General features: G+C 42.7%; 2 protein-coding genes across 6 annotated transcripts; one reads left to right on the top strand and one right to left on the bottom strand.

Annotated features, from left to right (window-relative positions):
• The first annotated feature begins 9,959 nt into the window (after window positions 1-9,959).
• Window positions 9,960-51,836, top strand: LOC121549997 (RNA-binding protein 33). 5 transcript variants are annotated; one of them, XM_041862042.2, is made up of 19 exons: window positions 9,960-10,107; window positions 12,340-12,418; window positions 16,181-16,229; window positions 21,564-21,634; window positions 22,632-22,893; window positions 26,185-26,301; window positions 26,744-26,924; window positions 27,311-27,528; window positions 30,138-30,489; window positions 31,603-31,664; window positions 36,385-36,520; window positions 38,460-38,863; window positions 39,513-39,812; window positions 40,016-40,318; window positions 41,245-41,883; window positions 45,462-45,632; window positions 46,519-46,779; window positions 46,948-47,036; window positions 47,190-51,836. In XM_041862042.2, exons 1-19 carry the CDS (start codon window positions 10,089-10,091, stop codon window positions 47,236-47,238), a joined length of 3,762 nt encoding a protein of 1,253 aa, XP_041717976.1. In that variant the 5' UTR covers window positions 9,960-10,088; the 3' UTR covers window positions 47,239-51,836. The 5 variants fall into 5 exon arrangements, with proteins under 5 accessions (XP_041717976.1, XP_041717977.1, XP_041717978.1 ...); XM_041862043.2 differs by having other exon boundaries at window positions 22,629-22,893; window positions 30,141-30,489; XM_041862044.2 differs by having other exon boundaries at window positions 22,629-22,893; window positions 38,460-38,851.
• An 11,924-nt stretch (window positions 51,837-63,760) lies between these two features.
• Window positions 63,761-72,103, bottom strand: LOC121549996 (sonic hedgehog protein A). Its single transcript, XM_041862040.2, has 3 exons — window positions 71,498-72,103; window positions 67,247-67,508; window positions 63,761-65,381 (listed from the first exon to the last, which is right to left on the bottom strand). The coding sequence occupies exons 1-3, from the start codon at window positions 71,804-71,806 to the stop codon at window positions 64,687-64,689; spliced, it is 1,266 nt and encodes a 421-aa protein (XP_041717974.1). The 5' UTR covers window positions 71,807-72,103; the 3' UTR covers window positions 63,761-64,686.
• Window positions 72,104-108,585: the final 36,482 nt, after the last annotated feature.

Here is a 108,585-nt window from a genome sequence, read left to right as displayed (position 1 = left end):
CTTGTAGATTTGTCAATGTAGTGCACCTATACGGAATGAATCCACAACTGATAGGTTTATGTAGGCGTAATGCAAATGTTATATGCAATAATTCAGCCAGCAGACAGACCCATTTTTCTCAACACAGTTTTGAATTCTGTAACATACTTTCACACACAGCTTATCATGAAGGTAAACATTTTATTCTTGACAATCCCAATAGAGGGTGTCCCAGGACATCCTGACCCTGACATATTGATTTGATTTGTTTCAGTTTTTGTAGAAGCTGTTTGGCTCCTAACAATTGCCTGATGCTGTGATGGTTTTGTTTTATGTGTGGCCCAATGTGTAAGTAACATCTATTCAAAGTCACAGGTTCTAGGCCCGTTTATAGTGAAACAGTCAAAGGCGGACATAAAAAAACAAGCAAAGTTTATTTATTAAAGGATAAATGTTTAGGTTTGCTTGTTTGAAAGCGAAACAGGTTCACAGTAAAACACATTGACACAACTTAGATCCAATTATTTATATATACACTAGATGACTTACATGGGGGGCGCTGTTTTAAAGGGACCGCACCTCCATTTTGGTACTCCCCCATTGTAAAAATAAAAAATAAAGTTTTGAAGCTATAGAAATGCATTTATTAAAGTTGGAATCCGTTGCGGTGAAACTGCCAAGTCCGTCTGCGATATTACAATAACAAAGTCGTTACTTGAAACAACGAACACTGTTTTATTCCCTCGGACATCATTGCACGCGCGATAGAACAGCGGAGTATGTACTACAACTTTGTTTTATTACGTTGCTGGATGCTCAGCTCCTCCTTTTCAAAATCAAAAAACAATAACAAATGCGCCTGGGTCGACCAGTGGCACTATTTCACATTTCGCGGATCCCAGCTTTAATGTCTACATTCGTTTTTGCCACATATATTATATTACAGACAACTTAATGCATACTTTTAAATTACATTATGTGAGCTAAACATACAAATAAAAATAAATATAAAAACATTTTCCTTAAAGTAGATATTTTTATACAGTACTAATCTTATTGTGCCCACTACAACAACAAAAAATACTTAAATACATGTAATTCTGTCCTTGATTTTAATTGAAATACTGTAGAATTCCATTCATTCCTATGGATGACTGCTCCTTCTGGGGAGTGCCAATATGGCTGACTTGTGGCTTCAAAGCCCCTCATTGGCCAATACATAGCATCAGCAATCCAGGGTGTATACACTAAGTGTACAAAACATTAGGAACACCTGCTCTTTCCATGACATAGACTGACCAGGTGAATCCAGGTGAAAGCTACGATCCCTTATTTATGTCACTTGTTAAATCCAATTCAATCCGTGTAGATAAAGGGGAGGAGACAGGTTAAGGAAGGATTTTGTCACGATCGTCTGAGGAAACGGACCAATACGCAGCGTGTTGAGCGAACATCGTAGACTTTATTATAAAGAAACCACGATCAAAACAACAAACCAAATATGACGAAAGTGAAGTTCAATACTGATAATGACTAACAGCAACAAGGAAACAAAAACCCACAAAACCAAGGTGAAACCACACAGTATAAATATGGCTCCCAATCAGAGATAACGAGCCGACAGCTGACACTCGTTACCTCCGATTGGGAGTCATATGACTAAATCAACATCAAAACCAAACATAGAAATGAAACAACTAGATCCCACATAGAACTACACCCAAATGAAAATGACAACCCTGGCTCACTACTAAGAGTCCCGGAGCCAGAACGTCACAGTACCCCCTAAAGGCGCGGACTGCGACCGCGCCTCACAACCCCACAATAGGGGAGGGCTGGGTGGGTGTTGCTCCCCGGAGGCGGTTCCGGCTCGGGCTTGACCACCACCCCACTATAGTTACTACCCGCTTTCTTAACCTCCTCCCAATGACCACCCTCCACTTAAACCCACCTGGATTAAGGGGCAGCACCGGACTAAGAGGCAGCACCAGGCTGAGGGACAGCACCGGACTAAGGGGCAGCACTGGACTAAGGGGCAGCACTGGACTAAGGGGGCAGCACCTGACTAAATGGCGGATCCTGGCTGGCTGGCTCTGGCGGATCCTGGCTGGACGGCTCTGGCGGATCCTGGCTGGACGGCTCTGGCGGATCCTGGCTGGACGGCTCATGGCTGGCTGACGGATCTGGCTGCTCATGGCTGGCTGACGGATCTGGCTGCTCATGGCTGGCTGACGGATCTGGCTGCTCATGGCTGGCGGAAGGCTCTGGCTGATCCCCGTCTGGCGGAAGGCTCTGGCTGCTCCTGGCTGGCGGAAGGCTCTGGCTGATCCGGTCTGACGGAAGGCTCTGGCTGCTCCTGTCTGGCGAAGGCTCTGGCTGATCCTGTCTGGCGGAAGGCTCTGGCTGATCCTGTCTGGCGGAAGGCTCTGGCTGATCCTGTCTGGCGGAAGGCTCTGGCTGATCCTGTCTGGCGGAAGGCTCTGGCTGATCCTGTCTGGCGGAGAGCTCTAGCGGCTCCCGGGTCTGGCGGACGGCTCTGAAGGCTCATGGCAGACGGGCGGCTTTGCAGGCTCAGTACAGACGGGCAGTTCAGACGGCGTTGGGCAGACGGACAGTTCAGACGGCGTTGGGCAGACGGGCAGTTCAGGCGCCCGTTGGGCAGACGGGCAGTTCAGACGGCGTTGGGCAGACGGACAGTTCAGGTCCCGTTGGGCAGACGGCAGACTCTGGCCGTCTGAGGCGCACCGTAGGCCTGGTGCGTGGTGCCGGAACTGGAGGTACCGGGCTGAGGACACGCATCTCAGGGCTAGTGCGGGGAGAAGCAACAGGGCATGCTTGGCCCTGGGGACGCACCGTAGGCCTGATGCGTGGTGCCGGAACTGGAGGTACCGGGCTGAGGACACGCATCTCAGGGCTAGTGCGGGGAGAAGCAACAGGGCATGCTTGGCCCTGGGGGACGCACCGTAGGCCTGATGCGTGGTGCCGGAACTGGAGGTACCGGGCTGAGGACACGCATCTCAGGGCTAGTGCGGGAAGCAGCAACAGGGCATGCTTGGCCCTGGGGACGCACATAAGGCCTAGTGCGGAGAGCAGCAACAGGGCATGCTGGACCCTGGGGACGCACATAAGGCCTAGTGCGGAGAGCAGGAACAGGCCGGGCTGGGCTGGCGACGCGCACCGTATCTCTGGTGCGAGAGGCCGGAACAGGCCGGGCCGGGCTGGCGGCGCACCGTATCCCTGGTGCGTGGAGTAGGAACAGGCCGGGCTGGGCTGGCGACGCGCACCGTATCCCTGGTGCGTGGAGTAGGAACAGGCCGGGCTGAGCTGGCGACGCGCACCGTATCCCTGGTGCGAGTGGCCGGAACAGGCCGGGCCGGGCTGGCGAAGCGCACCCTATCCCTGGTGCGTAGAGCAGGAACAGGCCGGGCTGGGCTGGGCTGGCGACGCGCACCGCATCCCTGGTGCGAGTGGCCGGAACAGGCCGGGCCGGGCTGGCGTAGCACACCGTGGACCTGGTGCTTGGAGTAGGAACAGGCCGGTCCGTACCGGAACACACACCACTGGCCTCAACCGAGGATCAGGAACGGGCCGGACCGGACTGGCAACACACATCAGTCTTTCACGCCGTGCCACACACACTTCCCTCCCTCTACTCGCCAATGGCTCCCGTACTCCGTTAGCCTTCTCTCCTTTTCTCCCTGTGGCAGCCTCCTGCTGCCCAGCCGCCCAAGCCATGTGCCCCCCCCAAAAAAATGTTTGGGGTTGCCTCCCGTCCTTCCGACGATGGCCCTGCCGATGCCGTTGCTCCTCTCGCCGTCGCCTCTCCACCGTCTCGTTCCATGGTCGGCGATCCATACCATCCAGGATCTCCTCCCAAGTCCAGGACCCTTTACCGTCCAACAGTTCCTCCCATGTCCAGACCCTTTGCTCCTGGACGCGCTGCTTGGTCCTTTTATGGTGGGTTTTTCTGTCACGATCGTCTGAGGAAACGGACCAATACGCAGCGTGTTGAGCGAACATCGTAGACTTTATTATAAAGAAACCACGATCAAAACAACAAACCAAATATGACGAAAGTGAAGTTCAATACTGATAATGACTAACAGCAACAAGGAAACAAAAACCCACAAAACCAAGGCGAAACCACACAGTATAAATATGGCTCCCAATCAGAGATAACGAGCCGACAGCTGACACTCGTTACCTCCGATTGGGAGTCATATGACTAAATCAACATCAAAACCAAACATAGAAATGAAACAACTAGATCCCACATAGAACTACACCCAAATGAAAATGACAACCCTGGCTCACTACTAAGAGTCCCGGAGCCAGAACGTCACAGATTTTTAAGCCTTGAAACAATTGAGACATGGATTGTGTATGTGTGCCATTCAGAGGGTGAGTGGACAAATCAAAATCAAATGTTATTGATCGCATTCACATATTTAGCATATGCTATTGCGGGAGTAGGGAAATGCTCCAACAGTGCAGTAGTATCTAACAATTCACAACAATACACACAAATCTAAAGTAAAATAATGGAATCAATGAAATATAAAAATATTAGGACGAGCAATGTCGGAGTGGCATTGACTAGAATACAGTGGAATACAGTATATACATATGAAATGAGTAAAACAGTATGTAAACATTGTTAATGTGACCAGTGTCCCATTATTAAAGTGACCAGTGATTCCATGTCTATGTACATAGGGCAGCAGCCTCTAAGGTGCAGGGTTGAGTAACCGGGTGGTAGCCGGCTAGTGACAGTGACTAAGTTCAGGGCAGGGTACTGGGTGGAGGCCGGCTAGTGATTGCTATTTAACAGTCTGATGGCCTTGAGATGGAAGCTGTTTTTCAGTCTCTCTGTCCCAGCTTTGATGCACCTGTACTGACCTCACCTTATGGATGATAGTGGGGTGAACAGACTGTGGCTCGGGTGGTTGATGTCCTTGATGATCTTTTTGGCCTTCCTGTGACATCGGGTGTTGTAGGTGTCCTGGAGGGCAGGCAGTGTGTCCGCAGTGATGCGTTGGGCAGACCACACCACCCTCTGGAGAGCCCTGCAGTTGCGGGCAGTGCAGTTGCCGTACCAGGCGGTTATACAGCCAAACAGGATGCTCTCAATGGTGCATCTGTAAAAGTTTGTGATGGTCTTAGGGGCCAAGATGTATTTCTTCAGCCTCCTGAAGTTGAAGAGGCGCTGTTGCCACCTCTTCACCACACTGTCTGTGTGGGTGGACCATTTCAGATTGTCAGTGATGTGTACGCTGAGGAACTTTAAGCTTTTCACCTTCTCCACTGCGGTCCCGTCGATGTGGATAGGGGGCTGCTTCCTCTGCTGACTCCTGAAGTCCACAATCAGCTCCTTCATTTTGTTGACGTTGAGAGAGAGGTTATTTTCCTGGCACCACTCCGCCAGGGCCCTCATCTCCTCCCTGTAGGCTGTCTCGTCATTGTTGGTAATCAGGCCTACTACTGTTGTGTCGTCTGCAAACTTGATGATTGAGTTGGAAGCGTGCTTGGCCACGCAGTCATGGGTAAACAGGGAGTACAGGAGGGGGCTGAGCTCGACCCTTGTGGGGCCCCTGTGTTGAGGATCAGCATAGTGGAGGTGTTGTTTCCTACCTTCACCACCTGGAGGCGGCTCGTCAGGAAGTCCAGGACCCAGTTGCACAGGGCGGGGTTCAGACCCAGGGCCCAGAGTTTAATGATGAGCTTGGAGGGTACTATGGTGTTGAAGGCTGAGCTGTAGTCAATGAACAGCATTCTTACATAGGTATTCCTCTTGTCCAGATGGGATAGCGCAGTGTGCAGTGCAATGACGATTGCATCGTCTGTGGATCTATTGGGGCGGTATGCAAATTTAAGTGGGTCTAGGGTGTCAGGTAAGGTGGAGGTGATATAATCCTTAACTAGCCTCTCAAAGCACTTCATGATGACAGAAGTGAGTGCTACGGGGCGATAGTCATTTAGTTGAGTTCCTTTGCTTTCTTGGGTACAGGAACAATGGTGGACATCTTGAAGCAAGTGGGGACAAAATATTGAAGTGCCTTTGAGCTGAGTATGGTAGTAGGTGCCAGGCACACCGGTTTCAAGAACTGCAACGCTGCTGGGTTTTTCACGCTCAACAGTTTCCTGTGTGTATCAAGAATGTTCCACCACCCAAAGGACATCCAGCCAGCTTGACACAACTGTGGGAAACATTGGAGTCAACATGGGCCAGCATCCGTGTGGAACGCTTTTGACACCTTGTAGAGTCCGTGCCCCGACGAATTGAGGCTGTTTTGAGGGCAAAAGGGGGTGCAACTCAATATTAGGAAGGTGTTCTTAATGTTTTGTACACTCATTGTATACATCATCATTGCTTAGATCTGTTACTTTCACTGGAAGTCTCTCACTTCCTACAGTACTAGGCTGCAGTGCTTTCAGACTTCAGTAGTTGCTGACCAAGATCACTAGTGACCAAAAATTGTGAGAAAAAAAAATCTGCACTTAAGGTAGGTCAGATTCACTGTGCTTGGACCCCTATCTGACACTCCAAACATTATTGCAGTGCCATAACTTCACACAATCATTTGAATATTTTAAACAAACAAGCACTGATCCAAATAAATAAACATACTGTATCTTCTCAACAACCCCCCCTCTCACCGAAATAGACTTGCACCGCACAGACTACACATGACCTTGAGGGACAAAAGCTCTCACCTGCACAAGTCTAAGGGCTGCACTTTTACATGTTCACCACAACTTAGGGTCCCCTGGGAAACAAGGACCAAAATGAAGGTCCTATCCTGTCACGTAGGCCTACATTACAATTTCATTGTATTTTTCAGGGGATCAGAGTAGACAGTGTGTAGATCACAGAACTATAATGAGATTATATTTCTATGGTATAGATAGGTCCTACTGTATGCTTTTTATTTTAAAGGGCTTATGTATGTATGTTATCTCACACAACTCAATAGAGGAATGTTCTGTTACAATGAATCCTTTCACTTACATGGTTCTTTGCAATGCTATTGGGCTTTCTCAGGATGGTTTATATTATTTTGACAATGATTAGTTCTCTGTACATACAAATGGCTTACATAAATAAAAAAAAAGATGAGGTTGAAGCTTTGTCAAGTGGGTCTATACAAGACATATGGGCAGGTTTGTTGTGGGAAGAACTTTTGTCCGTTAACTGAAGAGGATAAATTCTTGTCGCCTCAGGCTTTCCACCCTTTAAATTGCATTGTTATGGAAAACCGCTGGATTGGGAAAAGGGCACCGAATCATTCAGGGCATCGTAATAGAATGTGACAGCTCTCCTCACAACTTGTTATTGGAAATAACCCCACAATTCTTGGGAAAGAGAATCAGGATCGAGAGAGTATATACAACCTCTCAGCATCTTAAAAGCAGCTGTTCAGTTGTTAATATTTCATAAAATGGTATCCCCATTATGAATATCAATATGCATAGCAATGATGTTGATCATAAGAAAAACATGGTAAAACATGTAATGATTGGAGCATGATGAAAGTACTTATTAGTTAAATAATTATATTATTAACTGAAACGTATATATAGGCTATCTATCATATTTTCAAGTCATGTTTTACAGCATTATCTTTACCAAAATTGGTCTCATGTTACTACTGACAGCTAATGTTGTTCTGTGTTCATTGGACACCCTGACAGTTATTTCCTTATTTACTGTATAACAACCCTATCCTTGATAACAATAGCTCAATTGTTCACTGCTTGAGGATTTCCTTTTGTACTTGCATGCATAAAGACTTTATTTACAGACACTATTGGCGACATGTTGTCCAAAAATGTGTGTTCAGAAGGTAAGCCTACCTTCCAAACACCAAAATAAATGGCATGCCATGCTAAGGAAAATTACAGTCATTGAGATATAGGGAAAATATTGTATATTTTATCAATACACCACTCCACAAGAAAATAGGAAAATATTCACCAGCTCAACATCTTATCCTCCCAATCCCCACAGTCCATTAGGATTTACAGACTGTCAGTTACCAGGAAAGTCCCTTTCCACCTTCTGACATTAAACATCTCATGGCTGATCCCCTCCATCGCTCTGGCTTTCAGATATTGACCTTGTGGTGCTACAAAATGGCTTCTTCCTCACTGCGGGATCCCATAATGAGCCAATACAATGAGGCTTCACTTCACTGCTCACCTCTCTTTGGTGTCTCTAGGGGTCTTTGTTGACGTTTGTCAGCCCTAGAGGAATTTGGGGGTTAGACTTTACCAGTCGCTCCAAAGTCTGGCTGTAGAGTCTGAGAGACAACTGCTTGGATTCCTTCTTCAGAGCTTAATGGACTCCAGACTTTAGAATGGACACCAGAAAAAAAGAATGCTATGCCAAAACCTTTGTTACGTTAACTGGAAAGGCTTTGGTACCCCCCCCCACACACAAAAAAAAGTATATATCAAAGGAGTGACTTGAATAACTTTAATAAGATTAACTCCAGTTCTGGAATTGCATAATGACTAGACCTAAATGTAAATATGCATTTGTTGATCTAAAAACATCAAGTAGAATAGAAAATATTTACATTGGTCATGTTTACACCAGTCAGTTTCTGGCCTAAATAATAGATCTGAGAGTGATTGATAACCTCAAGTTATTCCCAAGGGACTGAGTCCTTTGTTAAGAATAGTTCACTTTTTATTCACAATCCACTGTGACATCATTGTGACACACCCATTATCCACAAATGATTTTTGTGACATTTCCCCTCTCTTAATTCCTATAGCTGCCAGTGAGACTGATAAGCATCGTCCGTTTCCTATCCAAGTCACAATCCCAGAGGATGGTCTCTATGAAGAAAGGGATAAATTGGGCCAGTATGTGTGACAAATGACTGATATTGTATAGCTATGTATTATATATTTCATGTTATCGCCTACTCTTATTGAGAAAATCAGTATATCAAATCAAATCAAATCAAATGTTATTGGCCACATGCGCCGAATACAACAGGTGCAGACATTACAGTGAAATGCTTACTTACAGCCCTTAACCAACAGTGCATTTATTTTTAATAAAAAAGTAGAATAAAACAAGAAAAAAGTGTTGAGAAAAAAAGAGCAGAAGTAAAATAAAATAACAGTAGGGAGGCTATATATACAGGGGGGTACCGGTGCAGAGTCAATGTAAGGGGGCACCGGCTAGTTGAGGTAGTTGAAGTAATATGTACATTTGGGTAGAGTTAAAGTGACTATGCATAAATAATTAACAGAGTAGCAGCAGCGTAAAAAGATGGGGTGGTGGAAAAATTACCCAAATTGCATTACTTTAGTAAAAGTAAAGATACCTAGAAAATGACTCAAGTAAAAGTGACCCAATAGAATACTACTTGAGTAAAAGTCTAAAATCTGGTTTAAAATATACTTAAGTATCAAAAGTAAAAGAAAATGCTATAAATCATTTCAAATTCCATATATTAAGCAAAACAGAAAGCACAATGTTTTTTTTTTTTTACGGATAGCCATGGGTACATCAACATAATTTACAAACGAAGCATTTGTGTTTAGTGAGTCCACCAGATCACAGGCAGTATGGATGACCACTTGTTCTCTTGATAAGTCAAGTAAAAGTGGAGTAAAAGTAGAAGTTGTTAAAAATATAAATAGTAAAGTAAAGTACAGATACCCCCAAAAAACTACTTAAGTAGTACTCCAAAGTATTTGTACTCAGTTACTTTACACCACTGGTTCCATGCAATATGTAAAAATGTAATTAGATCTCTTGCATACTTGTTGTTGGGTCTCATGAAGTGCAGAAAGAAGTTGACCAAAAGAGCAGATCTAGGATCAGTTTATCATCATACATCCACCATTGATTCGATAAATACTAGGTAAAATAATCTGACTTCGGATCAGGTTTTAGGGAAACATTTATGCTTTCCCAGAATGCATCATAGCTCATTCACTCAGCCATGTTTATGTTCTGAATCGCTGCCGATGGTGCTAAACAACGTTAGCTGTAGCATTAGCTTGATTTAAACACAAAATAGTAAACATTTCAATGTATTCTGCAACTATATAGAATTTCACTTACACTGAGGAAACAGTATTGCGTAATGGCGGCCAGCCCCCGAGGTATGTTAACCATAATTATTTCGGTAGACTTTGGGCTTGCTAACCAGCTTGCAAGTGTTGGGCCGCATCATTGGCCTAACACACAATAATTCACAGAAACAGATCTATAGCTAACTATACATCACAATACGAGTTCATGCTGTGTAGTGAGTGTATTGGTCAAAAGTTCGAAGGTGCATGTTACGGTGGTGTCTAGCATGCTGATATCTCAAGCCCAATTATAACCAAGTCCACAGTAAGCTAGCCAGCTAACGTTTGCTAGAAAGCTAGCTCGCTGCGCCATGTTTTGTGGTTGTTTTGATAACGTCATTGCAAGTTAACTTGCTAGTGTGTCTGCATGCGATAACTACATGCATAACCGTATAAGTTAAACATATAGCTAGCTATTTTCTCCTGGATTCAAATAAATGCTAACTGTAACTTAACTAGCTAACTGTATGACGTTGGCTCCACTGCCTCAGTGCCTGGCTGGTTAGCTAGCTAGCAGGCATGGTAGTTATGTGTCGCGCTATGGTTTATGGTTAAAAAAAAAAATGGTTTATTACAGTACCTTACTTGGAACTATTAAAATAAACCTTTGTTGGTTAGTAAAATGTTGTAGCTTGCTAACCACACATCAGTCATTAATGAATTAATTGGGCACGTTCCTCTGCCAGATCTTACGCTAGGATAGGTATTTTATTGCCGCGTTCAAAACAACTGGGAACTCGTTCCCGAGATGGATTACCGTTGAAATCGATTTTTCCCAGTCGGAGATCGTTTTTTTCGAGTTCCCAGTTGGTTTGAATACACTAAAGGCGAAGAGTTCCGAGCTCCCAGTGGTTTGAACGCGGCATATGTATCGGCTAACCACATATGTTAAAAAAAATCTGTCAGTCGATTGGTTGATGCATGCAATGTTGGAGCAGGGGAACGTGACTCATATGTTATAGGCTATGCAGGGGGAGAAGTATTGAATGGTCATCCAACTCAGAAACATTGGCATCTTTCTAGATCTCCAACTTTCCGACCTGAAGATCACTGATGTCGATGATTTGACCTCGTTTTTTTGGGGGGGAGTTCCCAGTTGTTTTATGGTGCGTTCAAGACAACTGAGAAGTCTGAAAAATACGAGGTCAGATCATGGTCAAATCATGACGTAAGTGATCTTCTGGTCGGAAAGTCGGAGCTCTAGAAAGAGGCCAAAGTTCCCAAGTTGGATGACCGTTCATACAATTTTTCCCAGTCTTGTCTTGAACGCACTGATGTCGGAGAGTTCTGAGTTCCCAGTTGTTTTGAACATGGCATTAAAAGCACCAATAGCAATCTGGTGCCCGACTGCACAGTCAATGACGTGGCACGTGACCATTGGATGATGCATACAACGTCTGAGCAGGGGAACGCGCTGAACGATGAAACAACTAGGGTTATCAATTGGCGGATTCGATTATGCTGAGCCGCAGGGCACCTGTCTATGGCCTGTGATGTGAACGGGCAAAAGCGGTGAGGGAGGAGCGCCCTTCTCAAATTGAACAGTAGTCTGCACCGCTCAGCCATGTTGTCAACAAGGCAGCATGGTGCATCGTCCAGAAACATTCATCTCTTTTCTATAAAATATATGTTTGAATTTTAAAACTAGTTTTCATTGGGAAGGCAGATAAAGCGTTTTTATCAAAAGCAATCACTTTTGCATGTGAACACAGAATCCTACTCATTACTCCACGTGCTTAATTCTTTTTTTTTGCCGACATAGCCATGGGCTTTGAACGGGGCACCTGGCCCTCGCCCGGGACTTACATTTACATTTTAGTCATTTAGCAGACGCTCTTATCCAGAGCGACATACAGGCGCAATTAGGGTTAAGTGCCTTGCTCAAGGGCACATCGACAGATTTTTCACCTAGTCGGCTCAGGGATTAGAACCAGCGACCTTTTGGTTACTGGCACAACACTCTTAACCACTAAGCTACCTGCCGCCTAATTAGCCCGGTTTCCAAAACAAATACATTCAACTTTCACCCGGTGCAAGACACGCCTACCCGGGTGCCCGGCCAGATTAATCGAATCCCCTCAATTGCTGGACTGAATTGATCAATTCATGTTATTGATTGACCAGAGAGTCTTCACACCTGGTTTCCCATGTTTTAATTTGCCAATTAGAAAGCAACGATGTGCAAACATTGTGGCCCTCAAGGACTGGTTTTGAAGACCCTGACAGCAAACAGATTTAAGAGCCTTGTCTTTTTGTTTTCAGATGACGACTTTGAAGATTATGATAAGCCAGGTGCAGAGAGATCACGCAGGAGGAGAGGCGAAGATGATGATTTAGACAGGTATATCTGCTGCTTGGTGTAACATGACTGTCTGTCATGGGGAATGCTTGAATCTTTAGCAAACGTTTTGCATTCCTTCTTTTCCCTTTACTGCAGGCAGTTTTAGGATTGTCCTCTAACATTAGGCTGTATTAGTTAGGCTTTGGCAGTATCCAGATTGTCATACTTCCATACCAACCTTGTGCCATACTGGGATATTCGATAAAACCGGCACTGAACACAGGGGGCGCTATTGTAATCCGAAGGTTAGCAATGCTAACAAGTACATGTGCAATCCCATAGAAAATGCTAATTAAATGCTAACGAGCGCATTGCGAACATTTTATAGTCTCTGACCTAAATTATTTATTATTATTATTTGTATGACAGACATCCCATCTCATAAAGTTATACAAGTAACAAAAAAAATGCTACTCAGTTTGCTGCACGCACAAAAAAATATTAGACAGCAAGGCTCTTGATCCAAGCGAACTAGATTTTTAAAGATATTTATTTATTTATTTTGGCCTGAAGTTAACCACTTAGCTAACTAGCTACTAAATTAGCAAACCACATGCACAATGGCAGAGTATTTAGCACATTTTAGACTGTTAACTTAATAGTTATAATATATCTAGCTGGCAAACATTTAGTTGTGAATTCCATACTGGAACTTGATCACCTGGCTGCACAACAGTGAGTGACTCACAAGGCTCTGGTCTCTCGTCGTTCTGTGCTTGTAAACAAACACCACCTGACTGGGGACTACTGGTAAGTTTTATAATAAAAAATTATGTGACAGGTGAAAAGAAGAGTGAGATCTTTATCTCCTAACATATTGCACAAGTTGACTGCAGGTATTTAAATCAAAATCAAATCAAATTTTATTGGCCACATGCGCCGAATACAACAGGTGCAGACATTACAGTGAAATGCTTACTTACAGCCCTTAACCAACAGTGCATTTCTTTTTAACAAAAAAAGTAAAAATAAACAACAACAAAAAAAGAGCAGAAGTAAAATAAAATAACAGTAGGGAGGCTATATATACAGGGGGGTACCGGTGCAGAGTGCGGGGGCACCGGCTAGTTGAAGTAATATGTACATGTGGGTAGAGTTAAAGTGACTATGCATCAATAATTAACAGAGTAGCAGCAGCGTAAAAGGATGGGGTGGGGGGGCAGTGCAAATAGTCCGGGTAGCCATGATTAGCTGTTCAGGAGTCTTATGGCTTGGGGGTAGAAGCTGTTGAGAAGTCTTTTGGACCTAGACTTGGCACTCCGGTACCGCTTGCCGTGCGGTAGCAGAGAGAACAGTCTATGACTAGGGTGGCTGGAGTCTTTGACAATTTTGAGGGCCTTCCTCTGACACCGCCTGGTATAGAGGTCCTGGATGGCTTTACTTAAAAAGTAGCTACAAATATTCACATTGATAAAAATATTTTTTCAAAGAAATAGTTTCAACGGTATTGACTGTCTTGAAAACCATCCAGTGGCTATTTCCAAATACTCCGGTATACGGTATACAGTGGGGGAAAAAAGTATTTAGTCAGCCACCAATTGTGCAAGTTCTCCCACTTAAAAAGATGAGAGAGGCCTGTAATTTTTATCATAGGTACACGTCAACTATGACAGACAAAATGAGAAAAAGAAATCCAGAAAATCACATTGTAGGATTTTTTATGAATTTATTTGCAAATTATGGTGGAAAATAAGTATTTGGTCAATAACAAAAGTTTCTCAATACTTTGTTATATACCCTTTGTTGGCAATGACACAGGTCAAACGTTTTCTGTAAGTCTTCACAAGGTTTTCACACACTGTTGCTGGTATTTTGGCCCATTCCTCCATGCAGATCTCCTCTAGAGCAGTGATGTTTTGGGGCTGTCGCTGGGCAACACGGACTTTCAACTCCCTCCAAAGATTTTCTATGGGGTTGAGATCTGGAGACTGGCTAGGCCACTCCAGGACCTTGAAATGCTTCTTACGAAGCCACTCCTTCGTTGCCCGGGCGGTGTGTTTGGGATCATTGTCATGCTGAAAGACCCAGCCACGTTTCATCTTCAATGCCCTTGCTGATGGAAGGAGGTTTTCACTCAAAATCTCACGATACATTGCCAAATTCATTCTTTCCTTTACACGGATCAGTCGTCCTTGTCCCTTTGCAGAAAAACAGCCCCAAAGCATGATGTTTCCACCCCCATGCTTCACAGTAGGTATGGTGTTCTTTGGATGCAACTCAGCATTCTTTGTCCTCCAAACACGACAAGTTGAGTTTTTACCAAAATGTTCTATTTTGGTTTCATCTGACCATATGACATTCTCCCAATCCTCTTCTGGATCATCCAAATGCACTCTAGCAAACTTCAGACGGGCCTGGACATGTACTGGCTTAAGCAGGGGGACACGTCTGTCACTGCAGGATTTGAGTCCCTGGCGGCGTAGTGTGTTACTGATGGTAGGCTTTGTTACTTTGGTCCCAACTCTCTGCAGGTCATTCACTAGGTCCCCCCCGTGTGGTTCTGGGATTTTTGCTCACCGTTCTTGTGATCATTTTGACCCCACGGGGTGAGATCTTGCGTGGAGCCCCAGATCGAGGGAGATTATCAGTGGTCTTGTATGTCTTCCATTTCCTTATAATTGCTCCCACAGTTGATTTCTTCAAACCAAGCTACTTACCTATTGCAGATTCAGTCTTCTCAGCCTGGTGCAGGTCTACAATTTTGTTTCTGGTATCCTTTGACAGCTCTTTGGTCTTGGCCATAGTGGAGTTTGGAGTGTGACTGTTTGAGGTTGTGGACAGGTGTCTTTTATACTGATAACAAGTTCAAACAGGTGCCATTAATACAGGTAACGAGTGGAGGACAGAGGAGCCTCTTAAAGAAGTTGTTACAGGTCTGTGAGAGCCAGAAATCTTGCTTGTTTTTAGGTGACCAAATACTTATTTTCCACCATGATTTGCAAATAAATTCATTAAAAATCCTACAATGTGATTTTCTGGATTGTTTTTCCTCAATTTGTCTGTCATAGTTGACGTGTACCTATGATGAAAATTACAGGCCTCTCTCATCTTTTTAAGTGGGAGAACTTGCACAATTGGTGGCTGACTAAATACTTTTTTTCCCCACTGTATACAGTGTACCACCCAAGCCTAATATTAGTACAGTAGTTCCTTACTCTTAACTATGAATCCCATAACTAATGCAGAAAATATAGGCCTAAAATAGATTTTAGGCAGAGACTATCTCTTGCGGAGAATTTGCCACCATGTCACCACATATTTTTCCCATTTTACCAAGGTTGTTCATGAATAGAGCTGGGTGGTACTGTATATACAAAAGTATACTATTGTAATTTGTAAAACCATTTTCCCAACAACAATATAAGAAACAATATGACGACATAATGAGCTTATGATCTGAATATTAAGTAGATTTATGAGCATACCTGGTAGGAGAGAAATTGAGGTGGTACAGCTTCCATTTAAAGTACTTGCTCCTGTTTGGGTCCAACTGAACATGACCCAGGAACAATATAGGGACTGCAGCCTATGAGAACAACATTTGTATCACTAGAATCTGGCCTTGCAGAGACGGGTCTAGTGTAAATTTGGTGGAACATTGGCATCTGCTTATCGTAAACATGTTGTGTTATTGGTGCACAATTTAGCCTATTAGCTGGCCTTGCTCATGAGAATTTAGGCTCCAGTTAAGAATCCTGTCTAGACTAGCCACATAGAGACTAGACCAATACCTAGCATTTAGGTTTATCTCTTCTCTTACAGTGAAATTGAGGGTGATTTGCTCGATGAGGATTGGCTGACAGCCAAAAAGGTAAGACAAAGGACTCCCCGTCTCCTCTGTTTGTGATTACTTTCATAGCATTCATAGATGCCTCTGCCATGCTAACCTATGACACATATTAAGAATGCAGCCTGCCAGCTGTAGGAAAGGTGAATTAGCCTTGATCCCATAGAGTTAGACCTCACGGTGATGTTACATTTAACAGTAGGCTTGTGCCGGGTGGCTCCACCACAGGGGCATTTATTGATGTGAACCAGGAGGAAGGACAGTGGGCAACAAAAATTCTTAGTGTTTTTATTTTTAACATATAGTCCTCTTTAAAAGAACCGATCTGTCCTCTTTAAAGTGAACTCTAGGGTAAAAAAAAAAAAAAAGGTTAAAGAACTCGGTTCTCTTTGTATTCACACTGCCATTGCCTTTGAATGACGACTCAACTCTTTTGCCAGTTCACTTCACTCATTTTGTGGTCTGAGTCCTCTTTGCATTAACATTGCTATGTTTAGAAAGAAACAAAGATATTTTCCCAACATTCACTCAATGCACTCTGGGACAAGCCATTTAATCAGAATGTGTTATTGGACAGCTAGATATACCTACTTACATTTTGGAAGCTAATAGATTGCATTTAATTACAAGATGAGGCATACTAATTGTAATCAGAAGATACTATTAACATGCATATTATTGGTAACAGAATAAATAGCAGAAGAATAACTGCAGATTCAATCATGCTGTAATTGAAAATTGTACACCCAATGTAGGCTACTGCCCTTTTTAAGAGCTAAAATAGATTTTGTACCCTATGTTGTGATTCTCACCAAATACACTACATGACCAAAAGTATGTGGACACCTGCTCGTCGAACATCTCATTCCAAAAAAAATGGGCATTAATATGGAGTTGGCCCCCCCTTTGCTGCTATAACAGCCTCCACTCTACTGGGAAGGTTTTCCGCTAGATGTTGGAATATTGCTCTGGGGACTTGCTTCCATTCAGCCACAAGCATTAGTGAGGTTGGGCACTGACGTGGGGTGATTAGGCCTGGCTTGCAGTCTGCGTTCCAATTAATCCCAAAGTATTCTATGGGGTTGAGGTCAGGGCTCTGTGCAGGCCAGTCAAGTTCTTCCACACCGATCTCGACAAACCATTCCTGTATGAACCTCGCTTTGTGCACAGGGGCATTGTCATGCTGAAAATGGAAAGGGCCTTCCCCAAACTGTTGCCACAAAGTTGGATGCACAGAATCATCTAGAATGTCATTGTATGCTGTAGCGTTAAGATTTCCCTTCACTGGAACTAAGGGGCCTAGCCCGAACCATGAAAAACAGCCCCAGACCATTATTCCTCCTCCACCAAATTTTACAGTTGGCACTATGCATTGGGGCAGGTAGCGTTCTCCTGGCATCTGCCAAACCCAGAATTGTCCGTCGGACTGCCAGATGATGAAGCGTGATTCATTACTCCAGAGAATGCGTTTCCACTGCTCCAGAGTCCAATGGCAGTGAGCTTTACACCACTCCAGCCGATGCTTGGCATTGCACATGGTGATCTTAGGCTTGTGTGTGGCTGCTCGGCCATGGAAATCCATTTCATGAAGCTCCTGACGAACAGTTCTTGACCCGGGCAGCTCTAGCAGGGCAAACATTTGACGAACTGACTTGTTGGAAAGGTGGCATCCTAGGACGGTGCCATGTTGAAAGTCAATGAGCTCTTCAGTAAGGCCATTATACTGCCAATGTTTGTCTATGGAGATTGCATGCCTGTGCGCAAAGTTTTATACACCTGTCAGCAACAGGTGTGGCTGAGAGAGCCGAATCCACTAATTTGAAGAGGTGTCCACATACTTTTGTATGTATAGTGCATTTTGTCTTCTCACACTATTCAAACCCTACAATCGGATAAATGGCTTATGAAGCTCTCTTATAGATCATGGTCCTTATTATGGTCCTCTGTAGCTCAATTGGTAGAGCATGGCGCTTGTAACGCCAGGGTAGTGGGTTCGATCCCCGAGACCACCCATACGTAAAAATGTATGCACACATGACTGTAAGTCGCTTTGGATAAAAGCGTCTGCTAAATGGCATATTATAATTATTATATTATATTATTATATTATATCACATATTGCAAACAAATAATCTGAACTAAAAACCACACACTTTGGAATTTCTGTGCGTTTTTGACAATCGCTAATCAATATTCAAAAACGGCACACGTTTTTTTCTGCGAACCTGCACATCATCATCATCTTCTCTCTTGTGGCACCAATGTGAAGGGTTATGGCAGGGGAAACGGTGTTGCAGTAGTGTGTGGTACTGGAATAATGACAAGCGAACCTGGGGAGCTTTATGTTCAAATTGCCCTTAAAAAGGGAACCGGACCGTGGAATTCAAGCGAACCGAACTCAGACCACCTCTTGAGATGGTCTCAATTCAGTTTAGCTTCGGGGGCTCTTTTGAGGGGCCTGAGTTACTTTGGAGTGTTCACACTGCATAAAACATTAAGCGAACCGCACTGAGTTCACAAAAATTGTCTGAAAGGGACCAAGTGTGAAAACACCCTTACGTTGGTTCCACAAAAAAGAGAAGATGATGTGCAGGTTGGCGGAAAAAAAACTTGTGCTGTTTTTGGATACTGATTACCGATTGTCAAGAATGCACAGAAATTCCCAAATAGCCTACAGTGAGGGAAAAAAGTATTTAATCCCGTGCTGATTTTGTATGTTTTCCCACTGACAAATAAATGATCAGTCTATAATTTTAATGGTAGGTTTATTTGAACAGTGAGAGACAGAATAACAACAACAAAATCCAGAAAAACGCATGTCAAAAATGTTATAAATTGATTTGCATTTTAATGAGAGAAATAAGTATTTGACCCCCTCTCAATCAGAAAGATTTCTGGCTCCCACGTGTCTTTTATACAGGTAACGAGCTGAGATTAGGAGCACACTCTTAAAGGGAGTGCTCCTAATCTCAGTTTGTTACTTGTATAAAAGACACCTGTCCACAGAAGCAATCAATCAATCAGATTCCAAACTCTCCACCATGGCCAAGACCAAAGAGCTCTCCAAGGATGTCCGGGACAAGATTGTAGACCTACACAAGGCTGGAATGGGCTACAAGACCATCGCCAAGCAGCTTGGTGAGAAGGTGACAACAGTTGGTGCGATTATTCGCAAATGGAAGAAACACAAAAGAACTGTCAATCTCCCTCGGCCTGGGGCTCCATGCAAGATCTCACCTCATGGAGTTGCAATGATCATGAGAACGGTGAGGAATCAGCCCAGAACTACACGGGAGGATCTTGTCAATGATCTCAAGGCAGCTGGGACCATAGTCACCAAGAAAACAATTGGTAACACACTACGCCGTGAAGGACTGAAATCCTGCAGCACCTGCAAGGTCCCCCTGCTCAAGAAAGCACATATACAGGCTCGTCTGAAGTTTGCCAATGAACATCTGAATGATTCAGAGGAGAACTGGGTGAAAGTGTTGTGGTCAGATGAGACCAAAATCGAGCTCTTTGGCATCAACTCAACTTGCCGTGTTTGGAGGAGGAGGAATGCTGCCTATGACCCCAAGAACCCCATCCCCACCGTCAAACATGGAGGTGGAAACATTATGCTTTGGGCGTGTTTTTCTGCTAAGGGGACAGGACAACTTCACCGCATCAAAGGGACGATGGACGTGGCCATGTACCGTCAAATCTTGGGTGAGAACCTCTTTCCCTCAGCCAGGGCATTGAAAATGGGTTGTGGATGGGTATTCCAGCATGACAATGACCCAAAACACACGGCCAAGGCAACAAAGGAGTAGCTCAAGAAAAAGCACATTAAGGTCCTGGAGTGGCCTTGCCAGTCTCCAGACCTAATCCCATAGAAAATCTGTGGTGGGAGCTAAAGGTTCGAGTTGCCAAACGTCAGGCTCGAAACCTTAATGACTTGAAGAAGATCTGCAAAGAGGAGTGGGACAAAATCCCTCCTGAGATGTGTGCAAACCTGGTGGCCAACTACAAGAAACGTCTTACCTCTGTGATTGCCAACAAGGGTTTTACCACCAAGTACTAAGTCATGTTTTGCAGAGGGGTCAAATACTTATTTCCCTCATTAAAATGCAAATCAATTTATAACATTTTTGACATGCGTTTTTCTGGATTTTTTTTATGTTATTCTGTCTCTCTCACTGTTCAAATAAACCTACCATTAAAATTATAGACTGATCATGCCTTTGTCAGTGGGCAAACGTACAAAATCAGCAGGGGATCAAATATTTTTTTCCCTCACTGTAAGTGTGGAGGTTTACTTGAGATTATTTGTTTGCAATATGTGATCTATAGGCTCGGAGCGCTTCATAAGCTGTTTATTTGGTTGTGGGTTTTGAGTAGTGTGAGAAGACAACATATTTGGTGAGAATCACAACAGGGTACAAAATCTATTCTAGCTCTTAAAAGGACATTGGGTGTACAATTTTCAATTACAGCATTATTTAATCTGCAGTTATTATGCAGATATTTATTATGTTACCAATAATATTTACATGTTAATAGTATCTTCTGATAAAAGTTATTGTTGCATCTTTTAACTAAATGCAATCTATTCGCTTCCAAAATGTAAGTAGGTGTATCTAGCTGTCCAATAACGTATTTTGATTAAATGGCTTGTCCCAGAGTGCATTGAGTGAATGTTGGAAAAAATCTCTTGGTTCCTTTCTAAACATAGCAATGTTAATGCAAAGAGGACCCGGACCACAAAATAGGTGATGTGAACTGGCAAAAGAGTTGGGTCCTCATTCAAAGGCAATGGCAGTGTGAATGCAAAGAGAACTGCAAAGAGAACCGAGCCGACTAGGTGAAAAATCTGTCGATGTGCCCTTGAGCAAGGCACTTAACCCTAATTGCTCCTGTAAGTCGCTCTGGATAAGAGCGTCTGCTAAATGACTAAAATGTAAAAACAAATGTAAACTGAGTTTTTATTTTTCTGGAGTTCACTTTAAAGAAGACTGAGATCGGTTCTTTTAAAGAGGACTATATGTGAAAACACACTTAACAGGCCTAGATTGCCTTCACCACATGGGAATAAAGCATTCTTTTGGACTGAAGGCGATCCCCCATGTTTATTTGAACTATTTTATTAATTCAAGTATTTACTTAAAATATGTGAGATTAGCAATCTGATTCCAACATACATAGGCCTACACATTCAATCTGATGTGGTTTGTAGAAATTAAAGAACACTTCACTTTTGTTTGATATTCAGTAGTTGTACTATAGTCGACCTTGCCATCCAAAGCCTGGGCTTGCAAGGAATGAATAACATGAGATAGAACATACTGATCTGTTCTGGGTTGTTTTTCTTGATTTTAGAATCCCTCAGAAGCGTCAGATGAGGAATTGAACGATGACCTTCTGCAAAGTGATGAAGAAGGTCAAAACTTGTAAGTTCATTGTATCTACGTGGTCTGATCGCGCTGATTGCATTTCCATACTTAGTCTATAGACACTTGACATGAACATTTTTGAGCTACAGTCTCCTTAGTTTATAATTTAGGGTGTTCACCCATAAAATGATTAATTAATTCAAGGTTTATACAAATATGTCAGTTTAATAGAAAATTCTGTCAGAAACAATAGTCCAACCCTCATGTCTCTACCATATATGGTTCAAAAGTTAATGACGATGTACTCTGAGAATTTAGCATGTTTAGAGTGAAAGGAATGTCATCACAGGCATGATCAAAAAGTGGTCACAACTCAGTAGAACACTGTGGCACTGCTCCGCGGCAGAACGGCGCTAACTTCGAACGTCAACTGACAAGCTAACTAGTGGCTGCAGGTTCGTGAGTGGAAACATAAAACGAAATAGGGACTAAATATATATTTATTTACAAAGCTGACAGACTGAATTTCAATATCCACCATCCGCGAAGACAATCTGTTCCTGTTTTCATTGTGTATTTCTGAATCTTTCCCTTTAAAACGCCATAGAAACGACCCCTCTCAACGTAGATTGATCGCCAATATAGGCAATGAAAGCCAAAGATCAGGAGGTGAAAATGACGAAGGTATCAAGTTGATTTTGGATTGGTCCAATCAGCGGAAACACCTCCAAATGGTACCACCTCACAACACCAAATTTGGAGGAGATACAACCAAGAGTGGCGCAGTCTAAACTAGCAACGGTCACAGCAAATTAACGTTCTTATCAAATGAACGTTCGTCAACCCTGTAGAGAACAACCTATATTGTTCTCTGCAGAATATTGTAGAGAACAATCTAATGATTCATTCTATGTCATTTATAATGACATATGGCAAAGAAAACTATGTTTTGACATTCATTTCGTAGCACCCTCTTGAACTGCCCCGTTTTTCTCTACATTGTACAGCAGTGAGTGAACACCTTATGTAATTGTGTGTTTTTGCCTTTCAGCAGCCAGGGAGTTAGCCTCAATGCTACTCTAGGCGAATTTGACCAGCAGGCGAACCCCATAGACTACACAGTCGACCTAGGAGATGTAGAGGGGGGCTACCAGCAGGACGGGGGAGAGTACGTGGACGAGTACAGCCAGCCCAATGACATGGAGATGCCAGACGGCCAAATGGAATACTCAGGAGAACAGGCCGAGGGCGACGGGATTTACCAGGACGAAGTGTTAGACATTCAAATCAATGAGCCTCTAGACGATGAATTTCAAGTGAGTCCTCGCTCCCCCCCCATCTCCCCTCCTTCTGTCTTACTCCATTGTATCTTGAAAAGATAACGTTGATTTCCCTGTCTCGGGTTTCAGGGGGCACATATCAAATCTATTCAGGGGGCGCTAAAGGGGATGTGTGTTGGGTAGGGGTTGAAGGGGTGGGGGGGATTAGATTCATTATCACTCTCCGCCAGTTGATTTCTCCTTTCGCTGACAAAGTTGGTGTTGACAGCTTGTTTGGCGGTAGGTAGGTAATGCTCTGGTGTCTGTCTGCTGTGACGCCCGGTGCCATTGTGACCTTGGGCCCTGTATCTTTGTCCGGCTAAAGAGCCGCTTTGTGCGAGGAAGACGCGCTGCCAATCGGCGGAGGTTAACGCGAGGGGCTTTTATCTCGGGCTCTCGACTCCATCTGATAAAGTCTCACATAGGTGAAAAGATTATTGACCTTCCTAAGGACACCCCGACACCCCATACAGTCCTGAAATGATTGATGCGATTTCCCCTGTTATTTATTTCCCAAACCTCGAAGCCAAGAGGGGAAAAGATAAGACTAGATTCATGCGTGATGTCTGATTTACCAAGGTGTGATGGCGCTTGACACCTGTCTGACAAAGACGTATTACTTTTTTTTCCACACTGAAAATAAAGCCTTTGACCTTCTTAGTAGGGTTGCACGGTTTTACTTCATGCTTACTTTGAAAAACCCCAGTGAGTGCGTAGTGCACATTTGTGTTTTTGTGTGTAATAACTATGTTTACAAGGTCACTCGACTGCCTGGGTTTAAACACTGCTGTTTGCAGTGGTATTCAGAGGTAATATCTGGAACAGTTTAAAGGATTAAGCCCTTTCTGTCCCCTCGGGGCACTCAGTCCGTCTATCCTTCTGCTGCCAAGGGTATTTGTCTGCAATATTATGTGTTGGGTTGGCAGGTTAATGGTGCAGAACACCAAACACTGGCCTGCGACCTACACACTGACCTCATTTGACGGTTATGAAGCAGCTAGTGGCTTCTCATTGGAAATATGCTTTGAAATAAGTGTAACTACACGAGTTGTGACCACATGGTATATCAAAGATGGAAGGCCTAAATGTCTTTTTTATTATCATCTCCCTGTGTGTGTTTTTGTGTGATGGTCCTGCCCGGCATTGAGTCAGGAACTTATAAAGTGGGCCAATAAAGCAGCGATTTGTACAGTAGTCAGTAGCTAGCTCTATGATATTTTCACCATCACTGATCCGGAGAGTGTGTTTTATCCCCCCCCCCCGCATTTCTGTATATCATGTCAAACATTTACATCTCATTGAATTTCAAATGCCGTCAGGAATAGTAATGAAGCCTGCTCCCACTGTTATGGTAATTCAAAAGAGGCTCCCCCTTTCTAAACCCCACCCCCCTCCCTGCCAACCCCCCTTCATAACATTTCAATGTTTTCCCCTTTATGCTCGCGGTTAATATTTTCATTAAAAGGAAACACGGCAGTATTTTTGGCTCTACCGTTATTCCTTTAGACATCATTTCCATGGGGATTTAGTTAGCCTAAACCCACAAAGGCTGTAATCTCAGGCCAGTGTAATACTATCCTCCTAATATTGATAGTAAAAGTAAACATGAGGCAATACAAGGGTGGTAGAAAGAAGGAATGTACTTAATCTACAGTGCCTTCAGAAAGTATTCATACCCCTTGACTTATTCCACATTTTGTTGTGTTACAGCCTGAATTCAAAATGTATTCAATATTGTTTTTCTCTCACCCATCTACACACAACCCTATAATGACAAAGTGAAAACATGTTTTTAGAAATGTTGAGATTTATTTTTATGTATTGAAAATAGAATACAGAAATATCTATTTACATAAGTATTCACACCCCTTTGATATGATACTCCAAATTGAGCTCAAGTGCATCCAATTTCCTTTAATCATCCTTAAAATGTCACTACAACTTGATTGGAGTCCAAGTATGGTCAATACCATTGTTTGGACATGATTCAGAAAGAAACACACTATATAAGATCCCACAGTTGACAGCGAATGTCAGAACAGAAGCTATACCACGAAGTCCAAGGAGCTGTCCATAGATCTCTTGTGATGAGGCATATATCTGGGGAAGTGTAGAAAACTATTTTTAGAGTGTTGAAAGTTTACAAGAGCACAGTGGTCTCCATCATTGGGAAATTAAAACGATATGGAACTGCCCAGAGCTGGCCATCCGACCAAACTGATCAACCGGGCAAGAAGGGCCTTGGTCAGGGAGATGACCAAGAACCCAATGACCACTCTGACAGACATACAGAGTTCCTTGGCTGAGATGGGAGAACCCGCCAGAAGGACAACAGTCTCGACAGCACTTCAGCAATCTGGGATTTATGGGAGAGTGGCCAGACGGAAGCCACTCCTGAGAAAAAGGCACATGACCGCATGCCTGGAGTTTTGAAAAAGGCACTTGAAAGACTGAGATCATACGGCAAAATATTTTGTGGTCTGATGAGACAAAAATGTAACTCTTTGGCCTTAATGCAGAGCGCTATGTCTGGAGAAAACCAGGCACAGCTCATCACCCATATAACACCATCCCTTCCGTAATGCCTGGTGCTGGCAGCATCATGCTATGGGAATGCTTTTCAGCGGCAGGGACTGGGAGACTGGCAAGGATAGAGTGAATGATTGGAGCCAAATACAGGCAAATCCTTGATGTGAACCTGCTTCAGAGTGCAAACGACCTTAGACTGGGGCGAAGATTTACGTTCCAACAGGACAATGACCCCAAGCATACAGCCAAAGCAACGCTGGAATGGCTTCAGAACAAGAATGTGAAAGTCCTTGAGTGGACCAGCCAAAGCCCAGACTTGAATCCCATTGAAGATCTGTGGAAAGACTTGAAGATTGCTGTTCACCGCCACTCCCCATTTAACTTAACAGCGCTTGAGAAAATCTGCAAGGAAGAACGGGAGAAAATCCCCAAATCCAGATGTGCAAAGCCTTATACAGACATACCCAAGACGACTGACTCAAAGCTGTAATCGCCTCCGTGCTCCATTCACTCCGATGTGAATACTTATGTAAAGGATATATTTTTGTATTTAATTTTCAATAAATTAGCTAAAATATCCAAAAAATATGTGTATGAGGTATTGTGTGTAGATGGGTGAGAGAGAAAAAAGATTGAATCCATTTTGATATTAAGGCTGTGGAATAAGTCAAGGGGTATGACTGCTTTCTGAAGGTACTGTATGTTGATGACTGACTAGTATTTAGAATATTGATTCTGAATCTCTCCACGTTGTTGTAGGTAGATGATTACTCAACAAGCTACAGAGATGGAGAACAGCAGGAGCAGGCAGAGAAACAGGAAGCACCAGAGGGGGACGAAGAGGAGGAAGACTCTCAGCTTGCAGACACAGAGGAGGTGTGAGCAGAACAGGTCTCCCTCACTCACTGGCTGTATCCCAAACAGCACCCTATTCCCTATATATTCCTATATAATGAACTACTTAGAGGTTCAGGTCAAAAGTAATGCACTATATAGGGAATAAGATGCCATTTGGGACGCAGCCACTGGCCAATAATAGTCAGAGCCCATCTCTGTCTGATGCTTTGCATTGAGTCAATGGCTGCTATGCTGACTAACGCTCGCTGTGTGGTGATTTGATTTTGGAGTTGCCTAGCTAAAAAAGTTGCAAATGATCAATTATGTATGTGTAGCTAATTCTAATGGTTTAAACCATACTGAAGGCCTGCATCTTTTTTGTGAAGTGGTTGCAGTTTATAGGCCTAAAAGATGAACACTATCCATATATCTGATGGGTTGTTCATAATTGATGACTAAGATGATCCCTGTATTTCCAAAGGCTGAAAATGAACCAGAGCCAGAGGAAGAAGTGAAGGAGGAGGAAGATGAGGATGAAGAGGAAGATGAGGATGGAGAGTCTGGCCGGTTGCGATTCAAAACTGAGCGCAAAGACGTCACGTCTGGCATTGTGCGGCTGGCAGATGCAGCAAACAAAAGAAGAAACATTCCTGAAACATTAGGTACATTTATTTACAACCTTGCACTCAGTTAGGAAACTAATTCAAATGTCTACATTTTTTTTTGCTTCGTATTTGTAAACTGTAATATGTAACATGTTTGTGCTGTCTTTGGTAGCCTTGGTTATGGCTGAAGAGCATTTCAAGTTTAACTCCAAAATGTATTTACACAACATTGATCAAAAGAAAATGCTCAACAAATCCATATTGAGCAAGTCCTCCTAAATGGGCTGTATTTGAGGGCTGGTTTCCCGGACACAGATTTAAGCCTAATCCTAGAATAAAAAGCATGCTCAATGGAGATTCTAGGACTAGACTTAATCTGTGTCCGGGAAACTACCCCTGAATGTTGTAATGGTCACTTCTTGATGATGTGTTTTGCCCACCAGAGCTCTCTGAAGAGGCCAAAGCAGACCTGATGGAGTTTGAGGAGAAGGAGCGCCAGAGGAAGCAGGGCCGCTTTGGGGGCCGAGGAGGAAGAGGAGGATTCAGAGGACGAGGAGGAAGAGGGGGATTCCCCGGATTCGGGATGGGAGACTTTGGTGGAGGAAGAGGACGAATGAATGACCAGCGGCTCCCAATGATGCCACTACATATGGGCATGCAGGTAAATCTTAACAAAATAATCAGACACAATGCAAAAGGTTTGCTTCATGTTTTAATTTTTGCCAAGGAAAAGATATTGTGATACTGGTATCGTCCCGGCCCTAATGTTTACCTGTAAAACTAATAAGGCACAGCCACTTGTGATTGTTCGCAAATATGCCGTTCTCTCCATGGCCTATTGGAACCGTGATCACTTGCGCGTGAACATTCGGCTTCTCTTCTCCCCTTATCAATGTTGATATATGGATTATACCAAAAACGTTGGCGGTAGTCCATTTAGACAGAATTATATGAAATTAATTTTCTTCTTTGCATAGGATTTAGTTTCTCGTGGCCTTTTATTAGACATATTTTGAAGCATATAATCCGTTCATTTAAGTTGTTCATCCATTTGAAGTCATTTCTGGATAGGCCATGTCTGCAGATAATACTTTTCCCAGAATTGTTTTCTCCGGACTAAATATCCCGAAGCTTCTGCCCATGTTTCTTTACCTCTACTTTATACACACATTTTTGTGGTCTCCTTCCCTTAACATTTCTCACTGTCAATCGTGAATGATAATTCTTAAAGTTTTACCAGTGAGACGCCCATGCAGCATCGGCATACCAACCATTTGATCTCAATCAGTTTCACGGGGATAGGCGTTTAGATTTTCTTGAGTTATACAGTGTTTCGAAGTAGCCCACAGTGTTGTTTTGAATGATGTACATTGAGAGAATATTAGAGCAGAAGGTGTTAACAAACTGCAGCATAGCCTGCTTGTGTATTTTGCCTAGTGGCGTGCGCTTTTGAGTTTTGTTCACATGAGTGAAAAATGCAGTGGTGTTCCCAGTTGAAACAGTTTGCGCATATTTTGTGACGTTTTTTGTTCGTTTTGGTGTTCAGCGGTAATGTTTTTGGCTGTTCTCGCACACATTTGTTTCTTGAGGCAAGTCTAAGTTCGGTAGATGAAATCTACGCCCATTCGTCGGTGATTGGTCAAAAGTAGGGGTGGGAACTATGGACAGGATTCTTCAATGAAGTGTTTGCTGTCATTCAACGAGAGAGATGAGAGAGCACAGCAGCAGCTAGGCCCTACTGTCTGCAGTCCACTACTAGTTTTCATACACGTTTTTTCACTTGAGAAGAACTGCACCGAACATCTTAGCTAGATGAAAAATTGCGCGACTAAGACCTCCTCTGCAAAAAACATCAAAATTAATTACAGATTTCTTGATTTATCTTAGATTAATTCGGACTATTTTGAGGAAGTGTTACTGGCTATGTTGTTACGGTGGCTTAAGAGGGACAAACAACAGTAATATTGCCACTTTTTTCAAGTGAATGTCTTTATGGAGTATGGGAGCACAGACGTTTGCGTCGCCTAGCCGAGTTTGGCTAGGAGCAAACCGAACCGATGTATACGGACGCCTTTAGAGTAACGTAATACTATGCTATTATATTCGGTTATGTTATATAGAATACTATCAATATGTGATCTTGCAGACATTGATTCAGCTTTGATCTGACTTTATTAAACGAGCACCATTCGCCAGAGGAGCCTGTAAAGTAGAGCATAAGCACATGCCCAAAGCGTCAGCATCTTTAGTCTGGACCAAAAATCTTCTGACAAAAGTCACATCCGCAGCCACTCCGTTCACTATATGATAAAGGAAAATCATTTTAAACAGCCTGAATAATAAGGGGCTATGCTTCTTTAAGAGGTATGGGAACGCTCAACTGGATCGCAATTATTCCATTTCTCAGGTCTAGTGAATTGTGCTATGAATGAAAAGTGGGACCAGTCTTAATGCAGCTATATATCACTAAAAGCCTAACAGGATACATTTATGCATTCGTCTTAGTGGTGATGTACGGTGTGAGGAATGACTGGAGGGGTGACAATATCTTAACTTGGTTTAGAATTGATACATTGGTCAACGGGTAATTCAATAGGAGCTAAAGCTTAACGTATAGGCCTATGTGAGGGACCAGTGATTTGTTTATTGAACTCATTTACTGAGCTGAGTATACGAAACATTAGGAACACCTTCTTAATAATGAGTTGCGCCCCCCCCTTTTGCCCTCAAAACAGCCTCAATGCGTCGGGGCATGGACTCTACAAGGTGTCGAATGCGTTCCACAGGGATGCTGGCCCATGTTGACTTCAATGCTTTCCACAGTTGTGTCAAGTTGGCTGGATGTCCTTTGGGTGGTGGACCATTCTTGATACACACGGGAAATTGTTGAGAGTGAAAAACCCAGCAGCCTGCTACCATACCCCGTTCAAAGGCACTTAAATATTCACCCTCTGAATGGCACACGTACACAAATGTCTCAATTGTCTCAAGGCTTAAAAATCCTTCTTTAACCTGTCTCCTCCCCTTCATCTACACTGATTGAAGTGGATTTAACAAGTGACATCAATAAGGGATGATAGCTTTCACCTGGATTCACCTGGTCAGTCTATGTCATGGAAAGAGCAGGTGTTCCTAATGTTTTGTGTACTCAGTGTATATAGCCTTCAACACTCGACATATCTGACTTGTTGTATTGGTCTTCCCTCTTTCTCCCTCTCTCTCTCTCTCTCTCTCTCTCTCTCTCTCTCTCTCTCTCTCTCTTCCAATTAGCAGTCTCCCTCCAGAATGCCTCCCCCTCACCACCAAACTCATCATCCTCATCAGCAGGCCCATCACCAGGGCGGCCCCGGTGGCCCCCGAGGGCCTCTTTTCCAGGAGCACAGTGGGGGCTCGCTGGCCCAGCAGCACCAGCAGCCCCTGCAAGCCCTCACCCCCCAGCACACGGCCCACCGTGGCTCGCCCTCCTCACACAGGGCACCAGTCAGGCCACAGATGGACCCGCCGCCCCGTATGATGAGTCCCCCTCCTTCACACAACCACCCCCACCAACAGCAGCAGCAGCAGCCCAAGAACATCCACATCAACCCCCATTTCAGGGGCCCAGCGTCCTCCCCTGCACAAGGTAGGTCTGCACTTCGGGCTGCTCCGCATCTTTGCAGGGTTTGGGGTGCATCCCAAATAGCACCCTATTCCCTATATAGTGCACTACTTTTGATGTTGTCATAAATGGCACCCTATTCCCTTTGGGCCCAGGTCAAAAGTAGTGCTTTATTTAGGGAATAGGGTGTCATTCGAGTGGCCCACTGGGTCCTTTTTCATTAAGTTGAATCTTTTGAATATTTACCACTAAGCAAAGGCATACGATGCCGTATGGTTGGCAGTTATCCGTGCACTGCTTTGAAAAGTGTCTGGATTAGAATGTCATGTTGTTGTTTGGGTTGAATGACAAGTGAATAGGGCTTTCAGACAGTAATAGGGTTATTTACTTGTCCTTTCTTCTCCATTCCTCGAGATCGGTTTATCTTCTCTGTCTGTCCAGACTGAAATGTGTGTGTGGGTCTATGTGTGTGTTGGGGGGCGGGGGCCATGGTTTGCTCCAGAGAGGGAAGTGATAGTGAAAGATCAGGGATTGCCTCCAGTCATAACTAGGGGTGTGTGTGACAGAGATAGAGAGACGGCGTATGTGTTTTGAGGGGAGGGGGGTGGATAGGATAACAGGAGTGTTTTCCAGAGGTTGGCATATGTTCCTTAACCCATATTTGCAACAAATTGTCCTTTTCAATTTCTGTCGAAAATAAATTGCCATTACCAGTTGCAACTCAAACTGATTATGAATTGAAGATGCATGGAGTATTTACTGAAGTCAAAAAGCCTCATACTGTATGATGAAATGGCCTCTTTCAGATCCAAATATACCCATCCTCCTTAGCCCGTGGTCCATTAGACAACTTCAACCGCATGCTTTCACTATGTTCATCCATTCATTCCCTTTTGCCTCTGTCCAGCTGTGTACAAATGTGAGCCCATCTCGGAAGTGAAATGTAAGACGCATGCCTGTGTAACAGCCTTTAGCACACACAGAGGTGTCCAATAGACTATCCCTCCTTCTCCCCACCCCTGCGCTCTCTCTCTTCCTCTTCTCATTTCTCTCTTAACCCCTCTCTGCCCCCCTGCCCCATCTACATCATTCTCTCTCGCTCTTACCCCCCCCCCCCTTCTCTCTCTCTCATTGCAGTGCCCTTGATGCCTCCTGCCCAGAGCCAGCCCAGATCTGCTCCGAGTCCTCAGAGGTTCCCTGTGAGTAGCAGCTGCTCCACTCACACTCCCTCTCTCACCTCGCCCCCATCACACGGTTAGCGGCGGGCCTCTTTGTGAGGGAAATATCATTATGGCAATTAGATGCCCGCTCTGGTCCAAATACTGTTAGAGCAAATCTGTAAACACTCATACCGAGTCTGTCTGCACAACTGGAAATGGTTGATAGGGGCTTTAGGCAGTGGCTGGCCTTCTTGGAGGGCTGGGGTGGCGGAAGCTTAGATTAGTTAGCACTCTCTGGATGTGCTGGGGCTCAGACTATGCGGTTGGCATCACAATGGAATCCTGAAATCAGGGGTCCGTCCCAAATGGCACCCTATTCCCTACATAGTGCACTAATTTTGAGTTCTATGGGAATAGGGTACCATTTGGGACACAGTCCAGGATACAGCCTACTACCGCCAGTGAAAATACCACTTTCTTAGGGCAAGTTTGTGGCACAAAGCAGAACAGACCTTTAGAAGGCTGTTTTGAATTAGAAAAACAACCCAAAAACATAATTTTGGTTTAATACTAAGGGATAAATAGATATTCAGGTAGTCAAAGAAAAGGAATCATTGAAGAACCTCTGAGGCTGCGTTTAGACAGGCACCCCAAATCTGATATTTTTTTCACTAATTGGTCTTTTGACCAATCAGATCAGCTCTGAAAAAGATCTGATGTGAAAAGATCTGATGTGATTGGTCAAAATACCAATTAATGGAAAAAAATCGGAATTGGGCTGCCTATCTAAACGCAACCAGAGTAACATTGAACCCATTACAGAGATGACAGGAAAGGAATGCCTTTAAAGTGATTACAGCACTGGCGGGGAAGTGGATTGGCCAGGCAGCCAACTGTGCCTCAAGTTACTCAGGTTGCGTTAGTGCTGGGCTATATATCGAATTAATTTGAATGTATGTTTTTGCGCGATATTCTAAATGCCTGTATCGCAAGAAGGTTTTGTTATTTTGCGTTTTTAATAAGCGTTTATGTTGTATTTTGGGTCTCCTCTCCTTCGCTCCTCTGTGCTGTGTGGACCTTCCCCATTTACACCTCAGATCTGTATATAATGACGAGATGCTCATGTCTCCGCCCTAACAATGGGAGTCGTTGTCCCAAAGGCAGGAAGGCAGGCAACAAGCTTAGGTCCAAAAATAAGACCATAGAAACACATTGGGCTTATTTTGGACAGATTTTATTACATTTTAGTCATTTAGCAGACGCTCTTATCCAGAGCGACTTACAGGAGCAATTAGGGTTAAGTGCCTTGCTCAAGGGCAGATTTTTCACCTAGTCGGCTCGGGGATTAGAACCAGCGACCTTTCGGTTACTGGCACAACGCTCTTAACCACTAAGCTACCTGCCGCTTGATGTGGTTTACACACACACCAAGCCCCTCCCCCTGCCTCTCACGCCAACAAAGTTGACAGATCACATCTTCCTCTCTGACAAGCGGTTTCAACCCGCTATTTGCATTTGAGGTTTGGTCCAAAAGAATCGGTAATATGGACACCAAAACACATTGAGACGTTATTTTACTGTAATAGAGAAGTTCACTTTTCAAACGATACCCTTTTTATGTCTCAACTACTCAAATTGCGTGCAGAACAGACACTACTAAAACGGGAGTATCAGTGAACATTGATTCTGGAAAATGAGTGCTCAGAGTGCTCAGTTTGTCGAGCGCGGAATTGGTACGTTAGCAATATTTTAGCCAAAGACTGTTATACTAGCTGTCTATTCTGTTTTGTAAATGTGCAATAAGCATAAAACACAATCAAATAAGGAATTGGCAACTCTTTGTCATTCTGAGAAATAAGATAGGCCACTTGATTTCAGCATCTGAACAAAGTGGACAGGCTAACATCCTTTTCAAACAGTTGGAGACAGACAGAAGAGTGTGTTCATAACAATTCAACTGTTCAACCTTGTTAGCTAGCAAATAGATCCAAGTTGGCTAAACTTGAAATATAAAGATTAGCTGGCTAATCACTAGCACAGTTTGCGAGATTGTTGAGACCTGTGTTAATTTTCTATAGCCTAATGCCTGCTGCAAGAAATTAGTCATTATTAGTGTGTGTGCATTATGCATGGTTCTAGTTACATTTGTAAGAAAAAATTGCATTTTCACAGACAGACTTGAAAGTTAAACTGTTTTCATAAAATAATTACATTATTAGTGGTTGTGGAAGGCTTATATTTAGTCTAGGTATAACTTCACAAGCTCTGAATTCGTTAGATTATTGCTGTCTGTTTGAAATGCAGTGTATTTGTCCTTTAATTGTACAACAACCCATATATATATATATATATATCTTTTTTTTTTTTTTTTTTTTTTTTTATTGAGATATATAGTGACTCGCCCATAAGGTATGATTTTTAGGCCATATCGCCCAGCCCTAGGATGTGTTCCAAATGGCACCCTATTCCCATATGGCTCTGGTCAAAAGTAGTGCACTATGTAGGGCAGTGGTTCTCAAACCTCTCCTCGGGTACCCCCAGCCGTTCCATGTATTTGATCTATTACACCGCTAACACACCTGATTCAACTCATCAACTAATCATCAAGCCTCTGATTTGGTGAATCAGGCAAGCTAGTTCAGGGCTACAACAAAATTGTGAAACGTCTGTGTGTCCCCGAGGAGATGTTTGAGAACCACTGATGTAGAGAACAGGGTGCCAAGCTAATGATGACCAGGCATCAGGTGGCGCTGGTGCTGATTGACACCTTCTCGGGAAGAGCGTTTTATATGGATTTATGCAAATCAGCCATTGAAAAATGGCTGCCTCCAATTGCATTTGGCGAAAGGGATACTTACAAACCTTGTCAACAAATGAGCCAGGGTCTCGCATTTAGAGTCTGTTATTTGGAAAATGCCTACATTTTATTCAATCTTCCTCATCTCCTTTCCAGTCTGTGATTGCGGTGGACATTGATAGCAGAGAGAGTGCTCCAGTGTGTGTAGCAGAGCTGTTTTTCACTATTATCAGAGTTGGAGGGAGAGAGAGAGAGAGCGAGGCTGAGCTGATGCCTAGCATAGTGTTGGATTCCCCAGCTGTCACTCACGTTTAGGCTGCTGTTGCCAGGGTCACGATTTGAAATGCAGGTGACAAAACACCCAGCAACATCCATTTACCACTGGGCACCAGATTACGGATGATTATCATACATTATCATACCATCAGACTTAATTGTTCAAGAAGGGGAGGGGTGATGCCCCCCTCCCCCATATGTAAAATCATTCTATAAAACATTTGGATAATTATTATGAAATTAAGAGCTAATTAGGGGGCTATGACGATAGAAACTGCTAGTCAAGAATACAATTTTAGGTTTGTAATTCGGGCCAAATGGACATTTCTTGCATCTAGCATATCAAGGGCCTGGTGGTGAAAATATAATATATTTTGCCATTTGTTCCAAATATGAATATGTTGTAATATCATCAGGTTAGATATTGAAAATATAAAAGTAGCCTAGGTTTCATATTGTCCAAGCTACAAAGATAACATTAAAAGGTGACATTGAAGTCACATCAGGCTAATTTTCTGTCCGATGGCGGAGGTACTTATCTAACATATCTTTTAGTCTCATTGGTCAACCGTACCATTGTCCTTAGAAATATGAAATCCCTCCATCAATAGTGGCAACAATGTGACATTTGTACAAGACACTATGTCCAAAGAAGGACCGACCAAAACAAATGCCCCTTCTAATCCTCTTCATTTCCATTTCTCATTGAATGGTTTGACATATGGTCCGGTCCATTGTATGACGTTTGTCTTAGCAAGCACTCTCTCTTTCCGAGAGGGATATCTGCAGAATCAGTTACACATTGAGCACCTCTCAGCCTGTTTATCAAGGATTAGCACTCAGAGTGGATGAGCCGCGTTATCAAATTCATACAAATTTCCAGAGGTATTATGTAGACAACCGAGCCTCCATTGTGCAAACCGGACTGACCTTTGGAACAGAGCGATAATGTCCAAACTAACAATATGATCCGCTCCCTCTCCTCCTCTGCTTTGTTAAGCCTCGTTGATTAACTTTCTGTTAAGCAACTTTGGCGACTCTCTCTCCCTTCCAGCATTCGAAACACCGCTCTATCCCGCTCAAAATGCCGTCAGTCTACCGGCGAATCAAGGTGGATTAAGCCTAGATAGCATCTTAAATAATTTACAAAGGGGCGAGGAGGAGGGAGGTCTAAGAACCCCATTTGTGGAAGTGCAACGTGTTGAGTTGAAGGTTAATTTTTCAACAGAGACTGATGTTTAAGAGAATAAAGGAGATTCAGGTTATGGGGGGGGGATCTTATTCCGAGGAGGGATTATGGGATCGTTATCTGCTGCTTTTCCTTGACGGTAGACTAGACGCAGCACTGTGGTGTGGTTTTTACTGTTTCTCGAGTTAACGTTTTCCTGGCCAAGATGGCAGATTTTTTTGTCATGTTGCTAGGATGCCAATAACACTAGTGAATTAGAGGTTTACTCTCACTTATTCTCAATGGTATTTCCTCTCAAAATGGTGTAAACATTGGTACATTTTACCCAGGTCAACATTGTGCCTAATGAGAATGATCCTAGCCATTCAATTTGTAGTATAATAATATAACCCGAAATGCACCTTTTTCGTTAGTTTTAATTAGTTTGTGATTACAGTGGTTCCCAATGTGGAATGAAATGTATGAGTGTGTGTGTATGCACCTCTCCCCCCTCACAGGGATCGGGGGACTTCCAGCAGGAGCACATGCCTGGTAATTTTGGCCAGCCGCCCCAGAGGCCCCCCCATTACATGGAGCCCTGGAGGAACCAGCCTCCCCCTGCCCCCCAGGACAGAGAGCCCTTCTTCATTGGGGGTAAGACCACAGCTTGCATCCCAAATAGCACCATTTTCCCTATATAGTGCACTACTTTTGACCAGGGCCCTCTGGTCATAAATAGTGCACTATATAGGTAACAGGGTGCCATTTGGGACACAGCCCTCCTCACCCACCCACGCGTCCTTCCCTGCCTTTAAGGGGTTAAATCGTCTCTCTTAGCATAGCTAACCCTTCTGGGCATTAACCCCTAGCAGTATACCTTCAGGGTACGCTGCGAGCATAATTGCAGAGTTCCATTAACTAAATTAATTAATGAATTTCATTGTCATTTTTCGTCAACGATCTACACAAAATACTATGTTAAAGTTCATGAAAAATAAAACACTAATACTATATATCTTGATTAGATAGATAAGTATTCAACCCCCTGTGTCAATACATGTTAGAGTCACCTTTGGCAGCGATTACAGATGTGGGTCTTTCTGGCTAAGTCTCTAAGAGCTTTCCACACCTGGATTGTGTAACATTCTTCAAGCTCTGTCAAATTGGTTGTTGATCCTTGCTAGACAACCATTTTCAGGTCTTGCCATAGATTTCCAAGCAGATTTAAGTCAGGAACATGCACTGTGCTCTTGGTAAGCAACTCCAGTGTAGATTTGGCCTTTTGGTGTTTTAGGTTTTGGTGTTTTAGGTTATGCTGAAATGTGAATTAATCTCCCAGTGTCTGGTGGAAAGCAGACTGAATCAGGTTTTCCTCTAGGATTTTGCCTGTGCTTAGCTCCATTCCGTTTCTTTTTTATCCTGAATAACTCCCCAGTCCTTAACGATTACAAGCATACCCATGACATGATGCAGCCATCACTATGCTTGAAAATATGGAGAGTGGTACTCCGTAATGTGTTTTATTGGATTTGCCCCAAACATAACACTTTGTATTCAGGAAAAAAAGTTAATTGCTTTGCCGTATTACTTTAGTGCCTTGTTGCAAACAGGATGCAAGTTTTCGAATATTTTTATTCTGTACAGGCTTCCTTCTTTTCACTCTGTCAATTAGGTTAGTATTGTGGAGTAACTACAATATTGATCCATCCTCAGTTTTCTCCTATCACAGCCATCAAACTCTCTAACTGTTTTAAAGTCACCATTGGCCTCATGGTGAAATCCCTTAGCGGTTTCCTTCCTCTCCGGCACCTGAGGTAGGAAGGACACCTTTATCTCCCCATGCTCAAAGGGATATTCAATGTCTGCTTTCCATTTACCCATCTACCAATAGGTGCCCTTCTTTGTGAGGCATTGGAAAACCTCTCTGGTCTTTGTGGTTGAATCTGTGTTTGAAATTCACTGCTCGACTGAGGGACCTTACAGATAATTATATGTGTGGGGTACAGAGATGAGGTAGTCATTCAAAAAACATGTTAAACACTATTATTGCACACAGAGTGAGTCTATGCAACTTATTATGTGACTTGTTAAGCACATTTGTACTCCTGAACGTATTTAGGCTTGCCATAACAAAGGCGTTGAATACTTATTGACTCAAGACACTTCAGCTTTTCATTTTTAATTCATTTTTAAAAATCCCAAAAATCATAATTCCACTTTGACATTATGGGGTATTGTGTGTAGGCCAGTTTCAAAAATCAACAACATTTCTGAAGGCACTGTATGTATGTATGTGCACCTACATGCATTGGAATGAGTCGGGGCTCCTAATATACATTCATATCACTAATTTCCTAATCACTACTTATGTGGAATTAAATACCATCAAATATTGGTGTGGTGTTATTTTCTGTTGATAGAGATGTAGGCCTATGTATGGTGCTTCCCCCAGCCTTAGTCCATACAGCCAAGACTCGAGGCAGTCACTGTCTGATGTATTAAAAGTGAGTGGGAAATGCGGCGACGCAGCAAACAACTTGACGTCTCTGTTGTGGCTTTCTCCTCCCCCCCTACTTCCCCTCCTGTTCTATAGACCCAGGGCGGTTCCCTGGGCAACAGCAGCACATGTTCGATCACCAGAACCCCGGCTTGCTCATAAACAGTAACAACCATCAGATCCCCAGCCAGGGCCACATGGCCTTCAACCAGCCAGGCCTAGGAGGGTTCAACCAGCCGGGCCTAGGAGGGTTCAACCAGCCAGGCCAGGGTCCAGGGGGCCAGCCAGGGATGTTCCAGAGAGAGCCCCCCAGACCCAACCTGCCTCCCCAGGGCCACCCCCAGGGCCACCAGGGCATGTCCAGCCTGACGGGGCTCGGCGGACCCCCCAACACCAGGCCCTTCATTGGCCACATTCAGCCCGGCTTTCAGCAGCAGCAGGTGCCCCCCGGGTCCTTCCCACTGCAGCAGCACCAGTTTGGGATGCAGGTACGGATGAGAGTAAGTGAATCTTCTACCGGTTAACGTGTGTGGTGGTGGCCTGCGCTCTGCCTGTGAATGAGGCGGGTGGAATGATTCATGATTCAAGTATTGGTCCACAAATGGGTATGTGTTGTCTATTTGTTAAGTATTAACTCGGCGTGGATGGAAATCAGTTCAGTTTGTATTGTAAACTATGGCTTTTTCCAAGCTTCTTCACAATCAGTGATTATACAGTACCTGTTGGGATACATGTCAAATGTGAAATATTGTCCGTCCTTATTCTAAATTTGCACAGTTTTTACTCGATTATAAAAATATTGGAAACGCTTGTTGAATATTCCACGTTAGTGAAAATGTCATTAAAACAGCTAATATTTCTCAGAGACCTCCTTCCCATGCAGTATGAATGGTGAGGCACAGACAAGAGTGCCCTCTAGTGTAGGCCTCATTGTTCTACCTCTGTTACCGCGGCTATATGAGGACACCGATTGGAGGTTAATCATATGCATGTAACCGTTTCTCCTTAAAAGCTCCAATCGCGTGCATACGAGAAGTGTGGCTGCTTTTTTATTTTCAAGTTGTAAGTCAAAACAGTCAATCTTTTACCCTATCTGTCAAAATCACTCATTCTGCCCGCTTTGTCTTTTTGCGTTGCAATTAAAACTAGGGCTTGATGCAGCACGGCCCTCCCCACTCACAGCTCCAGTGTCACGACTTGCCTCTCTCCCAACAACAACAACAACAGCAGCAGCAGCACCACAGACAGGACCTGTCTCAGCCGCCCCCCCACCACCACCCACAGCATCAGCTCCACCCCAACGAGCAGCGGCAAGGCCCCATGATGCACCACGGCAGTGGGCAGGGGCAGCCCCTCTTCCACCAGGTGCAGCAGCACGGCAGCCCCAGACAGACGCACTCTGGCGGACCCCACCCACAGCAGCGTAACGCCCCCATCAGGTCCAGAATGGTGAGCAGCCACTATCGGTCATAGGACTATTTGGATTTATGGCACGTTCAAAATGATTTTGAAGGAATCTATGTGCTTTGCTTTCAATCAAAAACCCAACGTGCACAGGAAAAAAAATCACATTGGTTATATAGGTATATCAAGCAAAATGATTGTGATCAAAAGACCAACGAAATACAAATCAGTTTTTCCTCCTTCCACAGAACCCTCCTGCACTGAAAGTCCTTCCCCAGCGCAACAGCAACCTCCGCGAGCTCCCCGTGGCACCTGGCAACCAAAACATGAACAATGTCCGCCCCGCCTCGGCGCCCAACGTCAGGCCCGTTGCCAGGGCAATGCAGGGCGGGGTGCGACCGGGCCTGAATGCTCGGCCGGTCCCAGGCGGTGGCCGGGGGAGAGCCCAGCCTACTGCTGCCAACAAGGCCGCGGCACAGCTACCTGGGCCACCTGAAAGAACGGTGGTTCACAGGGATTCCACAGACACTCAGCCAAACACAGCAGTACAGGTCAGTCCTGCACCAAATCAAATCGCATTTTATTTGCCACATGCGCTGAATATAATAGGTGTAGACATTACAGTGAAATGCTTACTTACAAGCCCTTAACCAACAATGCAGTTTTAAGAAAAATACGTGTTAAGTAAAATAATAGATAAAATAACAAATAATTAAAGAACAGCAGTAAAATAAATATGTACACCACATGTAAATGGCAACTTATTCCCTATATAGTGTAAATAGAGCCCTGGTCAAAAGTAGTGCACTATGTAGGGAATAAGGTGCCATTTGGGATGCACACAAAAGTAGTGTCTAAATAAAACTGTGTTGAAATCATGGCCAAAACAGGGAAACAAAGGCAAACGGCTTGGATTTTCGCGTGTGACTCAATATAGAAATAATTGCGAAAGTGGCCGCCTCAGTTTTATTTCACCAATCATTTTCTCTTTTATACCATCACATATTTAAGGCATGGCGATAATTTGAGAATATTGTATTATTTTGACAGACATTGTGCCTGTAAAATTCAGTAACCTGAGATAATAAGCCGTGCTAAGCCCGCCGTGCTAAGCCCGCCGTGTTCAGTTAGATGGGGCAGTGAATGCTATTCTATTAATTAATGGCCCAATCATAAGGTTATAAATTAGATGAGACTCGTTCACCGGGGAGTCCATTGGAAAAGGGATCAATACCATCATAGTATATTTCTCTGGGGTATCGCTTCTCATTACTACTGTGAATGTCACGCCAATTTAGACGGTTCCAATGGTAGTTACTGCAGCTCTGTGGCTGCACCTTGTTCCCTATAGTGCACTGGCGCTGGTCAAAAGTAGTGCACTATATAGGGAATAGGGTGCCATTGGGGATGCTGCCCATGTTACTAGCTCATGGAGAGTGTGAGTGTGATGTTTCTCATAGTGTCTGGTTGGTTGTAGGATCCCGACGAGGACGAAGAGACGCGGCAGTACCGTCTGAAGATCGAGGAGCAGAAGCGTCTCCGGGAGGAGATCCTGAAGAGGAAGGAGATGAGGAGGCAGATGCAAGCCGGCGTCCGCAAGAAGGAGCTAATGGCGCGCATCATCGGCCAAGGTGACCCACCACAACAACAGCAGCAGAGGCAGTTTCCCCCTAAACCCCAACAGCCCCAGCAAGGCTCTACTGCCTTCCCTCCCAACGGCACCCCACCGACGCCCCCCGCGCTCCGCCAGAACGTGAAGACCCGCCTGCAGATGACCAAGGGCCAGGGTCAGCAAGCCCCAGCGCCAGGCTGGCAGGGGGGCCAACAGGGGCAGAACACTGGCCCCGGTCCCAACCCTACCCAGCAGGCCCAGCAACAACAGCAGCAGCAGAGGAGGAACGTTACCCAGCTGAACCCTATCAGACCAAGGGGGCCCACTGTCCTGGGGAGCATGCCCATGCAGGGAGCCCTGGTGGCAGGTCTGAGTCCAGACCAGGCCCAGGCTCTTGGGCCTAAGTCAGGGGTGAAGAGAACTGTGATGCAGCGAGCCAATAGTGGAGACCGAGCGGGGCCACACATCCCACAGAAAGTCAGAGTTGTCAAGCTTATAGGAGGGGTGAGTGCCTGTTTGGTCATTTGCTTTTAGACTGACAAATATAGGGTTTAAAATTCCCTGAGATTCACGGAATCAGGGTAGAAATCTGAAATCCTTTAAGAAGGATTTCTGGAAAACATGGACATTTGGGAAAATGTACTGGAATTTTGCAACCTTAGACAAACAGTATCTTTATTGTTTGGTTAGTGCCTTTGTCCGTCCAGACTCCATTGTTCCCTTGAATTCAACCCAAGAATTTCCAGATACTTTTAAATGTCACTCACTCCCTAGGAGGACCACATGTTTTGTAACCTATTCGGAATGACATATGGCTCTCTGTCTGTCTGTTTTATTTTGGCAAAATTGATCCATAAAGTGTCCGATTCCTTTTGTTTGAGTGGTGGTATTGAAGATGAGGTGCTTCCACACCCATCTTACCTTTAAATACTGAAAGGCACCAGTCAATAAAGTGAACTGTCTGGCATTTATCTGACATTTATAGCATTTATTTGGTGTTGGTGACACCAGTCCACTGCCCTTAAAGGTTGGTGTCTGTCCTTTTAAAGCCCAAAAGATAAAGACAAGGGAACTTGAAGTGTAAAACAGAAAATACCATTATAAGCCAACTGGGTCCAGATTCATTCCCTCCTTTGTCAGCGTCGATCATTTTATTCTCATTTGATCAAGTCACTGCCGCCACCTTAATTATGAATTAATCTTGTTTGTAAATTGGAAATGGCTTTGTGTTAAAACATTCATATCTGTTGTTGATGAGGCCTTTGTGAGATGTGATAGTATTTTGGAGTAAGCTGCTTTGCTCCCATCCCAGAGGATAAAGGCTGAATCGCAGGCTCTCTCTCTCTGCTGCCTTAGATGAAGATAACTGGGTGTCAGCCGCGTTAATAGAAACCTATGCCGGGCTATCTGAAGTGCTGCATCTCAGAGGGAGAGAGGGAGAGAGAGGGAGCCCATAGCTGTGCTGAAAAGCAGATTCTCCAAATGCTCTCTCTTCCACCTTGTTCCGCTGTCATCGACGGCAGCCTGACAATGTTCTCTCCCTCGCTCTCTCCTTCTCTCTCCCTCCCTCCCTCCCTCCCTCCCTCCCTCTCGTGCTCTCCATCAGCCGTCTCTCAGGTGTGTGAGCCATAGAAACGTCAAGCGTCAACCCATGACACGTGGCAATTAATCTTCCTTTAACAGGGCGGCTCTGCGCCATAATACCTGTGTAAGAAAGAGTCGCCACTTTTGAGGGATTTGGATTTGTATAGCTTAGGCAGCGCAGATAAGGGAGGAAATTAAATTTTCATCAGACAGAACAGGGCCCTACAATGCAACACGCAGCACAAAAGCAAGGGGGGTGGGGAGCAGAGGGGGAGGGGTAAAGGGACGGGGAACATGTCACTCGGTTGTAATGCAGCTTAGCGTCTGATGGGTGCAATCAGCAGCTGTAGATTTCTATAGGAGGATTAATCCATTTACTGTGGGACGACGGCAGGAGACAGGTCAGTCATATATCACTGCTGTCTTTCTCTCCCTCCCCAGTATTGATCTGTCACATTTAGAATAAGAGGGGAGACGAGAGACGACCTTCAGCTGTTTCAGCCTGTGTGTGTGTGTGTGTGTGTGTGTGTGTGTGTATGTGTGTGTGAAAGCATGGTAATAGTAGGCTGTACAGCCCTAGCTATCTGTAACTCTATTTAATAACGAGAGTGTGTCACCATCCATGTTGTATCCATTCACAGCATGAGGTGCACACTGCTCCACCTCAAAGCTAATGTCTTCATGGGATTGTGAGGTGTGAACGGGGAAGCCAGACTCGCTTCAGGCATTGCTTGGCAGTCCATTTCGGCAGGATCTTTTTCAGCCATTTTGCTATTCTGAATTTTCTGTCTGGAATCCGTGATCGGTCTGTGTTTTCTGCATTGCCGGGCACTTGTATTGATTTCATGGACTTAGGACTCCGGTCGGACAATACATTTTGTTGTGTTACAGCCTGAATTCAAAATGTATTCAATATTGTTTTTCTCTCACCTATCTACACACAATACCCCATAATGACAAAGTGAAAACATGACATTTTTGCAAATTTATTGAAAATGAAATACAGATTTATCTCATTTACATAAGTTTTCAATGCTTTGTAGAAGCACCTTTGGCAGTGATAACAGCTGTGAGTCTTTCTAGATAAGTCTCTAAGAGCTTTCCACACTTGGATTGTGCAACATTTGCCCATTATTCTTTTCAAAATTCTTCAAGTTGTTGATAATTGCTAGACAACCATTTTCAGGTATTTTCAAGTAGATTTAAGTCAAAACTATAACTCAGCCACTCAGGAACATTCACAGTCTTCTTGGTAAGCAACTCCAGTGTAGATGTGGCCTTGTGTTTTAGGTTATTGTCTTGCTTAAAGGTGAATTTGTCTCCCAGTGTCTGGTGGAAAGCAGACTGAACCAGGTTTTCCTCTAGAATTTTGCCTATGCTTAGCTCCATTCCGTTAATTTTATATCCTGAAAAACTCTCCAGTCCTTTACAAGCATACCCATAACATGATGCAGCCACCCATATGCTTGAAAATATGTGTAATGATACACCATCCAAAGTGTAATAAATAACTTCATCACGCTCAAAGGGATATTCAATGTCTGCTTTTAAATGTTACCCATCTACCAATAGGTGCCCTTCTTTGCCAACCATAGGAAAACCTCCCTGGTTTTCTGTGCTTGAATCTGTGCTTGAAATTCACTGCTCGATTGAGGGACCTTACAGATAATTGTATGTGTGGGGTACAGAGATGAGGTAGTCACTCAAAAATCTGCAGTGAATGGTGGCAGAGCTAGAGCGGTGTTTGTCAGACCATGAGACATCCTGAAAATCGTTCTTCTTACGAAAACGTCTGTAGCGTCCAAACGGTTTGGCCTACAAACTATTATGACCACTCTATTGAAAGATGAGACTCTCACGAACACGATTTTGCTCTAGGCCTCACAAGACTTGTCTTAAGGTCCCCGGTAAAATAAGGGGATAAATACATGTCAATTATAATCTTTTTTACATAGTTTCCTGATCTTATTATATCTCTCAGATAGGAGACACTTCAGAACAAACTTCCTTTTGATTTTTTGGGGGGACTATCTGTTGTCCCATGTAGTGAATCTGTTATTCAATGCGTTTCTATTGGCTAATAGCTGTAATGCCAAATTCAATATTTGATCCAATAATTGTATTATATGTTATTTTGATACCTTAAACACTATTATTGCACACAGTGAGTCCATGCAACTTATGTGACTTGTTAAGCAAATTTTTACTCCTGAACTTATTTAGGCTTGCCATATTTAGGCTTGGTTGAATACTTATTGACTCAAGACATTTCAGCATTAAATATTGTATTAATTTGTAAACATTTCTAAAAACATAATTCCACATTATGGGGTATTGTGTGCAGGCCAGTGACAAAAAAAAAGTCAATTTAATCCATTCTAAATTCAGGCTGTAACACAGTCAAGGGGTGTGAATACTTTCTGAAGGCAGGGAATAGGGTGCTATTTGGGACACAGCCCTGCAGTCTATTTATTTTCCCTGTGCTGTGTGATCTCCAGGGAGGAGATGCGAGTGGTATCAGCGCCCCCATCCAGCAGCAGCAGGCCAACAGGCCAGCCCCCCATATCCTCCAGGGCCCAGTGAGGAAGGTAACCCTGGCCAACCCCCCCGGAGGACAGCCCATACAGGGCCTGGTCACACAGGGGGACAGAGGGGGCCTGGGCAACAGGGTAGGTTGTTTTCCCTCCTCACACTTAGCACCATTAGCACCACTACACAAAATACATAAACATTTCAACATGTCCCAAATGGCACCCTATTCCCTACATGCGCTGCTTTTGACCAGAGCCATCTGGGGTGCCATTTGGGACGGAACAGGTGGACTCTAAACAGAGCCTCGCTAACATGCGTTTCCTCCGAAGAAGTGATACATAAGTGTCTAATACTGTCATATTCATTAAGGACAGGTGTAGTGTTTTAGACAGGAGCGGTACCTACAATTTTCATCTTAAATATAAATGTAAGAAATCCTCTGAGTACATTGCTATTCTCTATATGTTTTTTTATACCTCTGGCATTCCCCTGCCATTTAGTAGGTTTACCATTTGAAGCAGCTCTAGTAATATGACAGGCCAGTATGCCGGGTGCTACACTGGGACCCCTGGCCTCTCTGCACGTCTGTCACCAGCCCGCCGTCTCGGCGGACGCTCTCAGCTCAGCAACGCTGACCGGGGGGAGGCAGCCACCATGATGCCTGGCTGGCTGCTTCTCTTCTCTGCACTCTGGGGTCTCTCCCTCGTTCACTCTCGTATGAAGATGCAACAGATGCACACAGCGCGCAGGCAGCAGTCGTCGTGGTTTGACGTTGACGCCGCATGTAGAAATATGATGAGTCAATCAAGCAAAAGCAGCTCAGCAGCCTGGAGGTGTAAATAGAAGGGAGACAAAACAGTGCATTTTCACTCATGCTGAAAAACAGTAGACCCTGGTAGATGTCAGACATCTGGTCTCCACTCGGCTGGATACGGAATGAAAACATCAACGTGCCTGCATAAGAGGTTCAAGCAGTTTCCTTTCTTCCTCTCCCCCCCTTTCTATCCTCTCTGCCTGGTGCAGGTGGTTGTCCCAGGGCGTGGCAGAGCCAGGGGGGCAGGAGGAGCGGGTCAGCTGGGGTGTGGGCGTGGCAGAGCCAGAGGGGCAGCGGGGGCTGGAGGAGCGGGTCAGCTGGGGTGTGGGCGCCTGATACCCACCAGACAGAATCAGCGAGGGGCGGGGACGGGGGACAGCCAGGCCTGCACTGTGTCCATAGACGGCCTCTCTACATCCACCACGGACACGCAGCTCCGAAACCTGCTCAACTCCATCGGCCCCATCCAGGTATGCCTTCTCTCCCCCCATGTCTGTGTCCCAAATGACACCCTATTCCCCACATATAGTGTGCTACCTTTGACCATGGCCCAATGTGGATGAGAAAGCTTGAGATGAGAGTATAACTGCCCTGTTCTAAATGCCTGCTCTTCCCTTGTTCTGCTTATTCGGCTGCAGATGTTCAAAATGCTGCCCCATCAGAGAAAAGCCATTGCCAAGTTTCACAATCCCCAGCATGCCTTGAGTTTTCAAGTCAGCTTCAACAGGTAAATAAACCACTTTTTTTCACTCTCCCTTTTTAAAACTCACAATCCTAGTGAGGTAGTCTCCCCAAAATATATCATTATGAATAGGGCCTACACCTGACACCAAATTAGAAGGGTTACTCAACGAGACATCCTTCTTTTGGAACCATACAGGCATATGATAGATTTGTCCCACATTGACGTGTCACTGATTGACGGCTGAAGAGGGCGGTAGGGGGAGGCGGCGAGCGCCCGGTGCAGGACATCACGTCAGATGCTTATTCAGCCTTGAGGCTCCCGTGTACAGCTCCTTCAGCTAGATGTAACCACAGCCCTATGGAACACTAAGAACCTACACCCTCATCCTCCTCACAACGAGCACCCTCAACCGCCTCGCCGGCAGACTATCTACTGTGGAAAACCTCAGCACAAAGCAGCATGTTTTGCTGATGGTTGAATTGCAGTCAAGGGGGAGGTTCGATGCCGGTTTCATGTGACAATATGTTCATAGTCGCTGGTCTGGTGACTTTCAAACTGTGACAGAAGAAATGTGAGATATGAGAAAAGGTTTGAGTAAAAGGTTTGTGCATCGGGCACTAACGACAACAAGTAGTAGTTGTTGACACTGGATAATGGTTGCTCCCATCCTCGGCTCAGTTGTGAACACCATCGATATCAACAATTAGGGAGAAGAGTTTTGGACATCTGTCTTTGTATAGGCTATTGTTTAAGTTGTACCTCAAGATTTTGCTCATTATCTGAACAGGTGTTTTGGATTGGAGGAAAGCTACTGAATGAAACAGGTGTGGAAAGGAGCGAGGCTTGCCACTACCTATTTTCCCTTCTGGCACTGCCATTTTCCTCCTATAGATGGCAGCATTTGATAATGATTGTGGTCTTTGGATTGGACACTATGGGGTGGCTTTTTGGGTAGGGCCCTTCCTCAAGGAGCATTTAGTTTCTGGGTAAATGGCACTGCCTAGTTGAGAACATTTAGGAACGTATTAAAGCCATTTCAAAAAATTCTGCTCAAATGCAGTTTGAGGGTATGTTGATGATTCAAACTTGCCCTTGCACCAGGTAATGGTTCCAATGATTTTTGTTCGAATATAATCTAGATTGACTGGCCATGCAAAATATAGTAAGATCTTATTCCTAACATTAAGACAGGATAACATGGATAATGGTGTGTTTTTGTTAGGTTTTCTTCTGCACTTTTAAGTTAATTGATGTTACTCTGGAAGACTGGTTTAATTTTCCTTCTCACTCTAAAGAGTCCATTTTGGCCGGTAGCGTTACTTGATCATTGAGCTGTTTGTTTAGTCTTTTAATTGGGTAAACATGAATAGGCCGCTTACATTTGTGCGATCTCTGAATGCGATTTAGACATTATTTTACTTTTCTGATGCACTCAACTTTAGTTTTGTATATTTTTTAGTATAGATTTCATTGGTACATGTCACAGTTAGTAGCTGTGCTCCATAATAAATTATCATTACAAGTTGTATTTTAAAGATGTTTGATTGTCATGCTCCTTTGGGATAATGATTGAAATGCTGAGTATGGCTGATTCTTTTATAGCCTATGTCGACAATATCTTTCACAGATTGATTGGAAAAAGAAAGACCTTTTGAAGCTTCCAATTTTTGCAGGGTACAATTTTACATTGCAGCAGATTTGTTTAAGTTGCCATAAATTCATATTTATTTGTATTGGTTTACTGATACGATGAATGTTTTTGCCATATTGTTGGCCGATATATTATGAAAACTGTTTATGGGTCATTTAGGAACAGTTGGAAGCCTGTTTTGGTCTGGTTGGCATGATTTTCTGACAAGCTGATATTCATATAGTACTCTTACCTGAGCTAGAACTTTAATTTAGTAGTAAACTTTACTTTTGATTTAATGGTAAAACAAAGATACTGGTTTGTTGTTTTTGCGTTTGGCCACAATTAAAAATGTAGCAGTCTTGCCAATCTATTTGTAGTTCAGCATTCTGATAAGAACACCAAGCTGCAAAAGGAAAGATGACATTTGTATTTTGTTTTACTTCCAAGAACAAATTGATTTACAAACTCATTCTATAGTGAGTGATTATCTAGATAATGAACGCATACATACATACACATATACATACATACATACATGCGCGCACACACACAGTATTTATTTTTGATGTCATGAAGATTTTCCCTTCAGTAGTTCATTTTATTTAGTATTGATGGATTTCAGGTTTACTAAAACCTGGTATCTGGTGCATCAAAGTCCTATTTACATCAGAAGACAACATAGTACATTTCTGTGTTGCTGGATCAAGGTCTAGTGAGGTTTTTATTTTCAAAATATTGTTGACATTTCCTTGCTTCCAAAAGTGACAAACCTTCAGCAATAAGAAATCAGAATAGAACAGTCGCAGTATAATTACATTATTTTGTATAATTTTGTTCAAGTCGTTCAGAGCAAAACATTTTCAGCTTCGGAAGGTGTGGGGGCAACCATTACCAGTGTATTAGAAATCATGTACATAACAACAAACAAGTAGAACTTTCACCAAATGTTTATCACTGTTCCGAACTTTTTGAGTTCTCATTATGTGCTTTGTTGTCAAGTTAACTTTTTTTATATATATAGATATATATAAAAACTGATGTGTCCAGACTTCAATTATTCTACTAGTGTTTCATTTGTATGTAGAACCAAAACTAAAGAGACCCTGGACCCCGTTTCTGTTTGTAGATATTTGAATACTTTTTAAAGGGGAAATAAAATAAAATATGGCCTATATATACCATGAAGATATGGGTATGTGAAGCCGATTAACTTTTCTAGCCCACAACTTTGTCTGTGTGTCTAATGTCTGTGTCTTGTGCTTTACGATGAAGCTCAATTCTGAAACAAGCTGTCATTCATTGTGATCTAATATCTTTCTTAAGGTATTGTTTCGTTTTTCTCCCCCCTGGTATTGTTTCTTGCATTGACTCCCCTCCCTGTTCTGTGTTTGACCAAATCCTTTAACAATTGCCTGTTGCACAATGGAACTTGTGATCTAGGTGTAGCATTAAGTTAAGGTACTTTTTAACGTAGGCTACATATTTCCATTACATGCCAATTTGGTACAATAATATGCCATTATTTGTGGCAAGGAATCTACCATTTGTAGTCAAGTATTTGAGCATACTTATTCATAGTATATATTTAATCACCCTCATCCCTCCAACACTCAGCACTGATCATTTATAAAGTATTTTAGATGCCGATAGTCTTAGCTGTATGTCGAAATCTTGCGGTTTCCTGTAAGACAGAAGGGCACATGATGCTGAATACAATTGAAGTGGTTTTGTTTGTCACTGTTCCCCTTTCGTGGTTTCACTTTGACTCTAATGATTTTGTTTTTTTTTGTTCCTTTTGTTTGCTTTTTTTTAAACTGTATTGAATTTTAATTCTGAATCCTATGGATTTTAAAAAGTATCGGCAATGCCATTTAAGTCACATTAGTATACGACATAAGTGATGTCTGGTAACAGAGAACAGGTTCATATTGGACCTATTTGTACCTTGTTTCTAAGGTTTTTATTGCCAATGTACTTGCATGAACTTTATGATGAACGTTTATGATTTTTATGTCATCAGGTTTGGAGCACTCCTCTTTAGCCGTTTAATGTTGATTATTTTTTAAAAGCTGCACGACTTTAGATTTTAAACAGGATGCTACATAGTGTCTTACTGATTGACTGATCTGCTCATATTGTCTAATTGTTTTTGCTATTGATTATTTACTTTTAAATGTCAATGGTTTTCGACCTGGAACATCCAGTGAACTACTATGCTGCTTAAAATGTTATCATGGTCAAAACAAGATTAAGACAGTTGCGTTGAAGGCACCCCTGAAGTTTAAAAGATCTCCAAACTTCGAACGACTAACATTTCTTATTCTTCACAGGTGTTTTGGATGGGATCCAGAAGCGCTTTGTGTTTTGCAGAACCACGGCTGAATAACCATAGTTGACTCCTTCTCTCCGTTATAGGTTGGATCCCGCCGTCTGACACTTTACGTCAATGCTAACACTGTTTGTTTGATTTGCAGGTCCTGTGAGAACACAATTGTCTACTTTTTCCTCATCTTGATAATTCAGTCGATTTTGTAGCATGGTTTTGGACCTCAAACACCGTTGGCCAGACTTCTGCTTCTTCCAACCGCTTTCCCTGTAACCTTATCCTCCCAACCCCCCCCAACCTCCAAGGTTGGCATTGACTCAGTTGAGGTGTGTCGTTATCATGGTTGCTGTTGCTGCTCTTAACCCTCTGTATCAAGCAGGGGCCCTGCCTGGATTACCTTTGTTTGTTAACCCAATGGATGGAGGTTAACATCTCTGTGACGACACCCGGGGTCACAGATCAGACACACTTAAAGCCACTCGCTTCCACTCCACCCAACTCCTGCCAGCTATGCTCGGCATTCACATGTTTGGTTGGATCGTGAAAAGATACTACATTGATTTATTATACCGTGTACGGTGTGATGTTGTCAAGCACTGAAAAAACTGACTTGAATTGTTGAAAAAAGACCTAAATGTATGTTTCACATTTGTGTTGGAAGACATGTTGATCCATCAAGATTGTACAACCCAAAGTTTGTGATGCAATGTTGTTGTTTAAGAACTTCAGCGTTTGTCTGTGAAATGTTTGCCTGTGATGCGTTTGTGCACTGAATATTGATGCAACATGTTGAACAGTTTAATTATTTTACAAAATATACAAGCTACAATGTACATTGTTGAATAATTAAGTGATTCTTACCTAAATAAACACTTTAAATGTATTTTGCCTTTTGGTTTTCTTGAAGTAACTTTGGAATTGAAGATGGTGTGATGATCTAGTATAAAGAGCTTACTAGAAGCAGATAAGAAATATGATCAAGTTATGCTTCTAAACATATTTATATGTTATTACCACTTCCTTTGAAGAATGTAGTTATGTACTCTTTCGTGTGCTCTTTTGAGGCTGTGTAGCTTTTTCCAAGTTACTACTAACCATTTACAGTGTTGCAGAGACACCTAGTGGTTGTTGGAAACAGTAGATGCAACCCATCAAAACACTTTCCACTAACATTTGTATGGAAACTTAAATTTTCAACAGCCATCATTTACCCTGCCATTGCGGCAACATAACCCCTATGAAAGCAAGTTGTGTTTTCCAAAATGCCAGATGATTGCTCATGTTTGCAAATGTCACCAATTGTTTAAACGGTTGTTCAAACTGTAGCAGGCAGCAGTCAGACACGAGGCCCCCACAGGGATTAGAGAGCTTTATTTACCTGCTCTGTGGAATGCTTTCGCTCGGTCGCTTTTGTGTCTTCCAGAGACCCAAGGTCAACGCTCTGGTAGAGACGTGCCACTTTGTCTCTCCCAAGTTTCCACCTCACAATATCAACAACAACACACAATGTAGGCAACTCAAGAGAGAAGGAAGTGGAATTCCTAGTCGTGTTGCAACAGTGTTCAGACTTCAGAAACCCTGCAGTGGCCCTACCTCTTTTGGAGACTTAGGGGGCATTTACTCTGTACCCCCCCCCCCTTCCCCGCCCCCCCAACACACATATTTTAATTGAGTCTTCGTTTGCTCGTACTCTGCCCAGTGTAAGATGTAGGGAGCTACTCAGTAGTGCAGCGTTACACATTGATCAACCTTCTACCATAATGTGACTATATAGACCTTGTATTACAGTTCATTCAGGTTAATATGCCTACCACACTTTATTCAGGAGAGTATGATGCCTAAGGTTAGTATTAGTGATCAGCCTCTGAAAGTCATCATTCCTTGTCTGTTCCCTTTCGGTTAAACACTTTATATGAAGGGGTATACATAACACCTATATGAAACCAGTAATAACACCTTTGGGTGTTGCAGTATCAAGTTTAATTCATAACACATTAATTCAACATAATTCATAAGGAGTTTTCAAAAATGTGTATTTTTAGTGTCACAATACCCAACCTCCTGACACACTTCACATAATCAGTTAGGAGCAGCACAGATATACGGTCAATTAATTTTTTTGTCATTTAGCAGACGTTCTTATCCAGAGCGACATACAGTTAGTGAGTGCATACATTTTTCATACTGGCGCCCCGTGGGAATCGAACCCACAACCCTGGAATTGCAAGCGCCATGCTCTACCAACTGAGCTACACGGGAAGCCCTTTGTCTGTCTCCCCAGAGTCGGATGAACTCATGGATACCATTTTTATGTCTCTGCGTGCAGACTGGAAGTCTGTGGTATCTACCAGCATGCTTGCAGTTACCATAGACTTCCAGTCAATGTGCTAACGCTAGTTAGCAATTGCGCTAACTCTAGTTAGGAACTTCCTTCAAACTGCATGCAGACATAAAAATAGTATCCACGAGTTCATCAGACTCTGGGGAAGTAGATAAAGGGGCTTCATTGCCAAAATCCTGAAGTATCCCTTAAAGACATTACCCTTATAACAGTTAAGAGGGTTGAATGCCTCGCTAAAGGCCACCATGGCAGTAGGGGATGGCACCTGCCCTAGGTGTAGTATCTTTCAAATACATAAGCTAGCTGTGCTTGATTGAGCTTGTCTGGCGCAATGGAATAGTCACAAAAGTGCAAACCCCACCCGACCCTCTGGCGCTCCAGGCAGGTTCATGGAAAAGCTCCCAGTAGTTGAAAGATTTCAAATAATATTTGATCCCAGGTCTGGATGCCACCGGAGCAATTGTTTGCCATTGTAATGCTGTGGTAAGCAAACTTATATTAGATCCACAAACTAATGCTTAACCCTAGCCTTGAGCTCAGCAGGCTAATACAGTCTTGTGGTGCGCAGGAGACCCGGGCTTGAACCAACCTAGTCAGTAACACCAGCAACCATCTGACTTAATCCTACCAGATTTGTTTACTTACAGAACTTTTTGTACTATAACTAAAAGGGACTTTTATTTTCAAGACCCTTTATGAATGATGTTGAATAAATGTGTTATGAATATTGTATGAATGAAACTGCAACATAAAATGTGTTATGAATGCCTTATGCATACCACTTTCATGTAAACAAGTGTTACCTACCTTTCTCACAGTTGTTTCAAGCTGGTTGTCCTTTGGGTGGTGGACCATTCTTAATACACACAGGAAACTGTTGCATGTGAAAATCCCAGCAGCGTTGCAGTTCTTGACACAAACCGGTGCGCCTGGCACCAACTACCATCCCCCGTTCAAAGGCACTTAAATCATTCATCTTACCCATTCACCCTCTGAATGGCACACATACACAATCCATATCTCAATTGTCTCAAGGCTTAAAAATCCTTCTTTAACCTGTCTCTTCCCCATCTACACTGATTTGAAGTGGATTTAACAAGTGACATCAATAAGTGATCATAGCTTTCACCTGGATTCACCTGGTCAGTCTATGTCATGGAAAGTGCAGGTGTTCTTAAGGTTTTGTAAACTCAGTTGCCTTCAGAAAGTATTCACACAACCTTTACTTTTCCAAATTGTGTTGTGTTACAGCCTGAATTTAAAATTGATTCCATTTAGATTTTGTGACACTGATCTACACATACATACCCCACAATGTCAAAGTGGAATTTTGTTTTGAGAAAAGTCTACAAATTAATAAAAAATTAAAAGCTGAAATGTCTTGAGTTAATAAGCATTCAACCCCTTTTTTATGGCAAGCCTAAAAACGGTCAGGAGTAAAAATGTGCTTAAGTCACATAAGTTGCATTGACTCACTGTGTGCAATAATAGTGGTTAGCATGATTTTTGAATGATTACCTTATCTCTGTACCCCACACATACAATGAATTATCTGTAAGCTCCCTCGGTCAAGTAGTGAATTTCAAGCACAGATTCAACCACAAAGACCAGGGAGATTTTCCAATGCCTCGCAAAGAAGGGCACCGATGGGTATTTGTATTTATTATGGATCCCCAAGGTAGCAGCTGCTCTTCCTGGGGTCCAGCAAAATTAAGGTAGTTATACATTTTAAAAATATTACAATACATTCATAGCAGATTTCACAACATATTAAGTATGTACCCTCAGGCCTCTACTCTACTACCACATATCTATAACACAAAATCCATGTGTACGTATGTGTATAGTGCGTATGTTATCGTGTGTTTGTATGCATGTGTCTATGTTTGTGTTGCTTCACAGTCCCGGCTGTTCCATAAGGTGTATTTTTATCTGTTTTTTAAAACTAATTTTACTGCTGACATGAGTTACTTGATGTGGAATAGAGTTCAATGTAGTCATGGCTCTATGTAGTACTGTGCGCCTCCCATAGTCTGTTCTGGACTTGGGGACTGTGAAGAGACCTCTGGTGGCATGTCTTGTGGGGTATGCATGGGTGTCCGAGCTGTGTGCCAGTAATTCAAACAGACAGCTCGGTTCATTTAACATGTCAATACCTCTCACAAATACAAGTATTGATGAAGTCAATCTCTCCTCCACTTTGAGCCAGGTGAGATTGACATGCATATTATTAATGTTAACTCTCTGTGTACATCCAAGTGCCAGCCGTGCTGCCCTGTTCTGAGCCAATTGCAATTTTCCTAAGTCACTCTTTGTGGCACCTGACCACACGACTGAACAGGTGCGACAAAACTAGGGCCTGTAGGACCTGCCTTGTTGATAGTGCTGTTACCCCCCGAGTGGCGCAGTGGTCTAAGGCACTGCATCGCAGTGCTAGCTGTGCCACTAGAGATCCTGGTTCGAATCCAGGCTCTGTTGTAGCCGGCCGCAACCGGGAGACCAATGGGGCGGCGCACAATTCGTCCAGGGTAGGGGAGGGAATGGCCGGCAGGGAGGTAGCTCAGTTGGTAGAGCATGGTGTTTGCAATGCCAGGGTTGTGGGTTCGATATCCACGGGGGGGCCAGTATGAAAATAAATAAAAAATAATGTATGCACTAACTGTAAGTTGCTCTGGATAAGAGCGTCTGCTAGATGACGTAAATGTAAGAATGCAGAGCAGTGCTTTATTATAGACAGACTTCTCCCCATCCTAGCTACTGTTACTGTTGTATCAATGTGTTTTGACCATGACAGTTTACAATCCAGGGTTACTCCAAGCAATTTAGTCTCCTCAACTTGCTCAATTCCACATTATTCATTACAATATTTAGTTGAGATTTAGGGTTTAGTAAATTATTTGTCCCAAATACAATGCTTTTAGTTTTTGAAATATTTAGTACTACCTTATTCCTTGCCACCCATTCTGAAACTTAACTGCAGCTCTTTGTTAAGTGTTGCTGTCATTTCAGTCGCTGTGGTAGCTGATGTGTCTAGTGTTGAGTCATCCGCATACAGAGACACACTGGCTTTACTCAAAGCGAGTGGCATGTCGTTAGTAAAGATTGAAAAAAGTAAGGGGCCTAGACAGCTGCCCTGGGGAATTCCTGATTTTACCTGGATTTTGTTGGAGAGGCTTCCATTAAATAACACCCTCTGTGTTCTGTTAGACAGGTAACTCTTTATCCACAGTATAGCAGGGGTGTAAAGCCATAACACATACGTTTTTCTAGCAACAGACTATTATCAATAATGTCAAAAGCCGCACTGAAGCACTGAAGAACAAAGAAGGCCCCCTCAATCTTTTTATCATCAATTTCTCTCAGCCAATCATCAGCCATTTGTGTAAGTGCTGTGCTTGTTGAATGTCCTTCCCTATAAGCGTGCTGAAAATCTGTTGTCAATTTGTTTACTGTAAAATAGCATTTTATCTGGTCAAACACATTTTTTTTCAAAAGTTTACTGAGGGTTAGTAACAGGCTGATTGGTTGGCTATTTGAGCCAGTTAAGGGGGCTTTACTATTCTCAGGTAGGGGAATAAATTTTGCTTGCCTGAGGGCACACACTTTCTAGTAGGCTTAAATTGAAAATATGGCAAATTATTATCCTCAGTAATTTTCCATCCAAGTTGTCAGACCCCGGTGGCTTGTCATTGTTGATTGACAATAATACTTTTTTCACCTCTTCCACACTTACTTTGCGGAATTCAAAATTACAATGCTTGTCTTTCATAATTTGGTCAGATATACTTGGATGTGTAGAGTCAGTGTTTGTTGCTGGCATGTCATGCCTAAGTTTGCCAATTAAAAAATCATTAAAGTAGTTGGCAATATCAGTGGGTTTTGTGATGAATGAGCCATCTGATTCAATGAATGATGGAGCGGAATTTGCCTTTTTGCCCAAAATAACATTTAAGGTGCTCCAAAGATTTTTACTATCTATCTTATGTAATTTATCTTTGTTTCATAGTGTAGTTTCTTCTTCTTTTTATTCAGTTTAGTCACATGATTTCTCAATTTGCAGTACGTTTGCCAATCGGTTGTACAGCCAGACCTATTTGCCATCTCTTTTGCCTCATCCCTCTCAACCATACCATTTTTCAATTCCTCATCAATCCATGGGGATTTAACCATTTTTTACAAGTCATTTTCTTAATGGGTGCATGCTTATTAGTAACTGGGATAAGCAATTTCATAAATGTGTCAAGTTCAGTGTCTGGTTGCTCACCATTACACACCACAGACCAACAAATATTATTCACATCAACAACATAGGAATCACTACAGAACTTCTTGTATGAGCTCTTATACACAATATTAGGCCCAGCCTTTGGAACTTTGGTTTTCCTAGATATGGCTACTATATCACTACATCCAATGGATTTGGATACTGCTTTCAAACAGATTTCTGCAGCATTAGTAGAGATATGATCAATACATGTTGATGATTTCATTCCTGTACTGTTTGTAACTACCCTGGTAGGTTGATTGATAACCTGAACCAGATTGCAGGCACTAGTTACAGTTTGAAGCTTTCTCTTAAGTGGGCAGCCTGATGAAAGCCAGACAATATTTAAACCACCCAGAATGTATACCTCTCTATTGATATCACATACAGTGGGGGAAAAAAAGTATTTAGTCAGCCACCAATTGTGCAAGTTCTCCCACTTAAAAATATGAGAGAGGCCTGTAATTTTCATCATAGGTACACGTCAACTATGACAGACAAAATGAGGAAAAAAATCCAGAAAATCACATTGTAGGATTTTTAATGAATTTATTTGCAAATTATGGTGGAAAATAAGTATTTGGTCAATAACAAAAGTTTCTCAATACTTTGTTATATACCCTTTGTTGGCAATGACACAGGTCAAACGTTTTATGTAAGTCTTCACAAGGTTTTCACACACTGTTGCTGGTATTTTGGCCCATTCCTCCATGCAGATCTCCTCTAGAGCAGTGATGTTTTGGGGCTGTCGCTGGGCAACACAGACTTTCAACTCCCTCCAAAGATTTTCTATGGGTTGAGATCTGGAGACTGGCTAGGCCACTCCAGGACCTTGAAATGCTTCTTACGAAGCCACTCCTTCGTTGCCCGGGCGGTGTGTTTGGGATCATTGTCATGCTGAAAGACCCAGCCACGTTTAATCTTCAATGCCCTTGCTGATGGAAGGAGGTTTTCACTCAAAATCTCATGATACATGGCCCCATTCTTTCTTTCCTTTACACGGATCAGTCGTCCTGGTCCCTTTGCAGAAAAACAGCCCCAAAGCATGATGTTTCCACCCCCCATGCTTCACAGTAGGTATGGTGTTCTTTGGATGCAACTCAGCATTCTTTGTCCTCCAAACACGACGAGTTGAGTTTTTACCAAAAAAGTTCTATTTTGGTTTCATCTGACCATATGACATTCTCCCAATCCTCTTCTCGATCATCCAAATGCACTCTAGCAAACTTCAGACGGGCCTGGACATGTACTGGCTTAAGCAGGGGGACACGTCTGCCACTGCAGGATTTGAGTCCCTGGCGGCGTAGTGTGTTACTGATGGTAGGCTTTGTTACTTTGGTCCCAGCTCTCTGCAGGTCATTCACTAGGTCCCCCCGTGTGGTTGTGGGATTTTTGCTCACTGTTCTTGTGATCATTTTGACCCCATGGGGTGAGATCTTGCGTGGAGCCCCAGATCGGGGGAGATTATCAGTGGTCTTGTATGTCTTCCATTTCCTAATAATTGCTCCCACAGTTGATTTCTTCAAACCAAGCTGCTTACCTATTGCAGATTCAGTCTTCCTAGCCTGGTGCAGGTCTACAATTTTGTTTCTGGTGTCCTTTGACAGCTCTTTGGTCTTGGCCATAGTGGAGTTTGGAGTGTGACTGTTTGAGGTTGTGGACAGGTGTCTTTTATACTGATAACAAGTTCAAACAGGTGCCATTAATACAGGTAACGGGTGGAGGACAGAGGAGCCTCTTAAAGAAGAAGTTACAGGTCTGTGAGAGCCAGAAATCTTGCTTGTTTGTAGGTGACCAAATACTTATTTTCCACCATAATTTGCAAATAAATTCATTAAAAATCCTACAATGCGATTTTCTGGATTTTTTTTCTCTCAATTTGTCTGTCATAGTTGATGTGTACCTATGATGAAAATTACAGGCCTCTCTCATCTTTTTAAGTGGGAGAACTTGCACAATTGGTGGCTGACTAAATACTTTTTTCCCCCACTGTGTATTATAACACATTTCACACATGTTATCCAGAGACTGACTGTTAGCACTTGGCGGTCTATAGCTTCCCACCAAAATGGGCTTTAGGTGAGGCAGGTGAACCTGTAGTCATATTAACATGAGATCCTCTCTAAGCTTTACAGGAATGTGGTTCTGAATATAGACCGCAACACCGCCCCCATTGGCATTTCTGTCTTTTCTGTAAATGTTATAACCTTGTATTGCTACCACTGTATCATCAAAGGTATTATCTAAGTGAGTTTCAGAGATTGTCAGAATATGAATGTCATCTGTTATTAGCAAATTATTGATTTCATGATCCTTGTTTCTTAAGCTACATATGTTAACGTGGGCTATCTTTAAAAAATTTCTGGGATGCTTGATTATTTTTCTTGCTTTACTGGGAAGCTTAGCAGAGGTAGACATACTCAGGTTATTTTTAAAAATAAGAAAAGCAGACAATTAATAATATTCCTTTGACCATGGTGATGTTATTCATTACGCTTTTGATGGTGTATCAATACACCCAGTCACTACAACGATACAGGCGTTCTTCCTAACAGTTGCTGGAGAGGAAAGAAACCACTCAGGGCACTAAAGTAATACTGCAAATAATGCGGCAAAGAAATTAACTTTTTATCCTGAATACAAAGCATTATGTTTGGGGAAAATCCAACACAAGACAACACTAAGTACCCCTCTTCATATTTTCAAGCATGGCGGTGGCTGCATCATGTTATGGATATGCTCGTCGTCTGCAAGGACTCTGGAGTTTTTTTAGGATAAAAATAAACAGAATAGAGCTGAGCACAGGCAAAATCCTAGTGGAAAACCTGAGCTGAGCTTTCCAACAGAAACTGGGAGACAAATTCACCTTTCAGCAGGTCAATAACTGAAAAGTTCCTGAGTGGCCTAGTTACAGATTTGACTTAAATTGGCTTGAAAATCTATGGCAAGATTTGAAAATGGCTGTCTAGCAATGATCAACAACCACTTGACAGAACTTGGCGAGTTTTTAAAAGAATAATGGGCAAATATTGTACAATCCAGTTGTGCAAAGCTCTTAGAGACTTACCCAAAAACACTCACAGCTGTAATCACTGCCAAAGTGTATTCTAACATGTATTGACTCAGGGGGTTGAATACAAGATATAGTAGTGTTTTATTTTTCATTCATCTTTAAAAAATGTTAGAATTTTTCTTCCACTTTTACATTAGAGTATTTTGTTTAGATCATTGGTTAAAAAAAGAGAATTAAATCAATTTTAAATCCAATGTGTATCAACAAAATGTTTAAAAAAATAAATTAAAAAAATTTAAGGGTGTAAATACTTTCTGAAGGCACTGTATATGTCAAATATATGTCATATATGATGTATGCGACATTACCATTGCACCACTTTCCCAGCTAGAGCCTTTTATAGTACATGACCAGCAATTTAGCATCAGCAATCTCACCTAAAGTTTAGTCTCCTGGGGCATCCTACCAATTTACCAAAAGTTGTATACCTTCCTAGAAGTATTCAGACCCCTTGACTTTTTCACATTTTGTTACAGCCTTTTTCTCAAATTGATTAAATTATTTTTTCCCCTCATCAATCTACACACAATAGCCCATAATGACAAAGCAAAAACAGGTTTTTAGATTTTTTTGGCAAAAAAACAAAACCTGAAATATCACATTTACATAACTATTCAGACCCTTTAATCAGTACATTATTGAAGCACCTTTGACAGCGATTACAACCTCGAGTCTTCTTGAGTATGACGCTACAAGCTTGACGCTACAAGCTTGGCACACCTGTATTTGGGGAGTTTCTCCCATTCTTCCCTGCAGATCCTCTCAAGCTCTGTCAGGTTGGATGGGGAGCGTCGCTGCACAGCTGTTTTCAGGTCTCTCCAGAGATGTTCGATCAGGTTCAAGTCCGGTCTCTAGCTGGGCCACTCAAGGACATTCAGAGATTTGTCCCGAAGGCACTCCTGCGTTGTCTTGGTTGTGTGCTTAGGGTCGTTGTCCTGATGGAAGGTGTACATTCACCCCAGTCTGAGGTCCTGAGCACTCTGGAGCAGGTTTTCATCAAGGATCTCTCTGTACTTTGCTCCGTTCATCTTTTCCTCGATCCTGACTAGTCTCCCAGTCCCTGCCGCTGAAAAACATCCCCACAGCATGATGCTGCCACCACCATGCTTCACCGTAGGTTTCATCAGACCAGACAACCTTGTTTCTCATGGTCTGAGAGTCTTTAGGTGCCTTTTGGCGAACTGCAAGTGGGCTGTTATGTGCCTTTTACTGAGGAGTGGCTTCCGTCTGGCCACTCTAGGCCTGATAGGTGGACTGCTGCAGAGATGGTTGTCGTTCTCTAAGTTTCTCCCATCTCCACAGAGGAAATCTGGAGCTCTTTCACAGTGACTATCGGGTTCTTGGTCACCTCCCTGACCAAGGCCCTTCTCCCCCAATTGCTCATTTTGGCCGGGCGGCCAGCTCTAGGAAGAGTCTTGGTGGTCAAACATCTTCCATTTAAGAATAATGGAGGCCACTGTGTTCTTGGGGACCTTCAATGCTGCAGAAATGTTTTGGTACCCTTCCCCAGATCTGTGCCTCGACACAATCCTGTCTCTGAGCTCTACAGACAATCCCTTCGGCCTCATGGTTTGTTTTTTGCTCTGACATGCACTGTCAACTGTGGGACCTTATATAGACAGGTGTGTGCCTTTTCAAATCATGTCCAATCAATTGAATTTACCACAAGTGGACTCCAATCAAGTTGTAGAAATATCTCAAGGATGATCAGTGGAAACAGGATGCACCTGAGCTCAAGTTCGAGTCTCATAGCAAAAGGTCTGAATACTTATGTAAATAAGGTATTTCTGTTTTTATGTTTTTATAAAATTGCTAAAATGTATAAAACCCTGTTTTCGTTTTGTCATTATAAGGTATTGTGTGTAGATTGATGAGGGAAAAATTGAATTAAATCCATTTTAGAATAAGGCTGTAACGTAACAAACTGTGGTGGGTCTGAATACTTTCCGAAGGCACTGTATGCTGCTGGTCCATCTTTTCTACTCACTCCTTTATAGGAATATGAAATAAATAATATTTAGACAATTGAGAAGGTCAATGTGATGTTTTAATCGTGATGGTGTTGCACCCCAGATTTAAATCATGGAGCGATGACGCTTGTTTCCCCCGTTGCTCTGTCTGTCGCCTGTGTACGGAAACATTTCAAATCCCTGAACCACATGGTGTCGCACTTGCACATGTTAACAGATTGACTAGAGGCCGTTTTTATTGTGTCGAGTCAAAATCTGCGGATTTAATTCCTATCAGTCGGTGCTCAATCATATCGATTTGATGGATATCGAAAATCAAATGGGTCATGATGACCAGAAGACTGAGACTTTGAAGGTAGACATGTTCAAAAGCTTTTACCCTAAATATTAGCTAAATCATTTGCCAGCCTTTCTTTCAGTTGTATGACCATGTGTGAAGTAAGTGTTGACTGCTAAATAGTGGGTAGACTGGGTTATTCTGCGTGATGTAGACTTGTATTCCAAGCATTAGTGGGCATGCGGGTGCTGCAGCCAGAAGGACTTCCAATACTTCGCCATTGTCTGAGAACAACTGTCGCTGTTTCTTGAATTGACAGGCATTTGTGTATTGTGTGGCAGTGAAATCTTCATAAGCAGTCTGGTGATTGAGCAAATATCTGATTTAACGACGTTTCCTGTAAACGGATTTGCCACTATGCTCACAGTCTGAAAGCAGATTTAGGGCTAACAAACACGGTTCTGTTTAATCTGTCTGCAAGTTTTTCAGAAGTTATTTGCGAAAGGCTAACCTCGTTAAATTTGACATAGGGTCACTACATTTCGCAAGCAGACATTGGGCAGTTCAAAGTAGAGGAAACCCTGCACTTTTACCTCAATACGTTAAACTTCACATTTCATTTGAGAAAAAATCAAACATACTTCATAGCTATATCGAACTATTCCATGGGTTGAGTCAAAAACGCCCATAACTCGCATTTTAGACACAAATGCATGGTGTCAAAAGGAGATTTGCGCCAAAGTTATGCAATTGAAGTAGCAGTTCGAATTCTGATTTTGAGTAGGCCTAATATTCATTTCATTTTGGTAGTCTTTAGGTTCCCTTATGGACCCAGAATGTCAATTTACAAGAGCTATTGGAAAAAGACATGTAACAACTGCAGGTTTTAATATTTTCTTTATCTCATTTTGTAATAAACATATAAATAATAAACTCTAGACATTTTTGACACATCGCCCTGTTATGAAAGTTAACTGGAACGCTATTATATACTATCCAAACTGTGCATCTGCCGCATGTTATTTCTATAAAACTATTTCCCTATTACAAAATATGAAAAGAAAAAATACATTTTAGTACATTTACAGGAGTTACTTATTAATTTATTCAACGAAACGTTTTGTTCTGTACTACTTATACTGTTACTGAATTGTCAGAATGTGCATTTCAAATTTTCTAAAATAAAAATAGAAAAAAGAAATACAACAAAAGCAGAGGCAATAATTATACGAGGCAGAATATCTGTCCCAATCTGACAACTTAAATGAAACGTTTCCAAAATAATAGAATTCTTAATAAACAAAACAGTACAAGATTTCCAAGACTTTTCCCAACTATTTAAATTAAAATATATTCTCGTATCTTACACTATTTCAAATAACGAAATGTGATTCGGTAACGATCTGTCAAAATCAAATGTACAATTCTGTGTATAAAAATATAATTTATGGACCCCACGAAGTTTGTTTATCCCCAAAATATAACAGTCAGTTGCACATAATATGCACAGAACAAGAAGTTTGCTCCTTTTTACATAATCTTATTTTTCTTTGCGGTTAACTTGGAGATATACAAAAATAGATTCTGCACAATTTGCTGGTCACACCGTTTTAGGATCCATCCGTGTGATACCAGCCAGTTCACATGAGAATAAATTATTCAAAGAAAACTTTTAAGGCTCCATTCATTCTTTAAAAGGGACACACATGTAAAAGTCACTGAAATAAATATCCCAACATCGCTGGGGCCTTTGTATTTTTCATTCTACTATTGTTTATTGTCCTAGATTAGTCTTATTTTGCTTTGCTTCAACTTGAGTTTATTGACATCCCCAGTGGGTGAAGCGCGTGGCTATCCAAGAGCCACGTTCCTAATTGATATAGAATCTTGGAGTACCAGTGCACTCCATCCTCGTGTAAGGTGGCGTTGGGCATGGAGTAGTCTTTCGGGGATAGCAAGGAGGACAGCCAGTAGCTCAGTCTGACAGGTGCAAACGCCCAGTGCGCTAGATTGTGGTCTTCAATTACAGCGTAACATGACACAAGCACCTGATCTACGACGATGGTTCCTTGAACCGTCATTGGCGCAAAGGACCCCTCGTGCTCCTCCATGTAAATCCGTCCCACGGTGACCGACTTCAGTTGGTTATGCAAATCATCAAAGACAACCACCTTTTGTCCAGGTTTGACTTTGCTCGCAAATACTGCTGACATGCTGTGGAGATCATCCGTTGAGTTGTTGACCACAAAGAGGAGATGTGCAGCAGTAAGGGTGATTTTCTGGGTCGTTTCTTTAGTCTCTATCACATAAAACACTCGTCTAGTTGACGAGTCCTGGTCCATGAACATGATGAAGTCACTGTATGCGAGGTCCCCATCACTGTTGGCAGCCAGCACTTTGTCGCCAACTCTGAGGTCTTTCACTGCCTTCCTGCTTCCATCTTTGAGAGTCACGGAAGCGGTGCCTGGGAAACAGCCTCCTGATTTGGCAGCAACTGAGTTTTCTGTTGAAATAGAAGATTGTATTAGTGATTGTAAATATGATTGTGAATATACAGTATATCCATATAGGCTATTTGATCTCTCAGTGAAAGCAGGACAAGTTTTGGGCTCAGCACTTTGGAACATGTGCAGCCTATAGGCCTATGAATGAACCACTGTCACATATAAGTCTATAGGCTATGTCCACACGTTTTAAAGAGGAATGAACATTGTGATTTTAGGCGAATTGGTCCATATCTCTCATTAAAACGAATTTTAACTCAACATCAGAGGTTGCATTGTATTTTCCCGCATATAAAACATGGTGCCATATGCTTTCATTTGGCATAATGTGAATGTGGAACTCCTTCACAAAAAGCCGTATTGGCTGCTTCTCATTGTGTGAGATGAGAAAACCGAAAGCCCTGGCTCCTCTAACGTTAATTAAAAACCAATAAAGAGCGGACATTGTCATTCTAAATCAGCTTGTGGACAGAGCCACTCTTGGAAAAGAACATTTACGCCTTTCCCAGCTACTCTTCCCATATTTGTTCAGGTGCAGAAACCTCTATGTGACAATTCACACACATAGCCTACTCAAAAAAAAAAAACAAGAGCGCCGCAAACACTATTTACCCAGTGGAGCCACTTTTCCAAGCCTCTCAAGATGTAGATTTGAATTTAAATGAGGGCCCAGACTCTAAATGCTTGCAGTCGACCAACATCAATGTCCCTTCTTTTTACCACTTCTCCCCCGCTTTGTTGTCAATCTTGGTGACAATAATTCGGGTCTTGGGAGAACTCTTCACATTCCGATCTCCAGGATCACAGTCAGTAAACACACACAGCCACAGAATAGAACCGTCCCGCTCTGAATTTCTGCATCTAATCTTTTAAGATTCCGGGGCATGAAATAAGGTGACAATTGAAAACCGGATTTGCCCCAAACGAATTAAACATTGCTAAGTCCAAATCTCTTTAGTAAAGTCACATGACCCCTAATGACACGGACTATATGATCTCAACACGTGTGTGTGTTGAATTTTAAATATAAGATTTGCCATTAAATTCAAAACGAAAATGTGATCCACTGGAAGAATAGGCCTACGTTGATTTCCATAAGGTTTTTGGGAAAATCAAGAGATGATTTTAACCCAAAAGATTTGTCTAAAGTAGACCTACTTTGGTAAAATCAATTAGGCTACACATTTTGGACGGCCAACACTGATGCAAACATAGGCCTAGAATAGATTATTTCGATCGCCAAATAATACAAATCAAATAGCCTTCTCTTGATGTGCAGTGATTTTGAATTCCATAGCCTATCAGTTAGCGTACAGGAACTTTTTTCCATATAGGCAATGGCATTTTATGAGTGTGGGAATAGGTTTTGTGTAATAAAAGGTCGTGGTTCCATCGAAGAGACAGTGTGGGGCGATATAAGATCATGAAATAGTCTGATATGCATTAAACATGAACAGGCAGCAAATACCCATATAAATAACACAGCTACTATGAAATACATATATATAGATATATATTAAATATGGATATGAAAGGGTAAAAGATCACGGTATAACGAGTGTGAATAACAAGAGAATAGCGAGAGGACACATTGTGTAGAACTCTGAACTAGAAGGGGGTTGGCTAACGAGATATAATCATATAATATCCTAGAAACGTTGTTTATTTCATCCCAATAATATGTTAATTAATTATCTAGCTCGAGTAGCGTACTTTGTAAAAAATTAATAAAATAAAAGTTGCATCATCAATAAAAGGGGGGAAAGGTTATTATCACGTTTTCCAAGATATTGTATCTTTCCCATTCACATTCGTTTTTGATGTCAGTGATGGCGACCAACAGCTTTTTGACTTGACACCCTACCTGCTTTGACGGAACAGTGGATGTGGGCCTTGGACTCGTAGTAGACCCAGTCGAACCCAGCCTCCACTGCTAGTCTTGACAGCGTGCCGTATTTGCTCTTGTCTCTATCGGAGGTCGTGATATCCACTGCCCTTCCCTCGTAGTGTAGCGACTCTTCGAAATGGTGCCCATCCTCGTCCCAGCCCTCGGTGACGCGGAGCTTTACCCCTGGCCACTGGTTCATGACAGAGATAGCCAGGGAGTTCAGCTTGTCTTTACATCTCTGGGGGAAGGAAAATGGAACAGTTAGTCATCTATTTAGATATATCAAATTCACTAATCATGCTCACCAGATGCCAATTCCTTCATGTAGGATATATCAGGCCTGGGTATTAAGCCTACATTAGGCTCATATTTGATATATGATATTAAGTGTTATGTTCCAGACAGTGTATATTCATTATTGGCTCTTAATCTTAAACTTAATTCACACGCCTGAAGGTATGTGATTTTGTAGATGCATGGTTGGAGGCCAAAACAATGATCCTATAGAGTTGACATTATATAGTTCGTCTTCATATGTGCACTTTGTGGACCAGAGACCAGGATTTATGATCTGAAACAAGGTACACACCACACACACACACACCACCCTACAGGTTTATGGATTACAAAATACAAATCACTCAAATAGTTAACATTTCACATTCCATTACATCTGGTGAACCTGAATATCTCCGATATTCCACACTAAAGATTAATTGAGATTCAATCAATATCCTCCCATCTATTGTTCTAGAGAGTGATGTTATGGGATATATGCCTACACACAACAATGTGAATGGTTTGTTTGAATAAACTCGAATATTCTGTGTGACGAGCAGCGTCTGAGGGAACATGTCAGATAGAGAAGCTTGTGATTAAAAATTGATAAGCCATTGCATTCGCTTCACTGGCCTAAAACATATAGATTTGGTCCTTGGAAAAGTGCGACCGCTCAATGGCCTATTTGTACTCTCTCTCAAGATGCTATAACGTGATAGACTCTGTCCAATAAAAGAAAATGCCGGAATTAATTATATATTTGAAAAAAATGAAAAAATATATAACTATATTGAAACCAAGAGTAAGACGTGTGTTTTCTTTTAATAAATAATTGATATTGAGGATAATCTAAAGGAATAACTGAGTTATAAAATAGTTGTCTTATAATTGGAATGTTGCACTTCCTAACCTATATAAGGACCCTTAGTGGAGATGCTTGGCCTTCTCCAAGACAACTCTTCTCTACACTTAACCAATATGTCAAATAAAACATTACAAAGAGTCTTTTCACCGCAACCAGAGGGAAAGTTTCATTATTCTTGTCGCGCAAGTTCTTGGGACGTGACAGGACTACTCAACTGGAGGTGTTTTGGTTTTCTTCCCTAAAGGCCCACCCCCCCCACCACACACACACATCCCTAACGCATGGGCCACTCTCCATCCTCTTCCGTTTGTTGGTAAGGATCCCCAATGCTGGTCATACGGTTAGCCTACCTCATATCGCAATTAGCCTAACCTGTCTTTCCTGCGATACCTCAAAACAAACCAACAATATACTCGCACTTGTAGCATGCAGTGGGTAAAAAATGCAAAGTGGCCATGCCAAAACCTTTTCCTGCACATTCTGAGTAGGATTGCTGGAGCCAAGAGCCGTGAAGCCTAAACTATTTATTAATTCATTGGGTCGTGTGCCGCAAATCCAGCCAAATTCTGTTCAACCACCGTGAAGCCCAGCAGGATCCCTCCGCCGGCGCTTTGTCCTCAGACTGAAAGTTTTTCAACAAGCCTCGCCCGCAGTCTGCCCCTTAATCTTCTCACAAATGAATTGGTTAGAGGAAACACTTATCAGGTACCTGTCAGTGCAAACAACCCGCTGGTCCGTCTCAATTTCGCGTCGTTTGAGTGGCTATATTCAGTTCCCATTAAGCTGTGCTCGCTACAGACGACCATGTGATGTTTTTATTCGCGACAGAAACGTCTGGGCTGCGCGCTAAAAATGTCTGTAAAGCTATGACCTCGTTAACTTTCCTCGAAACGAACTGTCTTTGTAGTTGAGGGGGCTGCTTGGTTAACTCGCTCACTCAAAATGAGTTGGTGCAGCCAGGGGGCATCACGCTTTTATAGTCATCATCACTTTAAATGGAGTTTGATTTACATAGGAAACCACAACAGACAGACGTTTAATCTCCGTTGAAATTACACTTTGTTTAAACAATTGTGAGACTGAGCTCTATTCCAGCTAGGAATCCATCCCATAGTTTACAACTTTCAGTGCACCTGCGCACCCACAGTGAGTCAGCGCCGTCCCCACCACAGCCCACTGGATTGACCATTACGCACAACAATCATACAATATAGAAGATGGCAAACATATTCTAGATGCTAACCATTAGTTCTTCATATTATTCAGATATTAAGTTTGTAGGCTGTAACAGTCTATCTCTAACTCGTGATGTGGTTGCAGGTGCATCTCGTCAATAGGGCTACGCAGTACGCCACTAAACAGCAAATACTGTAAGTACTCCATACTTAATACATGTATTGTCTGTTGAACTTTGTTTATGCTTCCTCTTCTCATTGACCAAAGGTCATAAATTCAAATGCTCCCGCATAATGTAGGCTGGATGGCAGGTCGTGTTAAATGAATGGAGGGAGGGAGGGGGCATATTCCCACGGGGATGTTTATCTATGAGCCTCCTTTTGCCTTGCCTGGTCAATATCTATAGCAAATATGTCATATTTTAAATATTTCACCTTTCTACGAATTATAGCCTAGCACAAAGCATAAAACAGTGAGCTTATTTTGTCACTCACAATGCCATTAATTTGTTGTTGTTTTTGTAAATGGTTTGGCGAATTTTTTTATGCAGTGGTAACATAATAAAACCAACATACATCCTCTACTTTCAGACCAATAAAGGACGGTAAATGGAGATGAAAGCGCACGGTGTGTCAAAAAGCGGAGTCTTTGGCACAATTCTCTGTTCAACCACAGCTTTAACTGGCAGTGGCCGAGGGCTATAGACAGAATAGAAGGTTATATATCTCACTCTAGCCTCCATTTGAAGTGTGATAACGAATAGGCTATATTGGAGGAAGGGAAGGGAGCATTTAAGAGATATGTTGAGACTGCACGCAGGGCAGGGTGAATATTTAATCTAAGCTCGTGCCCATGTCGCGGTATACGGTTCAGGGAGTCCGGCGCGCGCGCCTCCATCATCACACTACTTCAGGTTCAGTGGCATTTTAAGGTGGCCGGACTGAACTAATAGACGTTCTTATTAAAATAGCAACACAGCAATTGCAAAATACGTGCAACAGACACCCAATATAGGCTACAGCAGCTGGAAATCAAGTAACCTCATGGGTGAGAGAGACATGCTCTCCAGACTGCATTTCTGACCCATATTTTTATGGACAATGCATGCAAGATAGCCACCCAGAATCGTATAACGAAATCACAGACTAGCATTCGACTGAGGGAAATCTGATTCACAGAAACTACAATGCTTGTTTGCCACTAATGCAGTCTTTCCAAAGCAAATGCATTACCGGAGGCGCAGTCGGTGCGTCTTGCTATATCATTGCACTAATTGGCCGCGTCCCACCCATTTATGAAGTAGTGATAGTGTTCAGAACATTCTCAAAGAAATGTCAATGTCTTCATGCGCCGATAAACACTATACTGCGAAAGGCTGAATAACAGTATGCAAGAAAATGTCTGAATGCGCCAACCATGCATAAATAAGGCCGCTGTTTTAGTCATAGGTCAGATCAGATGACTGAAATTAAAGATTTAAAACAAGATGTAATCTAAATCTTAACGGTGCAATAGCGGAATATCCTAATGCTATAGTATTGCATAGACAACCGATGTGCGTCTCCACAAGGCCTTGATACAAATATAGATATGAGGAGAGGACCACATAAATATTTCAAATAAACTGCCACAATCGTGAAGGCCGAGTGTCCTACTGGTCTGCCAGTAGGCCTATGTCATGTCTCTGATTTTATTATGAAAGCCTTACCCATGCAGGACCTAATCAAAAGTGCAATGCTCTGAGATTGAAACGGAACCTTTTCACACATCTACTTAAAAATAAAAACAGACTTGAGACGTAAATATGCATTTGTTTGTGGTGCGCAATCTGCATCCAATGTGAAAGGTTATGTTACACAGTGTCCTAAAAGATGCGCGGCATTAAAAAGGTAGGCTATTCATTTTACCTGAGTCATGAGCCGGTCCGCACCGGTGTTCTCTTCATCCTTAAAGATAATGTCAGTATTGTAATTGGGAGTCAGTTCTTTAAATCGCTCGGAGTTCCGTGTGATCTTGCCTTCATATCTGCCACTGGCCCCTAGGGTCTTCTCCGCGACGTTTGGGATGAACTGTTTGTACGCTAGAGGTGTCAGCTTCTTCGGATGTCTTCTCCTCCCGTAGCCCCTGCCCGGTCCACAGCCCATCCCAGAGGACACCAAGGACAAGCAGATCAACCCGAACAGAACGATTCTTGTCAACAGCAGCATTTCGTCCATAAAATCTAAATTACTCGGAGCCTCAGTGTGTTATCAACCGGCGGCCGTTTGTTTCTATATCTCCCCTCCCTCTCGCGCAGCTGCTTCCACAATGTCCTTGTCTCCTCCTCTAGTTCGTCTGTAGGCTACCGTGCCCCCCGATCACTACCGTGGCAGGTGCGTAAATGAACGCCTCTGCAAAATGATAACGGAACACATCGAAGGAGAGACGTTGCTGCGTGGGTAAAAAGTGAGAAAATTAACCACGGAATCTCTGCGTAGTCGAGCTAGAGCGGCTTGTGCGAGCAGACCGCGTTTACTGCTATGTATTATAGCACCGATCTATGGCAGGGGAGGGACCTGATTGGTTCGCCTAGACAAACCCTTCTGATGTTATCACACAAAAGAGTAAAAAAAATCTTTAAAGATTTTTTCCACCTGAAGGGTGGGTTTAGGGGAGGGGCTGCACTCCATGGGAAAACTTAAATTACAATTTTTTTCTCTCTTCCTCTGTTCTTAAAACTAAAAACAAGATTCCCAGTTGAGGGAAAACCCAACTCGTAGCCTATAGGCCTATGTTGTTATGTTATGTGACTTAGTGTGGGTGATTCGAATGTTGTGTCTAGAATTATTAGATAAACTTAGGTACATATTGACTTCCCACTCATGGGAAATAGCTTGAAAATGGGTGTACGCATGTCTCTGACTCTGGGAGTTTTTTTTACTGTGTAAGTGTCTAAATTAGAGCGTCTCGGTCGATAGGCTGCATGAATAAGCCAAAAGTTGTCAAGAAGTTGTACAATTAGTTAACCATATAGCCCAGTATTATTGCTTCTCATATGTATAATTTACTCAGTGCGTAACCGCGCATTTGGATATAGCCTACAAACTAACTTTGGGGAAAATAATGGGTGAGCCACTGATTGGAAATTAGACGGGTCAAGGAATAAAAATACTACTTTTTTAAAACAGCTAATACAAAATATAATTTAGGCTAAACTATGTCCAAATGTCCTTTGTTTAAATAATTTGACTCGGGCATGATACCCCTTATTCTAGTTTCAGCATTGTAGATCCATTTTCAGTCTGAACAGAAAGTAGCAGGGCAAATTACGTTTCAGTCTGAGATTGCATCAAAAGAGAACATCCTATGAGCGTATATGATATGTCAGTGGATGTGAAAAACCTAGCGTTTATTTTCTTGCATAAAAATAATTAACAAAAATCAATGCGCATGACACCGCCATATGCCATGGCGCACACAAAGGCTATGTGGATGCATGACACGTTTTAGAGCCACCGTTCAATTGTTCTTTTAGATAGAGTTAATGATATGTTAATGATGCATGCGTAATGCGCGCTCTCCATGCGCCTTTCCAAAATTCGCCAAAAGGTAATTAGTGGAACGCCACTTCAAAACACGTGGACACACAAATTATAACGGTAACAAACCCTTTCTGTTACTTTGTTACACCTGTTAATACAAATGTTGAATTACATGTTCTTTATTGTTACAGTACACGTATGTTGTGTGGAAGCATAGGACTATAAATACAGGTTCAGATTTTCAGCCTTAGAACTAAGGGAATTCCATAGCAACAAACATTTTTAAAAATCCACACAAAACATGTCATATTTCAACCTCACTCCAAACTAGTAACATCCTATTATGGAATATAATTATGTTTAGGCCTATCTTAATAAATTCCCCCAAGTCAATGGAACCATAATCCAAAATATATGGATAAAATCAGACAGACACAAAAGGGTGTCCTGGTTTGAATGGTGTTTTGGGGGGAAGAGACTTAGGGTGTTCTAAGGGTGTTATCCCAGGCCTCTCCTTCCTCCACATCCTGGGCCATTGGTTATTGGAATTGGCTTGTCAAGTGTACACAAACGTGCTGCTGTCTGTTTGGGCCAGGGATCAGACCACAAAGCCTTTCCCCCAAAGTCCACTTCATTGACAGATTAAGCCATGGTAACCACTGTATTCACTGGTCCATAGCAGCAGGCGAGGTATGTGGTAATTGTCTTACTTTCTCTTGTCTTCACATGTTTGCAGGACCGCTCTCAAAGATGGTGTCTGTTTGTCTCGGGAGACATATTAATGCTCTGCCTCTGCTCCTCCATGGCCAGGCCTTTTTTTAGCAGGCCCCTTTGCAGATAATGATTTGTTGTCTTCCATTGGATGCTTCTGGAGATGACCAAAACTCCAGTGTTCATCAGTATCCATTTGATGCTGTATTGCAGACCATATCTGAGTTTCACATAGATGTTGATCTTTTTAAATGGCTTTAATCACTATTGTCTGGGTTCATCTTAGTAAAAACCTTGTCTGTGATGTATCAATAAGTGAACCACTCTGGTCTGACACAATAAAACACATTGGGAGAGGCCTTGAAGATTTTGCCAAGATATTGCCACAGTGAATGACCATTGTAAAGGCAATAGTATTTTTCTGCACTGATATATGAATGTTACTACATACATAAGCAACACAGAAAGAATCTGATGCTTGGTTGAAGAAAAGTCGATTGGGAGGAGCTTTGAATGTAATCACAAAACCCTTTGTTAAGTAAAGGAGGTGCTGATTTGGGTCGAACAAACAATGGGTTACTTAGCATTTGGAGATTAATCATAAAAATGCCTATCAATATTCTGTGTCATTACAAAATGTGTCCTGGGGGAACTATTGGTTAAAATTGGTATTTAATATCATAGTGATAATGCAGAAATATTTATAGTTCAGTTGAACCTTTATTTGCATGCTAGAATAAGCCTATAGGTCTTGCTTGTGCTTTGCTTTGACCACATTCACCACCATTGTGTGGCACATGAGATAGGGGGAGATCCTGCCAACCACAGGAGAGACGGGTTAGGTCAAATTAAAACCTGCCCTGGCAGACCTCCAGCACTGCCAACCCTGTGCCAGTGGCTCATGCCATCTCAGTCAGGGCAGGTGAAGCTACCTGCTGCCTAGTGTGCCCAGGAACGTGATGAAGCCCTTGCCAAAGATGACCAGCTTAACTGGCAGAGCGCCAGGTCAAACCGAGAGTCCCCCTCTTCATTAAGCGAGAAAAAAAAACGTGATTATCTATGTATAGCTGTGCGCATGCACATCCTTGAAATGCCTCTGTGTTATTTGTTTGCAGAGTGACAGGAGAATCTCAGTCGTCTTGGCAGTAGACACATTTCAGCAGCCGTCAACATGGAAGTCCTGAGTAAACACAGGGAGGACTAGCCTACAGCTGCAGGAGACGTTCCAAAACCAAGGGCAGTGTTTGGGCTGAGGTCACAGGCAGTGAACAGGAGTTCAGGTATCACTACTCTGAGATATAGACCTAGGCAGGCACTCCAGTGATGCCACACAGGTGCCTCAAAACCACAGGGACAGACGCATGGTGTGGTGGGGATTGGTGAGGCAGGTGGAGCCCTCACCCTCAGACTCCACCACCCCACCACCACATCCGCCCTGGTGGCTGACGCCGTGACGTGCGCCTTGTACCGTTGCCTGTCGAACCAACAGGGTACATTACCTGAATCACACGAGGAGAAGAGAAAAAGGCCTCCCTGTAAATGTGTAACATGTAAAAATGGTAAGCAATGTAAATAATGCAGACTGGAGCCCATGAATAATGCAACCTGTACAGAGGACTAGGAGGCTGTGCTGCTGCCTGGGCTCAGAGGGAACCAACCAATCCACTGGAAGCACAGCTGACAACAAGAACACAGCCCAGCCCAGCATCTCTTCTCCAGCATCGACATAGCACAGAGGCCATGGCCTCCAGGGTGAAATTTCCCCTAGGTACAGATCCTTAACCTTTAGTGGGGGAAATGCAAAACTGACACAAGATCAGCATCTAGGGGCAACTTCACCCTACCCCGAGGCCATGGACAGGGGGTGGTGGTGGTAGTGATGGGGGAGGCGGCGTGAGATATCTGGATGATCTGGACACTGGGGCAGAATCTCAGCAGCATAATATTTATACAGCGGTAGAGACTAGCCCATTTAGAGACAGCTCTCATAAATAGTAGAACATATTCACCAGGGACAGCAGAGCAGGAGTAGAAAGCCATGCTAACTGCTACCGGGAGTGACACAGCAACATTGAGAGTTGTTTGATGAAATCATTAAGGAGGGATTGAGGGCATTATAAATTGTGTAGCGCCACGGGGCCTGTTGCATGTGATGGATAATCCACTGTGAGGAGTAGTTCTTTCTGTGGCCATAGATCTCTCTTCCAGGTGACTACAGGTTTGTCCCATATGGCAACCTATTCCCTACATAGTGCACGACTTTTGTGCACTATATGGAGAATAGGGTGCCATTTGGGATTTAACCTTACACCACCTTCTCATCAACCCTTTTCTCTGCCATGTCATTGGGGCCATATCCCATAGACTTGGATTGAAAACACCCATCCACATCAGCCATACCCAAATACAGCACTGGCTGTTTGAGCATGTTCCCCTCACCAGTTCGAGCCGGCATGGAGGATCTCGATTGCCTCTGATCTGATTGAGGCAAAACAGGTGGCTAATTTCTCCCAATACAGTGTTAACCAAGCATGTGGCGAAGCAGAAAGAAAAAGGTTGAACAGAGCTTTTGCTGGTCCAAGTCCTTCATGACTGTTCTAAGTCCTCCTACTGTCTGAGGTTTTGAAACCCTGTTTGATGGATTAAGAGTGCAGAATAATCACACACACACACACACCCTGTGCCAGATAGCTCTCTGTTATGGTTTGTTTGGGAAAAGGAGGTTCCTTTATTCGACCCAATAGAAAACCATCACCAAGGACAAGGTTAGTAGTATCAAATAGCAGGTGAGTCCCGATTCAGGGCTTGAGGGCTTTCATCCTGACCTGAACATCTGACAATCTGTAAAGGTGAAACTGGCACACTTATGCCAGTTATCCCACAACCTTTCCCCAGGTGGAATTATCTTTATATCTATGTCTTTGAATCACTTAACACGATTCAATCAACCTTTTAGTGGAGACAACATTGGTCGTTCTTTGCATTGAAAGGATTTATATGTCCTGAAGGCCTTTCTTTTCAGTTACAATGGAGATTGCACAATCACAGTACCTGTAAAAATGTTTTATTTGCTCCCTGTAGCCGCTCCCAATACTTAAACATTAAGCGCAAAGGCTAGACAGGCAAACCCCCTTTGAACTGCGGAGCAGGGTGAACCCAAGGCAGAGGGGAGGGGTGGAGGGGCATTGTGTCGTGATTCAGGGGGGGGGATTGAGGGGGTAAGGAGGCAAAGGATATTTCTTCAGGTGAGTCAGAGGAGCCATGTTAGACCATCCAGGTCTTGACTGGGATAATACGTGATGAGGAGAGAAAGTCTCAGGTGTTTTTAGCAATGCCACTTCTGTTGACATATCACATTTTATGTGTACTATTTCAATTTCAGTCCTAATTCCTACACTGGGAGTCACACAAATGTGCTGAACTAAATTCACAAATCTGAACCTATCTATGGCTGCGTTTAGACAGGCAGCCCAATTCAGATTTTTTTCCCCCACTAACAGGTCATTTGACCAATCACATCAGATCTTTTCACATCAGATATGTTTCACAGCTGATCTGATTGGTCAAAAGACAAACTATTGAAAAAAAGATCCGAATTGGGCTGCCTGTCTAAACGCAGCCTTAGACGTCTGTTTGGTTCACATTTTGTCCGGTTTGGACCGGCCTTGATTTGGCTCAAATGTAGACGTCTATAAATTGTTTAGATTTGGTCTGGTCCAGACCGGCCTTGATTTGTCCCAAACATAGACGTTTATGATTGGTTCAGATTTGGTTTCAAATCTGAACCAATCATAGACATCTACAGTGCATTCGGAAAGTATTCATACCCCTTGACTTTTTCCACATTATGTTACGTTTCAGCCTTATTCAAAAATGTATTAAATTGTTTTTTTCCCCTCATCAATCTACACACAATACCCCATAATGACAAAGCAAAAACAGGTTTTTGAAATTTTAGCAAACAAATAATAAAAAAAGAACTGAAATATCATATTTACTTAAGTATTCAGACCCTTTACTCAGTACTTTGTTGAAGCACCATTGACAGAGATTACAGCCTCAAGTCTTCTTGGGTATGACACTACAAGCTTGGCACACCTGTATTTGGGGAGTTTCTCCCATTCTTCTCTGCAGATCCTCTCAAGCTCTGTCAGGTTGGATGGGGAGTGTCGCTGCACAGCTATTTTCAGGTCTCTCTAGAGTTGTTCGATTGGGTTCAAGTTTGGGTTCTGGCTGGGCCACAAGGACATTCAGAGACTTGTCCCGAAGCGTTGTCTTGGCTGTGTGCTTAGGGCCGTTGTCCTGTTGGAAGGTGAACCTTCGCCCCAGTCTGAGGTCCTGAGCGCTCTGGAGCAGGTTTCATCAAGGATCTCCCTGTACTTTGCTCCGTTCATCTTTCCCTTGATCCTGACTAGTCTCCCAGTCCCTGCCGCTGAAAAACATCCCCACAGCATGAGGCTGCCACCACGCTTCACCATAGGGATGGTGCCAGGTTTCCTCCAGACATGACGCTTGGTATTCAGGCCAAAGAGTTCAATCTTAGTTAGGCTATAACATGGAAAATAATATTTTTTGTGATAACTGCACTGTGATTTCAATTTGAACATTTAAACATTCACACCCCTATTTAAATGTCCAGAGAATACATATTTTTACCTTTCATTCAGAACCTAAAATGAACCTAACTTCAACTTCTGGAAAGTACGTATTTTAGACGTCTTTTCAACGTCATTTTGCTTACTGGTAGGCCCTCTGTTGTGAAACAATAATGGCAATTTCAGCAAGAGACAAAGCACATTATAATTGCATTGACGTAAGAAATCTGGATATGCAAAACCAATGCTTATGGTGAGCAAACTCTGCTTCGACATGATCTGTTCAATCTGCGTTTTTTCTAAACCAGAGGAAACAGATACTATCTGTGTAATGATCCCGAGTCCTTCAAGTGTGTGCCATTTCACCCCAGGCCTATCAAATAAAGGCTATAATTCCCTCCTTAGTCAAATGAACCCGGGAACATAGAAAACACCAACATAGCTTAATTATGCCACAGGAACAGGCTCCTGCGGTACCCCATGCCAACCACACTAACCACCCCAGTATCTGCTAGTCGTTATGGTATGCTAACATGCTAGCAAAGCACACTCTCAATCTGCTCTTTCCCATCCATGTTAATGATTTCTGCCCTTGGAGCAATAATGCATCTATCATCAGATTGGGACTTCGCTGGTTCTTTGTCAGAGGTAAGCTTGAAGGAAATGTTCTACACTGTCCTGGATTGATTCCAAAGTATTGCTCATGCTGTCTGAAGATACAGTTGGTCTCTATTTCCTAATTGATTATGATATTAACCATTAACTTCATGAGTCACAGACTGCATCTTTGTAATGTCTGCTTAGACATCATAAAGCAAATGATTCAAAAGTAGACAACTACCTCATACCAATACGGACAGTGTTGCATCCAACTGACCAGCTAGCAACAGTGACGATAACACAACTGTCCAGTTCTCTTCGCAGACATCACACCAGGAGTGAGAGTCATCTACATAGTTCACACTTAACCGCCAAACGTCAAAACTTCCAACTGACAAACTCTCGGGAAGAACTGGGGGTTTCGTGACTGTGTGTGTATGTGTGTTTGTGAGCGTTTGCGCCAAGACAAGCTTTCAGAAAAACAGCAAAACAGTAGCTAATGAGGCGAGTGACTGATAGCGGAGTGGGTTATGTCAATAGAGTGGGGCAGACAGGCAGTGGGGCTTATATTGAGGCCGCATCCCAAATGGCACCCTATTCCCTTTGTAGTGCACTACTTTTGACCAAAGCACTATGGGCCCTGGAAGTAAAAGCTGGCACAATTACCGTATAACCGACAGTTATGGATGAAGACCGTCATGAAAATAAAATAACCGTCATAACCATTGAAAAAAAATTCTATATCTATTTGTGGGGGGTTTCAGGGTGTGGAACGAACGGGCTGACTGAAGGTGGGATGGTGGAGCATTCGTGCGGTTGAGTCCGTTTCTGTGGTAACATGGAGTCTAAACAACATGATGAAACTGTGTTGCTCCTTGCTGAAATGTAGAATATTCATTCAAATGATGTTAACTGATGTGGCTCATGCAATGGAATGTATTTTTGTAATGTCAGTTGAGTTGAATCAACAAATCCCTTCACATATTGATGGGTACACTTCCTGCTTTTACTTCTTGCTTTTACTTTCTGCTTTGCTCCTATGGGCAAAGATGGTGGACAAATGAAGAGGTTGTTTACCATTGAAAAACATAGTCAGTTCCTGTCTGCTTAATGGGGTGACTCTCCCATAGACACCAGTGCGACAGCAGCTGGGTCTGGTCTACTTAGTTAATTGACTGTAACCAGAAAAAATTAGGGAGTGGGGTGTCTCGCTTCCTCTTCCGTCTCTGCTATGGATACATTTGCAATGGCCGCCAGTCCACCCATTATGCCCTCATTGACTTGAATGGGGATGCCCGTTCTATTCATTCTATTTATATGGCAGCACATGCAGTCAGGAGCGGAGAAGAGGAGAAAATGTGTGCCTATTCGAACGGTTATTACGGTGACACGGTCATTTGGCTGGCCAATTACGTAATCCAAAATGCCATGACCGTCACAGACCGTCCCTGGTCAATAGTAGTGCACTATATAGGGAATATGGTGCCATTTGGGACGCACTTTGAGAGACCAGCCCAATGTGGCTGACTAAGTTGAGTAGAGCAGAGCTGTGAGCGGGTGTTGAAGGCAGATGTCAAACGGCGCTCTGGAGGATGAGCCTGGATAGTAGCGAGCTGATTAGACCCCGAAGGCGCTGCACTCTGTGTCACACCTTTCCAGTGACCCCTGCCAGTCATTCCTCACCCCCCACACCCCATCTCCTCACCACCACCCGGAATAATATAATCTCCCTTAACAAAGGCTCAGTCTTCGCACTTCTGTTGCTGTTGTTTGTGGACTGTCTGTGGGTTCTTCCCAAATGGCACCCTATTCCCTATATAGTGTACTACTTTTGACCAGAGCCCTATCGGCCCTGGTCAAAGCGCACTGGTCAAAAGTAGTGCACTCAATAGGGAAGATGGTGCCATTTGGGACGCACACTGTGTGTTAGCATGGAGATCAAGTTCAGACCTTCAAGCTCACCTTCCTTTCAGCTCTGAAGCCTCGTGGACACTTCAAACAACATTAACTTTTCAAATCCCTTTATGATGGTTTATAAAGTCAAATAACAATCAGGTCCCTGTTAAAAATATGTGTTTTTTACTCATGGTTCTTGTCATGTTTTTATGTTTTAGAGCACATGGAAGTGATAAGTTGTAGACACTTGTGTTTAAGTACCCTTTGTAGTGGTTGTGCACACGATTGTGGTTTGACCCCTATTAAAACAGCTATGATGTCTGATTAGTAACTGTGTAAAAATGTATCTTCTCATACCTGTCTTATGTGTTATAGATACATGTGGATGTTCTCCTATGCTGGTACCTCATTTCAGGTAAACAAACTGATTTCAGGGAAGAGAAGGTATTTAAACTAAAGCTATTGATTGATTAACTGTACAGACAGACAGACAGACTTGCACCATCTCTCCTAGGTGTGTCCTTTTACAATGTCCACTCCACACACCACACTGATAATACCACTCCTATGAAAGGAGCAGAGAAAATCTCTCTCTATCTCTTTCTCTGCCACTCCATCTCTATCTGTCTCTCTCCTCTGGGGGCCTCTCTCTCTCTCTCTCTGTCTGTCTCTGTGAATTATAATGCTGTTAGTAGAGATATCAAATTGGCGTGTTAGATTAGTGCTGGGATAAACTGCTGTGGAGTAGACAGAGCCCAGCTACAGCGGCTCCAACCTAAAGAGCATGGCTATCGATCGAAGGCTGCTGCCATTGATCGCCGTTCCCTTCTGTGATGTAATTGTGTTCCCCTTGTTATCTGACTCACCAGACAGTGTCTGACTCCAATCCTCTGGTATTCTCCCAAATGGCACCCTATTTCCTATGTCGTGCACTACTTTTGATCAGCAAGACAGACTTGAACTATGGGCACTGGTCAAAAGTAATGCACTATAAAGGGAATAGGGTGCAATTTGGGACGCAGACTCTGAGTCGTGTTCCTCTACCTCCAAGTCAAACCAAACCGATTGGTTAACACTAGCCTGCCGGGATCATAGTCCAAGGAGCAAGGAGGAGCCCCTCCTTCCTTCCTGATGACTAAAGTCTTGCAGTAAACTCAGTAAGCTGCCACTAATCCTGTGGCTGCCGGAAAAAGAATACGACACAAAAAAACATAATACATTAAAACGATTCAAAAACAAATGCGAACATTTTTTCAGGAGTGTAGAATACCTGTGTGGAAAGTGTTTGAACACATACTGTAAGCTTAGGACGTCCAATCTTCATATATTCTAGTCTGTCATCAGATAAGGACGAACTTCACGACCAAGCCAATAACGTACAAAACCACCAGTTCTATACATCTTAAATTCTTTAACAAATCAGACATACAGTAAATTGGAATAAGGAGATAGTGAAGTATGGTTTATGCTATTACCGGAGCAACAGTAGTGTATTTTGTGACTGACAGGAATAGTGGCAGTTGTGCTTATCTCAGGTCTCTTTGTGCAGGTGGGAAAACACCCCACCCTTTATCTTTACAGCCTTGCAGCAGGTAGGTGCTTCGTCAGGTAAGGAGGGGGTTAGGTTTAAAGCTTTGTGCACTGCTTCTTTAGGCTACTGTGGGTAGTAAAGTCGTTAAAAGGTTCAGATCACAGGCTAGGGGGATCATCACAGGGGGACTAGACAGGTGCTACCTGTTTGAGGAAAGGGATTGAGGCCTTTCCGATGCCATGGACCATTAAACTATTAAACACATGACATGAGTTACACCATCTTTGTAAAGACACATCATCATTATGATCCCTTACCAGAAAAAACATGAATTTCATGTGATCATCTGTGTTTCATGTGACAACATATAAAAGCAACGTGATAACATGAAACTACACATGTGAAAACATGATCTCATGTGAAATAAATGCGACAACATGGGGATGCAAAATTTCAACGTGATACCAGTGGCGGTCGGTGCCGTTTAAGATGAGGGAAGACCATTCTTTTTTTAATGAGCATGGCCTTATTTCTATTACAGCATATTGGATGACTGTCATTCATATTCCATTCACCCAGCTCAATGTAACATCGATAGGTTTAGGCTACTACATGATACTCAAATTGTCCCTGTACCCATCATGAGGTTGCTACAACCTAGCCTATGAATGAAAGTTTACAACGCAAGGGCAACAGGTCGAGAGAAATTTGAGTAGTCAAGGTGACAGTCATTGACACATTCTATACCGCCTTGCACACGCTTGTCTGCATCTAGCTGATCTAGGCTGTAATCATTAGTCCAACAGTTGCAAATGAGAGTTTCTATTGGACAAATTCAGGTATGTTTATCCTCGTTTGCTTCCGTTTAAGAAACGTTTTTCAACAGAATCGTCAGAATGAATACACCCCTGATCACACGCAAACACACTTCACTTTCATAGCAGCCACATACAAACAGCATGATCCCTTTGATCAATGTATTCCTTTTCGCATCTACACGCTCTCCTCCAATAACCTTTTCCCTTCGCTTGTGGACTTCAGTGCACAACACATCAGCTTTCTGTGACAAGGTGAAAAAACGTTTCCAAGCCAAACCTTCATCTCTTCACCGCTAACCGCTAACCGCTACAAACAGCCTACATCGTTGTCACCATATTAATGTCATAGTCAACTAGAACTAACGTGTTAGTAAACCCACTACAATCATGCAGTACAGTGTCGGGTTGAATGGCGGGAACCCGGTTACCAAGATTTACCGGGATTTACCGCCCTAAACCACTCCCTTTTCCCAGGATAAATATCTGCGAGAAACCGGTAAATTATAATAAATTATTTATATGAACAGCATGACGTGAAATGGAACTGTTAAATTATATGCAATGTCTAAATCTGGCTTTTCTATGGCCTCTGCATGATGAATCAACGCTCAGGGTGGGGACAGACAGCCCATCTCAGTATGCAGCGCTGTTCACAATGCATGTAGACCTACAGTCTCATCTCATCATGATACATTTTTTTCTTGTGACAGGTAGGCCTACATTTGCTGCAGCATAGTCTATGCTACTGTAATATAAAGACAGAATGCACGTCTAATTTACCCATCTCCATCTGGCTTTCGGGGGTCACCTTGTGTTTCAAATTTTAAAAAGTTTTTAAACAGCCTATCACTCTAATATCGTTGCTTTAAATCAGTGCACGTGCGAGCACTCTCTCGCAGTCTTTCTCTCTCTCCATCAACTGCATTCAAATTACATCCAAAATAGATAATCCTGTTCTAGATTGAAATATAGCCCTATATATAGATGTGCTAGCCTACCTCTTTCAGGTAATAAATTAAATGCAGTATTAGCCTTGTATTTAGCTAATTAATGATGGGTTATGCATAATAAGCTTCGAACTTATAGCCTCTGTCTCTTGCGCAATACACAAGTGCATGTACTCCACTGGGCTCTCCTTAAAAAACGTTCCTTAGCTCTTGGAGTCCCATGCAGGAAAAGCTAGACTAGAATAGCTTGCTGGACATAATTGTTTTTGCATTTATTATACCAATAGATTTGTTCGAAGAGGGAAGCAATCTCTTCTTTGCTGAATATTAAATACAGCAGCCAATAGAACTGACGGGTAGTTTCAAAGAAGAGTGAACGCGCAATGGTGGTAGGCTATAGCAGTAATTTATTCAGACCCATAACCATTCAATCTTCGTGAAGAGAAGTGAAAGCCTTCTGCATCTAATTCTAGTCCTATATTATTAATATATTAGTCATTAGAATGATGAAGACAAGGACAACAAAATGTATTTAATTTAACTGTTCAAAGCGAGGAAGGAATGAAGCAACAATACAGAGAGAAAGAGGAGGTAGGCTAATAAAATTACGGGAAATATTATGAAAGGTACAGTTGAAGTCGGAGGTGTACATACACCTTAGCCAAATACATTTAACCTCAGTTTTTCACAATTCCTGACATTTAATTCTAGTAAAAGTTCCCTGTCTTAGGTCAGATAGGATCACCACTTTATTTTAAGAATGTGAAATGTCAGAATAATAGTAGAGAGAATGATTTATTTCAACTTTTATTTATTTCATCACATTCCCACTGGGTCAGAAGTTTACATACACTCAATTAGTATTTGGTAGCATTGCCTTTAAATTGTTTAACTTGGGTCAAACGTTTTGGGTAGCCTTCCACAAGCTTCCCACAATAAGTTGGGTGAATTTTGGCCCATTCCTCCTGACAGAGCTGGTGTAACTGAGTCAGGTTTGTAGGCCTCCTTGTTCGCACACGCTTTTTCAGTTCTGCCCACACATTTTCTATAGGATTGAGGTCAGGGCTTTGTGATGGCCACTCCAATATCTTGACTTTGTTGTCCTTAAGCCATTTTGCCACAACTTTGGAAGTATGCTTGGGGTCATTGTCCATTTGGAAGACCCATTTGCGACCAAGCTTTAACTTCCTGACTGATGTCTTGAGATGTTGCTTCAATATATCCACATAATTTTCCTTCCTCATGATGCCATCTATTTTGTGAAGTGCACCAGTCCCTCCTGCAGCAAAGCACCCCCACAGCATGATGCTGCCACCCCCGTGCTTCACGGTTGGGATGGTGTTCTTCGGCTTGCAAGCCTTCCCCTTTTTCCTCCAAACATAACGATGGTCATTATGGCCAAGCAGTTCTATTTTTGTTTAATCAGACCAGAGGACATTTCTCCAAAAAGTAGCTGTCCTCTGGCTACACAATGGTGCTACCCTACAGAATGCTGTTGAGGCTACTGTAGACTTTCATTGTATGTTTTAATCAATTATTTGGTGACGTGAATATATTTAGTATAGTTTTATCTAAAAATGATACCTTTTTTAATGTTTCACTATTTACATTTCTCTGAAATTCACTGAGGAGGATAGTCCTCCCCTTCCTCCTCTGAGGAGCCTCCACTGTGTGATACCATAAAACTACAAATTTGTGCACATGAGTTAGATTTTCACGTGAAAGTGCAATTCCACATGTGAGAGTTAGATTTTCTGCACATGTGAAAATGTGGTGTTAACATGTGAACTTTAAATGTAATCCATGTGAACATATGGTTTCACATGTGAAAACAGCTATTTCATGTGTTTTTTTTGTGTAGGGGAATGAAATGACATGGGGGTTTTAAAGTAAGTGGTACGCTGTTCAGCTAAAATAGTGTAAAAAATCTATAATTAATGACAATATGATTTCATTTGACATGATCACTTAGTACTGACTTTTCAATATGACCCCACCTGGGATTTGAACTCACAACCTCTGGATTTGGGGTACGCTGATCTTTCTGCTGCAACACAAAGTCTATAGCATTCCTCTACACATTCATCACCTATAATACATCTCTGCACTTAGCAAAATACTTCCATCTGCACTTCTATTTTAGTTAACAGTTGATCTGACTATTCTCTCATCATATGATTGCATAGTTGTCTAATGTTGGTGGGGCATATTATTCTCTTTTAATGTTACTCCTGAATCGCTATGATAAATATAATCGTTTTTCTTGAGTGTATTTTTAACAAAGCTGAGATTTACTTTACACTCAAAAAATTGCTGGGTTAAAAACAACCCAATATTGGACAGAACAGATTTTGGGTTATTTTGATCAAGCCAGTTGGGTCACAAACAATCCATTGTTTTCTTTAAGTTGGGTTGTTGATGCTGGGTTATTGAGCTATCATCCACCGGGTCAGATCAGAAGACTGGAGGAGCGGCTTATTAGGGGTGTGGCTTTCAGATAGTTGTTTTTGGCCACCCGTGAGAGTAAATGTCATTCCAGTTAATCTGTTCTGTTGTATTGTCAACACATGTTAAGGTTGAGCACTGACACTTTTGTAGGTTTAATAAGGCTCACACAAGAATCATCAGATGTGAAGTGTTCCAAAAACACATGATTACACAGACGGAGACTGAGGCCATGGAGAAGTATGTGGCGGAGACCCTGAAACAGGGGTTCATCAGACGCTCTACCTCTCCTGCCTCCGCCAGCTTCATCTTCATGGCTAAAAAAGACGGAGGACTGAGGCCGTGCATTGACTACCGGGGGCTGAACGCAGTCACCACCAAGTACCGGTACCCCCTCCCTTTGGTTCCGTCGGCCATCGAGCAGCTGCGAGAGGCCCGGTACTTTACCAAGTTAGACCTGATCCGAATCCGGGAAGGAGACGAGTGGAAGACGGCATTCAGCACTACCTCAGGCCACTACGAATACTGCGTCATGCCCTACGGCCTCGCCAACGCACCTTCCGTGTTCCAGTCCTTCATCAATGACATGTTCCGAGACATGCTGAGTAGACAGGTGGGGGTGTACATCGACGATATCCTGATCTACTTGCCTATGTTCGAGGAGCACGTCAGGGACGTCCGAGCGGTCCTACTCTGCCTCCGGGAACACAGCCTGTTGGTGAAGGGGGAGAAATGTGAATTCCACCAACAGGCCATCTCCTTCCTGGGATACAGAATCAGTCCTCAGGGGGTGTTCATGGAAAGTGCGAAGACGGACGCCGTCAGGTCATGGCCAGTCCCCACCACCATCAAGGGCATACAGAGCTTCCTGGGCTTCTCAAATTTCCACCAGCGTTTCATCAGGTCCTTCAGCTCCATAGCCGCCCCGCTCACCTCTCTCCTTAAGGGTGGGCCTCAGAAGCTGGCCTAAAACCCTGAGGCTAACGCTGCCTTCAAGAGGCTGATGGAGAGGTTCACCACAGCGCCCCTCCGAAAACACCCAGATGCAGCTCGTCCTTTCATCCTGGATGTGTACGCATCTGAGGAGGGCGTGGGTGTGGTCCTCTCCCAGCAGCAAGGTAAGCCAGAGAAAATGTATCCCTGTGCCTTTTTCTCTAAAAAGCTTACCCCCGCAGGAGGAACTGTGGAGTTGGAGACAGGGAGCTGTTGGCGGTGGTCCTCGCTCTGGAGGAATGGAGACACTGGCTGGAGGGTGCAGTCCATCCATTCCGGATTCTCACTGACCACCGGAATTTGGAGCACATACGGGCAGCGAAACGGATGAACTCTCGTCAAGCCAGGTGGGCCCAATTTCTTACTCACTTTCAGTTTATTCTGTCCTACCACCCAGGATCCCATAATGTGAAAGCCGACGCACTCTCCAGGATGCACCATACCGGAGAAAGGAAGGATCTGGGGGGTCCTATCCTGCCTCCGTCTCTCATCGTGGCACCTGTCGTTTGGAATGTGGACGAAGACATCCGCCTGGCGGCTCGGGAGGACCCAGCGCCTGCCAACGCCCCTCCGGGGCGTGTGTATGTACCCACCAGGGTCCGTGACCACCTGCTGATCTGGGCACACACCACACTTATGGCAGGGCACTCCGGTATTACGCGCACCCTACATTCTCGCTCACAAAAATACTGGTGGCCCACCTTGGCTACTGATGTCTCCCGCTATATCAACTCCTGTTCCGTATGTGCCCAAACGAAGACACCTCGGGAACGCCCCGGCAGGCAAACTAGTTCCTCTCCCAGTGCCTCAGCGACCTTGGTCACACCTTTCCATAGACTTTGTCACCGACCTCCCACATTCTGAAGGCTTCACCACAATCCTGGTGGTTGTAGATCGGTTCTCCAAATCATGCCGTTTTTTGCCACTAATTGGTCTTCCATCTGCTCTCCAGGACGCTGAGGTCCTGTTCCAACAGGTCTTCCGGCATTATGGACTTCCGGAGGACATCGTCTCGGACCGTGGCCCCAATTCACCTCCCGAGTGTGGAAGGCTTTCCTGGAGAAGATCGGGGCCACGGCCAGCCTCACTTCCGGGTATGGGCCTCAGTCTAATGGGCAGGTGGAGCCCATGAACCAGGAGCTGGGGAGGTTTCTTCGTTGCCACTGTCAGGACTGGCAGGGTGAGTGGGCAAGGTTTCTTCCCTGGGCAGAATATGCCCAGAACTCCCTTGTTCACTCCTCCACGGGGCTCACTCCCTTCCAGTGCATCCTGGGGTACCAGCCGGCCCTGGCTCCTTGGGCACCCAGCCAGACCGATGCGGCCGCTGTCGACGAGTGGTTCCGCAGGGCCGGACAGGTCTGGGACGCCTTCCATGTCCATGTCCATCTCCAGAGGGCCATTAGTCGGCAGAAGGACCAAGCCGACCGCCACCGCAGTGAGGCCCCCATATTGTAGCCTGGGGATCGTGTCTGGCTGTCCACTAAAAACCTCCCTCTCCGCCTGCCCTGCAAGAAACTGAGCCCCCGGTTTGTGGGGTCGTTTAAGGTCCTCCGGCGGATAAATGAGGTATCGTACCGGCTGCTCCTTCCCCCTTACTAACGTGTCTCACCCACTTTTCATGTGTCTCTCCTCAGGCCGGTGGTTCCTGGTCCTCTGGCGGATGCCGTCCCCCGGGGTACGCCCCCCCCGCCCCTGGACATTGACGGGAGTCTGGCGTATGTGGTGAGGTACCTGCTGGACCCCAGGTTCCGTGGGGGACGGCTCCATTACCTGGTGGACTGGGAGGGGTATGGTACTGAGGAGAGGAGCTGGGTTCTGGCTGGGGACGTTTTGGACCCCAACCTAATTTGGGACTTCCACCATCGCCGCCCTGACCGGCCCGCTTCTCGTCCTCGGGGTCGTCCTCCTGGCTGGCGACGTCCTGCGGCGGGAGCTGCATGTCCGGGTGGGGGTACTGTCACGTCTCCTCCCGTTGCTCCCCTCCGGCGCTCTGATTTGCTGGTCTACTGAGCCACCGGTCTGAGCGCACCACCTCGGCAACACCGGAATGGAAACCCAGTGCACCCTAATCACCTCCAGCGCACCTGCACCTCAACATCTCATCACCACCCCTATATAGCCCTGGACTGTTCAGTGTTGTGTTGTGTGTGATTGTTAGTGTCTTGTCGTGTACTCACTCTTTGTTGTTCTCTTGCTCAGTGTTAAGTAAACCTTTACATTGTTGATTCCTGCGTCTGCGTCCTGCCTCTTCGTATCCTCAGTACTCGTCACAACATGTTATTCTCCACATGTGAAATCATGTGTTTTTTCTGTAAGGGATAATCATAGCGTTTCTCTATAAACTGTCGGTTTGTACAATGTAGAAGCATTGAAAATGACTCAAATCTGAAGGTTTGTCAGAACCTAAGAAATTCACATATCAACATACTCTAACCCCAGCCAGCACAGAATGTCCCCTGAAGATTTTTGGAACGTTGCTATGTTGGTTAAGGAGAATCACATATTTCTCATACATTGGTTATGGGTTTTTACAAATACAGACATTTCAATAATGTACGTGTTCAGTTGAATTAATGTTCTTGGTACACAGTGTTTCGTCCTACCTCACCAAACTAAGAGAGGCCTGTTTCCGGCGGCACTACAGTTTGGTCTGACTCGTGAGACTTTGCCACATCCTCTGCTTGCGAAGTGCCCTGAAAACTGACAGGGAAGTGTGTAAAAACTCACCCACTCGCTACAGACTGGACTTCGGCGCTACAAAATGTGTTGAATTTACTGCCCCAAATGCTTTTCTATAAATACATGTCTGCCTCGGAGTCGATGAGAGGGATTCTTGTCATTTCACACACAGAGAAAACGAGTGGACTCAGCCTTTCAGTGGAATGATTGTGATCCTGGGCGCTATACCTCTCAGTCATCTCATGTAAAACTAGCTGGACCTGGTTTGGCCTACATCTCTGCCTTTGTGAACTGGACTGTGAATAGACGTGCCACTCACTGTTAAATGTGTCTGATTCGACATAGTTTTCTCAATACTTTATACTTCGACAATGTATTAGTGAAGAGAGCGACATTGAGGAATTGAGTAAGTTTTACTTCATGTAATCAAGTTAGTATGACTACTGTTTGTGTATTTTTAAGTTACCACTACTCAGTTAATTTAATGACTTAGACAGTTATATTTGACACTGTAAGTTAAACAAACATATGGGAAATTAATATGATTTTGAATTGTTATAGAGTACTGTAGAGAGCTGGACAGGACACGTTTCTATTTGGGTAGGAGGCCTACTCTCCCCTCCCTGTCTGTTTGGGGGACATAGGGTCATACGCCCACCCTCCAGGGTCAGGGTTGAAATAACGTGCACCGTGACGCTGTGCAGGCAGACGGGAAGCGGCACTATACCGACAGACCAATTAGATGTGACTGTAGAGACCGTTCAGCTGACTGGCATTGAGCATGACCCCGGGGACTCACAGGCAATTTGTATCTCCTCCCAGGGAACTTTGATGTGAGCCTCCAACCACCTTGACTTCCTTTGAAAGACATGTTTTATGACATCTTCATTCACTCCACCAACAGCTCCCCAAAATATGTTTTTACTTATGTCTAATTTCCATCCATTTGCACATAACATTATTTCTTTATCATTGTATTTCTATCATCACTGCTACAGGAAGAGTTACTTTATGTGTTCCACAGTGAATCTGAGACGTTAACTTCTCCCACTTAATTTCTGAGATCTTTCATACCTAAACACTGTGTCAGGAATAATGGGGTTCTCTTAAGTGGACACGCTTTGGAAGGACATGTTGGGAGTTGGGCAATACATTTATAATGTTAGGATTATAATGACTATAAGGTTCCTAAGCTAGTTTCTGATCCCCAAACTATGTTAAGAGCCTTACCTTCCACTGAAAAAAAAACATGCACAAGCAATAACATAAAATCAGGCCATAATCTTGAATATAGGGAAATATACAAGTATTTTTCTTCTATTAACATGACATGATCTGAAAAGGTTCCGTTGCATAATGTCATAGTCCACGTCCCAAATGGCAAACTATTCTCTATATAGTGCACTTCATTTGACTGAGGCCCATAGGGCTCTGGTCAAAAGTAGTGCACTATGTAGGGAATAGTGAATAGGGTGCACAGCTTGGGCAGTTTGTCTTAATAATGGCTGCTGAGCTTATAGCAGCAGACTGATGCAGCGGTTCAAGCCCTTATAGAGAAAAGATTGCTCAAGGGAAAAAATAAGTAGAAAAGGGACTGAATACCTTTAATGGGTCTGTGATCAATGTGTAAGAATTGCAGCCAGTGTTATTGCCGCGGGAGTTGAGGGAGCGAGCGAGCGGCTAGACAAGGTTAGAATTGGACCTCGCTCTCGCTGTTCCCCATAATAATCACTCTTTTCAGAACACCTCACCTCACCCCTGCATCAAACTGACAGAGAGAGGGGGAGAGATAGAGAGATGGAAAGAGAGAGATGAAGAAAGAGAAAGTGTGCTCGTGGTAATGCTAATCACTCCATAGGGATTGTTTACAGGGAAGAGATCATTTCAAATCTGTACGTTTAATGATGATGTAGAAAAAAAAATCATAACACCTCCAGCTATTATCTTTGTTGTTGTAAAAAACACACCCTGTAAAAATGTGCTATAATATGTTTTTACAAATTCTCTAATCAAAGTGAATTTTACTATTTAGATAAAGTATTGACTATTTAGAGAAAGTAAGACTAGGTCCATGGAGGCAACAGATGAGTTGGGAGCCAATAGGGGGCACTTGGGGGCTAAGCCATGAGTTTGGGGAAGTATGCCGAATTAGATGGACACACTCTGTTGCCTCTTTTAAGATGTATAGAAATGAATATATGGTGTAAAAGAGGATGTTGACGTAACGTTATCCTCATGTTATATGCAGCACTGTGCTCAGGGTCTATTGAAAATCCTGTAGGTCTTTGACATCCAATCAGCAGCTGATTGGCATCCTTGGTGGCGAGGCCAGTTAAATAATCAGGAGGTGAAGAAGTGGAGCGGGCTGTTTCCAGGGCCCCTGCCATCAGAGAGCATGCATAGGGTGTGTCCCAAATGGTACACTATTCCCTATATAGTGCACTACATTTGACAAGAGCCCTGGTCAAAAGTATTGCACTAAATAGGGAATAGTGTGCCATTTTGGATGCAAACGATGTGTATGCTTCCATCACTACAATCCCACAAGACAACAATAATTTTTTTAAGTATAGCTGGAATGTGAAAGTTCAATATACTGTAATGGATAGTCATGATGCTTAATTTGATCACTCTTTTGTTGGTGAGAATTTTCCTGCACAGCACTAGTGTAATTTACACTTAAAAATGTCAGACTTGATTTCCCTACAAAAAATGTGCATTCATTATAATCCACATAATAATTCACATTTCCTGTTGCTGCAGGATTATTTTCCTGCTGTAGCATACTGGCTGAAATTAAGATCATACATCTGTAAAAGGGTAGCTGTATATTGTACAAACAAGACATAAAAGCAGGTAATTACAATGCAATAGACCTAGTATTGTCTGTGAAACAATCAATTGTGTTCTTTCCAAATGGCTCCCTATTCCCTATTTACTATTTAGGGAATAGGGTGCCATTTGCGACATAGAAGGTGAACAGAGTGAACTGAGGCCTGGCAGATTGACCACTCTGTTTCCTGCAGGCCTGTTGGTTACTAATGGAAACAGCAAGCCTAACATTTACCTTCCCCTTAAAGACCCTGCCTGCCAGACACAATGAACCCGGCACAATATTATGCATAAACCATGAAGGGAATAACATACGTGTCTCTGAGGAGAGTCTTCACAAAGCTAAAAAATATATAGAGAGAGAGAGAGGGAGGGAGAGGAGAGAGAGAGCGAGAGAGAGAAAGAGAGAGAGAGAGAGAGAAGAGAAAGAGAGGGGAAGAGAAGAGAAGAGAAAAAACTTTCCCTACTCCTTCTCCTCAATGGTGACAAAGATTAATTAGGCAAAGAACGACTTGGGACGCTTCAACAGCATCCGACCCTCCGACACCAATTAGCAGATTGATTATGCGGCTGAGAGGAGCGGACACTTGTCAATCAGCGCCATACAAGGGGAGCGACAGGAAGGACGGACCTGGAATGCCGCAGGAACAAGAGGGATATCTCAGGAGCACCATAGAGATGCACTGATCCATAGAGAAGCTGTGCGCTCAACACTGCAGCAACACAAAAACACCAAAGGTGAAAATACCACTATACCACCACCAAACCCACATATGACACAAAACAATCTCAAATAGCAACAGAAGTTGAAACATATTGTTTCTGGTTCACAAAATCCTCTGGTTCATTGACAAACTGGGCTCTAAAGACCCCTGAGTTGGTTCCTTAGTGCGTTGATAGTGTATATACCTTGATGGGATTGTGACCATAGAGGTTGGGAGGGACTGTGTGTGTCTTTGTGCGTGTGTGTGTGTGTGCGTGTGTGTGTGTGTGTGTGTGTGTGTGTGTGTGTGTGTGTGTGCATGCACGCATGCATGTGTGTGTCTGTGTTCCATGAGTTCCCGAGGGGTTGAGTGTGCAGCGCGCTGCTCTGAATGGTGACAGACCTGTTCACCGTCATTTAGCAAGGACACACCAGCAAGGGCATCAGGTAAATAAACGCTAGCGCTAAATTTAGTGCCGCCTGACAGATGCAACGCCACAGTCCTCGGGAGAGAGGAGAATCTCTTCAACTTACCTTCACTGGATGACTCTGCTGCTACTGCTGCTGTAGAGACATGTTCCGGGGATCTATAGGCATACACTGAAAATGTACGGTTAACTGAACTAATACTGGATCAGTTAACTAAGCTAAAACTGGTTCAGTAAACTGAGCTAATACTGGTACAGTTAACTAAGCTAATACTGGTTCAGTTAACTGAGCTAATACGGGTTCAGTTAACTGAGCTAATACTGGTTCAGATAACTAAGCTTATACTGGTTCAGTTAACTGAGCTAATACGGGTTCAGTTAACTGAGCTAATACTGGTTCAGATAACTAAGCTAACACTTGTTCAGTAAACTGAGCTAACACTGGTTCAGTTAACTAAGCTAATACTGGTTCAGTTAACTAAGCTAATACTGGTTCAGTTAACTGAGCTAATACGGGTTCAGATAACTAAGATAACACTTGTTCAGTAAACTGAGCTAATACTGGTTCAGTAAACTGAGCTAATACTGGTTCAGTTAACTACATTTATAGTGAGATTGTTAATTTATATATCAACATAAATTAGTTAGCTTCTTATATGGAGGAGACAGATACAAAGCCATATGGGGATTATATTATATTTAAGTCCAAACACACACAGGTGCAGTGCCTTCAGAAAGTATTCACACCCCTTTACCTTTTCCACATTTTGTTGTGTTACTGCCTGAATTCAAAATTGATTAAATTGAGATTTGGTGTCACTGGCCTACACACAATACCCCATAATGTCAAAGTGGAATTATGTTTTTAGAAATTTTTACAAATTAATAAAAAATGAAAAGCTGAAATGCCAAGAGTTAATAAGTATTTCACCCCTTGGTTTTGGCATGCCTAAATAGGTTTGGGAGTAAACATTTGATTAACAAGTCACATAATAAGTTGCATTGAATCTGTGTGCAATAAAAGTGTTTAACATGATTTTTGAATGACTACCTCATCTCTGTACCCCACACATACAATTAATTATCTGTAAGGTCCCTCAGTCTAGCAGTGAAGTTCAAGCACAGATTCAACCACAAAGACCAGGTAGGTTTTCCAATACCTTGCAAAGAAGGGCACATATTGGTAGATGTGTAAAACAATTAAATAAACAAGACATTGAATATCCCTTTGAGCATGGTGACGTTATTAATTACATGTTGGATGATGTATCAATACACCCAGTCACTACAAAGATACAGGCATACTTCCTAACTCAGTTACCGGAGAGGAAGGAAATCGCTCAGGGATTTCACCATGAGGCCAATGGTGATTTTAAAACAGTTACAGAGTTTAATGGCGGTGATAGGAGAAAGCTGAGGATGGATCAACAACATTGTAGTTACTCCACAATACTAACCTAATTGACAGAGTGAAAAGAAAGAGGCCTGTACAGAATACAAATATTCCAAAACATGCATCCTGTTTGCAATAAGGCACTAAAGTAAAACTGCAAGAAATGTGGCAAAGAATCTTTTTTTTTTTAAGAATAATGTGCAAATATTGTACAATCCAGGTGTGCAAAGCTCTTAGCGACTTACCCAGAAAGACTCAGCTGTAATTGCTGCCAAAGGTGATTCTAACATGTATTGACTCAGGGATTGAATACTTACATAATCAAGATATATATATATATATATATATATATATATATATATATATATATATATATATATATATATATTTGTATATGTGTGTGTGTGTGTTTTCTGGACAAATGTTAGAATTTTTCTTCCACTTTGACATTACAGAGTACTTTGTGTAGATCTTTGACAAAGAAAATGACAATTAAATCAATTTTAATCCCACCTTGTAACACAACAAAATGTGGAAAAGTAAATGGGTGTGAATACTTGCTGTACATACTTAAACCATCTTCATCATGTCTTCTGTGGGGTACTTGAGAAGAAAAGGGCACAATGTGATTTGTCTGGAGGAGAGGAGGAAGAGAGATCATTACGTTCAGATTTTCTCCTCTGCTCTCGCTCTCCTCTCAAAATATACGGTCCACAGTCACTCTTAAAAGGATGAGACTATGACATCACCTCCTAGTCCGAATACCCGTCAGTAAAATGAAAGAGTGAAACAAAAAGGAAACAGGAACCAATTTTCTGTATTTAAAATGTATCATGCAGGCACATAGGGGTGTAGGAGAAATATCAGATATGTGTGAGATCTGTATGTGGGACATTTGTATTGGAGGGATGTCACAGAATTATAATTTTTTATTCGTACAAATGTTCACAACACACATGAACACAGCCAGACAGCCACACAGATGCACACACAAACAAACACTCTCTACTGGCCACATGATCCTGTGATCACCATGGCACACATGCGGGCCGGGCCCCCCCCCCCGGAGATTGTGTGGCCCCCAGACAGCATATAATAGCAAAATGTGTAGAATTGCAGGAAATGTGCTCCGGGGCCCCAAATGCGGTAGTCCGGGCCTACACATAGTAAACATACACAGGTACACACATGTGTAAACTCACTCACCCCCCAGAAACCCCCCAGACCCACACACACGGCTCTGACCAAAGCAAACTGATCCCATTCTCCAAAGCCCTCTATTTCCTATTACTAAACAAAGGCCGGGTCAGGAAGAATTCCAGATTGTCCATAAACCCCATAAGTAGCCAGGAAAAATGTTAAGCCGTTTTAGTGTTCCTTTCTTTCCTTTTTTCACTTCTCATAATCATGCGCTCTCAGGCAGAGGTGTAACATTTTTCACCAAGAGGAAGTAAACATACACGCACTCTCTGCTTCGCCTCTTCTCACCTTCTCATAACTGTGGGCGTGTTGTCGTCTAAAAATGTGATATTTCACATTGAACACGACACACATGTATTCCAACAGTATGAGGCAGAAGTGCTTACGCAGGTGAACACATACTCTGAAATACCACACTTCTGCACAGTGAATGCGTCCCAAATGGCACCCTATTCCCTATGTAGTGCACTACTTTTGACCAAAGCCCTTGTCAAAAGTAGTGCACTTTAAAGGGAATAGGGTGCCATTTGGGACGCAGGCAGACATTTCCTCAAGTAATCCCTGTCAACCAAGTGTCAATCCTATAACACATGATCAGACTGTACAACTACATTTCTTGGAGAAATCTAAACAAACGAAAGGGTAGATTGTTACATTTCAAATTTCATCAATGTGGATCAATGGATTTCTCCCCTTGACTCCTACTATACGTTGATGTTACATTGATGTACCCAGTATGGAAAAATAGATGATCCCTCAAAACAAATACATGACATGCTGACAACTGGAGTCCGTCTTGGAAGATGAACATTCAAATGCAGTCTCTCACATATCTCTCTCTGCCTGGCTGTCTGAAAGTCTACCCTTGGAGTAGCATGTTTTTTTAAGTCGAAGGCAGCACCATAGTGTCAAGCGGGGTCATCACAATACATTTTTTTTCTCTCACAGCTTTTCGGGAGAGACTGCCTTAGTCATCTCCTTTAAAGAAACCCAAAAGACGTGTGGACAGACACCTCAGTGGACCAGCTAAGCTGTTGCTAGCAGACATGCTCTGTTATGAACCAAGGCCATTTCAGTCAACAGGATATATCTGGCCCGAAAAAGAAAAAAAAAGAGACGTTTCAAGACGTCCTCTTCTTCTTTTTCTCCTTCTTCTAGCTCTCTCTAACCTCTAAGACTGATACACAGCTCTTGCTCCCCGCCATCTAATTCTCTCTCTGGCATGTCTGGGCATAATTAAAGCTAAAAGGTGAAAAGCACTTTATCAAATGAATGGCTAAAATACAGCAGACCGTTATTATTATCAGTTCAAATTGACTTGGTGGGTTCCTGTGAAGAAGACAAGGGTGCAACAGTGGAGCACACGTAATCTCTAACTGGATATAATTGCTAGTTGATGGGGGGAGGAAAGAAGGAGGGAAGGAGGACAGGGGATTACCATATATGTTATGAAGGTAAACACGATACTCTGTTTCTATGCTCCTCTCTTCACATGTGGTTTCTCAATATCGGGTCATCTAGCCTGCATCTGCTCTTAAAAAAGGCAACTGCTTGGAAATAGTTAATCATATATAATTAATTATATATAATTAATGATACGTTGTGCGGTTAAACGTTGTCTGGGTTATTGGTGTGGCAGCACGTTAAAATGTTTGCCATTCATAATTTCTAGGGCTTTTTTGCTGTTTGAGGTCTACTACAGGACCAGGCTTGTTTACCTGTCTGTCTGCAGTGTTTAGTAGACCCATGAAGACTGTGTCCCAAATGACACCCTACTTCCTACAGTATATAGTGCACTACTTTTGACTAAAGCCCTATGGGCCCTGGTCAAAAGTAGTGGATTTACATTTTAGCAGACACTCTTATCCAGAGCGACTTACAGTAGGGAGTGCATACATTTTCGAACCCACAACCCTGGAGTTGCAAGCGCCATGCTTTACCAACTGAGCCTCACGGGACCACATAGGGAATAGGGTGCCATTTGGGACTCAGACTGTTACATCTTCTTTATTCATGTATTCAGAAATAAAACAATGACCCTTTCGGGGAGTCCAGAAAACACCCGCAATGCCATATTGAAGAGACGGTCCATTTCCGTCTAAGTGAGTGATGAACGCCAGCCAAACAAACATATTGTGTAGAGAGTCTCATCATCCTAAACCTTCTGTCAAAGCCTTATTGGATGTGTCATTTACAATGTAGTTATCATCTGATATCAGTTTACTGCATGACTCAATAATAATCTAGTGTCATTGCCACACAAAATGATTGACATCTTTGTAGTTTGGTAATATGCTAATCAAATTATTGTAATTCTATGGGTGACATTGCAGCAACTTGTAGAGAATATCCAATGTCTTATGCCTCCTGAGTTTCTGGGGGAAATCATCATCAGTCTAGTCTTAAACATGGGCTTGATATACGAGATAGATTTCTGTCAAAATGTTAGAAATGAATGATCTCATTCATTTTGATAGAAATCTACCTCCATCATGAGTTAGATTTTCTATCTCCATTTGATGTGTTCTCCCTGTGAGTAGCAGCAGCCCTAATGCACAGGTATCATGAGGAATTACAGGACTGCTCCTGCCTGCATACTGTCAGACACACTTTCTTGTGGCTTCCTAAATAGAGTTGGCTGGCACAAAAGATGAAGGGACTGCTGTGAAGTTATACATAGAAGATCATGTCTCATTTTTTATGTTCTCTAGCTCGACCCTTTGAACACAGGATGTGTTTGCTGGGTTGTTTTCAACTCAATTAGCTGAGAGCCATATTCATCCTACAACCTGAGAAAAAAATGAATTTTTTTTTTGTGTTTGTATGATATTCCAAAATTATGCAAACTAAATACAATATGATATTTTGTATCATATTTTGTACTAAAAAGTGCAGAATATTATATTTTGTACTTTTTAGAGTGATTACTTAAATGGTGACATGAGGTCACTGGTGCCAACTTGATTTTATCCAGGCACTCTAAAAAACCCTCTCCGACTGAGTTACAATTCAAATGTCTCATCTGAACCCATTGCCAAGCATTCTCAGAGGGGGAAAGTGTATTAAGGAATATAAATTACAAGGATATAAAATGACGAAGCATTTTTTGTGTGTCCTAAAATAAGACGATAAACGATCTGGGCGTCTGTTTCCTGGAGGGGTTATGTTTTATTCATTCACATTAATTATTCTCATCATGGTCTGGAAAGTACAATTAACTAGATCCATTCAAAGAATGGTGAAAACACAGGGTTGTTTCTCTAATATTGTTTGCATACGAACTGTCTATCATTCTGTAATGAGGTGGGAGGATGTCTTGAAACCAGTTTCGAAGAGTCTTGCACACAACTCATTTTGTTGTAGTGTAAAGAGTCAGACCTGGTGTCTCAGTTTGAATTTGGCCACACCACATCCAAGGCTAATGTAAGAATTGCGTAAACAGAGAAGTTTGCAAATCTGATGTTGAAGAAAAGCAGATCTTACTTCACATATTTTGTTAGTGTAAAAACGCAAAATGTCTGTGTTCCATTTCCTATGTGATCTGATCTGGAGTCAGTGTAAAGGCAGGTGTGAAGCAGGAGTCGTACTCTGGAGCGTTGCTCTGCATTCCTCCGCCCCTCACAACCAGGAGAGTGAGAGCTTCTTGTAGCTCTGCCAGGATGTCACTCGATACAAGGGCTGAAGAAACAGTTTCAAGCGCCTTGACTAACAGCTTCCTCTGTCAAATGTGTCACAAGAGTTATGTCTCTCTCCCTATAACTCTCTCTCTTTCTCTCTCTCTCAGTCTTTGATGATGGTGGAGAGGATCCAACTCAAGGAGGAGGAGGGGGGGATGTTGGTCGGGACACAGGTGAGAGTTTCTCAATCTAGAGGAGCAGGCAGCTGCAGCAGTAGGGATTATGGCCTAGTGTTGGTGCTGCTGACAGATCCTTGTCCTCACTGGGGCTACGGCACCACTTCAGCCCAGCCTAGAAGCACCTGACCCGGGTCATGGCACCACTCACACTGCCTGCCTACCTGCCCCAGGCTCTCTGCTCCTCCAGCTCTATTACACTAGCACAGTACACTCAGCTAGCACATTTGGTTCCTTGGAAGTTGTAGGAACGAAGCCATACGTTTCCTGACCGGTAAAACAGAACATTTTTTAAACATTCTGAGAACAGAAATGAACATTTGGATGGGCTGGAAATACCAAGAGATGAGTTTGGATTGGTTTGCCATGTAGCACGCTTCTGTCTATAACATGAGCTGCTCAGTATGTGTAGGTATTCCTTTCTAACGCTGCTTTTTTGAAAGATATCACGAAGAACTGCAGAAAACACCTGTCTCCGGATTACATCTTCAAACTAAGGGCAACCATGGCATCCGTGACAGAGAGGAAGAAGCGTTCATCCATGTATACGGGTAAGAGAGTCTAGCTAGCTACATTTTCAGATATACGTTTCTTGTTTTGTCAGAAAGTCATTTTCATTGCAAGTTAAAGCGCACTGTCAGCTAGCTAACATTAGCTGGCTGGCTCGCCAGCTAACGTTACGTGTATGATCTGTGTAGTAATATTATTCGTATCTCAGAGCTATTGGCATTGCTAGTTTAAGCCTAATGTTAGCTAGCTAACATTGAACCGAGTTGGTTAGCTTTAGCTACCTGTAGATTCATGCAGGGTAGTAACGTTATGAGTTGGAATTATGAAAAATTGTTTAGCTAGCTAGCTAGCTAGCTACATGTCTAAACAAAAGAATCCACTATGCAAGTAACCATTTCACTGTACCGTTTACACCTTCTGTATCCTGTGCATGTGACAAATAAACTTGTGAAGAATTACATGTCTTGCACCAAAGTCAAATTAGGATATAACGTAGGCCAACGAGACAGTGTCCAAGTTAAAAAATAATCCGGTAGAATGGCCTGGTTTTATTTAGTCACACTCACAACCGTAAGCTATTTTCTGTAATTAGCTCGCCATTAACTTGTAAATAATGATCTTGTTGTGAGTTTATTTTCCTGTAATAATGAGTACAAATTAGCTAAAGTTAAGACGTTGTCAACTATATGATATGGTCATTATTTGAACTGGCTAGCCAGCTAACATAACGTTAGCTAGCTAGCTAACAAGCTAGAAACTAACCAAAACATTGTTTTGAAAGTTGCTTTTAGTTGCCTGATTTGCTAGATTGACATATACTAAATTCATTTTTAAACGGATGGGTTTAATGGTGTTAAAATACACCAGTTATGCTATTTTGGACCACCAGGCTGCTGATGTCATGCAGCCTGTTGTTTTTGTGTTTATACTTTTTCATAACGACAATGACAAGTTTGATGTCGGACGACAATAGAATGTTCATGATGTCACTGCGACAACAGTATACAGACATGTCGATAGACGTAGAATAAACTAGCCTTTAGTATTGAAATCTTTGGTTGTTTAGTACACTACCGTACTCACTCTGTTTAGGACATGGCCTTACATGTGAATCCTTAAAGAGATGGGTGGGGCTAAGGCTTAAGCGGGTGTGAACGAGGTTGAATGGTTGTAGACAAAGAAGAGCTCTCCAGTAGGTGTACCAAAACATTCAAGGGCCATTTTCTCAAAAGTGGGGTTACAAGTTTATCAACTTTCAAAGCAGAATTACTTTCCCATTGTTCCTCAACTGTAGTGTATGATATACCATTTTCTAGCTCTGAGTCTCTACTTTTATCCAATGTAAAAATCACAATTTCAAATGTTGCTACAAAAGACCGAATCGAGCCATTCACTATCTGCCGTTTGCACATCTGACTGGGGAAAAGGACCATTTGATGCCTTTAAAGTTCGTCTCAATAGTTAATGTTATGCCTGAGCAAATCACTGAATATTGTCAATGGAAATTATGTAGCTAAGTCATTGTTTTGCACTCATTGAGGATTTGGAGTACCTTTATTTTTCTAAATGTTCTTGAGGATCAGCCTGAATATAATCTTGGCAACACAGAACCAGATATTGGGTTTGAATGTTGAGATGCTGAACTAGTGCGAGTGATGGAACTAGAGCATTTCTCTTTGGTAGTCCACAACATTTTCAAAAGATGGCAGGTGTAGGTGCACACCCACAGTTCGTGATTCGTACAAATAACCAGTGACACAAAACCAGAGCACTAGTAGAACTGTTCCTCGTTATCTGACAGATCCCACAGTCTTCTAACAGACGTAACATGTTTTCGTCTATTACAAGAGACTAGCCCGAATATATTACTTTTCATAATGGTTTTGCAGTGCTATATTAATGATGATGTCCAACAAATACAGTTGCTTTACATACATTCTCATACTTTGAACATGCATGTATTGATCATTCAAGAAAATCCTTGAATGAAGAAGTACATTTATGTGTGGTTGGTAGACAAACTATTTGAGTAGAATATGTTTGTATTCATTTGATAACACCATACTGCACAGCCACAGTGCCCTTACCCTGCTGTAGAAAGAATACCCTGCAACACAAACTCACATTAGTTCTCTCCTGACTAATTACATTATGATAATTGATGACAGTAAAGGAGGAGCCAACATTTAATTGATTTGGGTCAAGGAAACTGCATCTCTGTCTATTTACCTTTGATCCAACTTACTGGCAATAAATACAAATGGTAAATCAAGTAAAGTTATGGTTTTAGCTTAAATGCTACAGGGCGTATAACATTTATTATGTTTATGCCTAAACCTCTGGCATTAAATTGGCTATATGCTTTTTATCAGATAGAAATTGGGCCCTATTGATAGGCTGATAGCGTTCTCTTCCACAAAAGCACTGCAAAACCAGCCAGAGGCCACACCTTCTCTCGACCAAGGTGGAAATCACTCAGCTAGCTGCAATCCACACTCACGCTAAACCATCTGTAGTCTACATACTTTATTGGAACAGAAAGATGTGATAAAAAAGTGATATGTACATCTCTATATAAATCAGCCTCTCTTATCTGAGTTGTGAATTTGGGATCAATCAGACATTCCTGTGCGCTTTGTCAGAGCCTGCAACATATTTGCATCCAGGGTCACAGCCAGCTAACCTGGGAGAAGGAGGGTTGTCTTTCTGCTTGCGACCATCCGGCTCTGGATTCAGTTCAAGTGATTCCTGAATTCCACAGCGGTCTGATGGGAGGAGTGCTTTTAACTACTGTAAATCCTGCCTCAAATACTGTACATACATGTCACTTCTGCTGCAGCTCTCTGATCCAATTAGTTACTCATGGGGATTTATGACTTGGATAATATTCAATTCAATAACTACTGTATTCACTGGGACAGTAAAATATGTGTGAGAATGTCTGCATCTCTCTCTGTCCCTCTGGGGGCAAGAAGAGGAAATACAACTCCAATGTGAAATTGGGCAAATAATTACTAAGCACAAATCAGAACCTCTCACTCAACATCTACATGCATAACGCAAAGCTGTGTGCACAGTAAGTGTCCCTGGTTTTGTCATGAGTAAACAATTTAACGTATCTATTTGTTTGTATATATGCCATAACGTTCTATTAAATATAAATATAAAGTTATATTAAGTTATATTAAATAGAAAGTTCTATTAAGTTATGTTAAATAGAAAGTTCTATTAAAACTGGCTTGGGTATTTTGACACTACAAGTTCTTTCCTCATTCTGAGGGCGCTGGACTGTAAAATGACTCGTAAAACGGCTCATAGTTTAGTATGTAATTTCCCATGGAAATTATAGATTGAGGCTTATCTAGCAGTGACTATACTAGTCATCTCTGGCAATTATCTGTAAGTATCATCATTGTTTAGTTGAATACCCTCTGCTATTATTTTCTTTCACCATGAATTAGGGCCTATGAAAATTACAGGTTGGAGGCCTGTCTCACTGTATTATGGCCTATAAGTGCTGATATTGATGGGAAAGTAATGGTAGTCCTAGGCCCTAAATGTAAACAGTATCTAAGGTGATATTTATTCTGCTCTCACGTGGAGTGCTGTGGAGCAGAGCACTGGGGTAAAGGCAGGAGTGAGGCCTGTTGTGGATCTGTGTGGGGCAGGCCCTAGCCTACATATTCTACTTACCTCAGGAGTGACACAGGTCTGGCTAATAAAGATAAAGATGTAAATTAATATATTAATGTATATAAATTAATATATATTAATACATTTTCAATGTCTGTTAATATGTAATTATGTAAAATTACATTTATGTAAATGTACATTTTCAATGTCTGTTAATATGTAAATATGTAAGATAAAGTGTAATGATGTAATGCCTAGAGGCTGATATTAAAACTGACATTGTCAGTTACAGTTGAATTGCCTGTTGCACAAAATCTTCAATAGAGAGCTATAGACTACAACTACTTAGCCAGATAAGTCTTTTTTCCTGTGAACTCTGTATGTAGTTGTGAACCAGATATGAATGTGTGATCAAGAGATCTGGCAGTCATCCACAATTTGTTCAGCTCCACTCCCCAGCTGAGATCTTAGTGACACTGAAACACATCTACTACCTTGAGTGTTACTTACTCTCCAATCAATCTGACTGCCAGCTCCTCTATTCATGTTTAAGGAGCTGTTAAATGGTTATGGTTAATTTAAAATCGGGAAGCTCTTGTTACGCAACACCTCCTGAAACAGCTCTCTTGACACCCACGCCGGGGTTAAGATATTACGTTTTCATCTGTTAGTGGGTCGCCTTCTCTGAGAATGCAAACCGCATTCTCCGGGGTAGAATGTAGAATAGAATACAGCCGATAACTTTCAATCAGAGCATCTCTCTATGCAATCACACTGTCATTGTTCGTCTCATGTTGTGGAAAGCGCCTTTTGACAGAGCCCTGTAATGAATCACCTGGCCAAGTCTTTTGGAAAGGAGCAATTCAGATCTTTTTCATAGAGTTAGAAGGTGGAAAAAAAACGACATTCAATTCATTTCTCCTGCTCTTTTATGTCTACAGCTTTTCATTGGAACACAGTGTTTTAAAAGTTATTCACTGCAGCAACCCCTCTCTTTTCTTCTCGCAGAGCTTCGCAAAACAAATATCTAGCAGGGTAGTTCATAAAGGAAGTGCTTTTACTTACTCAAGGTGCTGACCGTAGGGCACACTGTTATGTTGGAGGCTTAGAAAAACAAAACTTAAGCCAAATTGGCAGAGGCTTCTAATTGTACCGTGTTCATCTGGTGAAAAATAATCGCTCAATCTTTTGTTTCTTAAAGCAATGAAGAAAAGTTATTTTTCAACTTCGACAAAAATATATATTCTAATATCAACTTCCAAGAGTCGAAAAGGAGGACAAATATAAACTTGCAGGAACAGCATGTAAGCACATGATCTGTGGTCCAAGGTGAATGTTTTTCAAAAGGCTGAATAAATCATAGGAATACCGACGGAGGGAATAGTGTATCTGACACTCCCTGAGTCTAAGCAGTGAGGATGAGTTAAAGCACCTTTGATTTACAGTGCCATCGGAAAGTATTCAGACCCCTTGACCTTTTCCACATTTTGTTAAGTTACAGCCTTATTCTAAAATGGATAAAATAAAATAAATGTCCTGATCAATCTACACACAATATTCCATAAAGACAAAGCGAAAACAGGTTTTTAAACATAAAAAAAAACAGAAATACCTTATTTACATAAGTATTCAGACCTTTGCTATGTGACTCGAAATTGAGCTCAGGTGCATCCTTTTTCCATTGATCATCCTTTAAATGTTTCTTCAACTTGATTGGAGTCCACCTGTGGTAAATTCAATTGATTTGACATTATTTGGAAAGGCACACACCTGTCTATATAAGGTCCCACAGTTGACAGTGCACGTCAGAGCAAAAACCAAGCCATGAAGTCGAAGGATTTGTCCGTAGAGCTCTGAGGCAGGATTGTGTCGAGGCACAGATCTGGGGAAGGGTACCATAAAATGTCTGCATTCTTAAATAGAATAAGTTTGGAACCACCAAGACTCTTCCTAGAGCTTGCCGCCCGGCCAAACTGAGCAATCGGGGGAGAAGGGCCTTGGTCAGGGAGGTGACCAAGAACCCGATGGTCACTCTGACGGAGCTCCAGAGTTCCTCTGTGGAGATGGGAGAACCTTCCAGAAGGACAACCATCTCTACAGCACTCCCCAAATCAGGCCTTTATGGTAGACTGGCCAGACGGGAGCCACTCCTCAGTAAAAGGCACATGACAGCCCGCTTGGAGTTTGCCAAAAGGCACCTAAAAGACTCTCAGACCATGAGAAACAAGATTCTCTGGTCTGATGAAACCTACGGTGAAGCATGGTGGTGGCAGCATCATGCTGTGGGGATGTTCTTCAGCGGCAGGTACTGGGAGACTAGTCAGGATCGAGGGAAAGATGAACGGAGCAAAGTACAGAGAGATCCTTGATGAAAACCTGCTCCAGAGCACTCAGGACCTTAGACTGGGGCGAAGGTTCACCTTCCAACAGGACAACGACCCTAAGCACACAGCCAAGACAACGCAGGAGTGGCTTCGGGACAAGTCTCTGAATGTCCTTGAGTGGCCCAGCTAGAGCCCGGCCTTGAACCCGATCGAACATCTCTGAAGAGACCTGAAAATAGCTGTGCAGCAACGCTCCCCATCCAACCTGACAGAGCTTGAGAGGATCTGCAGAGGAGAATGGGAGAAACTCCCCAAATACAGGTGTGCCAAGCTTGTAGCGTCATACCTAAGAAGACTCGAGGCTGTAATCGCTGCCAAAGGTGCTTCAACAAAGTACTGAGTAAAGGGTCTGAATACTTATGTAAATGTTTTTCTTTTTAATTTGCAAACATTTAAAAACACCTGTTTTTGCTTTGTCATTATGGGGTATTGTGTGTAGATTGATGAGGGGGAAAAACTATTTAAGCAATTTTAGAATAAGGCTGTAACGTGACAAAATGTGGAAAAAGACAAGGGGTCTGAATACTTTCTGAATGCACTGTATACATATTAATTTTAATTTTTTTATACTAATACAATTGCTCATAGAAACAAGTAATTTAAAACAATCTCAAAAAGATAAGGGTCAGAATTATTCAATGTTTTCAATATTCCATCCCCCTCCCCTTGCGAGGATAAGGACACTGAGCCCTTTTCTAAAATGTTTTCTGAGATTGCAGACCACATTTGAAGGGATATTAGACTATTCCTCCATACATAATCTTTCCAGATCCTTGATAACCTTCATCTGTGCTCATTGACTGCTCTCCTCAATTCAAACCACAGGTTTTCAACGGGGTTCAAGCAGTCGCTTGTCCAGAGGGTGGACTCAGGGTGGCCACGGCCTCCACTGAAATCTGATTGGGGGTATTGGGTGTAGTAGATGGGGATGTGTTAACACACTATTGGTAGTTTGTTGTAACCAAGTATTGGTGCTAAACCGTGTGTTATTGGAACAATAAACAAAACGTACAGTCAATAACACAATAGAAAATCTATATACAGTTTGTGCAAATGTAGTAAGTTATGGAGGTAAGGCAATAAATAGGCCATAGTGCAAAATAATTACAATTTAGTATTAACACTGGAATGATAGATGTACAGAAGATGATGTGCAAATAGAGATACTGGGGTGCAAATTAGCAAAAAAAAATAACAATATGGGGATGAGATTGTTGGGTAGGCTAATTACAGATGGGCTGTGTACAGGTGCAGTGATCGGTAAGCTGCTCTGACAACTGATGCTTAAAGTTAGTGAGGGAGATAAGAGTCTCCAGCTTCAGA

The sequence above is a fragment of the Coregonus clupeaformis genome, chromosome 34 (assembly GCF_020615455.1).
Source record: "Coregonus clupeaformis isolate EN_2021a chromosome 34, ASM2061545v1, whole genome shotgun sequence".
NCBI lineage: Eukaryota > Metazoa > Chordata > Actinopteri > Salmoniformes > Salmonidae > Coregonus > Coregonus clupeaformis.
Note: the sequence above shows the minus strand (reverse complement) of the source record. Positions and strands in the feature narration are given on the sequence as shown.

Bases quoted from the DNA above. Each gene is read 5' to 3' on its own strand.
- LOC121549997 (XM_041862041.2), top strand. The intron at 27,529-30,137 runs GTAAATCTTAAC...TCTTCCAATTAG, and splicing joins CACTACATATGGGCATGCAG to CAGTCTCCCTCCAGAATGCC. The intron at 40,319-41,244 runs GTCAGTCCTGCA...GGTTGGTTGTAG, and splicing joins AGCCAAACACAGCAGTACAG to GATCCCGACGAGGACGAAGA.
- LOC121549996 (XM_041862040.2), bottom strand. From the start codon at position 71,806: ATGGACGAAATGCTGCTGTTGACAAGAATCGTTCTGTTCGGGTTGATC. The intron at 67,509-71,497 runs GTAAAATGAATA...TCCTTCCCCCAG, and splicing joins CGGACCGGCTCATGACTCAG to AGATGTAAAGACAAGCTGAA. The intron at 65,382-67,246 runs GTAGGGTGTCAA...CTATTTCAACAG, and splicing joins CCACTGTTCCGTCAAAGCAG to AAAACTCAGTTGCTGCCAAA.